Raw genomic sequence first — 141432 nt, 5'->3', positions numbered from 1 at the left:
ATCCTCGGGGTCGCTGAGCAACTCGAAGTCGGGCAGGGACACCCCGTCCAGGTACGCGGAGTCTGCGAGGGAGCGAAAGCAGGCGAGGGCAGTGTTAGAGCGGCTTCCCCGGGAGGCCGGCAGGCGGGGGCGGCGCCGTTTCCCGGAGAAACCAGCTCGCCTAACCCCCTTCGTGCCTCAGTTTTCGCCCCACACTCGTCCCCCTCCGCCCCCGGGCAAGCTGGGTCGTGGCGGGGTAGGAAGGCCAAGGTGGCTTGGACCCCCTCCCAGAACGGCTTCCTAACCTCCCGCGCCCCTCGCTCACCTTCCTCCGGCCCGAAGCCACTGTTGCTGCTGTCCAGGGACTCGCAGTCCGAGCTCTCCAGGCTCGCACAGCGGTCAAGCCCCTCCTCTCGGGCCGCCGACCCCCAGGCTGAGCGCGGCGGCCGATCCGGGGTGGCAGTTCCGGAGGAGGACGAAGGGGAGGACGACGACGAGAAGCGGTCCCAAAGGCTAGGCATGGTGAGGTCGGACGCCAGGACGAGTGCGGATGAGCGCGGGGTACGAGAGCGCAGACGCCGCTGTAATACAAGGGGGACAAGGACCGGGCGTCAGCTCTGGGGGGGGGATGGACCAGCTCGGGATGGCCAGGACCCGCACACCCGAGGCCGCCCCACACTCACCAGCTAGCGCGGTCAGCGGGGACTGCTGGGACGAGCGAGTGCTGCCGCTTGAACGGGTGCGCGAACCGGTGCCAACCCCCGAGCGCTGCCCGGACCTGTCCCCTCCACCCGCCCGAACCTCCCCCCTAGCCTGCCGCGGTCCCTAGCACCAGCGAAGAGCAGCCTATAAGGACTGGCGCGGCGAGGCCACGCCCCCTCCGCGCCGCGGCCCAATCCAGGCCCGGGAGTGTGGCCCGCCTCAGCCAATGGGCCGCCGGCGCACGTTCGCAACGTTCTCTCCTGCCCGGTGACAGCGGCCGGGCCCCGCCCCCAGCGGCCCCAGAACGCTCCCAGCCGAATCCCGCGCCGCGGCCACGCCTCCTTTCTGGAAGGGATCCGCGGCGGCTGCAGCTGCCAAGGTCCCCGAGGGCGCTCGCGGCAGGGGAGGATCAAGGAAAGACTTGTTTATTATAGGGTCGTGTTGCTGGGGGAGGGGACGGCCCGTGACCGCGCTGGGGGGAGCGGCAGGGGAACCTGGGGCGGGGGGCAGGGAAAGCAGTCCCCCCCCCTGCCATTCCCTGGGCTTGGCGGCCTGAGAGCTGCGGGCCCTGCTGGGCGAACGGAGGATGCCTGCGGGTCGGCGGCGCGGGGGGCAGACGTTAGCCTGGCCGGCCCTCGCGCGCACAGCCCACGCCCCCCCTGCCCTGCGCAGGGTCGGGAGTTGGGGGAGGGATCCAGCCACTGGGCGACCCCGGGCACCAGGTTCCTGCCTTGCAGACCCACCTGCCTGTCCTTGCAGGGGATGGGTACAGTGGTCATCCCTGCCCGCCCCATGGAAGCCTGGCCCCCGAATCCTATCTGCTCCCACCCCCACCTGCTCCCCAGGGGAGGGCTTGGGGAGAGTGGATTAGCTGGCTCCCGGGCTCCCAGCGCCCCGTCCGGAGGCCGAGAGCAGGGACTCGAGTCGGATGGACGCACGGACACACCCGCTGGCCCTACGGACCGAGCACGGCGCAGCGGTGCCAGCTCCGCTCGCTGCGGCCCAGAACCCTCGGCGGCGGCCACCGGGTCCTAGCGCCCTCTCGCTATCGCGCTTTGTGCAAAAGACCGAGAGAGTCCACCGCGCTCGAGCGCCGGGCGCTCTGGAAAAGCCCCGAGTGCAATGACCAGTCCCAGTTTCATCATTCGGGCGAGGCCGTGGGAAGTCTGGGCTGCTAGCGGTGCTTGGGGGCTGACAGTGGTTGCCGGTGGGAGGAGGTTCGGGTGGAATCGAGCTTCATTTCTTTAAAGGTTTATCAGTCTGGGACACGGGGACCCTGATGGAAGAGGGAACCAAACTTACATCAGCCGCTCCGGCCCCTCGGGCAGGAGCCGAGCCTGATCCGGCGGCAGGCGGGCCTCGCCCCTGGGCAGGTTTGCACGTGATGGATGACACTTGCCAGGGAAGTCAGGCCACTGCCGCGGCTGTCCCCCACCCCCCACCCCAGTTTTTAAAATAAAAGTCTGACCCCCAGGCCAGCCGGGCAAATCCAGACTTAGAACCGGAAAGGGCCAGAATCCAAGTCCTGCTACCCCACCCCCACTTGACAGAGGGAAGAAACACCTCTGGGGACACATTTATAGATTAAAAAAAAAATAGGGGGCTGAAGGTAGGAGACTTTTTGAAGACAGGGGAAGAATGGAATAGTCGGTGAGCCACTGGGCCTCTCCTGGCCTTAAAGACCCCCCACCAGCCTTAAGGCTTGAAGACCCCAGAGGAAGGCAGTCAGATGGAGAGCTTGCAGAGGCCAGCTTATTAGGTAGCATGCATTCATTCAACAAACACCATCACAGCCCGGAGACCAGCGCCTTTTTTCGTTTCATTCTGTTAAAACAGCCTCCCCCAAAGCGGAAGGGAGATGGATGGGCACTGGGCAATTTTGTTTCTTTTCTAAAGAAATCCATTTATATTGTCTTTTTTTTTTTTTTTTTAAGTAATGAAAAAAACCAGCCAAGTCCTAAGCCTGGAAGTGTTTCTCAGAGTAGGTGGGCATGGCACGGGTTCCGGGGTAAACAACCTCCTGCAAGGAGGCAGGGGGAGCAGTTGGTTGAGAAGACTCTTTGGACTTGGAAAGAAGGGCCCTCTTAGCCCTTGACCACTAGGGAGCCAGGGTAGAGAGGCTCCCTCTGGGGAGGGGTAGCCCCATCTCGGGGCCTGTGAGCCAGACCTCTTCAGACGCTCCGGGAAGCTATAAACTCTGCCTCTGGTGTCCCCTCCTGCCTGTCCTGTGGCCTTTGGGCCAGGGCTGCCCACAGCGTGTGCTTGCCCGGACATGCTCCCACCAACCCCAGCTCTGGCACCTTTCCCCAAGGAAGCGCTCTGAGCCCAGCCTTCTGCACTGCAGGTGCCCTCCCCCCTGCAGGGGCCCTCCCTCCAGTGCACAGCTGTTAGGTGGAGCCTGCCCCCACCAGACTTGAGGGTGGGGTTTTATCACGTTGAACCTCTAGGGTCCAGTGCCTTGGCAGGTACTGTGGCCTGAGTGAATCAATGAGTGAACAAATGAATGAGTGGATACAGGGATGACTAGAGGAAGTGAAAGGTGGCTTCTCTCAGAGTTGCAAACACCTCCATCCGGGTGCCCAGGCTCTGGCTGGGCCCACGCGTGGTCCAGGGAGGACCTCGACAAGTCCAGGGAGGCACCCCTGACAAGTGCTGCCAAGAACCTTGGACAAGCCTGAACAGTTCCCTTCTTCCCGCACTGGGGGTCTGGGAGCTTCTGAAACAATCTGGTTCTCTTGGCTGAAACTGAGTCAGCAGCCCCAGGAGAGGTGACAGTGCAGAGGGCTAGCTCGTAGGCAGTCTTTTAAAGCACACACTACTTTCCCGTTAAGTGCCTTAAAATAATTTTTTTTTTTTTGACAGGCAGAGTGGACGTGAGAGAGAGACAGAGAGAAAGGTCTTCCTTTTTGCCATTGGTTTGCCCTCCAATGGCCGCTGCGGCTGGCACACCGCACTGATCCGAAGGCAGGAGCCAGGTGCTTCTCCTGGTCTCCCATGGGGTGCAGGGCCCAAGCACTTGGGCCATCCTCCACTGCACTCCCTGGCCACAGCAGAGAGCTGGCCTGGAAGAGGGACAACCGGGACAGAATCTGGAGCCCCAACCGGGACTAGAACCCAGTGTGCCGGCGCCGCAGGTGGAGGATTAGCCTGCCAATAATTTTTTTTTAAATGAAGTGAAATTCATATATAAAACTCAGCATCTCAAACTTCCCCTATCTAGTTCCAAATCCTCTTGGTCAACTCAGAGGAGACACTGTACCCAGCAAAAAGCCGCTCCCCTTTTGAAGTTTATGTTTGCCTCCCAGTGGGAATGGGGTTGTTTTGCACAACTCCAGAGGGCGCCATACCCACTCGAGTCTGCACATTACAGGTGTTTTCTGGAGGTAATGCTCCTGGGAGTGCTCGTCACGTAGCCGCAGTGGGCAACATGGATTCTGCAAGGAGGCGACCCTGGTGGGGAGACAGGCTGACCACATCCCAGGTGACTCGGCTGCTGGGATTGGTGGTCAGGGCCCTAACCACGTAAAAAAAAAAACCCTGGGTCTGTTTGGGCTGTGCTTTCTTCCCGTGGGATCCACTGCAGCCTGCAATTTGGAGTCAGTGAGCTCTCACTCCCGGCCACCTGCCCCTCCCTGTTCGGGCGGCTCCTGTCCGGAGCACCCGTTCCCAGGGCCTCTGGCAAGTTGCCCCAGTCGGGTTTGGGAAGTTAAACCAGATCTTGGGGTGGGAGTATGTTTCTGGGAACCCCAAAATTCTCCAGGAGCCCCTGGAGGCCAGCCAGCCAGCTCGCTTTGGAAACGTGTCGTGGGCAGTGGAGGTGGCCTGGGCTCCGAGTGGGCGGGGCTGTGGGGAAGAGGGTGGGGTGGTGGCAGGAGGCAGAGACAGCAAGGGTTCCCAGGCTTTTGGTGGCTTTCTTACTTGAAAAACAAACAGCATGGTCAAAATAGCAAGAATATAAATGCACCTGGCTTACTACAAAGGCTGTGAAAAGGTTTCCACAGCTGAGGGCTTTGAGTAGGATTTTGATTGTTTTTCTGCAGGGAGAGAGAAAAACCCAGCAGGGAGTCTTTTTGCAAATGAAGCTGGTTTTTTGGAATGGAAATACTAACAACACAATGCACCGGGCAGTCTTTCCAAGAGGCTTTTACAATCCGTTGTCTGCGGCACACTCCGAGCACCAGATGCAGTGCCATTCTGCAGATATGACTGTTGAGGCCCGAGATTTCTTCAGCCATCAATGAATAATTAGAATCACCTGAGGAGCTTGTCAGAGTCTTGGCTCACCAAGCCCCATTCTAATTGGGTAGGATGTGTGGGGGCCTTCTGTCTACAGGTTCTCCAGGCCATCCTGAGGCTCTCAAAGAAAGAAAGGTTCTGGGATGAATGCTGGGTTGGCTCCCCAGTTAGCACAGGGCCTCGGTGCCTGGGCGGGGGCAGGCGCACAGCTGCGCAGACAAGGCCCGCGCGGGGTAATGGTGAGCTCAGACAGGGCTGGTTCTGCTGGGGGCCTGGGTTTCCTCCGAAGGTATTTCCTTCTGGCACAGGACAGGGGCAGTGGGAACCCCACAGAGGACCACCCGGACAAACCACTCGTGCCCAGAGGTAGGTCTTGCGGCCTAGGAAGGCAAACCTGGGGAGTCTGCCCAGATGCACATGGGTGACCAGACTTGGTGCAGCCATCTTGCTTCCCGCCGAGCCCAAGTGCTGGGGATCCAGCCAGGCGGGACCTTGGTCCTGCCTCCAGACCACTGTCTCTCCTCTCCCTAACTCCCACCCTGGCTCTCAGCACCAGCTTCCTGCCAGCCTAGGTTCTGAATCTTTATAAGGAAGCAAACAGTGAGGTGGGGGGAGGGCAAGGCAGCCCCCTCCCTCTAGGACCTGAAACATGGATTAAATAGCTCCCCACTTCCCAAGACTAGCCTGGACCCTGTTGGGAGAGGGACAGGGGTCAGAGAACGTGAGTTTTAGGCTGTACGGCCACTAGGAGGACTAGGAGTCTGGACGGTGGCCTCATCACAGCCTGCAGGAAGCGTGACATGTCTTTGAAGCCCAGTATTTTTATTACGCAAAATGCAATTCGGCATTCTGTTACACAGGAGGAGCTTCAGAATGGTCGTGGAAAGATGGAAATCAAAGATAAGTTTATTTAGGTGCGAAAAATTTTGAAGTCTATGCAAACTAGGGGTTTGCAGAAGATCTTTGAAAATGCACACGATGAAAAAGCTATGTGTGGACTTCCGTTCTTTTTTGCACCCAAACACATCTTTTAATTCCATTTTCCATGAACATTTTAAAGTACCCTGTTATTTTATTGGTGTAGATCTTCGTGCAGACTTTTCTATTATTTACTAAATTGCCTAACTGCCCTTACCCTGCTCCCCTAACCCAACCCCTTTTCAATAAGAAGACTACACCGTGCTCACCCTGGGACTTTCTGTGGTGCTGGGATTGCCATACCCCAGTCTAGAAAGCCAGAAGTAGCAAGGAGCACGGGGAAAGAAAAAAGATATGACAAGGTCTGTGGAACTGCTTTCCCAACGTCTCCAGTCCCTCAAAAATGATTGGGTAAATAAATAACACAAATCCCAGGCCTGGCCTGTGGGGGATTGGGCCATCAGCAGTGCTTTTGCCTTTTGAGGGCTTCCAAAGAGAGAAGCAGGGTCAGAGTGGGCTTTGTTCATCCAGCTAGGGAGGGAGCGTGAGGGCGATGGCAAGGAAGGCGGGGGCGGCCGGGACCCAGCTCACCACCTGCTCCGACAGCAAAGGAAGCTCCCTGTTTTGTTTTGTTTTATTCGGGGGAGAACAGAGACCAGACTGGGGGCTCTGAGGGAGCAGGGTGAATAAGACTGCGATGGCTGCTCAGCAGAGAGGAGTGGTCTCTTGCTGTCAGAATGACCTGTGGCATCTCTGAGCGTGAGGCCGAGTGTTTGGCAGGAGGGTTACAGACGCTGCCCACAATTGGGTATCAGAGCGCCTGGCTTTGCATTCTGCTCATCTGCCTGGTCTACCTGCCTGCTGGTATGTGCCCTGGGAGGCAGCAGGTGATGGCTCAAGTACTGGGCCCCTGCCACCCACATGGGAGACCTAGATGGAGCTGTAGGCTCCTGGCTTCGCCTGGGCTGGCCCTGCCCTGACCAGTGCAGGTATTTAGGGAGTGAACCAGGAGAGGAGAGATCTCTATTTTTCTGATAAAATGAAGACATCTTTTCAGATGAATGTTAAGGCAAGCAGCCCTGACAGCGTGCTTCTTCCAGCCTCCACCCCTGCTGTTCCTGGACAAGGCCCTCAGCTGCAGGGCAGGGGGCCTCAAAAGGGACCCATGACCTCTCCCCCTGCAGTCAGGCCTCAGCCAGTCGTCCAGAACTTTCTTGTCTGCAGCTTGGAGCCCCTTCCTCACCCCTCTGCCAAACCGCTAACCTCACTCAGACACGCATGTTTATCTCATAGCCAAAGGCTTGGGAAACTCGGGTCTATGCAAAAGGCAGCTGCCTGGGGGCTGGCTCCAGAGCCGGTCTCTGGAATTCCTGGGCTGGCAGTTGATGGGAGCTGTCAAGCCCCACCTAGCAATTTTGCCACCTCCCCACAAAGATCTCTGACCCTTACCCAGGGCTCCGTGATTTTAAAAACACTTCCCTATCCTTTCAGATTCTCATGACTGTCGGTAAAAACCACAACCGGTATTTGTGTGATGGACCAGCAGACACACATCAAAGCCGGTCTGTCTCGCCATTCAGGTGGGGACGCTGGCACTCCCCCGGGGGCAGTGACTGTAGATCCAGGCTCTTGTCCTTGATCCCAGGCCACCAACACTCAGCTGGGGGTGGGTGTTGGGGGCGGGGCGTGCACAACAGGTGAACACCTGCAATGCTCCGAAGTTGTTGACACGAGAAACTTTCTCTGGGGTTGGCCCCTGTGTTATCTGATCAGGTGCTTCCTCCCCCCGCAGAGCGGAGCAGGGCCCAGCAGTGCTGACTCAAACTGCACCCCAGACTGACACCCCAGGGGTTTCCTTTTAGCTAGACACCCTCAGTCCCAGAAGTGACAGTGAAACTGTCACCACATCCCCTTCCCGGTGTCCCCCGGGAAGGCTCCAAGTGGGCCCTTCCCTCTCCCGGTTGCCCCTTAGGAACCCACAAGGGGACACCCTCCCCCACAGGCACCCAGGAGCCTCTGCTGAACCTTTTTGTGTTTGAAAAACAGACGCAGGGAAACCGAGAAACGTCTAGACTGGGCTCTGGGAAGTGGTGCGCGCAGGGGTTTCACTACCTGCCCCGCAGTGGCTGCAGTGGCCTGTCTGGGGCCGCAGCCAAGGTGCACCCTGAAGGGAGCCCCGCAGTCGCCGAGGTGACAGATCTGAGCGGCTGACGGGGGAGAGGGTCCTGGCCCCGCCGACCCCCTGCTGGGGGAAGCGAGGACGTGACTTGGAGAACGTGCTTGGGGCGACGGGAGGGGGATGGAGGGAGAGTGCGAGACGGACAGGAGGGCGGGGCTGCGGCACTGGCAGGAGCCGGGAGGCTCCTCCCACCTCTGGGGAGAAGGCGGCCCCGCCGCAGAGATGCTGAGCTCAGCGCTTTGGGGACCGGCTGCTGGGTGGGGGCAGGGCGGGCGCCGTTCGGAGGAGGGCTCGAGAGGGGGGCGAGGGGAAGGGAAGCCGAAACCGGGGAGTCCCTCACAACCCTGAGGCTGTGGGGGTGGGGGCGACGGGACTTGCTAACAAAGGGCTCTCTGTTGGGGTGGGGGAGGCCCCCCAGGGCACACAAAACCTCATGGAGAGGGAGGAATAGATCTGTGAGTCAACACCCTAAACCCTGCCCTAGCCCCTGCAACGCACGTCAGAGAGGCCTAGCCTTTGGTGCCCTCTGACCCCAGGGTTTCTTTGGTTGGGGGATGCGCGCTGGGGGAGGGCTGCAGCCCACAACTGGCCCGGCCACCCCCTAGCTCGTGCAGGGAGGGGACTTTTATTTAGGCAGCCTTGCAAAGAGCAGGGGAGATCAACTTGGGAGTGGACGTAAGCAAAGCCTTTGTACCCACCTGGCACAAATGGTTCCCCGGGCCAAGTGGGTGGATGGCTGTTTCCTAGCTGACCTACAAACCTCTTTGCCTGTTTATCTTTTTATTATCACGCAAGGTTATTATGAGAGCTTTCCTTGAGCACTTGGTGCAGCTGCTGTGTTTGCTGAGGGCTGCACAATGAGTTGCCTGGCCTCGCTGACCTGGGGCGTTTTCAGAGTGGCTGGGGTTGGAAAGCAGGGCACCAACAGATCTGCAGACGCTTCCCCAAGCTCTTCCCCACGTGACCAGGATCCTGGCCCTGGTGCACCCGCACCACAGCCGGGCAGCCTGGAGGCAGAGATCCAGATGGGACAACAGGGCCGTGTGCCAAGGGCGACCCCTTGGTCCTCCAGCCCCCTGCCACAGCTTTCCTCCACAGACGGAGCAAGTGTGGCACAGAGACGAACCCTGGGCCGAGCAGCTCATGGCACGGGCACTTTGCTAAGTAGAAGCAGGGAGGGCCTGGAACTTTCTGTTTATTTTACCTTTGTTCAGCCTCACCAGGGCCTCCTTCTCCAGACCTTTTCATAGCTCCCATTGCCTTTAGAGTCTGGCTCCTAACCTCAGCCTAGCAAGCCTCCAGGGCAGGCCCTCGCCTATCTCTAGATCTCTCTCCCTCCCACAGCCCAGGAGGGGAAAATCACATATGGTTCTAATTACCCCTGAAACGCTCTTAAATTTTCCATAAAGTACAGTATGCATGGCTTGTGTGTACAGCTTTGCACAGTAATATGCATGTAGATGTGCAAAATATATACAGCCACGGAAGGTGGCTCACAAAGCGAAGATCAACAAGGCACGAGCATGTAGCTGACAGCGTTTGTCATCGCAGTGAAGAGGCACAGACCCGTGGACTAGGAAGCCAGGCGCAGGGGCACGGGGAGGCAGCACAATTCTGCTCACTCCCCTCTGGTGCCCACTCTGGGGCTTGAAGTCCTAGTCCCAGGGTGCCCGGGAGCCGCCTGCCTTCTGAACCTGCTCTTTTCCACTCGGGGATTTCTTTCCGCGCTGACGTAATGGACTCTGGCCAGATCCCCTGTGCCCTGTGGGACGCCACTCCTCTGTGGTCCCGAGTGCCTTGCTCCTGCCTTCACACTAATGTCCTGTGTGGACGTCTGCTGGCCCAGGGGCCCTCAGGAAGCCCTGCTTCACAGACTGGGAAGCTCCATGCCCCCCGGTGGGAACTGCACCAGCGTCTCCTCTCACTCGCATCCCTCCCGATTGTAAACTCCTTCAGGGGTTACCTGTTTCAAATCCCCCAGCGCCATCCTGCCACCCTGACAAGTGCCCCCAGCTCACCCACTCACACCTGTAAGTCCCAGTGTTAGATTTGTATGATGTGTGCACAGTGGGTATTTTTAAATTGTATTTATTTAATTTTATATATTTAAAAAGGAGAGAGAGAGAGAGAGAGCGAGCGCGAGTGAGCTCTCATCCGCTGGTTCACTCCCTAAATGCCTGCAACAGCCTAGGCAGGGCCAGGCCAAAGCCAGGAGCCTGGAACTCAATGCAGGTCTTCCATGAATGTAACAGGGACCTAGGTACTCGAGCCACCATGGCTGCCTCCTGGGTTGTGCATTGGCAGGAAGCTGGAATGAGAAATGGAGCCAGGACTCCAATCCGGGCACTCTGCTAGTGGGATGCTGGCCTCCCAAGTTGTATCTTAACCGCCGTGTCTAACACCTGCCCACACAATGAGCACTTGACTCAGAACTGACCGGCACTAGAACCCACATGTGACTTAGGGTCAAGGTGGAATCAGCGAGAAGCCACCCCGACCCCTCCCAGGCAGTGGGCATCTTTGAGCCATCTGAACTTGGGTAGCATCTATTCTTGGCACAGTAAGTTAAAACTCAAAGGGGGATTTCCCCTCTTGTACTTTGGAGGAGACCAAGGGGAAGTGTCCAGGGTGACCCAGAGTGGGAACCAGATCCCATGGCCTAGAGGCCTCTCTTCATCACTCCATCAACTCCTCCGAGAGGCCCTCCCTGGTTGCTGTGTCCCTTCTTCTTCTCCTGATCCCATTAGTAATTACACATGGGTTTATCTGAGTGTGCGTAATACCTGACTTTGCACTCAATTGCAAGCTGTCGGAGACCAGAGTCTACATCTGATTCATCCTGGATCTTCCAGGGCCCTGCACAAAGCCCAACCCACAGAGTGCCCAGCACCTCCTGAAAATCCCCACTGGGAAGATGCTTCACCTGGGGATGAAGTTCCCACGGGGGGCCGAGTCCAGCAGTGGTGCGGAGGGCAGAGCGGCGGTCGGAGAAACCAGTGTGATTGCAGAGCCTGAAACCCATCTATGTGAGCCTCGTAGAAGAACGGTTCAATAAAGTACAGCATAGCCAAATAATGGAAAATTATGTGAGTGTGAAAAAGGGAGAGGTAGGGGAGTGAGGCCTGCATCCCATGGGAGAGTACGTGGTGCCAGTTCCTGACGTCAGCTTCCTGCTAACGCTGACCCTGCTCAAGTAAGTGGGTCACTGACACCCACTAGGGAGACCCGGATGGAGTTCCTGGCTACTGGTTTTGACCTTGGAGATTCCCAGCCATTACAGACATTTGAGGAGTAAACCAGTGGCTAGAACCTCTGTCTCTCTGCCTCTTTGGGAAGATGTCCAAGACACGTTGTCAGATGACAACGAGAAGTTGTAGAACAGTCTGTACACTCATCAGGTTCGGGAGGAAAACAGGACACTTCCTTGCCAACACATACCCTTCAACATGCCAAGGAAACATCTAGAAGGATCCAGGAACAGCTGTTCCCAGAGGCTATCTCGGAGGGCTGAGAGAGGCTTTCACTGTTCTCTTTATACCTTCTTCTGGTTTTAAAGGCTGATTTCATTTATTTGAAAGCCACAGTTAGAGAGAGGGAAAGGCAGGGAGGGAAGGAGGGAGGGAGATCTTCTACCTGCTGGTTCACTCCCCAAATGGCCATAATGGCCAGGGCTGGGCCAGTTTGAAGCCATGAACCAGGAGCTGCTTCTGTGTTTGCCACGTGGGTGCAGGGGCCCAAGCACTTGGGCCATCTTCTGCTTTCCCAGGTACATTAGCAGGGAGCTGGATCAGAAGTGAAGCAGCCGGGACTCGAACTGGCATCCACTGGGATGCTGCCGTTGCAGGTGGCTTTACCGGGTACACCACAGCGCTGGCCCCTCCACTGTACACCTTCAGCATGGTTGGAGTTTTACCTCGAGCACATTGCACTTTCACAAGACATTTTTGGCTTTTGCTGTTATAGGACTGAGGGTGAGTGAGGAGGTGGGGTAGGGGCTGTGGTTGTAGGGCTTATGGCAGGGAGCACCTGCTGGGATGGAACTCGGGAAGACAGGGCAGTGTAGACGAGGCTCTCTCAAGGATACTGGGTGACCCTGGTCAGGGGACACGGAACCCGAGGCCAAGAAACCCTGACTCTTGGGGAACAAGGGCAAGGAAAGGAAGAAGGTCGACCTTTAGGACCCCACGGATTCCTTGGCGGTTAACGCTCATACTCTGGGTACAGACCGTCCAGGCTGCAGCAGGGAAACAAACAGATTGAGGAGGGGCCAAAGCCAAAGCCAAAGCCAAACCCTGGCTGGCGGGCGGAGGCGGCCCGCCTCCCATCAGTGGTGGTGTGCCCTCGGCCTGCCTGCTCTTGTGAGCTGCCCGCTGGCAGGCCAGGCCGGCAGCCAGGTCCAGGGTGAAAGGCCAGGGCTCCTGGAGGCTCAGCTGCCTCCCAGAGGAAGCCAGAACAATGCTGTCCGCTGAGCGATGAGGGCGAGGGAGCAGAGGGGGGGCAGGAGAAGGTTCTTGGCTCAGATAAGCCGGGAAAAGCCTGCAGAAGGTCAAAGATCAAAGAATGTTCTATGACTTCTAAGCAGCTCATTTATCTCATGAGCACTTGCAGTGGTAATACTGCTGCACTCACAGAGCTGGCTGAGGACCTGCGGGGGCGGGGCGGGGTGGGGGGGCTGTGCTTGGAGGCTCGTGTCCAGGGTCTCTCTGCTCAAGTCCCAGTTTCCCATGAGAGTGGAGGCATTTTCATGAGTGTCTATTTAGTCTGCATCAGAACCTTCTAGAAGTTTTTGTTTTGTTTTCAAAGCAAGACACTGAGGCTGGAGAGCATGGTGCCTTGCCTGTGACCACATGGTTAGGAAGTGTTAAACCCGGGCTTCCATCCTGGGTGTGCCCATGTCCCACTTATAATTTGGTTGCTTGGAGCTCAGAACACATTTTCCCATAGAAATCATGGTGTAAGTGGTGGTTTGGCTGCCATAATGGCCCAACTCGCCCAGGGTATAGCCAGCATTAATTCTATGTTTCAGTGTGGTTGTGGATGAATCAGGCTTCCGTGGGCTAGCCTGGAAACCCACAGGTAGGGGGAAATGCAGCTGAGGTGGTGCCCAGATGGGAACTCTTGCCCTTCTGTAGCCGCCTGACTCAGGGCAAGCAGGCAGGATGGTGGCTCAGGGGCACCTGTCCAGTCGCAGAGCTCTACCAGCCAGCCCTGGTCGCTCCAGCTGTTCACGGGAGGGGGCGGAATGCCTGGCATAGAGTGCTACATGCAAATAAGAGCTCATTTTCAGACTCAGAAAAATCTTAGTCTTTGTGCTCTCTTACACTGTCAGCTCTGACCAGAGTCATTCTCGTTCTTCCACCTGGAGAGAGCCCTGAAGTCAAGCTTTAGGGATCGGGCGCCCATGTTGTGGCACAGCTGGTTGAGCTCCTGCCTGCGATGCTGGCATCCCATATTGGAGCACTGGTTCGAGTCCTGGCTGCTCCACTTCTGGTCCAGCTCTCTGCTAATGCTCCTGGGAAAGCAGCAAAGATGGCCCAGGGGCTTGGGTCCCTGTCATCCTCTTGGGAGACCCAGATGGAGTTAAAGATTCCTGGCTTCAGAGTGGCCAAGGCCCTGCCATTATGGCCACTTAGGGAGTGAACCAGTGGTTGGAATATTTTTTTTCTCTCTCTCTCCCTCTCTCTGTTTTTGCTTCTCTCTGTAATTTTGCCTTTCAAACGAATGAAATAAAATTTTTGAGAGATTTATTTATTTGTCTTGAAAGACAGAGAGAAAGAGAGAGAGAGAATCTTCTATTTGCTGGTTTACTCCCCAGATGGCTGCAATGGCCAGGAGTGTCTTCTGGGTCTCCCATGTGGGTAGCAGGGGCCCAAGCACTTAGGCCATCCTCCACTGCTTTTCCCAGGCCATTAGGAAGCTGGATTGGAAGTGGAGTAGCTGGGACTTGGACCAGTACTGGCTTTGCAGGCGGCAGCTTTACCTACTGTGCTACAACGCCAGCCCCATCAAATAAATGTTTAAAAAACAAAATCTAAGGTTTGTTTTCACTACGAACCCTGGCATCTGCCTAGGAAGTGGTTCACTTCCCAGGTTCTGGGAGCAGCACTGGGGGAAGCTGGAGGCAGGGTGGAGCCCAGGTACTCCAATAGGATCCACAGGCATCTTAACTGCTAGGCGGAACACCCACTGTGCATATTTAAAGTGTGCAATCTAATAAGTATTTCAAACTGCATTTTAATTGGCACCTAATAATTGTACATATTTGTGGGGTGTGGGGTGACGTTTCAATACACAGTGTGCAGTGATCAGATCAGAGTAATTGGCATCTCCATCAACTTCAACATGTACCTCTTTGTGTCAGAAGCATTCAAAATCCTCTCTCCTGCATGTTTAGAAATGTGCAGCTGATTGTTTTCAACCACAGTTAACCACACGGTGCCATGGGACATCGCAAGTTGTTCTTCCTACCAGGCACTCTGCCCCTGTTCCCACTGTTAGCCAAACTTTCTCCAGCCTTCCCTCCTCCGTCTGGCTAACTCGGCCTTCGCTGTGGCTCTCCGCTTAGAAATGCCTTCCTCCTGGGATGTTCCTGGCCCTCAGCTAGGCCTTTGTTCTGTGCTTCCCCTCAGCCACTGGACTTGCCCCAGGGTCAGCGTAGCCCTTGGGCTGTCCTTACACCCTGAAGCCTTCTCTCCTAGGATTGTGACCTCCGGGGGCAGAGACTATGGCTGCTCGTGGGTCTGTAGGCTGTTATCCCACAGGGCTGGTCCCTGTTGAGAGTAGGTGCCCAGTGTGTCTTTATTGCACTGCTGTGACTCACAGCTGGAGGGAAGGCCTTGCAGGGAGTGACTTGCATTCAGAGTGTTCAATTTCTGGTGTTCAAGGAGCCTGCGCTCATAAGGCAAATGGTGTGTTCAGACGGGATATAAAACCGACTTGCAGGCCCGCGCTGTGGTGCAGCAGGTTAAAGCCCTGGCCTGAAGTGCTGGCATCCCATATGGGCGCCGGTTCGAGTCCTGGCTGCTCTTCTTCCAATCCAGCTCTCTGCTATGGCCTGGGAAAGCAGTAGAAGATGCCCAAGTCCTTAGGCCACTGCACCCACATGGGAGACCCGGAATAAGCTCCTGGCTCCTGGCTCCTGGCTTTGGATCAGCGCAGCTCTGGCCATTGTGGCTATCTGGGGAGTGAACCAGCAGATGGAAGGCCTCTCTCTCTCTGTAACTCTGTCTTTCAAATAAATAAAATAAAATCTTTAAAAAATTAAAAAACCGACTTGCAAAAAAAGGCTTATCATATAGTACAAGAATTTGTAATCCAGAATTCGTTTTTTCTAAACTTATCTTTTTTAAAAAAATAGTTATTTGAAAGGCAGAGTTACAGAGACAGGGAGAGACAGAAAGAGAGAGAGAGAGAGAGAGAGAGAGGTCTTCTATCTGCTGGATCACTCCCCAAATGGCTAGGGCAGGGCCAGGCCGAAGCCAGGAGGCAAGATCTTCATCTGGGTCTCCCACATAGGTGCAGGGGCCCAAGCACTTGGGCCATCCTCTGCTGTTTTCCTAGGGGCATTAGCAGGGAGCTGGGTTGGAAGTGGAGAAGCCGGGACTTGAACTGGTGCCCATATGGGATGCTGGTGTCACAGGCGGTGGCTTAACATGCTGTCCCACAGCACTGGCCCCAATCCAGAATTCATTTTAAAAATTGCAAACATCTCTTTGGGCTAGAGAGCCTTTGCTATGGTTTGACCATAGTTTAGCCTCGCTGGGCGGGAACAGTGATGCCTGCAGGGCTGCCATCCCATATCAGAGGTCCTGTTTGATTCCCCACTGCTCTGCTTCCAACCCAGCTCCTTGTTAATGTGCCTGGGAAAGCAGCGGGAGATGGGCCAAATACTTGGACCCGTGCCACCCACATGAGAGACCCAGATGGAGTTCCAAGCTCCCAGTCATTTGGGAGTGAACCAGCAGATGAAAGATCTCTCTCTGTGTCACTGATTTCAAATAAATACATCCTTAAAAAAAAAAAAAAAAAAAAAAAAAAAAAAAAAAAAAAAACAAACCCTGTCCATGTCCTGTAAGCTTGGTTCCTGGTGTAGTACTGCTGAGATGGCCTACCCCTTAAGATGGGGACATAGTGAGAAGTAGGACTGGGGACTTCACCCTGTGCTGTCCTGAGAGGGAGGGACCACCCCGCAGCAGGGGTTCCCTTCTCAGTTTTGTGCCATGCAGTGACATAGCCAGGGGCCCTCGCCCAGGAGTGGCACCTGTATCCACCAGGATTTTGCACCAGGTCAGCCTTTTTATGGAGTACTGAGCTTTAGGTTTTTTGTTATAGCAACACCACATGGTTAAGACAGCCTCCATGCCCTCCTAGGTTGTCCCCCTCTCCCTCTCTGCTGGTCCATTGGTTCTTGGCAACTTGGGCTGAGGCCCAGTGTGGGCCATGGGGTTCCAGGATGCTGTGGAGCATCCGGTGCTGGCATGGCTGCAGAGTGACAGAGCTCGAGCCGAGGGCACGATCTCCAGGCTCCTGGCGCGCAGGCGTAGCCTCAGCCTTCTCTGAACTGCTCTGGGTCACCTGCTGGAACTTTGAGCTCTTTGGAGAGCTCTCTCTGAGTGCCTCTTCTCCAGCCAGTCCAGAGAGAAACAGTGACAGGAGATCTGCATCCAGTAACCTTTAGTCAGCGAGGGCCCTGGTTTCTTCCCAGTGTCCTGGGGCCTGGGAGATGCTACTGCGTGACCGCGCCAAGCACATCGAAGACACTGGGGCAAGGCAGACTGGGTCAGAATCCAAGTGCTCACTGGGGGGCCTCACCCGGCAGGGGGCACACAGTGGAAATGGCCTCACACAGGTGCAGGCAAGCCCTGGCTGGGGCTGGGCGAGGGGCAGCACTAGGACCCAGGAGCCACTGTGGAGCCCGCTGTGCCGCGAAGTTCACAGCCAGAACACAATGTTCTCAGTGTACCCACAGGAAGCCCAGAAGAGGAGAAGTGCACATGGCCTCCGCTGGGTGTGTTCTGCTCTCAGCCTTTTATTCTTTTTCCTAACCTCAGTCCCCACTTTCACATCCTGTAACCTGCAGAGCTGCCCCACCCGGCCCGGCTGGGCTGGTCCCCCCGGCCCCAGGAGAGCAATCAGCGCAGGAAGCCCAAGGCCTCCGCTGGTTTCACCATTTTTCAACTAAGACCCGTCTGCCCTTAACCTTGGCTTCCTGAATTGACCCTTTGGGATGGAAACTTTTCACGGCAGAGAGGGCTGTGTTTGTAGTCTCAGCCGGGGTCTTGGCTCCGATGCAAGGGAAACAGCTGATGCAGGAGGCAGCCTTCCTCCGCGAGGGCCAGAGCCCACCTGGGAGCCGGCCCTGCACACAGCAGAAGGGACTGGCAGCCGCCCGGGGAGCCAGGGCCAAGTTTGGAGCAGAACATCCTATGATGTGGTTCCTAGTTTTTATTTCCACGAATGCTATAACATGTTGTCCCACCAAGCTATTTTTATTGAATGAAAAAAAAAAAAAAAAAAAAAAAAAAAGCAAACCTCTGCAAACCCAGCAGCTGTCGGTTACAGGGAAGGACAAGGTGAACTTTTCACTTCCTTCCCTCTGCCTATCAGCTCAGCCTGTGGTTTGGTGTCACCCACACTTCTGTGCTACCTTCAGTCTCAAATTGTTGCCTCCTTGCTTTTGAAGCCATGCGAGCAAGGCTCCTAAGCCTATGGCACTCCTGAGAGTTGCCTGAGAATTTTTAAAAAATATTTCATTTATTTATTTGAGGGCAGATTACAGCAGACAGAGAGAGGGAAAGACAGAGAGAGAGAGAGATCTTCCACCTGTTGGTTCACTCCCCAAATGGCTGCAATGGCCGGAGCTGAGCTGAGCTGAAGCCAGGAGACAGGAGCTTCCTCCGGGTCTCCCACGCAGGTGCACGGGCCCAAGCCCTTGGGCATCCTCCACTGCTTCCCCAGGCCATAAGCAGAGAACCATAGCGTCGGGCCCTGCATGACTTTCAAAAGCTGCTTCTTAGAGAGTTCTCACAGCAGATTGCAGAGTGGAGACCACCTGCCTCCTGGCCAGCCCTGGAGAGGGAGGCCCAGAGGAAGCCCTGCACAATCTCAGCTCAAGCCTGGGGGTCACTGTGCTGCTGGGGCCCGCAGGCCAGGGCAGAGCTCCCTGTGAGCAACTGTGTTTCTGGCTGCTGGGGAGGTGTGCCCGGCCAGGGCTGGCCAGCCTTGGTGCTGGCAGGCTGCATGCTGGAGACTTCTCCGGAGTGCTGGTGCCGAGGGCGTCTCTGTGTGTCCTCAGGCCAGGCCTGTAGAGAGATTCCAGTGCAGGGGTGGCCTCCCTGGGGAAGAGGCTTCCAAGTGCTGCTGCTGCTCCTGGGGGCTCTGTACAGGGCTCTGGTCCATGCCATAGGCTTCTCAGTTTGCTATGTGACTCGGGGCAAGGCGCTTCCCCGCTCAGAGCTTCAAGTACCTCATTTAGTAAAGGAGAATGTTGGGCTAGACAGGGCTGTTGACGCGGTACCTGTGACTGCCCCAAGTCTTAATCCTGCTATCTCACAATGCAACCTTCTTTGGAGATGAGTGTTTTTTTTTTTAAACAATTTTTAAAAATGTTATTATTTTTAAGATATTCATTTGAAAGTCAGAGTTATAGAGAAAGAAAGAGAGAGAGAGAGAGAGAGAGAGAGACAGAGACAGAGAGACGGAGGGAGAGATCTTCCATCTGCTGGCTCACTTCCTAAGTGGCCACAATAGCCAGGGCTGAGCCAGGAAGAAGCCAGGAGCCAGGAGCTTCATCTGGGACTCCACATGAGTGCAGGGGCTCAAGCAGCTGGGCCATCTTCTGCTGCTTTTCCTGGGTTGTTAGCAGGGTGCTGGATTGGAAGTGGAGCAACCAGGACAGGCACCAGCACCCAGGTGGGATTCCAGCATCATAGGTGGTAGCTTTACCTGCTATGCTACAACGCTGGCCCCTAAAACAAATTTTTATAAAGATTTATTTATTTGAAAGGCTGAGTTACAGAGAGAAAGGGAGAGAGAGCGAGCGAGCACAAGAGCTTCCATCCGCTGGTTCATTCCCTAGATGGCTGCAATGGCCAGGGCTGGGCCAGGTCAAAGTCAGGAGCCTGGAGGTCTATTTGGGTCACCTACATGAGTGGCAGAGGCCCAAGCACTCTGGCCATTTTCTGCTACTGGCACATTAGCAGGGAGCTGGATCAGAAGTGGAGCAGTCAGGACTTGAAGGGCACTCATATGGGATGCCGGCACTGCAGGCAGAGGTCCAACCTGCTCTGACCCAACACCATTCTTTCCCTCCACTTTTTTTTAATGTATTTATTTTAAAGGCAGAGAGAGCTGGAATGAGAGAGAGACTGACCTCTCATACATTTTCCCCAAATCTTTGTAAACAGCAGGGGCTGGGCTAGGGCATAACTTGGGAACTCAGTCCTGGTCTCCCAAATGGGTAGCAGAGACTCAACTACTTGAGCCAACACCTGCTGCTTCTAGGATGTGGGGTAGCAGGAAGCTGCACTGGAAGTGGAGGTGGGACTCGATCTTGGCACTCCCACGTGGGATGCAGGCATCCGAAGCAGTGCCTTGACCTGTACCACAACACCCGCCCACCCTGCACAGGTCATCAAATTAAAATGAGCTGCTAGGGTAGACCCTAATCAAGGGGACCGGAGTCCTAACGAAAGGGGAGATTTGGACCAAGATGTGAGAGGGGAGAGTGCGTGCAGAGGCCTTGGGAAGAGACGGCCATCCACAAGCCGAGGAGGGAGGCTGGGAGCAGATCCTCCGCTCGTAGCCTCGGAGCCAGGCCTGCCCAGCCGCAGTCTTGGCCTCCCGGCCTGCAGAGCTGTGAGAGCGTGTGCTGCGGAAGCCCCCCACCCCCACCCCGTCCTGGTATGGCCGAGTCCTCTGGGAGGCTCAGGCACTCAGGGGCTCTCCTACCATCCTCCCCATGCCTCAGTGCCTTCCTCCCCCACATGGCCTTTCTGTCACCCCTTCCCCGAGAGTTGATGACTTCATATGTGGGAAGTGCCTGGCCAAGTGCCCCACAGATAGCAGCTCCGCACTCTGTGCTAACCGCACTGAATGCTGCCAGGGCGGCCAGTGCCCAGCGCCACTTGGACCCCACCCGAGACTCCGTGTGCTAAAATGCTGGGCGTGGCTTCTGAGCGCTCCTGCCTTCAACACTGAACACCTGCCCCTGCCCCTCGGCGCCTTCTCATTAATTTTTGTTAATTTATTTTCATTTTATTTGAAAGGGAGGGAGGGAGAGAGAGAGAGAGCGAGAGAGGGAGAGAGAGAGATACACGTTATCTTCTACTGTCTGGTTCACTCCCCAGAGGCCTGCAACAGCTAGGGCTGGGCCAGGCCAAAGGCAGAAGCCTGGAACTCAGTCCCGGTTTCCAGCGTGGGTGGCAGGGACCCAAATACTTGGGTCATCTTTTGCTGCCTCCCGGGGTACACATTAGGAAGCTGTCATCGTTAAGGGGAGACAGGACTTGAACCCAGGCCCTCTGGGTGTCCCACGTGGCAGCTTAACCACTGCACCAAACACCTGCCCCAGCTTTTATCTGAGAGTACTCAGCTGGCCCCTTCCAGCAGCCTTCCTCTTTGTAATGGAAAGCTCTTTTTGGCCACAGGGCCAGCCAGGCTAGAACAAGACAGGGCAGAAGCTCAGAAGTTCAGATGGGTTTTCTGTCCTTGGGCGAGGGGTTCCTGCTTGCAGTAGGACGCGCTGCTCCCCAGGGTCTTGTGGAGCTGCAGAGCCCTGCCTTCAATGTGCCTAATGAGGACCCCATGTGGGCAGGGCAAGGGGTTGGGCGTGGCCTCAGTGCTGGAGGGCTTAGGCTTTCGGACCCCAAGGCACGGCCTTCCTCCTTGGCACCTCCCCTCACAGCCTTTCAGCTGAGTGGGGCGCTGGGGAAGGTCTCCTGCCTTCCGTGTGGCTCCTGCATGCTTCGGGCTCTGTCTTGGAGGCAGGCTGCTCTCCAGGGGGTGATTTTCCTGTTTGTTATCAGCATTCACAGCCTTGAGAGCCGAAGCAGGGTCCCTGCGCCCAAGTCCTCTCAGGGCAGTGACGCTGGTCTGGGCTGGCAGAGGCCTGGCTCGTCCCCCAGGCGCGGTGTGTCGGTTCTGCGAGCTAGGTTGCGTCAACTTGGTAGAATATTCTAGATTGACTGTATTCGGGAGACTGCAGAAAGAGGGCGCTGTGTGACTCGAACAGCTCCCAAACATGACCTCTCAGTTTGCCAAACAAGTGAAATGTCCAGGTTTATGTGGTCTCTCCACTCTGTGCCTGGAGGTTTCTGAGCACGAGGAGGGAGGGGAGGGTGTGGGAGCTGCCCAAGGGAGCAAGGAGCGGGAGCCGCGGAGGTCCACCCACTTGGAGCCTCCCTCTCCAGGCTGCCTCTTCTCCTGGGCTTTGGCTCAGAGCCCAGGAGGGAGGCTGCTTCAGTAATTCCCTCTGTGCTCAGGACCTGTGCCTTTCCCTAAAAGTAAGTAACTAAGGACCGATCAGTGAACAGCACCTAGTGGTCTGGGCTGGGCTCATGCGCCAGCCGCCCCAGCCACGTGTAACCCTTCAGTGTCTGCAGGAGCCTTGCCTGCTGAGTGGTGCACTGTCAGACTCCAGATTCCGGGCTTCTTCCTTAGGGCCCCTGGCTAATCCAGAGAAATGCTCTTAAAGAAAACTTGAAAGGCAGAGAAGAAGAGACAGCTCCCATCTGCTGATTCACTCTGCCCACAACAGCTGGGGCTGGGTCAGGCTGAAGCTGGGAATTTTTTTTTTTTTTTTAAGATTTATTTATTCACTTGAGAGGCAGAGCAACAGATAGAGAAAGAGAGAGAGAGAGAGAGAGAGAGAGAGAGAGAGAGAAAATCTTCTATCCACTGGTTCACTCCCCAAATGAATGCAATGGCTGGAGCTGGGCTGATCCGAAGCCAGGAGCCAGGAGCTTCTTCTGGGTCTTCCACGTGGGTGCAGGGGCCCAAGGACTTGGGCCATCTTCTACTGCTTTCCCAGGCCATAACAGAGCTGGATCATAAATGGAGTAGCCAGGACTCGAACCAGCACCCATATAGGATGCTGACATTGCAGGCAGCAGCTTTACCTGCTATGCCCTAGTGCCAGCCCCACCATGAGCTTTTTAAAGTGCCCTTGTAGCCCTCATGTCTGTTTACCTGTTTAATTCCCCCACTGGTCCAAATGGCTTCCAAATTGAACATCAAAGTCACGTCACATGTGACGCCCTCCCTCCCCCTAGATCTTTGTGGACTCCAGGCGTGAGGCCGGGAGGCTGCATTTTTTCAGCTCGGTTCTGAGGCCCAGCCAGGTCAGGGAGCCATGGTGCTTTATCTCTCTCCATTCTGCCAGCTACAGGAGGCCCGATGCTTGCTCCTCGCTGACAGCCTTGTCTTGTTCTCACTTCCTTCCCTCTGAAGCCCACACCAGCAGTTTGCTCACCCCCTTGCCCTTGCCATGCAAAACCTTAACCACCACTATTCATTTTTTCCACTGCTACTGCCAGCAGCTGCTGGTGTGCCTCCCCAAAGATGGGTGCCGCTGCACAGACTCTTACCTGCAGCGCGTCCTTACATGTGCCTGGCAGTTGTACCCCTCCAACTGTTCCTGACCCACTGTCCCCGTCCTCTCCTGCCCCTCACTGCAGTGCCTCCTCTCTCACAGAGAAGACAGATGCCAGAAGATGGGGCTCCCTCGGCCGCCTGCTGGCCGCCCATTCACCCACCGTGGCACCACTCTTTCCCTCCCTCGCGAGCATCACAAGCCTCGGCAATCCACTGAGCTGGATGCTGGTCCCTGAAAATCCTACTTAACGGTTTATTGAAGTTGAATTTTTCCCTTGTAATTGTCAAGATGTTTTGTTGCTAAAAAGTAAAGAACTCAACTGCTTTCAAACCTAGACCTTGTTGGTTATGAGACATATTAACATGGAAGAGGTGAGTCTGTGGCCTGGTACTTCTTGTGCTCTGATCTGCTTTAGAGATAAGAAATAGCAGGTGGAATTATCAAGCAACTGTGATCTACTTAAGTTCTGCTTGAGCTATGAGTCTTTAACTTCCTTGGGTTCAGCCTCCCTACTGATGGAATGAGGTCGCCACCTCCCTGTCAGGTAGTACATGTAAAACATTTTGAACCCCTGAGATTAAGGCCAGCTGCCACTGGGATTATATTTACTTATAATTAAGCAACTCTAAGCAGATTGGATCCAAGTTATAAAGGAGGAGAAAGGCAAATATGTAGTCTAAGGCAAAATCTGTGTATGATATAACAAGTGATTATCTTTAGTTTTTATTTATTTGAAAGACACACAGACACACGCACATATATATGTAAGAGAGAGAGAATGGATCTCCCAAACACTGGTTCCCTCCCCCAGATATCTGCACCAGCCCGGGCTGGGCCAGACGAAGCCAAGAGCTGGGAACTCAATCCGGGTGCCCCATGCAGATGTTAAGGATCCAACGGTCTGCTGCCTCCCAGGGCGCCATTAGCAGGAAGCTGGAATGTGAAGTGGAGCGAGGACTGGAACCCAGGCACTGCAGTGCGGGCATCCCCAGTGGTGTCTTCACTGCTGCACTCGATGCCTGACCCTATATGAATCTCTGAACTGTGCAGTGTGGACCCTGGGGTCCCACATGGGCGAGCAAAGAGTATGGCTGAGCCTCCCAGGCTTCCCCATCATGGTCTAAAAACCTACTGATGTCAGTAAATTCTCATACCTCCGTAAAGACAAGTTACTCTGAAGTAAAGCAAATCTACCACTTCGTTGGGAGAAATGGTTTTTAAATTTCCTTCTTGTAAAAAGTAATTTGACCTCTTTTCCCTGGTCCAAATCCCTAAGACTTTGAAAGGATAAAGACACCAATTTGGAGTTCTTTCAAAGGATTTATTTGCTACAGAATTTTTGAGTCTCCCAATGTGATAAACTCAGAATTTCTGTGTTAAAAGGATTTTGCTCACTGGTTTATTTTTCTAAGTCCTGCAACATTCAAAAAGCAATTCCTTTAGCCAGCAACTGGCATGTCTAGAAGAGGTTAGAAAAAGTTAGAATCTATAGAATTAGATGTCTAAAAATAGGAGAAAAAATGAACACTTAAAAATTCCTCATTTGGACAAGTCCTGAGTTGAAAACACATTCATCTGCAAAGGAACTGTTTTAGGTCAGAAGCGCTGCACACCGACAGCTCCTGACCATGGACTGGACTGGGGAAGACTTCCAAGCACTGCATCAGTGACAGCATACACACCATTCAGTTGGCCATTTCTGGCATGTGTCCCACGTGGCTTGTGAAAATTTTATAAATCTATCTTAAACCCAAACCTCCTGGTTCTCTGAAACCGATTGTCTTCATCTCTCAATACTTTCTAAAACAAATAAACAAACATTTTCCCTGCAAGATCACACATTTAAGTATTTGTTGCCTGTGGACAGACACAGAGAAACCAAGTATGGATAATGAGTTAACAATTCAGCAATGCAGCTGCGAGTCCCTGTGTGGCTACGGAGGCTGGAAGAAACTTCCTCGCTGGCTCTGCACCTGCTGCACACCAGAGGTGACCATGCAGACGACATTAACCTGAAGAGGGCGTGAACCCCAGCAGCTGCTCAATGGGTTTGAACCGCCACTCATCGGCCTCCAGCTCTTCTACCAAACCAGCGAGTTTTTCCATCCGAGCAACCTGCTGATCTGTGAGGAGGCAAGGAGGTAATGTAAGACACCAGTGCATTTCCCATGAGACTGGCACCAACCACCGACACGACTGGTTCAAAAATAATTTCTAGGTGGATTTTTTTCCCCTTAGTAACTTACTAATGGGATCTTATCCTATGCTGGTCAGATGATTTAGTATTAAAAAAACCCAACAACCCATAAAGATATTCCCAATCATTTTCCATTCACGTTCTCTTTTTAACTATAACAAAGGTGAAACCTTCCAGACCACAGTAAGCATTTACCCCTCTGAACATTCTCAGTATAGTAGGCATTGATTTTTTTTCTCCTGTAGCTGTTAAGTCATCACAGCTCCCAGGCTCCTGACACCCCCACCTTCCATCACATCACAGCGGCCTCAGCGACCAGGTTTCTTTTTTCTTTTCTTTTCTTTTTTTTTTTTTTTTTGACAGGCAGAGTTAGACAGTGAGAGAGAGAGACAGAAAGGTCTTCCTTCCGTTGGTTCACCCCCAAATGGCCGCTACAGCCAGCGCACTGTGCCGATCCGAAGCCAGGAGCCAGGTGCTTCCTCCTGGTCTCCCATGTGGGTGCAGGGGCCCAAGCACTTGGGCCATCCTCCACTGCCTTCCAGGCCACAGCAGAGAGCAGGACTGGAAGAGGAGCAACCAGGACTAGAACCTGGCACCCCAACCAGGACTAGAACCCGGGGTGCTGGCACCGCAGGCGGAGGATTAGCCTAGTGAGCCGTGGCACCGGCTGACCAGGTTTCTTTAGAAATGACAACTCTGTGCTCTGTTCTTTCTTTCCTTGATTTTTTTTTTTTAAGCCTAAAAAGTTTCTCATACTGTTAAAATCATTTTGAAATGAAATGATCACACTGTCAGGTTTTGTAAGCATTCATTCTCTGTGCCCTCGTGATCTGTAGACTACAATCGTGGCTAGCGGTAGAGGCAGCCGCAGCTTCCCCCACAGAATACTTTGAAGGGAGAGCTGGCCTGCTGGGGGAACAGCACCACCAGGATCAGCATCCCCACAGACCTTCAGGCACAACACAGACTCTGGAAGGCAAGGAGGGCAACAGTGAAGGGAGTTCCAGAAAGGACAGGAAAATGGGACCCGGAGCAGGAAGTGGTGACTGCCCTGGAGAGCATCTCCGACTCCTACAAGGAGTCTCAATGTGGACCTCATGTCTGAATGTAGACTTGACAATGCTGTTTAACCTAGGAAGTCCACTTAAATAGCCTCGCTGGGGCTGGGAGTGGTGGGCAGGTTTCTCTCACAGGACGCTGACCTTTCAGAGCGCCCCTCCCCCAGCAAACGTGTTCTCCAGGTCCACAACACCCCGTGCTTACCATGTTTCACCTGTTTAAGTGTGGATGCCACTTGATAGCTGAAAACGGACTCGCAGAGAAATCTCTCAGAGCCATCTACGACCAAAGAGGACAAGGTGTCATCTGCGGTTAGGATCTCACAGCTTCTCATTAACCCAGTCCATCTGTCTATTCTTCCCCCTACTTCTACAGTCAGGGTCTGGTTTTCAGTGTTAACAAACATTTAAAACTAACACTGCTCTGTTGTAATAGCTACTTCTTCTATACCTACAATATTAAAATAGTCCTTTTACTTGCTTAAGAGTTTAAAAATAGTGTTTAAAAAAACAAAAAACAAGTAACCTCAGTTTCACGTCCTGTCAACATCTCCCCTTCCCAAAGGGACAGTTTCTTAACGTTCTATCCTGCGTGTCAGGCAAACATTGGCAGCTGACACACCAGGGGACTTGGCCCTTGTGCTATGAAAACACAAAGGTACACCAAAAGCCCAAATAATTTTCATTATGAAAAGACAAAGCTGAAGGAAAAGTTGTTGATGTTTTAATATATCAAATTACATCATGGTGACCATCACAAAACACTGCTGGGAAATTTCATTCTGAAAACGCAAATTGTAACCTTGATTTTCCAACTGAACCAAAACACTGCAATTTGTATGACGATCAGAGTATGGTGCAAGTTCAGAACTTAGCACTGTACTGGTGCCAAGTACTGCCAACAAGACGGCAGCTAACTTGGTAACCACAGCATCTGGAAACATAAGTTAGTTCATGTTATTCCTTGTCAGGCAAGAGCTGGCACAGCAGAATATATCCCCAAAGATACATAGTTCATGTGGGAAAACCAAACTTTTTAAAAAGGCCACAACCCATTTGGGGCATGTATCTTGTTGGAAAGATTCTGAAACAAGTGGACAGAGCTGCCTTCTTGACCAGGTAGCAGTTCATGCCCGCACTACTGGGTGTCAGGCACTCACCCGTCAATCATGGGTGGATGGGTAAGCTGGGTATTAAGTGACAAGGAGATAGGACGAACCCGTTCTGGCCTTACGTTGAGTTTCACACAAGGTAAAATTTAGTTCAGAAGTCAAGGTAATCAATAAGAAAAACTATGGACATTACATCCAAATGGCTTATATTAACAACCAAATGGCCTTTCTTACAATATTATGTCCAAATTGATGCAAAGATAAAAGGGAAGAAAGAAATGAAATTATAATTTTTGGGATAGACATTCTTCAAGGAGAGTGTTTTTTCTTTTTTACCATTTATTCATTCATCTGAAAGTCAGAGTTACATTAAGAGAGGGAGAGACACAGAAGAGAGAGAGAGGAATGTGTTCTTCCATCTGCTGGTTCACTTCCCAAATGGTTGCAACGACCAAGGCTGGGCCAGGCTGAAGCCAGGAGCCAGGAGCTTAATCCAGGTCTCCAATGTGGGTGCAGGGGCCCAAGCACTTGGGATGCCTTCTTCCTTTGCTTTCCCAGGTACATCAGCAGGGAGCTGGATTGGAAGTGGAGCAGACAGGTCTCCAGCCAGCGCCCACATGGGACGCTGGTGTCACAGGCAGCGGCTCCACGTCTGCTATGCTCAATGCTGGTCCCGCTGCCTCATGTTTAGGAGTACTATGTGGGAGGATGTAGAGGCTATATGCCAATACTATGACATTTTATATAAATGACATGAGCATCCATGGAGTCTAGTATCCAGGGTGGTGGTGTCCTAGAACTTAGATACTGAGGAAGGGCTACTTTCAATTTCAATTTTTAAAAAATTTCACTTGTTTACTTTTACTTAGAAGGCAGAGGGGGAGAGGGGGAGACAGGGGAGGGGAGAAACAGACAAGCGAGATCCCATCTGTCAGTTCATTCCCCAGATGCCCACACTGGCCAGAGCTGAGCGGTCAGGCAAAAGCTGGTAGCTGGGAACTCAATCCTGTGAGAGCGGCAGGACTCAATGGCTTGTGCCAGCACTGCTGCCTCCCAGGGTGCACGTCAGCAGGATGCTGGGATCGTGGGTGGGGCCAGGACTCAAGCCAGGCATTCCAGTATAGGAAACAGGCATCCTGACCACTGTCTTCCCTGCTAGGCCAAATGCCTTTCCCCGATTTAATATTCTTGGTTTGACTTAGGAGAGTTCAGGGGTTGCCATCTCTGCATTATTTTCCATAGTCTGTCTTTAAGTATAAGTAGCTTTAAGTTACTGATGAAGGCTGGCACCGTGGCTCACTTGGCTAATCCTTCGCCTGCAGAACCAGCACCCTGGGTTCTAGTCCCGGTTGGAGCGCCAGATTCTGTCCCAGCTGCTCCTTTTCCAGTCCAGCTCTCTGTTGTGGCCTGGGAAAGCAGCAGAAGGTAGCCCAAGTCCTTGGGCCCCTGCACCCACATAAGAGACCGGGAAGAAGCTCCTGGCTCCTAGCTTCAGATTGGCGCAGCTCCAGCTGTTGTGGCCAACTGGGGAGTAAACCAACAGATGGAAGACCTTTCTGTCTTTCTCTCCCTCTCACTGTCTTTAACTCTACCTCTCAAATAAATACATACATAAATAAATTATATATTTATGTAAATTTGTAGTATTTCAGGCAAAAAGGTCAACATATAAATAAGTTTCAAAACTAGCATTAAGTAGATTTTTTTTAAAAATGTATTTATTTATTTGGAAGGCAATGTTAGAGAGAGGGAGAGATGGACAGAGACAGATTTTGCATCCATTGGCTCGCTCCCCAAATGGCCCCAACAGCCAGGACTGTGCCAGTCCGAGCTGGATCAGAAGTGGAGCAGCCGGGATTCTAACCAGTGTCCAGATGTTCTTTGTCAATGTTTTTCAGAATATGATAAGGGGCTGGCACTGTGGCACAACAGTTGAAGCAGCTGCCTGTGATGCTGGCATCCCATATGAGCACTGATTGGAGTCCTGGCTGCTCCACTTCTGATCCAGCCCCATGCTAATGTGTCTGGGAAGCCAGTGAAAGATAGCCCATGTGCTTGGGCCCCTGCCACACACGACAGACCTCGATGGAACTCCAGGCTCCTGGATTCGCCATGGCCCTGTTCCAGCAGTTGTGGCCACCTGGGCAGTGAACCAGTGGATGCAAGATCTGGATCTGTCTCTCTCTCTCTCCCTCTCTCTGTAATGCTGCCTTCCAAATAAATAATACTTAAAAAAAAAAAAAATGAGAAGACTATCCTTATGAGAGGGTCCTGGACACTGGTCAAAAATGAGGATTCCTGTGCTATGCTAAGAATCTATACACAAGGCCCAGAAATATGTTACTATTATTATTATTTTTGATTTGAGAGAGCAAGCGAGAGCACTCGCATTCACTGGTTCACTCCCTAAATGACCACAATGGCCAGTACTGGAAAGGGGCTGAAGCTGAGAGCTGGGAACTCAATCTAGCTCTCCTCCACGAGTGGTGGCAACCCAATTACTTATGCTATTATGTGCTACCTTCAAAGTATACCATAGCAGAAAGGTGGAACTGGGAGTGAAGCTGAGCCTTGAACCCAGGTACTCTGATATGGGATGCAGGTAGCAATATTAACCTCTAGGCCAAAAGCCTGTCTATAAATGTGTATTTTAAAAAAAGCTCTTCAAGTGATTTTTGATGCTATTAGTCAAGCTCCTAATAATGACATGAATCTCATGAACTGCAGCTACCAACATGGCTTTGTGCTTACAGCCCACGCTGGATCTTGGCCAGCCAGTTTACAACCGTGTGCTCAACAGGATGGTGGAAGACTGCATATACACTTGGCTCTGGGGCCTGCAGGGGGCCAGAAGAGTCATCTCCTTGTTAAAGAGCAGGGTAATAGTTATTATTTTCTCTTAGACCCTCTCTGATGGGATGCTCTTTCTGTAGATTAATTATAGTAGGAAAAAATACCATGAACCTCCCACCATGAAGAGGTAGATGGGTGCAAAGATAAGGCAAACTGGAGAAGGAAGTTAAAGAATTGCTGGTTCTAGTGCCGACTTCCTTTAATGTGGTCAAATAACAACTTTTCTGGACCTAAATAACCCTGGATGACCTCCTTGATTTCCAAAGTCTTTTTTTTTTTCAGCTCCTAAATTGTGACTATGGAGCAAGATTTGTTTTTAAAGATACTATTTTGAGATGGGGACAAGAGATGAAATGTAGAGCTGAAATCAGGACAAACTGATCTCGAATCCATTTAATAGCTTCTTTACAATTAATATTCACTGCAGGTCTAAGGCAAATTATTCAGCAAAAAGCAGCATGAGATCACCTTCTAACATCTCTCCAGCTCCTTTGGGGTAGGTGAAGAGGGCTTTCCGTGGTGGGGCGAGGTCTGAGACACTGAAGCCAGATCCAGTGACAGAACTTCCACTGACCCCACCAGCCGAGGAGGAGGACGACGACGCAGCCATTTCCTCTCCAGGCGAAGGCTCACTTCACTACAGACAAGAAAAACAGCAACTGGCAAGTGTATGGAAGCGCAATCAACAACACTTCACCCCACCGCAAGGGCCAACATACAGTTTTGTACGGAACTGGTTCCCCTGTCTTCTACCTTTTCAACTCCCACAGTCTTTTGGTTTTGAAGCCAAAGCATGTTTAAGAAGTCTGTCTACTGAAAACACTACTTCCTGTGACCAGCAAACTGTGTGTCACTTGAGACTGCCTGAGGGTGATTTACGAGTTATGGAGGGGAGCCGTGGCAGGGCCAAGCACAGATCTGACTGTGGAAATTAAACCACCATCCTCCATAGGACAGTTTGTCTTGGATACACTCTGACCAAACCACACCAAGAAATTCACTTCTAGAATTTTCCACATAAAATCTCAGAGTAACACTGTGTTCTGTTCCCAAGGAAGGGAAAATTGGTTAGGAAATACGTATTGGCCCTTTCATTAAATTTTTTTTAACCTTTCCACCCAAATGTAGTACCGAAACTTATCACTTGGTGGCATCCCAAAACTGGAACAAAACAGCTCAGGAATGATGTTGGAAATCCTGACCTGCTGGAATACAGCAGCTGCTTGTGTTTAGTCCCTGTCATATCAAAAATTCAAATGTAAATGAGAAAATCTACACTGAAGACATGACTTTTTACAAAAGTTCAAAACAGGCACACTCTGTTTACTAGGATAAAGCTTGTGTGGCCCTAACGAAAGATTCTGAAGGGTATACTTAGTAGAAAAATGGTCTAGTACCATGCGGTCTCATGGAAGGTTCTGCTGTGATGTTAAACGCTCTAATGTTCTATTTCTACACTGCCTAATACAGCAGTCACAGCCTCATGTACTGAAGAACTGTATTTAAAATTGTATTGGATGTTAATTAAAATTTAAATAGCTACATGTGGCTAGTGGTTTCTGTATTGGCTACTGCAATTGTACTTAAATTACAAAATCAGTTGACACTGAATTGTGCCCTTTAAGATGATAAATGGTTAATTTTGTGTTATGTAAATTTTAGTCACATTTAAAAAAATGTTTAAAAGGATTTTTAAAATGAATTGCCCTCTGTAATGATCAGAGAACATTTTAGCTGAATATTTTTCATTAAGTGTTTTTGCAGGTAAAATGAATATATTTGTAATAGGAAGTTTAAACTTGTTTTTTAAAGAAGTAGAAAAAAATGAGGGAATGCTATGCATTATATATATATATATGCGTTTTATATATATATATATATCATATATAGTTTCCTAGTCAGAAAAATGATGCACTATGTCTGAAATACTGGCTGTTCTGTTTCCTGGTTTTGCGATGGTGATTTAAGGCTGTAAGAGAAGCAAAGCTTTGCTTCTGATGTCACCGTACATCTATAAGTTACACTGATTAATACTGAAGTAGGATATGGGAACAGTAAGGAAATGCTGTAATTAGATTGCCAGCCTATTAAAAATGCAAATTGGTTAATGACATTTTCAATCTCGCTATTAGATTAACTTCCCTTTTTTCTCTGAGCTCTGATAGATTTTTAAATTGTATTCATATTTATACAGGCAATAACTTTTCTAGTGAGGTTCATATCCATTTCTTTGGGACACACTGGGTCAAAATAGAGCTTGATAAGTTTTTGAATGCTCTTTACAAAGAACTTAAGCAGTATGGGGCCAGGTTAGATTCCCAGCCACCTTATAGAGAGTAGCCTAGTCTTTATTCCCCATCCGCTCAGAGAGACCCCACTTTATTTTGCCAGATCTGGAACTCTAAGCTTGCTCTTACACCCTGTGGAGTGCTCTATTCAGCTGCGCGTTTTGAATTTTGAGATCAGTTCCTCAGCAGAGCACCCAGGCAACTGACTGAGCGAGGACAACCTGAAAAGGTAACCATGGTGTGGTCTCTAAACTGAATAAAATCCAAGGAGGTCCTGTTCATCTCACATGCTTGCAGATTCTCAGTACTATCATCCTACACACACAACAGCCGGGTCTGAAAAGCAGGAGCACAGCATTAGCACAAAGCTAGCTTTAAATGAGCAGTTTTCTGCTGAGGTGGAAATAAACAACCAAGTAATTTCTAGCCCTAAAGATTTAAATTTTAAATGCTATCAGCAAGTGGTAAATGAGAATAAAGGAGAAATTAACAATAAATCCTAGATTCTAACTTCTGAGGGCAGGCATCTGAACTAAGCATAAATGCTGACTTACAGTAAGTAGCTGCTAATTTAAGTGAATGTTTGCTGAATGAATGGAATCTGATTTCTTGGGGTTCCTCTAATCTAGTGTGTTCACTTAGAGATGACAAACCTGAGGCACAGGGACTGTTTTGGCTTATCTGCCATAACATTTTTGAGGAAATGGCTTGCTGGCATGTCCTGTGTCACATGCTGTGTACTGCAGGGCAAAACAGCACGGTGGTATAGAATTCAGACACTGAAGCCTCCCTGCCTGGGTGCAAGTCCTGGTTTTGCCACTCCTTTGCCACATGACCGGACAAATCACTTAACCTTTCTGTTCCTCGATGTCTGTAATATGGGCATATTAACAGAACCTACCTCATAGAGGCATGTGAAGATTAAATTAGTTAACACACACAAAGCAACTGCAAGTTACAGGCTTAGTAAATGCTGACTGCAACTTAAGCTACTCAAAATCGTTAACGGACATTTTCTCCTGGGCCTTGTTTTCTTTTGCAGATCTGTCTTCCATACGTAGGCGTCAACACGTGGGTTCCCCCCACACAGAGACAGCTAGCTCCTGGCGGAGAGCGGCTGTGCTCAGGGGGCACGGTGCCCTCCATCACACACTGCCCTTTCACTCCAACGTTCCTCATCTCAGGCAGAATCCTGTGAGCCTGCAAAGCGGGGTAAGCGACTGGCTTTGCTACCTCCAGGCCTAGCACGGAACCCGGACCACAGGGTTCCCCGGATGAACGAACGTCAGGACACAGCGGCTTAGCACAGCTTCCGCAGGGGACGGCGGAGCTTGGCGTCACGTGCTTCATCCCCTCACTGGGCACATCTATTCACACGGAGCTCTCACTGGGCTGCTGGACCCACGCAGGTGCTCAGCAAGGTTCTGTCGGCTACTCACTGACCATGAAGCATCCTGGTGCTTGGCCCTGGCGGGGAAGTCGGGGCTACTGCCACACAGACAGTCGAGGAGAGCAGTCATGTTTTCGGGGACCCGGCATGGCTGCGTCCGCACTGATGATTAACCACTGACCTTTAGGTAGACAGGCATGCCCTCGCACTCATACACTGCTCTCCTGACATATGGCCATTCTCTTAAAAGGGGTCTCTGCTTTCCAAAAAACCTCATCAAACACAGACGCCCAGTGCAGGGGCGAATTACCATCAGCAAACGACGGTTCCCCTGGCGTTCCGCTTCAGCAGCCGGATTACAATCGAAATCGCACAGCTGCTGCGGCTAACCCTGGGGCGGGCTGGGCAGGTGGGAGGGGCCAGAAGGCCCGCGGCTCCCAACTCCACAGCCACTCTCCCCACTCGGGTCTGTTCCCAGGCAGCGACGCCATCAGCGCCGTCCCACTGCGCAGGCGCCACGCTCGGCCCGCATGCGCAGTCAGTCCGGCGCGGCCTGAAGAAATTTCCCTAGACACACCCGCTGCGGCAGCCTCTTACGTCTCCTGCCACCTTCTCCATTTCCCTAGTCCCTGCAGGTAGGATTCTGGAGGTCGAGCAAGCCCCCGAAGATCCTGGGGCTGTGCGCCACTTACCTCAGCGGCTTTGGCACTTTCCCCCACAGCCCCGCCCCCAGGGCCAGCCAGGGCGGTCGCGCTCACAACGGCGAAGTCGGCGGCGTGCTCGCGCCCGCTCAGGGGGCGCGAGTGGCGGCGGGCGCGCGCCTGCGCCACGGTGGGCGTGGCCCCGGCGGAGGCGGGAGGCGAGGCGCGGAGAGCGCGCTCCCGGCCACGACTTCCGGGTCGTTCGCTTCCGGGTCTGCCTCGGTTTACCCGCGTCGGCCAGGCCTTTAACCTCGCTTTGGCATTCTCGTGTTTTTGCTCGCTTTTGTGATTTAGGGGACCAGCTTCTCCCACCACACCGGAGAAAGCTACTCTTTCCTCTTCCTTCCCAAGCCGTCACGAAGCAGGGTCTTACGTGGGTTATGGCTCTTCCTTCAGAGCTGTCGCCCATCGGGTCCGCGTAGGAAAAAGGTTGAGTCCCAGTTTGCGGCTCTCTGAGGGCCCGACCTTGACATTCGAGTCTATTTTTGGGGAGAGCTGTTTTCTTGGAGACGTTCCAGGGGAGTAGGGCTCCAGAGGCCGGCGTCATCCGACAAGTAGATTCACCATCCGTGTAGTTTTCCCTTGTAGGAACTATCTGTGAACTCCGCAGCGGCCACAGTGGCTTGCAGAGGGTTGGGGCGAGCGTTAGTGTGTTGGGTAAGAACTGATCTGTTGTCTTTGGAACTCTGAGGCGTTTTGGGCTTCAAGGCTGTCCAGGCTGTATGTGGAGGGAGCACTGGTTGAACTTCCCCACAGCTAGCCCGGCAGGAACCTTTGCTTCCCAAGTTACTGGTCGATGACGCCATGACCAGAAGCTTGCACCTCAGTGAGTGATGGGCGGGTTGTTGCGGTCTGTGGACGCTGGATTCCTGCCCTCAGCCTATGTTGGCTTTGACCCACGGAGGTCATGTTTGAACTGTACTTTGACAGGCAGCTGGATCTGTTGTTGGGTTTTGATTTCCAGCACCCTTGAAAGCATCGAAGGCTTTTTTTGTCCCCGTGGACCAGTGAGCCCACCAAATATCCCTCATTGTCTTAATTCTTGTGCTGTATTGAAAGGCTGAGACACTGCACATGGTTGGAGAAACACAGAAGGTTGGGTTTTAGTCCCTTTCGGTTAAAGTAATAAAGAGGTATCTCTCTGAAAGTCCCGGAGGAGGGGCCGATAAATAGTGGGCAGGTTACTTTGCTGTCTAGAGTGAGTGAGGAATGAAGTACTGCGGCAATTGCAACAGTTGACCTCACGGAGCTCACAGGGGGGGGGTCCAGTGGACAACAGAGCGTCCTGTGCTCGGCACGTGCTGTGACCTGACGCCAGGCCTGCGGCAGCCCCGTGGTAGAGCTTAGGTTTTGGTTTTGACTCTAAAGAGGTCAGGTGATAACTTTGTTTTTCAGGACTTGACCAGAATTTGGAGAAGGTGTCATGGAAGTTCTGCGCCCACAACTTGTAAGAATTGAGGGGCGGAATTACAGGAAAAACCCCATCCAAGAAAAGAGCTATCAGCATGAAGAAGAGGAGGAGGATTTCTATCAAGGTACTCCTAGCTGCGGTGTGTCCCCTGTGTTGTAGGAGCAGTCCTGTGTGTTGTTTCAATGAGTGTCTGTGTCAGCACTGAAACTGGAGACGTTTGACTCACCCTAGCTCATTTGATGGCAAAAGGCACTGATGAGAGTGAGTTGGAGGCATTCTCTGTTGCAGTTCATTACTCAAGTTCTGTTTCCTCTTTGTCACAAGAGGCTTAAATGTCATAGGGGGTAATTTTAGTTAATTATTAATATTAACCATTAATACTCTGTGACAAAATTCAGTTTCCTTGCAACTCTGCATGGTAACATATATCTATATCTCTATCTATAAATTATACAAGTAGATAAACATTTGTAAAGGATTTAGTCCCATGCCCAATAATGTTAGCTGTTATTGTGTTATTTTCTTTTTCTCTGTGCATGACATAGCATGACTTCCAGATGCACAAAGAACTTTAGTATCAGAATAATTATAAGAAGTAAGCAGTTGGGGCCAGTGCTGTGGTGTAGCAGGTTAAGCTGCTGTCTGCAGTGCCAGCATCCCATAGAGGTGCCAGTTTGAGTCTTGCTACTCCTGATCCACCTCCTGCTAATTTGCCTGAAAAAGCAGTGGAAGATGGCCCAAGTGCTTGGACCCTGCACCCACTTAGGAGACCTGGAAGAAGCTCCTGGCTCCTGGTTTCAGATTGGTCCAGCAGCGGCTAGTCATTTGGGGAGTGAACCAGTGGATTGAAGATTTCTCTCTCTGTTTCTCCTTGTCTCTCTGTAACTGTACCTTCAAATAAATAAATGAATAAATAAATAACTCCTTTTTTTAAAAAAAATAAACAGTTGAGATGGTTTACAGAAATTTTTAGATTAATTAACTTGAGTTTGAGTTTCATGTATAAGTTCTCCCTCTGTTACTCTGCCTTTCAAATAAATAAATCTTAAACCAATTCTGAGGGGCTGGGGTTGTGATACAGGAGGTTAAGCCACTGCCTGTGACACTGGCATCGCCTATGGGTGCTAATTTGAGACCAGCTGCTCTACTTCCGATCCAGCTCCCTTGCTAATGCGCCTGGGAAAGCAGTGGAAGATGGCCTCAGTCCTTGGTCCTCCGTATACCCGCCTGGGAGACCTGGAAGAAACTCCTGGCTGTGGCCTGCCCAGTCCCAGATGTTGCAGACATTCGGGGAGTGAGCTGGGAGATAGAAGATCTCTCTCTGTCTCTCCCTCCCTTTCTCTCTCTGTAACTCTGCCTTTCAAATAAATTTTAAAAAATCTGAAAAGAACTGAATTGTATACTTTTTTTTTTTTTTAATTTGACAGGCAGAGTTAGACAGTGAGAGAGAGAGAGACAGAGAGAAAGGTATTACCTCTGTTGGTTCACCCCACAAATGGCCGCCACGGCCAGTGTGCTGCGCCGATCCGAAGCCAGGAGCCAGGTGCTTCCTCCTGGTCTCCCATGCTGGTGCAGGGCCCAAGCATTTGGGCCATCCTCCACTGTCCTCCCGGGCCACAGCAGAGAGCTGGACTGGAAGAGGAGCAAATGGGACTAGAACCTGGCGCCCATATGGGATGCTGGCGCCGCAGGCAGAGGATTAACCAAGTGAACCACAGCGCCGGCTCCTGAATTGTATACTTTTAACAGAGTGAATTTTATGTTATGTGAATTATATCTCAAAAGACAAGGATATTTTTTCATTGTCTTCCCTTAAACACTGTTATATGTAAATGCTGCTTTTCCAGGAGTCAAAGATTTCACATAGTCCCTATATGTCTTTTAAAATGCTTTGTTTCTCCTAAGAGAGCTCAGACGGAATAACAGGGCGATATTCTGCGGTGCTTGTTCTTTGTGCCTGTGTCCTGCTTTTGTAAGCCCGGGATGGTTGCTAGCCGGGGAGGAGGCTGCTGTCCCCAGAGGAGCGGCGTTTCTGAGCGAGATGCTGTGGTTTCTGTGCAGGCTCCATGGAGGACGCCGATGAGCCCTGTGATGCCTATGATGTGGAGCAGACCCCACAAGGATTCCGCTGTACCGTGAGGGCCCCCAGCCTGCTGTACAAGTGAGTCAGGGCCCCCGCAGCTTCACAGGCAGGTGCATCCAGGAAACTCAGCGGGAAGCTGTGGTGTTTGATTACTACTAATCACATAGCTGAGTGTTTTCTGTCCTCAAATTTCGAAGGACCAATTACCTTCCCCAGGTGTCACTGCGTCCTGTTGATTTGACTGCACCTCCGTGAGCGCCTGTGCTCCTCCACCTTTTCTCTGGATTACTTCAGAAAGCCGCTTACTGCTCTCTTCCTGGTCAGTTCTTCACATCGAGGGTGCAATGATCTTTTTAAAAAGCTCACTTGATTATTTTACCACATCTGCTTAAAATCCATTGTTGGTCTTCCTTAGAGTGAGGGCCGCGATCTGGAATGTGACTTAGGTGGCCTGCATTTTTAGGCTCAGCTCATCCCATTCTTTCCCTGGCTTTGCACTTAGACCCAGCTGGTCTTCTTCAAATGTGCTGTGCTCCTTCCTGCCTAAGAGCGTTTGCGTTGCTGTTCCTTTTGCCTTGGAATCATTTCCGTATTTAAGTATATTCTCCTTTCTTAGGGAAGCTTGCCTTGACACTGTCATCCTCCCCTCCCCTGCCCCAAACATTGATTACCCTACTATCTGTTTTCTTAACATACTCTGCTTTTCCTTTGTGGCATTTATCACCATCTGCATTTGTTATGTGCAACTTGATGTCTCCTATATGAGATGGGAAGCTTCTTGAAGGCAGGAATAGGTCTGTTCCATCAATCCCCTGATGTTTATCCAAGGCTAATGTGCTTTTCCAGAGCCATCTGTCATTATTTAGAAACTTTGTGATTACCACAGGCTGTCTCTTAATAATTACACATATATAGAATGTTATCTGTTCATGTGGCTGACTTTTGTGCTTATGCTTTTGGTGATAAGCTAGTCGAGGAAGTCTGCCAGTTGTTCTTCAGTGTTATACCAGCTGAATAATTAGATCTGTCCAAGCACGTTAGGTCTGGGGCAGGAACTTTTTTTTTTTTGACAGGCAGAGTGGACAGTAGAGGGAGACAGAGAGAAAGGTCCTCCCTTTTGCCACTGGTTCACCCTCCAATGGCCGCCGCGGTAGGCGCGCCGCGGCCGGCACACCGCGCTGTTCCGATGGCAGGAGCTTGGTGCTTCTCCTGGTCTCCCATGGGGTGCAGGGCCCAAGCACTTGGACCATCCTCCACTGCACTCCCGGGCCACAGCAGAGAGCTGGCCTGGAAGAGGGGCAACCGGGACAGGATCGGTGCCCCAACTGGGACTAGAACCCGGTGTGCCGGTGCCGCAAGGCGGAGGATTAGCCTACTGAGCTGCGGCGCCGGCCTGGGGCAGGAACTTTACAAATGCAGAAGTAGGTGCTTTTAAGCTGCAAGAGGCAAATAGTTTCATTTTTGTCAGCTTTGAGAGCATTCTGAAATAGTTTTTAAGGATGAAATTCTCCTGGAATGTGGGCAGACAAGACTGCTACTAACCCTGAGAGCTCACTTTTCCTCTCAGGTTCAAGTGACACTTTCCCCTAAGAAACATTTTAGAAAGCTGGGGCTTGGTTCCCTGACGGAATCAGTGAAACATGTCTTACTGTGTATGTCTTTGATTGGTGAAGTTTGTAAACATTCCTTAGATGTCTGATTCTGATTGGATGGTCTTTTGAGTGCTGTGTCGTGTAAGTGCTCGTTATGGACCAGATGTCTAGCATATTAGATTAGGCATTGGCTCTGCTAAATCCTAATTAATAGACAGTATTTACCAGGAAGATTTCTTTGTTATGAATCATTTTTCTACACTTACTTGGGTCAAGGAAGGAATAAACCAAACTAATGTGTAATCAAACCCTAATGTTGATGACACCTGTCAGAGAATAGCGGTAATACAGTGATTCTCAGCCTCAGTGTACCTTTGAATCAGCTGGAAGCGTTTGAAACTCTCTTTTCAGTGCCTGGGTATACCTCAGGCCAATTAAGTCAGCCTGTGAGAGCAAGACCCAGGCACCATTAGTTTTTGCAACCCCCAAACCAAGGTATTTTCACTGTGTGACCAAGATTGAGAACCACTGCATTTGATAGGAAATTCCACTTACATATTGAACCCAGGTATCCCTGCTTATCTGTATTACTATATAGAATATTTTAGATTTCTCATGTAAACTTCTTTTGAATTTGATTGTGTTGTGTTTTCACTTGGAAGGATGCCATTATGGGTTTAATAAGGATAGCATGGACTCTTTGGAGATTTGGGCCAGTTTCTGGGAAGCTCTTTCGTATATGATCACGTTTAATCCTTCCAACAACCTTATGATGTATAGGTATTATTCATTCCATTTTTATAAGTGAGGAAGTAGGCTTAGAGTGGTTAAATGACTTTAACCTCAACCATTTCTCTTTCTAAGGTGCTGAAGCCTAAACTATTAAAAATATTTTCAGCAAACTGTCTATCTGTGCTATGCTTGTCCTCTGGCCACATAAGAATCAGTAGAAGTCTGATTGAAAGTTCTCCTAATGAAAAAGGCCTGGGAAGTCAAAGGCCTGACAGTTGTGCCATAGTATGTCCAGCCCAACACAGAATACCACATGGAAATTAGAAAGTGTTCCAATTCTCTTCAAAACATGTTTTTTTTAAAGATATTATGTATTTGAAAGGCACAATTACAGAAGAAGAGAATCTTCCATCCGTAAGTTTACTCCCCAGATGGCTGCAATGGCAAGGACTGGGGCAGGCTGAAGCTGGAAGTCTGGAACTCCATCTGGATCTCCCACCTGAATGGCAGGGGCCCCAGTCCCTGGGCTGTCTTCCACTGCCTTCCCAGGAGTGTTAGGGAGCTGCATCAGAAGTGGAACAGCCGGAGACAGAGCTGGCTCTCCGATATGGGATGCCAGCATCTCAGGCAGCATCTTAACCCACTGTGTCACAATGTCCGCCACAAACATCTTATTTTTTAAAAACCGGCTTACCAGAGTAGATCTTAATGGAAACAACTGGGCATGGACAGCCCTTTAAAAAACAAGTAAATAGTTGTAGACATAGTCACCTGTGGTAACGGGTACTGTAATTGCAATCATATTGATGGCCTGGAGGTCATTGCCTCTGTAGTCCTTTAATGGTCTCTTAGTACTTTATATAGACTCCAGGACTTTTCTCTGGGGATCTGGTGGTGTCATTTCCTGTAAGACATCTAATTACTGTGGGTTCCAGAAGATGACCTTGGATTGTCAAAATTTTTCATACTGCAAGGCCCAGGCAAGTCATGTAAATGAATCAGTAATGATTAAAGTAGGGCAAGTGAAAGATAGGAGGGAGTGATGGAGGGGGAGTCAAGAGTGGGCTTCAATCTGTTGTTTACCCTAAGTTTTCCGATCTTGTGATTTTTCTGAAAGAATCTACAAATACATATCTTTAGATGAAGTTTCCCAAACAGAACACATCTGTGTGCTGAATTCAGCCTGTGGTTGCCTTTTTACTCTTTGTGCTTTTGAATCTATCCAAAGGGGAACACTGCTCTTTGCTAATCTTATTAACCCTTGTTAATCAAGTATAGTTTTAGGATGAACTCATAGTTAATTTGTTCTCCAAAAGGACAACATTCTCCCCCCTAAAATTATGGACCTGTTGGTTGCTGGAAGGGTTCCTTGAACCCGCAGGCCCAGATTTTGAATCTGATTTGAGAAGCAGTGAGTGTCAGCATGGTTATTCTATTTATACATTGAACTAGCAGTAGAACATCATTGGCCAGTGAGTGTAACTCCACACGTGTGGAGTTGGAGGACTTAATGATTTCCTCTGTAAAGACTGCGTTTTTACTGAAGCATTTCTATAAGGGAGTGTCTCTGCCGCAGAAGGTTTAATCTCAATAGAATTCCTTTTTGTGGTACATTTGATGTAATCCCCTTTATTAATTTTTCTTTTTATTATAGGCATATAGTTGGAAAGAGAGGGGACACTAGGAAGAAAATAGAGCTGGAGACTAAAACTTCTATCAGCATTCCTAAACCTGGACAAGATGGAGAAATTGGTGAGACCCCAAAATACATTAGTTAAATTTACAGTTCATTTTGTGTGTATATGAAGTAATGCAGCCCAGCAGAGGCATTTAGTGACTGTCCTCTATGGGATTTTGTAGCTATTGGCCTTTTTATGATACATCAGTATCACTCTACCAAATGGGGGAAGATACAGTTATACATACAGCTTTATGCTGTTTGAGTACCTGGGCTTTAATTTTATATTTTACCATGCATTGATGTAATAAAGTGTCTGGATTTCATTTTGTTTTAGGAGATTTCTTTTATGGGTTTGAAGCTTGAAATGGAGTTTGTAAGTTGCTTCAAATTAGAATTAGAGAAAATCAGTGAGATAGTGAATATGAAATAAAGTTCAATTCTTTCCATAAGTGTTCTTTCAGTTTTTTTTTTAAAGGTTTATATATGTATTTGAAAGGCACAGTTATATAGAGAGAGAGCAAGAGAGGTCTTCTATCTGCTGGTTCACTCCTCAAATGGCTGCAATGGCCAGAGCTGGGCCAATCTGAAGCCAGGAGTCAATAGCTGGCCAGGCCACCAGGAGCCGGGAGCTTCTTCCAGGTGTAGGAGCCCAGGAACCAGTGCCATTTGCTGCTTCTTCCCCAGGTACATTAGCAGGGAGCTGGATTGGAAGTGGAGCAATTGGGATTCGAACCAGCGCCCATTTGGGATGCCCATATTGCAGGCAGCAGCTTTACCCACTATGACACAACGCCGGTCCCTCTTTCAGGCTTTTAAACTTTGATCTGAAAATCAGGAAGGAAATGATAAGAGTCATGATTAGAATAATGTAACCAGGGGCTGACGCTGTGGCGTAGTGGGTAAAGCTGCCGCTTGCAGTACTGGCATCCCATATGGGCGCTGGTTCGAGTCCCAGCTGCTCCATTTCCAATCCAGCAATCTGCTATGGCCTGGGAAAGCAGTAGAAGATGGCCCAAGCCCTTGGGCCCCTGCACCCTCATGGAAGACTCAGAAGAAGCTCCTGACTTCTGGCCCCTGGCTTCAGATTGGCCCAGCTCTGGCCATTGTGGCCAACTGGGGAGTGAACCAGCCTCTCTCTCTCTCTCTCTCTCTCTCTCTCTCTCTCTCTCTCTCTCCTTCCCTCCCTCCCTCTCCCCCTCTTCTCTCTCTGTATAACTCTGACTTTCAAGTAAAACAAATAAATGTTTAAAAAAAAAAAGAATAATGTAACCAATGGGATTGCATTGTGGTGTAGTGGGTAAAGCTGCTGCCTGTGATGCTGGCATCCCATATTGGCGCTAGTTGAAGTCCTGGGTGCTCTGCTTCCAATCCAGCTCCCTGCCAATGCATTTGGGGAAGCAGCAGCGGATGGCATAAGTACTTTGGCCTGTGCACCCACATGGGAGACAGGAATAAAGCTCCTGGCTCCTGGTTTTGTCCTGGCCCAACCCTGGCCATTGTGGCTACTTGGGGAGTGAACGAGTGGATGGAAGATCTCTCTTCTGTCTCCCCTCCTCTCTGTAACTCTGCCTTTCAAATAAATAAATAAATAAATCATTAAAAAAAGAGAATGTAATCTGACTTGAATAATAACTCCAATGAGGAAAAATAATTTGGTAGTATAAATCACACCAGAAAGTGTCAGGCACCATCATGAACCAAGGACACAGGGTTTTTGCTTTCCAATAGCTCTGAGTGAGGGACACTGTAGGGACAAAGTTTTTAAAAACTTGTTCTAAAACAATAGAACTTTTTCAGGATCAAAGAGTACAGTAGCCCCCTATAATCCATTTTCCATAAACACCTATCGATTCTACTAAGTTGTAGCAGAAGTATAATCACCTTGACAGACAATCTCAGTGAACTTGGAGTGGTGCTGTCCAGGGAACCTCCTGCAATGCAGGGAGTGCTCTCTGTGTGTGCTGTCTAGAACAGGAACCAGTGTTCCAATGATGGCTAGTATAACCGCATAACTCCATTTTAAATTTTGTTTAGTTCTAATTAGGGCCCCCACGTTGAACAGTGCACTGCTAGAGTTTTTCCGGCCCATTGGTAAAGTCAGCAAACTCTAGCAAAGAAGTGTCACATTTTGGGAGGGCTTTTTTTTTTTTTTTTTCCAACATAAATACTAGAGTTGTAAGTGCAAAAACGTGGGCTTTTGAAAATTTAACCAAGAACTATTGAGGTAATTTTATAATTTCATTAAAGTGTACTTTTTCTTTTTTGATAAAATTTACATGTTTTCAAAAAAAAGAATGCTTGTACAAATTACATATAAACATAAAAGGAAAACTCTTGTGGTATGAACCTTAGAGATAATCACTAGTAACAGGTGTTATATTTTCTCTACTTTTTCTATCCATGTGGTAACATATGCAATTTTCATTGTAGTAAAAATAGTAGTATGGTATAAATGGTGAAACTTTAGGTATTTTAAGGTACTGGAGCCAATCCAAACAGTAGACAGGTTGTAAAGATTCAGTTTTGCCTTAGGTAGCAGGAATATTGCAGTGTGCAAAACTAGTGAGTAATTATTAAAAGAATTTAGTGGAACAAATTTAATTGAAAAGCAAGGGGATAAGCTGGCTTATTGGTCTTAGAGGGACGTAAAATATATAGAAAAATCAAGTTTATTGGTTAGAGCAAATTGAGTTGTGGTATGAAATCAGGACTGTGGTTTCACTGGTGCTGTATTTGCTGTCTTTTCTTCATTTTCTTTTCTCTCTTCTAAATAAGAGAAACTAGAGAAGGGAATGACCTAGTAGATTTTGATTCCTTCCTTGATTCCTTCTCTAGACAAGAATTTGGTCTTACCTGTTTTGAAGTCTCAAGCAATGGGATATCAGGTGATGCTTTCAAAATGATGTTGTCGGCCAGCGCCGCAGCTCAGTAGGCTAATCCTCCACCTGCGGCGCCAGCACAGGCACACGGGGTTCTAGTCCCGGTCAGGGTGCCGGATTCTACCCCGGTTGCCCCTCTTCCAGGCCAACTCTCTGCTGTGGCCCGGGAAGGCAGTGGAGGATGGCCCAAGTGCTTGGGCCCTGCACCCCATGGGAGACCAGGAGAAGCACCTGGCTCCTGGCTTCGGATCAGTGAGATGCGCCGGCCACGGCGGCCATTGGAGGGTGAACCAGCGGCAAAAAGGAAGACCTTTCTCTGTCTCTCTCTCTCTCACTATCCACTCTGCCTGTCAAAAAAAAAAAAAAAAAAAGATATTGTCATTGCAGTTAGGGAATTCTTTTTTACAGTTTAACATTGGGGTGGATGTTTGGTATAGCAATTAAGTTTCCACTTGGGCCTCCCACTTCCTGTGTCAAAATGTGTAGTGAGTTTCAGCGCCTCACTTCTGATCCAGCTTCCTGTTATTGTGCACCTTGGGAGGCAGCAGGTGATGGCTCAAGTATTTGGGTTCTGCCACCCAAGTGGGAGTCCCATATTGAGTCCCAGGCTTGTGGTGTCAGCCTGCCCCAGCCCCAGCTGTTGCAGGCATTTGGAGAGTGAACCAGTGGCTGAAAGATCTCTCTGAGAGTCTCTGCCCCTCTCCCTTTCAAGTAAATAAAAATGTAACATCAATGCCTTTTTTTTTTTTTTGAAGATTTATTTATTTATTTGAAAGTCAGAGTTACATACAGAGAGGAGACGCAGACAGAAAGAGAGAGCGAGCGAGAGAGGTCGTCCATCCACTGGTTCACTCCCCAGTTGGCCGCAATGGCTGGAGCTGCGCCTATCTGAAGCCAGGAGCCAGGAGCTTCTTCCAGGTCTCCGACATGGGTGCAGGGGCCCAAGGACTTGGGCCATCTTCCACTGCTTTCCCAGGCCATAGCAGAGACCTGGATTGGAAGAGGAGCAGCCGGGACTAGAACCGGTGCCCATGGGGGATGCCGGCGCCTCAGACCATTTAACCCACTGCGCCACAGCATATTTTTAGATCTTATCCATGTTATTTCATTCCTTTTTGTGGCTTGACAAAGCCATTTATTTAGAACTACCATGCGTTTTTTCTCCATTTGTTAGTTGATAGACATTTGTGTTCTTTCCACCTTTTGGCTGTTGTGAACAGAGCTGTGGTGAAGATTTGTGTATACATTATTTATTTTTAATAAAGATTTATTTGAAAGACAGAGACAAAGAGAAGAGACAGCGAGTTTTTCCATCTGCTAGTTCACTCCTTAAATGGCCTCAATGATTGGGGCTGGGCTAGGCTGAAGGCAGGGGCTAAGAACTCCATCCAGGTCACATGTGTGAGTGGTAGGGGCCTATGCTCTTGGGCTATCTTCTGCTTCCTCCTAGGTACATTAGCAGGATAGCTAGAAGCCAGATTAGAAGGGAAGTAGCCAGGATTATTATTTTTTTCAGTTCAATAGTACATGAATTTTACTCTCTTACTGAGAGCTTGTAGCCAATTTAAAAAAAAAGTAAACCAAGGAAAATAATTAAATTTATGGGCTTCTTGTGTTTTAGTACCCAACTAATATGCTGAGATATAGCAGTGTTGGTGGTCCTGTAATTTGAAGTGTTTAAGAATGGTTTTTAAGGTAGAAGTGGGAAAACACCCATTCTCCCTTCCCAAAAACTATGGCAGCAGTTCAAGTGTGACCAACGTAAATGTAGAATGGAGGTGTTCGAAACATAGCTAGGACTCAGCACATCTCATACACTAAAATTGTAGGATTATATTTTGAAAGAAAATGCACAATACCAAAAGGAATTTTGAGATTTTTCATTTGAAGGCAATCTTAACGCTATTAAATTCACAAGTGCTAATTTAAATATCCAATCCTATTTATCTAAAACACACGTTGCAAACATACAAATATCTATTCTCTCCACATGTTAGTGCCCATTCATATCATGGTTTGGAAATGGGGTGAATAGATTCCTCTTAACCTGCAAGTCAGTAGGTGTTTCTTTACAGTTAACTTTAGCCAAATTCATACAACATAGTAATTAACAATGATCTTTACTTGTTAACTCACAAGGAACACCTTCGAAACTGCATTGTGTTAAAGCTTCTGTACTGGGGCTGGCGGCATGGCTCACTCAGTTAATCTTCCGCCTGCAGCACCGGCATCCCATATGGGTGCCAGGTTCTAGTCCTGGTTGCTCCTCTTCCAGTCCAATTCCCTGCTGTGGCCCAGGAAGGCAGTGGAGGATGGCCCAAGTGCTTGGGCCCTGCATCCACATGGGAGACCAGGAGGAAGCACCTGGCTCCTGATCGGCATAGCTCCAGCCATAGCGGCCATTTGGGGGGTGAACCAACGGAAGGAAGACCTTTCTCTCGCTCTCATTGTCTAATTCTGTCTGTCAAATAAAAAAAAGTTTCTGTACTAAAATGTAGAAAAGCTGAACTACACAGATATTGAGAAGTTAAAAATTCCTTAATTTTTTATTCCTGGTATCACTACCACAATTTACAGGGCAGTATATCTGATGTTATGAAAAGAAAAAGAAAAAGCTACAACAGATAAAAGACCTCAGGAATGTACACCTAATTGATGCTACATTGCATTAATCAATAGCTGCACGTTTTGCAAACTGGCTATGACAGTCCTGAACAAGAAGGGTTTCCTGTGTAGGCTGCGGTAACTTTTCTGACTATGGATCATTGTTCCTTCTGTGGCAGATTTTTACACTTCCTCTAATGCATTCGGGACGACTGTCTCAAAGTAATTTGCAGCTTTTCTCTCAACTCCTCACTCTCTCTCCTGCTAAGAACTGTAGCCCTTTTCTGCTGTTTTTAGAACCTTCTGCTACCATATCCACCACTTCCACCACCAGATCCATAACCACTGCCACAGGGACTGCCTGAACTTCTCCCCCGAAAACTGCCCCCTTTCACGGGCCCGTGATTTGATTGCTGTTGTCCACTGTAATTACCAAATCATTGTAGTTTTCACCACCACCACCGTTACCTCCTTCATTGTAACCATCATCCTCTTCCTGCACCACGTCCGCCACCCTGGTTTCCATGTCCTGGTCCACCACCACCATAGCCTCCTCTCTTGCTATAACCAGGACCACCACCATAGTTGCCACCATCACCTCCTCCATAACGTCCTCTGCTGCCACCGCCTCCACCACCATAGCCTCCTCTTCCACCGAAGTTTCCACCATAGCCAAAATTACCTCCACCACCTCCAAAGTTTCCTCCATGACCCATAGAGTTGCCCAAGTAGTCTGTCAAATTATATTCCTCTGTGTCTTCTTTAATACCACCAACAAAAATCTTCACTGTGAGATGGGTAGCAGGCTTTACCGAATCCGCTCTAGAAACTGTTCTCTTTGGTTCCACAACACACCCATCAGCCTTGTGTGGTCGAGCACACATTGCTGCATCCACTTCTTCAACACAAGAGTAAGTCACAAAACCAAAGCCCCTGGAACGTATCGTTTGGGGGTCTCTCACTACCACACAATCTATGAGTGTGCCCCATTTCTCAAAATGTTCTCTCAAACTATCATCTGTAGTTTCAAAGCTTAGAGAACCAATAAGTTTTCCCAGCTGCTCTGGTTCCTTTGGATCATGGCCCTCTTTTTTTTTTTTTTTAATTTATTTGAAAGGCAGAGTTAAAGAGGTAGAGACAGAAAGAGTGGTCTTCCATCTGCTGGTTCACTCCCCAGATGGCTGCAACAGCCGGAGCTGCACTGATCCTAAGCCAGGAGCCAGGAGCTTCTTCCGGGTCTCCCATGTGGGCCCAGGGGCCCAAGGACTTGGGCCATCTTCCACTGCTTTCCCAGGCCATAGCAGAGAGCTGGATTGGAAGAGGAGCAGCCAGGAGTAGAACTGGTGCCCATATGGGATGCCGGCGCCTCAGACCAGGGCTTTAACCCACTGCGCCACAGTGCTAGCCCTTGGCCCTCCATTTTGAGACTGGACTCGCCTCTTCCAACTCAGCCAGGATTCTGACTGGCATTCTGATGTGGCTTGCTAGCTGTGCTGCAATGCCAGCCCCTATACCTTTTTTTTTTTTTTTTTTTTTGAGCATTTTGTTTAACTTATTTTGGGTATCCTTAGGAGAATTGCTGGGTCATAGAATAATTCTGTGTTCAGCTTTTTAAGGAACTGCTAAACTTTTCTGCAGTGGTTATACTATTTTACATTTGTATGAACAATGTGTAAGGGATTGCCTTGTAGCTGAGAACTCATTTTTCTACTTCATCATCTGGTCTTAAGGATATTTTGTTTTGTTTTTCTTTTGGCTTTGGTAGTTTTTTAATCAACACATAAAAATTGTAGTTTGTAGGGTCCAGTGTGTTTATTTGATACAGACGTAGAATGTCTAATGATCAAATCAGAATAATTAGCATTTGCATTACCTTAAACTTTTATCATTTCTTTGGTGCTGAAAACCTTCAAATTCCTATTTTATAATTCTTCATGAAGTATCTAATAAATTGTTGTAAACTGAAGTTGCTGTACTGTGCTGTGGAAGAAGTGTTTTTTTTTTTTTTTTTTTTAAGATTTATTTATTTATTTGAAAGTCTGAGTTACACAGAGAGAGGAGAGGCAGAAAGAGAGAGAGAGGTCTTCCATCAGCTGGTTCACTCCCCAGATGGCCGCAATGGCTGGAGTGCGCCCATCTGAAGCCAGGAGCCAGGAGCTTCTTCTGGGTCTCCCACGCTGGTGCAAGGGCCCAAAGACTTGGGCTATCCTGTACTGCTTTTGCAGGCCATAGCAGGGAGCTGGATCGGAAGATGAGCAGCCCAATCTCGAACTGGTGCCCATATGGGATGCCAGCGCTTCAGGCCAGGGTGTTAACCTGCTGTGCCACAACGCTGGCGCCAGAAGTGTTCTAGTTTTTTTTTTTTTTTTTTTTGACAGGCAGAGTGGATAGTGAGAGAGAGAGACAGACAGAGAGAAAGGTCTTCCTTTTTGCCGTTGGTTCACCCTCCAATGGCTGCTGCAGCCGGCGCATCTCGCTGATCCAAAACCAGGAGCCAGGTGCTTCTCCTGGTCTCCCATGCGGGTGCAGGGCCCAAGGACTTGGGCCATCCTCTACTGCCTTCCCGGGCCACAGCAGAGAGCTGGCCTGGAAGAGGGGCAACCGGGATAGAATCCGGCGCCCCAACTGGGACTAGAACCTGGTGTGCCCATGCCGCAAGGCAGAGGATTAGCCTGTTAAGCCACAGCGCCTGCCCAGAAGTGTTCTAGTTTTAAGCCTCTCTCTGCTTAGGTTGCATTCAATAGCAGCTTTCTGACATTTGATACCTATTCAGATTTATATACACATTCCGAACTTTTTAGCTCCTGAGAGGTGACAAGTTGAGGTCAGCTGTGTATAAGCATCTGGGCATCCTTGGGTGTGTTAACCTTTTCCTTCGTTTGCAGTTATCACCGGCCAGTATCGAAATGGTGTGATTTCCGCCCGCACTCGGATTGATGTTCTCTTGGACACTTTTAGGAGAAAGCAGCCCTTCACTCACTTCCTTGCCTTCTTCCTCAATGAAGCTGAGGTTCAGGAGGGATTTCTGAAGTTCCAGCAGGCAGTTCTGGAGAAGTGCTCCACGGTAAGCAGCAACGGAGACGCAGCTTGAAAACAAGAAAGTCAAATGTAAAAAATATACAAAAATGGTTCATAATTCAAGCAGTGGGAAGATACAAACATCTTCCCTACCTAGAAAGATGACTATTCCTGATGGTTTCTTACTGAACGAGCAAACAAAAAGTATAGATGTGTCAACATCTAAGCTTCTGTATATCACAGAAACATCTTTTAAAAATTTCAAGACTCCAACGGCTCATTATGCTAGGCACATCCCTCTGCACCTTTTGGGTGGCTGTGTGAATGAGATGCTGGCATCTGTAAATCTGCCTTTGGGCAGTCATGGCTTATTTGGCATTAGGATTTAACTAAGATACAAATTTGTAAAGAGAGTTGTCATAAAATAGTGATATGCCATTATATAATGGATAATCTAGATTAGAAAACAAGATTTAAAGCTTCTTTTTGATACAGTTTTAAAATATTTACTCATTTATTTGAGATGTAGAGAGACAGAGAGAATGGGCCCACAATGGAAGGGCTGGGCTGGACCAAAGGCAGGAGCCAGAACCCAGGCTAGGTCTTACATGTGGGTGGCAGGGAACCAATTACTTGAGGCATCATCTATTGCTTCCCAGGATCTGCTCATACAGGAAGCTGAAATAAAGAGCTGAAGACAGGTACTCTGATGTGGCATATGGACATCTTAACTGATAGCTTAACTACTAGGCCAAATGCTCACCGCGTGTTTTAGTTGGTTTGAAAAGTGTTTGTCGGTTTTCTCTTTTTTTTTTTTTTTTAAGTTTTTTATTTATTCATTTGAAAGTCTGAGTTAGAGGCAGAGAAAGAGAAAGCTTCCATCTGCTGGTTCACTCCCCAAATGGGTGCAATGGCTAGAGCTGAGCCCATCCAAAGACAGTGTCTAGGAGCTTCATCTCCCACATGGGTGTAGGAACCCAAGCACTTGGGCCATCTTCCACTGCTTTTTCAGGCATATTAGCAGGAAGCTGGATGGGAAGTGGAGCAGCCAAGACGTGAACCGGTGTCCATAGGGGATGCCAGCATTACAGGCGCTGGCTTTGCCTGCTGCTTCACAGTACTGGCCCCTATTTTTTTTTCCTTTTGTTTAAAGAGTTATTTATTTATTTAAGAGGCAGAGAGAGAGAGGTCTTCCATCTGCTGAATCTCTCCCCAAATGTATGCAGTGGCCAAAGCTGGGCCAATCTGAAGCCAGGAGCCAGGAGCTTCTTCCAGGTCTCTTACGTGGGTGCAGGGGCCCAAGCACTTAGGCCATCTTCCACTGCTTTACTAGGCCACTACTGGTTTTCTAAAAAAATATTTTTTATGAAAACCCAATCTATTCTTACTATGGAAAATTTATAAAATACAGTAACAATACTTCTTCCTAGAAGTAAAAAATGAGTATGTATGTCTGAGTTTTTTGATATGTATATCCAAATTACTGTTGGGAAATGTTACAGCAGTTTATACTTCAAGCTGGAATTTTCTTTAGATTTCTTTTCCTTCTTTTGCCAGTATTGGTCTTATCATTCTTTTGAATTTTTAATCCAGTTGACAAAAAATTTGCTCATAGCTTACTGCTCATTTATTTGATTGTTAGATAAGACATTGATATTTTTAACTCTTTTTTTTAAAGATTTATTTATTTATTTGAAGGGCAGGTTTACAGAGAGGTATAGGCAGAGAGAGAGAGAGAGAGAGGTCTTCCATCTGCTGGTTTACTCCCCAGTTGGCTGCAACAGCTGGAGCTGTGCCAATCGAAGCCAGGAGTCAGGAGCTTATTCTGGGTTTCCCACTTAAGTGCAGGGGCCCAAGGACTTGGGCCATCTTCTGTGCTTTCCCAGAGAGCTGGATCGGAAGTGGAGCAGCCAGAACTTGAACTGGCGTCCATATGGGGTGCTGGCATTGCAGGCAGTGGCTTCACCTGCTATACCACAGTACTGGCCCTGACTCTTGTTTCTTTATGTGTTTGCTCATATTTCTTCGGGAGTGTTAGCTTTTAAAATTTATTTATAACAGCTTCATACGTATTAAGATTAATATTAGTAATTTACACTTTTGGGTTCATTTAGAATATTTAAGGCAGAATTGCAGAGAGAGATGGAGAGTGAGCGAACTTCCATCTACTGGTTCACTCCCTAAATGGCTGCGATGGTTGGGGCTGTGCCAGGCTGAAGCCAGGAGCCTGGAACTCCATCATAGTTCACCACATGGGTATCAGAGGTCCAAGTACTTGGGCCATCTTCTAATACTTTCCCAAGTGCATTAGCAGGGAGCTGGATCAGAAGTGGAGCAAATGGGACTTGAACCAGTGTTCTGATATGGGGCCTGGCATCACAGGCAGTGGCTTAACCTGCTGCACCACCACTCTGACCTTAGAATATATTTTGAAATGTAATACTTTTTTTTTTTTTTTAAGATTTGTTTATTTGAAACACAGAGTGACAGGGAGAGAGAGAGGGGGAAAGAGATCTTCCATCTGCTGGTTCATTATCCAAGTGGTTGCAACAGCTGGGGCTCAGCCAGGTTGAACAAGGAGCCTGGAACTCGGTTCAGGTCTCCCACGTGAGTGGCAGGAGTCCAAGTATTTGGGCCATCTCCTGCTGCTTTCCCAGGTGCATCATCAGGGAGCTGGATCAGCAGTGCTGCAATTGGAGGCTTAACTCTTTGCATTACTGTACAGTCTCCACCTTTATTTTTTTTTTTAAAGCTGTATTTACTGGGGCCAGTGCTGTGGCATAGTGGATTAAGCTGCCATCTGCAGAGCTGACATCAATTTGAGTCCCAGCTGCTGCACTTCCAATCCAGCTCCCTGCTAATGCACTTGGGAAAACTGCAGAAGGTGGTCCAAGTTCTTGGGTACCTGCACCCATGTGGGAGACCTGAAGAAGCTCCTGGTTCTTGGCTTTGGATTGGCCCAGCTCTGGCCATTGCGGCCATTTGGGGAGTGAACTAGTGGATGGAAGATCTCTTTCTCTGTCTCCCTTTCTCTGTAACTGCTTTTCAAGTAAATAAAAATAAATCTTCTAAGGAGAGAGAGAGAGAGAGAGAATCTTTTGCTGGAGAGAGAGAGAGAGAAACAGAGAGAGAGAGAGAGAGAGAGAGAGAGAGAGAGAGAGAGAGATCTTCCATTGCTGGTTCACTCCCCTAAGGTGCAACAGTCAAAACTGGGTCAGACCAAAGCCAGGAGTCAGAAATTGCATCCATATCTCCCACATGGATGGCAGGAACTCAAGTTCTTGAGTCATCATCTGTTGCTTCCCAGGTGCAGTATCTGGGAGTTGGATCTGGATCCTGAAGTGGATATCAAGTGCAGGCAGGTGTTGCAAGCAGTGATTTAACCCTGCTGTGCCACAAAGCCTGCCGCAGGTTAGAACTTTTTTTTTTTTTTTTTTTTTTTAAAGATTTATTTTATTTGAAGGCAGAGTTATAGAGAAAGAGGGAGAGGGAGAGAGAGAAAGATCTTCTATCCCCTGGTCCACTTCCCAAATGGCTGAAACACCCAAAGCTGAGCTAATCCAAAGTGAGGATCCTGGAGCTTCTTCTGGGTCACCCACATGGGTGCTAGGGCCCAAGCAGTTGGGTCATCTTCTGCTTTCCCAGGCACATTAGCAGGGAGCTGGATTGGAAGTGGAGCAGCTGGTGCCCATAGGGATGCCGGCACACTACATGGCAGCTTTACCGGCTGCTCTGTGGTACTGGCCCCAAGAACATTCCTTAACCTCTAATTAACCAGTTATTCCATTAAGAATTAAAGAAAATTTTAACTTGAAAATTATCATACAGTAAAATTGACCTTTTTGGTTGTATGTTTCTGTGAATTTTAATATCTGCAGATTTCTGTAGCTACTGCCACAGGAAGGATATAGGATCGTTCTACCACCTTCAAAAGTCCCTCATGGTGAGGGCCAGCGTTGTGGTGTACAGTGGGTTAAGCCACTGCCTGCAATGCCAGTATCCGATATGGATACTGGTTTGTGTCTTAGGTTCTCCACTTCCCATCCAGCTTCTTGCTAATGTGCCTGGGAAAGCCGTTCAAGAAGATAGTCCAAGTGTTTGGATGGAGTTCCAGACTCCAGGCTCTGGACTTTGTTATGATCAGCCCTGGCTGTTGTGGCCTTTTGGGGAATAAACCAGAGTATGGAAGATTGATGTCTCTCTCTCTCTAGCTGTATCTTTCAAATAAATAAATATTAAAAAAAAAAAAAAAAGTCCCTCATGCTGCACCTATGGTCAGCTCTTCCCTGCTCTCGCCCCTGGCAGACATGGATCTTTACTTCACAAAAGTTTGTCTTTTTGAGAATGTCATATAAACGGCTTCTTTACTCAGTAGAATGCCCTTGAGGTTCATTCATCCAGGTTGTGCCTATCAGTAGTCTATTACTTAACTGCTGCTGAATGGTGTTCTGCTCACAGATGTGCCTGTTTGGTTTTTCCATTCATCCATTGGAGGGTATTTGGGTTTTTCTAGTTTTCAGCAGTTCCAGGTAAAACTGCTGTAAGCGTGTGTGTATGGGTATTGTATGAACGTAAGTTATCATTTCTTGACTGCCCCAAACCACTGAGCAGAGTTCCTGTGCCAGTCTGCATTCTTACCAGGGATGCATGAGAACGCGGGTTCCCCCATGGTCTTCCCAGCTTTTTACGCATCACTGTTTTTGTTTGTTTGTTTGTTTTTAAAGATTTATTTATTTATTTGAAAGGAAGAGTTACAGAGAAGCAGAGAGAGAGAGAGAGAGAGAGAGGCCTTCCATCTACTGGTTCACTCTCCAGATGGCAGCAACGGCCAGAGCTGAGCCAATCTGAAGCCAGGAACCAGGAGCTAATTCCAGATCTCCCACGTGGGTGCAGGGGCCCAAGGGCTTGGGCCATCTTCTACTGCTTTCCCAGGCCACAGCAGAGAGCTGGATCGGAAGTGATGCAGCCAGGATGCCAGCAGTGCAGGAGGTGTCCTTACCTGCTATGTCCAAGGGTCACTGTTTTTAATCCATTTTAATTTGTGGTTTTAATTTGCATTTCTTTAATGGCTGGTGGTGTTGAGTATTTTTTCATACGCTTTTTCTTTTTTTGTCATCATTACCTCTGTTGACGTATCTGTTCACGTCTTGCCTATTAGGTTGTTTGTCTCCTTACTGTTGAGTGTTTAGTGTTCTTTATAGATGTTGTAGATTTAAGTCCTGCCAAGTGTTACCGGAGAAATTGCAGGGTTCTTGTCTTCACGCAAGAAAGAATTCAGACGTGAGACAGAGAGTAGTGGGAGGTAAAATAGCAAGGTTTATTAGGGAAGGGACATCCATAAGGATGGATGGGCACCTCTCCAGACAGGACCTAGTCGCTCAGACTGGGGGGTGGGGGGACGAGGTTCCATGGTTGAGCAGAGAGAGTACACCTGGCCAGACCAGGCCGGCGGCTCAGCAGAGAGGCAGAGGGCTGAGCGCACAGTCAGGTTGAGGCGGGGTGTGTGTGTGTGTGTTTGTGTGTTTAAGGAGATGGGTCTTGCTTCCCTACCTCTGCTCCTCTTGGAACAAAGTGTTTTTTGGATGTAAATAGAAAAACTTCTGAGTTTTCCCCTGAAGGTATCAGACAGGAGGAAGGCTAGCTGGCGCCATCCTGAGTTTAGAGGAAGGGTGAGCAAGACCCCCTGGAGAATGGGGATCCAAAGCAGGGTGTTTGAAATGCAGATACTGGGCTGCATCTGGGAGATTGTGGAAGATTTGTCAGGCAGAAGGGGCGGGGATCTCCACCTGGCAGGTTATCAGGTAGAAGGGTGCAGGGCAGGATGTGAGCTCTGGGCTGCCCCTGAAACATTGTCAGCAGATGCATATGCTGGACACAGATGTCTTCTCTTTAGGCCTTTATGTCACACACACATAAGCTCATAACTGACTTCCTACCTAGCACAAGGATTTGTGGTTTGCAAATATATAACTGTTTTTAAAGTGACTGACTTGACATTTATGTGCTTAAACAAGGTTGTATCTGTGAGTTAAATACATTTGTGGATATGTGAATGTTAATTATTAGTGCACCTTCAGAATGTCATTTTTTCCCCTTAACGTTTCATAGCAAGGTGATTTCATTCTCAGTGGGGATGGAAGGTGGTGTAGAAGATCAGGGAATTTCAATAAAGACTGATAATTTTTGGTAGATGTGGACTGATACATTTTAAAGTTATTTCACCTTGTAAATAGCAACTAGTGGAAACTGAGTCATTGTGCATTCTTTAATGATGCAGTTACCTAGTATGAGACTAGCAGATTGTAGTAGGTTCACCTTTCTTATTCTGCGTATGTCTCTGGGTGGATGTGTGCAGGTGTGCGTTTGCATGTGCACACATGCTTTCTTACTTTTCTTTTGCCTGCTGGCGTGGGCTGACAGGGAGCGAATATTGAAATGATTACTTTAATTCCGCAGAATGAGATTGTCTGCTGTGAACATCATGCTGGCCTTAATCAGTCTGAAGTACTTCCTTCCTGCTTTTGGGGAGGCTGCATACTGACACAGCCCTCTTTCCTGCTTTTAAATCTGGACCTGATAACAGCAGGAAATAAGTAAGGGACCATTATCTGAATTGTATGGAAGAGATTTTTAGTGAGTGACAGGCAGGTGGCTGTGAAGGCCTACAGGCATTTTCCAGTTGTACTCTGCATTTATGGCTCTAATTTAGGTGAGTTTCTTCTAGAAGCTTTGAAGAGATAGTCAGTTATCCTGAAAGACTGTGGCATTCAACCTTGTTTTGAGTCCTCGGAAATTCATTTGACCTCTCTAATTCTTTCTTTTTGTTTTTTTTTTGTTTTGTTTTGTTTTGTTTTTTGTTTTTTTGGTTTTTTTTTTGGACAGGCAGAGTGGACAGTGAGAGAGAGAGACAGAGAGAAAGGTCTTCCTTTGCCGTTGGTTCACCCTCCAATGGCCGCCGCGGCTGGCGCGCTGCGGCCGGCGCACCGCGGCCGGCGCACCGCGCTGATCCGAAGGCAAGAGCCAGGTGCTTATCCTGGTCTCCCATGGGGTGCAGGGCCCAAGCACTTGGGCCATCCTCCACTGCACTCCCGGGCCACAGCAGAGAGCTGGCCTGGAAGAGGGGCAACCGGGAAGAATCCAGCACCCCAACCGGGACTAGAACCCGGTGTGCCGGCGCCGCAAGGCGGAGGATTAGCCTATTGAGCCGCGGTGCTGGCCTCTAATACTTTCTACACTTCTAAAAAAATGATCTCAACATTTCCTTATAGGAAAAAAATAACACTTCTTGGTATAAAGTTAGCACACAATTTTTTAGGTTTACATATGTATTATATACATTTATTAAAATAAAATTATGTATGTTGTTTTATAACTATCCCTTTTGCCTAATATGTTTAAGGTTAATATGTAAGAATCTTTTCCTTCTTACTTTTTAAAGATTTAGTTATCCTTTCAAAGGCAGAATTACAGAGGGAGACAGAGGAGAAAGAGAAATCTTCCCTCCACTAGTTCACCCACCATATGGCTGTAACATCTGGGGATGGGCCAGGCTGAAGCCAGGAGCCCAGAACTCTATTTGGGTCTCCCTTATGGGTGGCAGGGACCCAAGCACTTAAGCCTCTGCCTTCCTAGGCAAACTTAGTTCTATTAGGGAACTAAATGGGGGTGGAACAGCCAGGACTCGAACTGGCTCTCATATGGGATACCAGCATTGCAGGTGGTGGATTAACCCACTGCACCACAATGCTGGCCCCCTAATTTTAATTTTTGATATGAAATATTCTATTTTATGGATATACCCTAATTTATTTAATCAATCCTCTATTGATGGAATATTGAGGGAAGTTATTTCTGTTTAGTAATGCTGCAGTGGACATTGTACATTCATCTGTTTGTCTTTGACTGTTGGTTTTTTTGGGATAAATTCGTAGAAGTGGAATACATAGGTTATGGGAATGCAAACTTTAATTTTTAAAATTTTTTCAATTCTACTTTAAAAACCAACTTTATTGACTTATGATTTATGTAGCGTATAAAGCACCTGTTTTAAGAGTACAATTTGACAGTGCCAGATTGACAAAGCTCTTCCATCCGCTGGTTCACTCCCCAGATGGCCACAACTGGGCTGGGCCAGGCTAAAGCCAGGAGCCAGAGACTCCATCTGCATCTCAAGACCATAGTGGTGACAGGAACTCAAGTACTTGAGTTATTATCTGCTGCTTCCCAGGCACTCTGATGTGGGATGTGAGTGTCCCAAGCACTGGCTTAGTCATTGCAACACAGTGCCTGCCCCCAAGTGACATCTGAACCACTGAGCTCAATGCCTACCCCTCTTCATTTGTTTTTGTCTGAGAAATACTCCATTTTACATATATACCACATTTTGGTTTGAATATTTGATTTTTTTCTACTTTGGAAATCTTATAAATAATACTTCTCTTCATGCATCTTTTTCTGCTGCTAATTTTTAATAAGATAAATGATCCTGAGTTCCTCAGTGTTTTTATTCACTCAATAGAGATGAGTGATATAGAGAAATAGCAAATGATTCCCAAGCTTGTGCACTGTACCAGGCAGTATTCTGACTGCCTGCATTGTTTATGTTGTTGAGTCTTCAGTCCATCCCTGTGAGGATAGGTATTTATATGCCATCTTACTGATGGAGAAGTGAAAGTTTAGAAAAGGTAACTTGCTGGGGCCAGCGCTGTGGTGTAGTGGGTAAAGCCACTGCCTTTGGTGCCGGTGTCTCATATGGACGCCGATTTAAGTCCCGCCTGCTCCATTTCTGATCCAGTTCTCTGCTATGGCCTGGGAAAACAGTGGAAGATGGCCCAGATCCTTGGGCCCCTGCACCCGTGTGGAAGTCTTGGAAGAAGCTCCTGGCTCCTGGCTTCAGATTGTGCAGCTCTGGCCATTGTGGCCATTTGGTGAGTGAACCAGCAGATGGAAGAGCTCTCTCTCTCTCTCTCTCTCTCACTCTGTGCCTCTCTTCTCTCTGTGTAACTCTTTCAAGTAAATAAATAAATCTTTAAAAAAAAAAAAGAAAAGAAAAGGTAGCCTGCCCAAGGTTCTAGCAGGTGAGTCTGCAGTGGACTGTACAAAGTCATGTGGGATCTAGAATCTGCACTTACTTATGCAATCCAATAGAACAATAGATAACATTAGTCCTGGGAATTACTGAGGAAAAATTATTTGAATGGAAAAAAACATTCTATTTAAGTGGAAGATAGAAGTGGGCTTTGTGGAGCAGCCATTTAAGTTACCACTTGGGAAACTGGCATCCTATATCAGAGTGCCAGTTCTAGTCCCAGTTGCTCTGCTTCCAATCCAGCTTCCTGCTAATGCTCCTAAAAAGAGAGTGGACGATGGCCCAAGTGGTTGGGTCCCTGCCACCCATGTGGAAGACATGAGTGGAGTTCTGAGCCCCGGCCATTGTGGCCATCTGGGGGACTGAACCTGTGGATGGAAGTTTGATATCTCTGTCTGCCTTTCATATAAACTAATAAGTGAATCTTTAAGTGCAAGAGAATTTTTGATTGTTTCCTTACCAACTACACTAGTGTTTCATAAGATGTTTTCAGGTGAGACCAGCCTTGATTGGAATTGGGTAACATTTGCACAGTGTTTGGGGATTTAAGAAAGAGCATTCAAGCTTTCCAGCTGTGCTTGAGGTTTTTCAACTCCAAATCATACCCTATTCCCTAATTGTTAAAAACAGAGGTACTGGGGTGGGTGTTGTGGTGCAGCTGGTTAAATCATCTCTTGGGACACCTCCTTTCCAATATCAGTGTCTGGTTCAAGTCCCAGCTACTCTGCTTCCAATCTGGCTTCTTGCTAATGTATCCTGAGAGGCGTAGGTGATGACTAAAGTTCATGACTCCCTGTTACCCCTGAATGAGACCTAGATTGAGTTCTAGGCTTTTGGCTTCAGTTTAGCTGAGGCCCGGCTTTGTAGGCATTTGGAGAGTGAACCAGCAGATGGAAGATCTCTCTCTCTCTCTCTCTCTTTCTCTTTATCTCTTTCTGTCTCCCTGCCTTTCAGATAAACAAAAATGGAAACAATACCACACAGATCTAAAAAGGACTCTTGTTCATTTTGTGACTACCTTTAGTGCTGGTTTGGGACTAAAAAAGTAAGACTCTTCATCTTCTAAAAAAAGTATTTGATATTACTAATATTTTGTTTATTGTTGAGAAGGTGAATTTATTCTCTGCTGTAGTTTACAGTTGCTTTGGGATCTCTGGGATGAAAGGTCTACTGAAATAGGAGTTTGTCGGTTTATATTCGTACCCTCCCCTAGGAGTTTTCTATTGCCACAGAATAAATTACCACAGTCTAATGACTCAGTAGCCCAGACTGGATTCTTTGCTTAGGGATTCACAGGATCCAAATGAAGATGTTGGCCAAACTGTCATCTAAAGGCCCTGGAAAAGAATCTGCTTCCAGGTTCCTTCAGGTTGTTGGCAGAATTCTGGTCCTGTGGCAGCAGGTCTGAAGTCCCGGGTTCCTTGACAGCTGGCTGCTTTGTCTTCCATCAGGTCCTCATTACGCTTCACGTCTTTGCCTTCTGCCACCAGTCAAAGACTGCTATTTAAAAGGTTCATGTATATTGATAGGTGCATGGGGATCATCTTCCTCTCCTTAGGTGACCATACCGTCTGACATAGTCACAGGACTGATGTCACGTTCACAGATTCCACCCATAGTCAGAGGGGGTGAATGCCTCCGGGGGTCATTCTGATAGTCTTAACACAGCTGTTGTTGGGCTGTGTTCTTGTCCTTGACCTCACCCATGGCTCCCCCAGGAAGCTGAATTTGTCTTCTCCAGTAGTGTTCCCTGACATCCTCTTCCTTTGTGCCCATCAGTCATACATGAAATGTTGTATGACAGCGGCCGTTATCCCCATCATCCCTGCGCCTCAGCTTCCTAAGCCTGGGTATTTAGTGTGGGATTCTGTTGCTCACAGACATCAGTAAGGGATTTTTCATCTTTGTGATCTGCAGTTAAGTTGCACTTTATTTTTTTCACTCTTTTTCTCTTGCATTAAAATTTGGAGATGTTGCACTGTTTGCAGGTTCAAGAAGTGGTTTACAATCCTGAATGTCTCTTAGTCATTGATAGCTAGTAATGTTGCTATAATTCCTCTTTATCTCACAGCAGGGTCCAGTAGAAAGCACAGCAGTAATGAAAAACAGTAATTCAAAACTGTGTGGCAGAGCATTCTGAAGGCATATAGATCTGCCTGAGGCTGCAGGGGATTTCGCACGCTGCTGGAGAACCTGACTAGGTTGTAGCCCCCGAGAAAACACAGTGGTGCTCATGTTATGGTGTGAAGGCTGACACTAGGCAGAGGTGGCCAGTGAGTCTGGGGCCCCCCACAATCTCCTCAGATAGGATGATTCTTTTTCCACCTAGTACTCACTGAAGCAGCAAATTATATATAGAATTTTTAGTGTATCCTTCATGGGTAAAAAGGAGTTGCAGGCTTTGTTGTTATCTTGTGAACTAATTTAGAATGAAGAGGGAATGGTTCTCTTTATAAAAAAGCTAGGAATGCTTGAGTTCTGATGTTGGGGAGGAAATTAAGACAAGATGATGTGTTCTAAGGTCCTATTTTGTATCATTTGGATAGAGGTGGTAGTTATGGATAAGTTTCTGTTTTATAATTCATCCATACTTTATTAAATGTCTACTGTATGCCAGATACACTTCATACATAGTATGAAGCTGAAGTCAGAACCTAAAACTCCATCTGGGTCTCCCCCGTGGTGGCAGGGGCGCCATCTTCTGCTGCTTTCTCAGGGGCATTAGCAGGGAGCTGGATTGGAAGCAGAGTGGCCCAGACTCTGAACCAGCACTCATATGGGATGCTGCTGTCATAGGTGGTGGCCACAACACTGGGCCACCTTGAAACAGGTCTTAGAGAAAGGGCAAGAGTTTGTGCCAGGCTGGCAGATAGGGGCTGGCACTGGTGGTGAGCATTTTGGGCTGAGGAAATGGCACTTGTGAGGTGTCACTGGAGGGTGAAGAGTTTTAAGACTGGAGCATAGAAAATGAGTAGAGGAAGGAAGAGGTGGTAGTTAAGAGTGGACATGAGGCACCGGCATTGTGGCACAGTGGTTAAAGCTGCTGCCTGGAATACCAACATCCCATGTGGGCACTGGTTCATGTCCCAGCTGCTCCACTTCTTATCAGATCCCTGCTAGTGGCCTGGGAAGAGCAGTGGAGGATGCCCCAATTGCTTGGGCCCCTGGCACAGATGTAGGAGATTTGGATGAAGCTCTTGGCTCCTAGCTTCAGCTTGGCCTAACCCCAGCCATCGTGGCTATCTGGGGAGTGAACCAGCAGATGGAAAATCTGTCGCTGTTTCTTTCTGTGTCTCTGTGGCTCTGACTTTCAAGTAAATAAATAGATAAATCTTAAAAAAAAAAAAAAAAAAGGGCAGAAAATTGCATCAGGGTTGTGAAAGGTCTTAAGGATTTTGAATATTTCCTGCAGATACTAAGGAACTAGTAAAGATTTTAATCAGGGACTAATGTGATGAAAGATAAGCCTCTGATTATAAAGTAAATTGAACGTATGTTATTGCAAAAATTAAAGGAGAAAAAAAGGCAGGAGGGAGGATTGAGGGAGGGAAGGATGGTATCTCCTTAGATTTGTATTTATGATATCTGTTGTCTTTATGTTAATAATAAAAGTCTTAATAAAAAATTTTATTTGAAAGGCGAAGTGAGAGAGAAAGAGAGAGAGAGAGAGGTTTTAATCCACTGGTTTACTCCCCCAATGCCCTGGCTGAAGCCAGGGGCCCAAAACTCCATTCAGGTCTCACATATGAGTGGCAGGGACTCAAGCCCTTGAATCGCCATCTGCTGCCCTCCTAGGCATGTTGGTAGGAAGCTGGGTGACAAGCAGAGTAATCAGGCTTCAGACTGGCACTCAGATATAGATGAGGATGTGTGTGTCCCAAGCAGCGGCTTAACCTGCTGCACCACAGTGCCCGACCCCATGAAAAATAATTCTGAAGGCCGTGTGGAGGATGCATTGAGAGTTAAGTAGAAGGCTCTTGACACAGCTTAATGAATGCATTGAGAATGACACGTAAAAGTTAGAAGGCTGTTGACACTGTTTAATGAGTGCTGTCTTGGGTCTGTGACATAATTGGGAGGGGATGTTTGCTAGAGATATTTTAGAGATCTCTTACTAGTGCTTACATTTTAATGTTGATAGGAAGAGTAGGTAAATTAGTAAGTTTAAGGTATTCAGAGCAGGTAGTGATGCAAGGCTATTGCTGAGTGTTAGCTCTTGTTACAATTATTTCTCTGCCAAGCAGGATTTCTAATAACCCTGGGCATCACAGTGTGGAGGTGAGGGAAGAGTGGTGTCACAAAGCACTGAGGGACTGGCTGGACCAGGGTTGCTCGTCCTGTCTCTCTAGCAATCGTTAGAGTGTCTCTTTGGGAATAAGTATAGGTTGATAGTGCTTTTAAGCAATTTGTTGAGGAATAGTTAAGCTTTTAGAAAAGTAGGCTGAAGTATTCCTTGTGCTTGCTCATGTTATGGTAAGTGGGATGCATCCATTCATTGTCCAGTGGGTAAAGATACTTAGTGCCTGAGAAAGTTCTTTGTCAAAAAGAGATGTACAAAACAAGAGTACAGAAGCTGATGCTTGAACATTTGTCCTTTGTTTTGAAGACCCTTACCACTTTGTTGTAATTATGTCTGAATATATAGAATTTATAAACTGGAAGAATGCTAACACCCTTTTTCCTGACACTTCCACATCCTAGCAAGGATTTGCATTAATAACCCTGGAGACTCAAGTCATGTCAGCTTTCCCTAGCACTCTTAGAGAATCATGGGGAGGACTCAGCAGTGCCTGTTTTAGCTCCTGATGATGCTTTCAAAGGAAGAGTAAAGGTGGTATTTGTTTGATATTGTGTAATCACAACTAAAGCAATAAAATGGAAAGCCTGTATTTGTTCCATATTGCTGTGTGCCAGAGACTTCATTCACATGTGTTTTATTTAATCCTTAGAAGAAACCTGAGGCTGGAAGTACTGTCTGTGTCAGAGATGATGAAATTTTCAGAACTACTGGATGACCTGCCTTGGGTTCATGCTGCTGACGTGTAGCAGAATTAGAACTTGAACCCAGGCCTACCTGGTTGCAAAGTCAAGTGTTTTTGCCACTCTGCCTTATTTGAATAACTTTCATATGTGAATGAGGTTTATGTCACCTGCCCAGAGGTGATTTTCAGGATTTGGCCATAAAAGAAAATACAGTGAGCATCGGGAAGTCTCCCATACTTATTTCCTCTCTTCGTTGCATAGAATAACAGGAAGCAGCTTTGTGGAGCTGTCACAGATACTTCTTTTGTTACCAGGTACTTATTTATAGGTTTTGTGGGAGCATGTCAGTATTTACCAGACCCTTGAATCCAAGGTGAACCATGCTGTACCCCTTATTTTACTGAGAAGAAAATGAGGCCTAGACAAATCAAGTGACTTGCCAGATTATAGCTGGTTGGTAACAGAGTTGGAATAGTTTTTTAAAGGTTTTATTTATTTATTTATTAGCCTGAGTGACAAAGAGAGGCAGAAAGAGAAATTTTCCATCTTTTGGTTTACTCCCCAAATGACTGCGACAGCCAGGGCTGGGCCAGGCAGAAGCCAGCAGCCAAAAATTCCATCCAGGTCTCCCACATAGGTGACAGGGACCAAAGTACTTGGGCTATCTTCCTTCCACTGTTTCCGAGGTGCATTAGTAGGGAGCTGGATTGGAAGCAGAGTATCCAGTCTGGGCTGTGAGTGTACCAAGTGGCAACTGACCCTGTTGCACCACAATGCCCACCCTTGGAATTAAACCTGGGGCTCTACTCCAGGTTTAAAGGCTTTTTGTACCTAAGGCACAAGCCTTGTTATTCTTGGGGTTCCCAAAAGATGATACATGTGAATATAATTGGAGGATTATTTTTTGCTTGTCAGCATCTACCATCAGGGCAGAGTGTGATAAATTATTTACGTCTGGGTGCTACACTTTTGGATTGGATTGTTAGGGGTTCTTCTCTTAACTTGGGATGGAGTGTGACCTTGTGAGTCTATGTCTGAAGAGAGGCTTCCCTTCATTTGCTGACAGCTCTGGCAGCTGCACTTGCGTGCGTCTGTCCCGTCTGGAAAGATGGGTGAGCTTTAAGGAAGTGGAGCAAGTGCTCAGTGGTGGGCTAATCTGAATCACTATTTACTGGCATTTTCTTTTAGCTTGACCTCTTCAGATTTTGCTATTTTTTGTTAATTGTTTATACTGATGGCATTGCCAGCAGTTCTTGCACCAGTAGAGACTGGGGTGCAGGCTTGAAAAATGCTGTCAGTGGAGGGCCTGTGATGATGTGGTGATTGCTGGTGATAAATCGCCAACTACAGTTTGAGAGTTAAGGTTGTGCACTTGAGATTGTGAAATCATGACATGACCTTGAATTTTGTGAATTGGGATGGAGGCCTGCACCTGTTTTCTGTGGTGTTCTGTGGTGGTAGCTTTTGTATGCTTCCCATCTGTCCTTGGATGAGATGTTATTTGTTAACAAACAAGGAAACAGGCTCAGAAATGCTGGAACTTAGTCACAGAGAAAGACATTTATTTTCATTTGAATGAAACTGCTTGGGAAATTCCTGTACCACCTTTTGCTTCTGCCTGCTGGGTAGAAGGTCAGTACCATTAGGATTTGCAGGCGCCAGCCTGGGTGGCCAACCTAATGGAGTAAAACAGTTCCAGCTCCAAGTAATGGCAAACTTGGAGCAGGGCCCAGAATAATTAAACCCCTGGAGTAAAGAGTTTGATGTTGGTCTTTATTCATTTCAATGAACAGGCTTGCGGCAGGAATATGATATATTCCGAGCAAAGAAAACCAGTGGCTCTGGAGATTTATGCCATTGCCTTCAAGATTGTTTGGTTCCACATTCAACTTAGATAACCAGTAACAGAAAAGTTACCATGGAGGGTGTTTCTCCATTTTTAAGAGACTGTCCAGTAGGGTAAACTATTGTACATTACATGATCTCCAATACCATTGAAGGATGCTTGAACTCTTGGGACTCAAAATTCACCAAAAGACTCCTGATCACATGACCTTCAGATAGCCATCTCTTCCTTATCCCATTCTGTTGTGTTCTGTGTGTTTTGTTTCCCTGTAACTCAGTGTTTCCTTGGCAAGTGAAGTCCAGTTGGCTAAAAGCTCCCAAGGGGAGAAGGGAGAAGAGTTGTGGAGCTTCCTTTTTCTACTTGGGGTTTAGGGCAGATTATAAATAAAAAGGCTGGAAAACAAGGAGAATAGAGTTGGAAAGGCAATGAATATGACAGTGACATAATAAACTAGGAATTTTAAGACATTGGGTCTGAGGCTGGCGCTGTAGCACCGCGGGTTAATGCCCTGGCCTGAAAGCACCTGCATCCCATATGGGCGCTGGTTCAAGACCCGTCTGCTCCACTTCCGATCCAGCTCTCTGCTATGGCCTGGGAAAGCAGTAGAAGATGGCCCAAGTCCTTAGGCCCCTGCATCCCCGTGGGAGACCTGGAAGAAGCTCCGGGTTCCTGGCTTTGGATTGGTGCAGCTCCAGCTGTTGCGGCCAATTGGGGAGTGAACCATCAGATGGAAGACTTCTCTCTCTCTCTCTCTCTGTGTAACTCTGACTAAAAAAAAAAAAAAAACATTAGGTCCATTTCCCCCCTGAGTTTGCTGGTTGATTATTTTGAGTTTATCTAGGAAGGTGCCTGCATACTGTCTCAGGTGTTTAGAATTATGTCTGGTTCTGCCAGTGAGGTCTTGATTTGGCATGCTGGTGACAAGGCATTTCTTTCTCCCTCCCTCCAGCTGGGGAAATAGGGACAGGCCTGTGGCACAACCGGTTAAACTGCTGCTTGGGATGCTTGACCCATGTCAGAGTGCTACTTTGAGTCCTGGCTCCTCTGCTTCCCATCCAAGATCTTGCTAGCATCCTTGGAAGCAGCAGTTGATGGCTCAAATACTTGGACTCCTGCACCCCATGTAGAAGACCCAGATGAAGTTCTGGGCTCCTGGCTTAGGCCTTGCCCAGCTGTTGTGGGCATTTTGGGGAGTAAACCTCTGGATGGAAGACTTTTCTCTTTCTCTGTGTTTGTTGTTCTGCCTTTCAAGTAGATGAATATAAATAAATACTTAAAAAAAGATGAAGTAGTAACATTTTGCCTTTAAAAACCCTTAGCATCTATGAAAACTTTCTCTTAGATTTGTGCTTGAAGTCTTTTTCTCTTTTTAAAACCATTTTCATTCTTAAATATAACACACATCAGAGGGCCGCTCAGAACATGTGAGTGGTTTGTTCCCACCAGGCTGCTGGGAGTGAAAACCTCACCTGTACTCCAGACTTTGTCCCTCTGCTTCTTTCTTCCTCTGAGGGCCAACCTGTGTCCTCTCTGCCCCAGTAAGGCCATCCTTAGCTCTCAGTGTTAAGACCCAAATATATATCCCCAAAGATGCCCTAACAGACTATTTATGGATGTGACAGGTTAAATAATGTCCCTCCAAAGATTTGTTCACATTGTAATCCCCAAACCTGTGACTGTATTACCTTAAATTTTTGGAGACTTTGATTTGTGATAAAGTTAAAGATCTTGAGCTGGGGAGATGATTCGGCATTGGTGAGAGTCACAGAAAGAGATGTGAGCTTTAAAGCAGAGGTTGGAGTGATGTGGCCCTGAGCCGAAGCAGACAGGCAGCTTTTGGAAGCTGGGAAAGTCAAGGAAGCGATCCCATCCTTGAACCTGCACAAGAATCACAGCCTTGACTCGTGGATTTCTGGCCTCCAGAATGCACTCAGCTAGTAAATTTGTGTTGTTTTGAGTCACTTAGTTTGTGCTAAGTTGTTACAGCAGCGTTAGGAAACTTATAGAGGAAATAACTTTAACTCACAGAAAAACTGTAAGACCGAGAATCCGTTCACCTGTTAATATTGCACTCTTGCTTATCTTCTCTCTGTATTTTCTGTCTTTCTGAGCTGCTTTACAGTGAGTTGCTGTCATGGCCCTTTTCTCCTAAATACTTCATTATATACTCCCCAAGAATAGGAATCTTTTTTTTTTTAGACATAATAACCATAGTTCACAGTTGTGACAAATTTAACATTGATCATTTTATGGAATTTGCCATCCACATTCTAATTTTGCCTAATTTGTCTAACAGTGTCCTTTGTAGAGTTTCCTGCTCCTGTATAGGATCCAGTCTAAGATTAAGTGTTACATTCAGTTGTTGTGTCCTTGAATCTGAAACACTGGCACAGCCTTTCTTTGTCTTCCTTGGCATTCTAACGTTTCTGAGCCTGTCTGCCACTTCCTCGTGAATACAGTTAGGTTATGTCTTCTTGAGTGGAACACAGTGTGTACGTGACAATGTTACTCCTTAAAGATTGTCTGTGCCTCTCCTTGGTGATGTTAATCTTGATACCACTTGGTCAAAGTGTTATTTAATTTATTCACTGTGTAGTTGCTGTAGTTTTCCTTTCAACCCATAAATAGCCTGTGGGAGGACATTTTAAGACTATCATGCTTTCAAATTTGTGATTTTCCAACTCCAGTATTTCTCTGTATTCATCAGTTGACATTTGGTATTCTGCAGTGAGAAACAACCTTCCCAGGTGTGCATTTGGAGCAGCTGTTAAGTCGCTGTTTGGGATGCCCACATCCCATATTGCAGTGCCTGGCATCTCATATCAGAGTGCCTGGTTCAGTCCCAGCCCCTCTGCTTCCAGTGTAGCTTTCTGCAACACACACCCTGGGAGGCAGCAGGTGATGGCTGAAGTTGTTGGGTCCCTGCAACCCACATGGGAGACCCAAACGGAGTTCTGACTTGGGCTTGACCCAGATCTGGTTGTTGTGGGCATTTGGGAGTGAACCAAAGGATGGAGGATCTTTCTGTATCTCTCTCTGTCTCTCTGCCTTTCAAATCAAATGAAAATAAATAAGAATTTTTAAAAAGGAAACACTTTGTTCTTATCCATCAAGTATTGATACACAGAATCATAAATTTCTATTTTTCCATAGTTTACAAATTATATTGCTTTAAAAATTATTTATTTGATAGAGAGGGAGAACTTTTCATATCTGCTGGTTTCTCCTCAAAAGCCCACAGTGGCTGAGGTAGGCCAGACCAAAGCCAGGAACTCAGTCTGGGTCTCCCACATGGGTGGCAAGGACCCCAACTACTTCAGCTATCACTGCTGCCTCCCGTGGTCTGCCTTAGCAGGGAGCTGGAGCCAGGAATTGGAGTTGGGTATTGAATGCAAGCATTCTAAAAAAGGGATGTGGGCATCCCAAATAGTGTTTTAACAGCTGTGTCAAACATCCCCCTGAGTGTTTTTTTTAAAGGTTGGTTGTGGCTGGCATTCTAGCATAATGGATTATGTTGCCACTTGCAATGCCAGCCCATATCATAGTGTAGGTTTTGAGTCCTGGCTACTCCACTGGATCTAGCTCCCTGATGATGTGCCTGGGAAGGTAGCAGATCATGGTTCAAGTATTTGGCTTCCTGCCACCCATGGAAGCTCTCTGTCTACATCTGTCTTTCTCTGTGCTTCTCAAACTAATAATTAAAATAGGATTGTATATGCTTTTTGTCATTGACTTTTAAGATTTTAATTTGTTTATTAGATACACAGTTTGCAGATATTTTTCTCCCCAATATTTTTCTCTTTGGTTTGGCTTTTCATTTTCTTAATAGTATCTTTTTTGTTGTTGTTGTTAATTTGAGAGACAGACAGAGCTCCTATACTGTGTTTCACTACCAAATGCCCACAGTGGCTTACTGGGCCAGGAACTGGCAACTCCATCTAGGTCTCCAAGCTGAGGGACAGGGGCCCAATTACTTGAGCCATCACTGCTGCCTCCTGTGATCTGCATTAGCAGGAAGCTGGATCGGAAGTGGAGGTGGGACTTATTATAACCCAGGCACTCCAGTATGGAACGCAGTCATCCTTAATGGTATCTTTGGAAGCACAAGTTATAAATTTTTATCAAGTTTGGTTTATCCATTTTCTTTTACTTTTATGGGTCATGTTTTGGGTATCATATATTAGGAAAGGCAGATATTGAAAGCTTTTTTTTTTATATAGAATTTTGCTTTATTCCAAGTAATTTAATGACAGTTTTTTAAAAAAAATTATTTATTTATTTGAAAAGTAGAGTTATAGAGAGGCAGAGGCAGATAGAGAGAGGGAGAGAGAGAGAGAGAGAGAGAGAGAAAGCAAGCTTCCATCCACTGGTTCACTCCCCAAATGGCTGTAATGGCTAGAGCTGAGCTGCTTTGAAGCCAGCAGCCAGGAGCTTCTTCTGGGTCTCCCATGTGGGTGCAGGGGCCCAAGCACTTGGGCCATCTTCCGCTGCTTTCCCAGACACATCAGCAGAGAGCTGGATTGGAAGTGGCGCAGCTGGGACTAAATCAGGTGCCCATATGGGATGCTGGCACTTACCCACTATGCTGCAGTGCTGGCCCCGACAGATTTTTGTGTGAGATTTGCTCAGATGCGTTAGGGCTTGCCTCTTGGAATTGTTTAGCCTCCTTTGAGTAACGTTTAGTAGGAAGGAATTAATATTGATCAAAATGGCAGGCTTTGGAGTCTGACTGCTTATGTTTATCTCTTAGAATGTCACCTTCGGAAGCAGGCTTAATTTCTCAGTGCCTCGGTTTCCCCACCTGTAAAATGATCCTCCCTGTTAGGAAGGTTGTCTGCATACTGCACAGAAAATGCCTGGAGCAGGGAAAGGACCCGACAGATACTGGGTGATTGCTGGGGGACAGTTCCCAGCTGTGATCTGGGGTGGGGCTGTGCGTGTTGGAACTGCTTGAGGGTCTTTTTAACGCTGTGTGCCTTTTCTGAATTGACACGTTGTGCCTTAGGTTGGAGCAGCTGGGTGATAATCCTTGCACTTAGGCTTCCTTGACACAGTTAAAGCTGATTATTCCTTTAAATCACTTTCAATAAATGAGGCAATTTGGGTTGATGTGTGGAATCACAGAACTCTCTATCAGATGTAAAAATAGTTCAAGCTCCATTAACACTTACAAAGGGAATAATCTATTAGCTGCTGTTGCCAAGGCAAAAATGAGGCAAGAAGCCTTAAGCAAACCAAGAACAGGATGCAGGCTGTCCACATTTGATGAATACGTTTTTCTGCCCTTGGAGTGTTTTATTAAGCCAGAGTTCTGATGGTGGGATAAGAATATACAATTCAGAGCCAGTGTACCTGCTTTGCTTGTGTTGGAGGGAGAAGAGTCTCAGCATTTTTTTTTTCCATTTTCAGAATGAGAATAATGAAATTTTGTGACTTATGTTACCTTAAAAAGGGATTCATGGGCCGGTGCCGCGGCTCAGTAGGCTAATCCTGCACCTTGCGGCGCCGGCACACAGGGTTCTAGTCCCGGTCGGGGCGCCGGATTCTGTCCCGGTTGCCCCTCTTCCAGGCCCGCTCTTTGCTGTGGCCAGGGAGTGCAGTGGAGGATGGCCCAAGTGCTTGTGCCCTGCACCCCACGGGAGACCAGGATAAGCACCTGGCTCCTGCCATCGGATCAGCGCGGTGCGCCGGCTGCAGCACACCAGCTGCAGCGCGCCAGCCACGGCGGCCATTGGAGGGTGAACCAACGGCAAAGGAAGACCTTTGTCTCTGACTCTCTCTCTCTCACCATCCACTCTGCCTGTTAAAAAATTAAAAAAAAAGGGCTTCATGATCTGATATGGGTGTAGTATAAAGAATATATAAGGAATTCCTAGAACTGAGCAGTACAAAGACAGCTAAAAGGTGAGTAAAACGTTTGAGTAGACATCGCTCTGACAAGGATGCGCAGATACCCAGCAAGCACCTGCAAAGTTGTTCATCATCGTTGGTCGTTAGAGAAGTGTAATCTGAAGCCATTGGCTGATACTCCAGATGACCAAGATGATAACTTTTTGTTTGTTTGTTTTTAAAGATTCATTGATTTATTTGCAAGTTACTGCGTGTAAGAGAAGGAGAAACAGAAGAAATCTTCTGTCTGCTGGCTCACTCCCCAAATGATTGCAATGGCCAAAGCTAGGCTGGTCCCAAGCCAGGAGCCAGGAACAACTTCTGTGTATTCTTCATGGGTGCAGGGACCCAGGTACTTGGACCATCTTTTACTGTCTCAAGTGCATCTGCAGGGAGCTGGATCAGAAGTGGAGTAGCTGGGACTTGAACCAGTGCTCATATGGATTACTAGCATCACAGGCGGAAGCTTTACTGGCTACAACTTTACTGGCCACAGCTTTACTGGCCACAGCCCTGGCCCCCCAATGTTGACAATTTTTAAAAAGGAAATAACTGTGATCAAAGCTATGAAGAAACAGGAATCTTAATGTATGGAAGTACTTCAAAAAGTTCAAGGAAAATGGAATTAAAAAAGATTTTTTTTTGTTGCAAAAAAATTTTGAAACTATGTAGTTTATTCAGCATATGCATTTCCCACAAACTTTATGGAGACCCCTCATATTACTAGTAGGAATGTACAATTCTTCCACCAATGTGGACCTTTCTTTGGTGTTCTTTGAAAAGTTAAACATAGAATTACCCTGTGACTCAGCATTTCCTACATACCCACAGGACCCTAACACTACTGAAGTGGGTGAGAGGGTGTGCTTACCTTTAAGTACATGCTCTTGTCATGCACAAAGCTAAGCATTCTTGGTGCTGACATATGCAGGTAAATTTTATTCAGAAGGTGAAAAAGCAAACACACATGTGAGCATAGGTTGCCCAAAGAGATAGCTGTCATTCGTGGGCAGTGGGTGGGAAGATTAGCCTGACAGGAGAGGAAATGGGGAAGGGGTGGCAGGGAGGTCACCCCGCAATCCCTCCAGCTTCTGAGGAGGACTCTCCGCAGCTGTTGGCCTCTTTTATGAGGTGAGGGTGGGGGTGTGCCAGGAGAGGTGTGAAGCCACGTGGAAATTTTAGGGTACCTCTGTAAATTCCATGGGGAGCTCAGTATCCATATTTCATGGTGTCTTTCCTCCAGGTCCCAGATGAAACAGGTGTATCCTGGGAAAGGGGGCATTTTGATTGAAAAGTAGGAGGATAGAGTTACACATGGGGACCTTGTGACTTCCAGCTCGGTGATCCCAAACTAACTTTCTGCCTGTTTATCCCACATCTTTCCCAGAACCTACGTTTCATGGCATTCTATTTTTCTGAGCTGTTCTATTGTGTCAGACCAGTATTTCCTTCCTGTAAGAAAAAAAAAAATTGGGGCTGGGGGCTGGCGTTGTCATATAGTGAGTAAAACTTCCACTTGTGTTGTTGGCATCCAATGTGGGTGCCAATTCATGTCCTGGCTGCTCCATTCTGATACAGCTCCCTGCTGGTGGCCTAGGAGAAACTGTGGAAGATGGCCAAACACTACCACCAACATGTGAAACCCAGATGAAGCTCCTGGCTCCTGGCTTTGGCCTGGTCTGACCCTGACTTTTGCAGCCATCTGGGGGAGTGAACCAGCAGATGGAAGATATCTCTCTCTCTCTAAGCCCCACCCCCCTTTCCCTTGTATCTCTGACTTTCAAGTAAATAAATCTTAAAAATTTTTTTTTCATCAAAGTGAAATTGATATAACATAAAGACCATTTTAAAGGCCACTGTTCTGGCACAGTGGATACAGCTGCTGCCTGCAGTACTGGCATCCCATGAGAGCACAGCTTTGCATCCTGGCTACTCTACTTCCGATCCAGCTCTCTGCTAATATACCTGGGAAAGATGCTAATGCATCTTAGAAAGCGGAGGATGGCCCAAGTGCTTGGGCCCCTGTACCCACGTGAGAGACCTGGATAAAACTTTCTGGCTTTGGTCTGGCTAGCTCTAGCCATTGTGACTATCCACTCCTGTGAACCAGTGGATGGAAGATACCTCTTTTCTCTCTGTGTCTTCCTCCCTCCCTCTCTCCCTCTCTGCCTCCCTCCGTCTCTCTCTGTAAATCGGCCTTTCAAGTAAAGAAATCTTTTAAACATTTTAAAGAGAACAGTTTGATGGTATTTAGTACCTTCATAAAGTTGTACAACTATCAGTTCTATTATCATCCCATACATTTTTATCACCCCAAAAGGAAATCACAGATTGATTAAACAGTTGTTCCCTGGGCTGGTGCTGTGGCATAGCAGGTAAAACCACCACCTGCAGTGCTGGCATCCTATATGGGCACCGGTTCGAGTCCCTATTGCTCCCCTTTCGATCCAGCTCTCTGCTGTGGCCTGGAAAAGCAGTAGAAGATGGCCCAAGTCCTTGGACCCTTACGCCTGCGTGGGAGACCCAGAAGAAGCTCCTGGCTCTTGGCTTCGGATTGGTGCAGTGCTGGCTGTTGCAGCCAATTGGAAAGTGAACCAGCAGATGGAAGATTTCTCTCTCTCTCTCTGCTGCTCTCTCTGTGTAACTCTGACTTTCAAATAAATAAATGAACCTTTAAAAAAGGGAAAAAAAAAAAACCAAACCATTATTCCCTAGTCAGCTCTCCTCCTAGCCCCTGTTGACCACCTGTGGATACCTGATGCAGATGTTTCCTGTTAATAGAATCAAACAAGTGTAACATTCTGTGTTGGACTTACTTCACTGAGCTTAATTTTTTTTTTTTTTTGTTTTTTAGAGATTTACTTATTTAATTAAAAAAAACAGAGCTACAGAGAGAGAGGGAGAGACAGAGATCTATCCATTGGTTGATTCCCCAGATGATTGCAACAGTCATGGTGGAGAGGACCCAAGTACTTGGAGCATCATGTGCTCCCTTGCCAGGTGCATTAGCAGGGAGTTGAATCAGAAGTGGAGCAGCCAAGAATTGAACTGGCTGTCCTAAGCTGCAGCTTACCTGCTGCACCCCGATATGGGTCTTAGCATAATTTTTTAAAGAACACGCGTGTTGTAACAGATACTAGTGCTTTACTCCTTTTTATGGCTGCATAATATTCTGTATGTGTATTTGTGTGTGTGTGTGTGTGTGTATAAATACTTCAACATCATTTTTTTTGTTGATGGATATTTGGGTTATTTTCTTTTTTTGGTGATTGTGAATAGTGCTTTTTGAAATATGTGTATGTGTATTTGCTTAAGTCCCCTTTTCAATTCTTTTGAGCATAAACCCAGGAATAGAATTGCCAGGTCATAAGGTAATTTTTTTATTTCACTTGTTGAGGGATTGCCAAAACATTTTTCACAGTGGCTGGATCATTTTACATAGCTACCAGCATTGCATGAGGGTTCTAATTTCTGCATATCCTCACCAGCACTTATTTGCCATGATTTTGATTAGTCAGACTAATGAAATGGTACTTCCTTGAGGTTTTGATTTGCATTTCCCAAAGTGACTGATGATGTTGAGCTTCTTCATGTTCATGTGAGCCATTTATATTTCTTGTTTGGAGGAATGTCTATTTAAGTCCTTTTCTCATTATTTATTTATTTGAAAGACAAAATGAGAGAGAGAGAGAGAGAGAGAGACAGAGAGAGAGAGAGAGATCTTCAATTCACTGATTTATTTCCCAAATGGGCACAGTAGCCACTCTGTTCCAGGCTGATGCCAGGAGCCAGGACTTCCATCCTGGGCTCCCATGTGTGTAGTGAGGACCTGATTACTTGGGCCATGTTCTGTTGTCTTCTCAGGCATGTTAGCAGGAGACTAGATCAGAAGTGGAGCATCTAGACCTCAAACTGGTACTTGGATATGGGATGCTGGCATCATTAGTGATGACTTAACTTGCTGTGCCACAGTGCTGGCCCTCCATTTTAAAAATTAGATTTTTTTGTTGCTGAGTTGTAAAAAGTTTTTAAAAATATATTCTCGATACCAGATGTTGCAGATAAATTATTTACAAGTGTTTCTCCCATTCTGTAAGTTGTCTTTTCACTTTGATAGTATTCTTCAGTGCACAAAAGTTTCAATTTTGATGAAGTCACATTTATCTGTTTTCTCTTTTGTTGCCATGGTTTTGCCGTTACATTTATGAATGAATTCATTGCCAAATCCAAGATCATAAACATTTAATTCCTTGTTTTTTCTAAGAGTTTTGTGATTTTAGCTTTTTTAAAAGTTTATTTGAAGGTCTGGCACTGTGGCATAATGGGTAAAGCAGCTGCCTGCAGTGCCAGCATCCCTTATGGATGCCGGTTCAAGTCCCAGCTGTTCCACTTCCGATCCAACTCTCTGCTATGGCCTGGGAAAGTGGTAGAAGATAGCCCAAGTGCTTGGATCTCTGCACCCGAGTGGGAGACCCAGAATAAGCTCCTGGCTCCTGGATTTGGATCAGCTCATCTCTGGCGAGTGAACCAGTGGATGGAAGACCTTTCGCTCTCTCTGGTCTACCTCTCTCTGTAACTCTGTCTTTCAAATAAATAAATCTTTTTTTTTTTTTTTAAATATTTATTTGAAAGGCATAGAAAGAGACAGATCTTCCACTTGCTCGTTCACTCCCCTGTGCCTACAACAGCCTGGGCTGGGCCAGGCCAAGAATAGCCCTCAGTCCTAGTCTCTTGTATTAGTGGTGGGGACCCAACTACTTGAGCCATTATGTGCTGCCTCCCTGGGTGTGTGTTAGCAGGAAGCTAGAATTGGGAGCATATAGCATCTTAATTGCTGGGCCAAATACCTGCCCAGTTTTAACTTTTATGTTTAGATCACTAATCCATTTTGAATTGACTTTTGTATATAGTATGAGATAGTGGTCCAGCTTCATTCTTTATGTTTATTTAGTTGTCCTGGCATGATTTTTGGAAAATATTAGTCTTTGTATAATGGTCTTGACACCTTGTTGAAAATCAATTGGCCTGGAGTCCAGCATTATGGTATAGTGAGTAAAGCCACTGCCTGTGATTCTGGCTTCCCATATGGGGACTGGTTCAAGTCCTGGCTGCTTCATTTCCCATCTAGCTCCCTGATAATGGCCTGGAAGAAGCAGTGGAAGATGGTCCAAGTGCTTGGGCCCCTGCATCCATGCAGGAGACCTGGATGAAGGTCCTGGCTCCTGGCTTTGGCCTGGTTCAGCCCTGGCTGTTCTGGCCATCTGGGAAGTGAACCAGTGGATGGAAGATCAATCTCTGTCCCTCCCTGTCTCTGTCACTCTTTCAAAATAAATAAAAATTAATCTTTTTTTTAAAAAAGTAATCAATTGGCCATAAATGTATGGGTTTCTTTCTGGGGTCTCAGTTTTGTTCCTGATGGTAACTTTTGTATGGGCTGAGTTATTTGTTTTTCTCTGTTTGGTAACAGGATCATGGAGTTGATGGCACCATTTTCCAGAATCCCAAAAAGCTTCACCTAACTATTGGGATGTTGGTACTGCTGAGTGAGGAAGAGATCCAGCAGACGTGTGAAATGCTGCAGCAGTGCAAAGAGGAGTTTATTAAGTGAGTGATGCTCAGGAGTGGGGAAGGTGTTCAAGCTGGGCTGGCTGCAGTTGGATATCATGGACCTATGTTTGCACTGGGGAGCTGGATGACATAGGAAAGGGATTTCTTGACTCACCTGTTTGTAACACTAAACCTTGAACCACTGTCTGAAATGCTTAAAATGCATTGGAAGCATTGATTTACAGATTCTTTTTTTTTTTTTTGACAGGCAGAGTGGGCAGTGAGAGAGAGACAGAGAGAAAGGTCTTCCTTTTGCCGTTGGTTCACCCTCCAATGGCCGCCGCGGTAGCGCGCTGCGGCCGGCACGCTGCGCTGATCCGATGGCAGGAGCCAGGTGCTTCTCCTGGTCTCCCATGGGGTGCAGGGCCCAAGGACTTGGGCCATCCTCCACTGCACTCCCTGGCCACAGCAGAGAGCTGGCCTGGAAGAGGGGCAACCGGGACAGGATCGGTGCCCCGACCGGGACTAGAACCTGGTGTGCCGGCGCCGCAAGGCGGAGGATTAGCCTAGAGAGCTGCAGCTCCGGCCGATTTACAGATTCTTATGGAGAGAAAAATCATTATCTCCTATCTGCTGGTTCATTCCCCAGAAGTGCACAACAGCCAAAGCTGGCACAGGCAAATGCCAGAAGCTGGAAACTCCATCCAGGTCTGCAACATCGGTGGCAGTGACTTCAAGTGCCAGGGTGCATATTAGCAGGAAGCTGGAATGTCGAGTGGAGCCAGGCCGTCAGCTTGGGCATTCTGATACAGGATTGGGCCTCCCCAGTGGCAGTTTACCCACTGACCAAATGCCTGCCCCATCTTGGGTGTCAGATGACTGATACAGGTTTCCTTGGCTCTCTGGAGGCTCTAGGGTAAAACCCATTTTCATTCCTTTGAAGCCCAGTTTGTAGAGGCTGTCCACTATTGGCACTCTTCCTCCATCTTCAACTTCAGCCACATTACCCCCTTGCCCCTCTGTTGTCATAATCTCTGTGGCCATAGCAGGCACAGTTGTCTGCCTTTAAGAATTCATTGGATTTTTTCTTTTTCTTTTTTTTTTTTTTTGGACAGGTAGATTAGTGAGAGAGAGACAGAGAGAAAGGTCTTCCTGCCGTTGGTTCACTCCCTTAATGGCTGCTACCACCATTGCACTGCACTGGTCCGAAGCCAGGAGCCAGATACTTCCTCCTGGTCTCCCATGCGGGTGCAGGGCCCAAGCACTTGGGCCATCCTCCACTGCCTGCCTGGGCCACAGCAGAAAGCTGGACAGGAAGAGGAGCAACAGGGACAGAACCGGCGCCCCATCCGGGACTAGAACCCTAGGGTGCCGGCGCCGCAGGTGGAGGATTAGCCTAGTGAGCTGCGGCGCCGGCCAGGATTTTTTTTAAAAGATTTATTTATTTATCTGAAGAGTTACACAGAGAAGGAGAGGCAAGAGAGAGAGAGAGGTCTTCCATCTGCTGGTTCACTCCCCAGTTGGCAGAAATGGCTGGAGTTGCATTTATCTGAAGGCAGGAACCAGGAGCTTCTTTCAGGTCTCCCACATAGGGGCAGGGACCCAAGGACCTGGGCCATCCTCTGTGCTTTCCCAGGCCATATTAGAGAGCTGGATCTGGAGCGGAGCAGCTGGGACTTGAACCGGTGTCCATATGGGATGTCAGCACTGCAGGCGGTGGCTTTACTTGCTACACTGCAGTGCTGGCACTGGATTCATTGGATTTGATTGAGCCCACCAAGGTACTCCGGGCTGATAGCCCCATATCAAGTTCCTTAACCATAATTGCATTTGCAAAAGTCTCTTTGCCATGTAAGGCAGCATGTTTACAAATTCCAGAAAGCATGATGTGGGCATTTCTGGGGTGGGGACATTATGCTGCCCACCACAGTAACATATGCATCACAACGTGACTTTCTAGGACAATCTTCATATGTTTCAGAAACACTGAACTTCTTTTTCTGTTTTTAAATAGTTTTATTTGCATCAATAAGAAGATCGGAAACCTTCCAAGCAGTCTGTTTTAACTCAGAGAAAACCCTGCTGTTCTGAGGGCAGAGTTGTTATTCCTGTTTATTGTAAAATTTTGATTTACACATACATCTGATGTAACAGCTTTATTTCAAAGAACCATCTCTTTCGCTCTCTTCCTTTACTCCACAAACTTAAGATTGATGGAGAAGAGAAATTTGAGAGCTGACTCATTCTAATATTACAAACATGTCCTATGCCGTTCTAACACTGCCTTGTAGAAGTGGGTTCATCGGGTGGAGCGAGGTAGAACTGCGGAAAAGTTTCCCCTAGGTGTGTTGTACACAAAACCGTATAATACAATGACTTACAGGTAGGCCAATGTAGCCTTTTCCATTGTTTTGAAGATAAGATGCTTTTCTTGAGTAAAATCATGGGCTGATTGGGATTGCAACCGAGCTGTCCTGACTGAGAGCAAAGAACATTTGTTTTATTCTTTGTTCATTGCTGTTTTCTCTCAGTCTAAACCTAGAATTTGGAATAATTTGGTGTTTGTCATTAGATATTTGCCATTTCCCCTGTATAAAATAAATATTACAAAGCAGGGCAATTTTACCTGGTTTGAGGATCAGTTCTGATCTTTTAACTTATTTCTGGTTTACATTTGCCAAACTAGCTGGAAAGGAACTGCATGTCCTTGGCTGTCATGGGTATACCACTGCTAAGAATAAATGTAAAGGTAGATAAAATATTTGTTTGGAGAAGCATTTATTCTTTTTACCTTATGAAATCAGGCCTTAGGTTTTTAATCACCCAAGCTTTATTCTAAGCTATGTGAAGATTTAACTGTGTTCCCCCCTTTGTCACTTAGTGCCTTTTGTGACTAAATGCCAAAGCTGAACCCTTTAAGCATGTCAGAGTTGGTGTGCTTAGGGAATAAAGAGCGGTTTTAATAGTCCCCAAGAATTTTTGACATGACAGGATGAAAACAGTAATTGTAGTTTTTCAAATTCAGCAAAGCTTTTGAAATAGGACAAAGTTACCCTGCCAAAAATCTGCAGTGCGTGCAAAAATTTGTTTGAAGATGCTCTTTTCAGAAAGCTGGAAAGATTTGAAACCAGCGAATAAAATGAAGTGAGCCTCCCCTGCCCTCTTATCCAACCTCCCCCCCACCATATGCACCATCTGAAGAGTGTGTCGTGCAGAATTAATGTGCTGCTGAGAGGGAGGATGAGGCTCAGTGTTGGTTGTTTGCATAGGTTAGAGGTGCCTTGTTTCCCTAAAGGAAGCGACTTCTCCAAAGTGGAAGGAAAGTACCTTTGTTGAAGCCCAGGTGCATAAATTTTATCATCTAACTTTTTTTTTATTCCTTCTTGCTCTTTGATCTCAGCCTTTGCATTTCTTATACTTAGAAAGAATGGCAATGAAAAATGGCATTTCTAATATGAACCTTTAAAAATTTTAATTGCATTGGTAAGTAATTATGTTTTTTCAAAGAAGCTTATTTTTATTTATTTGAAGGGCAGAGAGAGAGATAGAGATTGTCTGTCTACTGGTTCACTCCCCAAATATCTGCAGGATACCTGCCAGGGCCAGGGTGAAGCCAGGAGTCAGGGTCTCAAGTCAGGGTCTCCCACTTGGATTGCAGAGACCCAAGGATTTGAACTCTCATCTGCTGCTTGCCAGGGTGTGCATTGGCAAGAAGCTGGAATCCAAAGCAGAACCAAGACTAGAACCCAGGCCTTCTGATATGGGATGCAGGAGACCTAAAGGGTGTCTTTTTAAAATTTTTTATTTTATTTTTTAAAGATTTATTTATTTGAAAGGCAGAATGACAGGAGAGAGAGAGAGAGACCTCTCCCATCAGCTAGTTCACTCCCCAAATGACTACAACATTTGCTAAAGCCATATGGAGGCAGGGTCCCAAGCATTTTAATCATCTTCCACTGCTTTCCCAGGGACATTAGCAGGGAGCTGGATCAAAAGTGGAGTAACCAGAATTCAAACCAGCACTCCAGTGTTGGATGGGAGTGGTAGCTTAACCCACTGTGCCACACCTGCTTTGTCTTAATTGCTGCACTAAATGCCTGCCCCTAACCTGAACCTTTTATGGACTAAAGATCCAGAATTAAAATCAGAAAAGAAAAACAAGGAAAATGAGTAGACCTGTATGTAATGTGCTGTAGCTTAATTTGATGCCTTTTAAAATTCAAGTCTTAAAATGAATGTGGCTTTATTTGATTAAAACTGTGGTGCTATATAGATGTTATAAAGAAATGGGTAGTTTGGAAGTTTGTTCTTGGATTTAGAGAATACTATCTGATCAGAAACAGGATTTTCATTTCAATTCTTTGGCTAAAGGTTATGTAGCTCAATAGAGTTTGAATGAATTATTCAGTGTTGAGTAAATTCTGAAGCTCTAAATGTGTCCCTTGTGACTTTTCTTTGTGAGATGCAGGACACAGATAGCACAGTGGCTCCGAGTGTATAGTCTGACAAATATACCCCACTGGTGTAGCTCCAGTGTCACCTCACTGCCGGAGCGTTCCCAGTAGATCCAAGGTTACACCAAATAAGAAGTTTAAGAGGGAGAAGAAGGGAGAGAAGAACAGGAGAGAACATACCTGTGAACAAATGAGTGTCCAGTTACTGCCTCAGGTGTCATTCAGTTGGCAGGTATGCTCACTTGTGTTGCAACTGGAATACTTTGGCCACTAAGACAAAGAGCAGTATCAGGTAGACCCCTCTCCTGCCCTTTCATCTCTCTGTTGGAAGTCTTAGCAGTGGGTTGAAAGAGTTTCTGTTTGTTCTTACAAAGCAGGCTTGGCATCCTGTTTCATTTATTTATTTATTTTTAGATTTATTTACTTATTTACTTGAAAGGTAATCACAGCAGAGAGAGAAAAAGCAAGCGAGTGAGTGAGTGAGAGAGAGAGAGATCTTTCATTAGCTGTTTCACTCCCCAAATGGTTGCTGCAGCCAGGGCTGGGTCAGGCTGAAAGCTAGGAGCTAAGAACTTCATCTGGGTCTCCCATGTGGGTGTCAGGGGCCCAAACACTTGGGATGTCTTCTGTTGCTTTCCCAGGTGCATTAGCAGGGAGCTGGATCAGAAGTGGAGCAGCCAGGACTGGAATTGGCGCTCATATGGGATGCTGGCATTGCAGGTGGCTGCTTAACCTGCTGCACTACAATGCAGACCCCAGGAATTCACTTTTGATGAGTCCTAAAATGCTTTTGTCTTTGATTCCGTATCACATTTTTCTTCCCAGTGACAATCTGTGTGTTATCACATTGATTTCACAATTCTCTAGAACAACCTTCCCCTTTAGAGTAGACCACCCATTTAATATAAGGCATTGTGCCAAGTGCTGGAGACATAGGGGGGTAAGATGGAGAGAATGTCTTGCCTCTAGGGGCTTGCAGAAGGCACGTGCAGAGTTTTGGCTTAGCACAACAAGGCCTTTTATGGTTGAAGTAGAAGTCCGTGTAAGAAGTCTGGGAAGAAAACAGGATGGTAGGGTTTTACTTAACCTACAATTAATACATGTTATTTTAGAAGAGTCAAAACTTATAAATAAAGTATCACTTGTAATCTTACCCTTTAAAGATGGTTACTATTGGGGCATGCATTTGGCTGAGTGGTAAGAACGCCTGCATGCTATATTGGAGTGCCCAGTTTTGTCTTGGCTCTGGCTTACTACTGATGCAGACCCTGGTAGGCAGTAGTGATGGCTCAAGTAGGTGGATACCAGTCATTCACCTGAGAGACTTGGATTGAGTTCCAGGCTCCTGGCTTTGGTCTGGCCCAGCTCTGGCCATTATGGGCCCCTGGGGAGTGAATCAGCAAATGGGAAATCTCTGTCTGTCTCTGACTCTCTTCAATTGAAAAAAAGGATAATTGGAGCCGGCGCTGTGGCTCACTTAGTTAATCCTCCACCTGCAGGGCCGGCATCCCATATGGGCGCTGGGTTCTAGTCCCGGTTGTTCCTCTTCCAGTCCAGCTCTCTGCTGTGGCCTGGGAGGGCAGTAGAGAATGGCCCAAGTGCTTGGGCCCCTGCAGCTGCATGGGAGACCAGGAGGAAGGACCTGGCTCCTGGCTCCTGGCTTCGGATCAGCTCAGTGCCGGCCGTGGAGGCCATTTGAGGAGTGGACCAATGGAAGGAAGACCTTTTTCTCTCTCTCTCACTGTCTATAACTCTACCTGTCAAATAAAAAAAAGGATAATTGTATATGTATAAGTGCATATAAATATGTGTATAGATAAATGTACTGTATACATACAAATATATGTAAGCAGTATATCATAATACCTTGAAGAATAAACCTTTGTGTGCCTATATGTACAATTAGTAGTAAAATGCATACATCTTAAGGGTAGCTTACAAATTTTGACAAATGTATGTATACCATATACCCTACCCAAATTGAGATGTAGAACACTGCCATCTTCCCCATGCCATTTTCCAATAAATTCACTTCTCCCAGGAAAAAACACTGTTTTGCAATAAACTAGTTTTACTTATTCTTTAACATCCTATAAATAGAATAATTCACTTTTGTGTTTGACTTCTTTTGCATATTTTTATTTTAACATTTTGATGAAATATCTACATGGTAAAAAAACGTTTTTTTAAAGATTTATTTGAAAGACTGAGTTACAGAGAGAAAGGGAGAGATTGTCCATCTGCTTGTTCACTCCCCAAATGGTCACAATGCCAGGGCTGGGCCAGACTAAAGAAAGGAGCCAGGAACTAGGAACTTCATCTGGATCTCCCAGATGGGTGCAGGGGCCCAAGTCCTTGGGACATCTTCCACTGCTTTCTGAGGCACATTATCAGGGAAATGGATTTGAGATGGAGCAGCTGGGATTCGAACTGGTGACCATATGGAGTGCCAGCGTCGCAGGCGGTGGCTCAACCCCTTACACCGCAACTCCAACCCCTACGTGGTTCAAAATTTTAAAGCAGCAAGGGATATGCAGTGAAGAGTTTCCTTCTCACTGCTATCCTGCTGACTGCTGCTTTTCTCTTTAGAGACAAGCAGTGTCCTTCCTGAGATTTTGTATATGGACAAATATGTGTCTACAGTATATTTATATTCTTACTGTCATCTTTTGTACAGCATAGCATACACAATCTTATGTACCTTTTATTTTTTTTTTAAACTTAATTTATTTGAAAGGCATAGTTACAGAGAAAGAGATCTTTAATCTGCTGGTTCACTCCCCAAATGGCTGTAATTGCTGGTGCTGGGCCAGGCTGAAGCCAGGAGCCTGGAACTCCATCCACGTCTCCCACATATGTGGGAGTACTTGGGCCATCTTTTCCAGGTATATTAGCAGGGAGCTGGATGGGAAACAGAGCAGCCGGGGAACTTGAACTGGAATTCTGATATGAGATACCAGCATCACAAGTAGCAACTTAACCCACTGTGCTATAATGCTAGCCTCCATTGTATATCTTTTTTTTTTTTTTTAAGGATTTATTTATTTATTTGAAAGAGTACACAGAGAGAGAGGAGAGGCAGAGAGAGAGAGAGAGAGAGGTCTTCCATGTGATGGTTCACTCCCCAATTGGCCACAACAGCTGGAGCTGCACCGAACTGAAGCCAGGAGCCAGGAGCTTCTTCCGGGTCTCCCACGCAGGTGCAGAGGCCCAAGGACTTGGGCCATCTTGTACTGCTTTCCCAGGCCATAGCAGAGAGCTGGCTTGGAAGTAGAGCAGCTGGGTCTCAAACTGGCACCCATATGGGATGCTGGCACTTCAGGCCAGGGCGCTAACCCACAGTGCCACAGCACCAGCCCCTTTTAAAAAACTTAAATAGGGGCTGGTGTAGTGGCATAGTGGGTAAAGCTGTCACTTGCAACACCAGCAGCCCATATGGGCACCTGTTCATGTCCCAGCGGCTCCACTTCTGATCTAACTCCCTGCTAATTCACCTGGGAAAGCAAAGGAGAATGGTCCAAGTGCTTGGGTTCCTGCACCCTTGTGGGAGACTGGAACGATACTCTGGGCTCCTGGCTTCAGCATGGCACAGCCGTGGTCATTGTGGCCATTTGGGGAATGAAGTAGCGGATGGAAGATAACTCTCTCTCCCTCTCTGTAACTCTGCCCCTCAAATAATAAATCTTAAACTTGAATATGTAATTGCCCCAAATCAGTGCCTAAAAAGCTCCCATACTCACATGTGTGTTTTATTTGTTGCTCATAGAATGTAATTTATCTAAGCAGTCTCATGTTATTGGATTTTGTTGCTAGTCTTGTGTTACTCCAAACAATGTCTCAGTCAAAACCCTATGCACAAATTATTTCTCATTGCTATGTTTGTATTAGTGAACTGTGTCAAGAGGCACATAGTATCTGGTTGTTTCTTTTTTGTGTGCTTATCATTGGGTTCAGGTTTGACCATCATGTTCCATTGTTTACAGAACTCCCCACCCCTTTATAGTGGTCTCTTTATGTTGTCCACTGCCTTTTGCCCAAAAAAAGTTTTGGCCACCACTGGTGTTCTATGTCTAGATCACCTATTTTACCAGGAGCTGCAAAATGGGATATTGTAATTTTGTCATTCCTTCTGCATTTGTTAGTTGGAATTCTTTTGTAAAGAAGAGCTTTGCTTCATCAGATATGGTTGGTTATGTAGTTCAATTTGTAATTGTTTCCTTAGGATGGGCTCCAGAAATGAAGTTGCTTGGGCAAAGGGTTTCCATTCTTGATGGCTTTTTATAAATACTGCCAGACTGCTGTTAAGCATGTGGTATCAGTATGCAAGTGCAGTGTTGTTGTGTAAGTGACATGCTGTTTGCAACTTGTCAGATTGATGAAGGAAGAATGGCCCTGGGAGATGAGCCAGCACAGTAAGGGTCTTTGTCCATCAAAATCATCATCCCTTGGCCTTTTCATTAGAGCTCATGAACGGGTATTGGGGTAAGTAGAGTGGGTTGATGGAAACACCTTCTGGTGTTTGCCAGTTTGTGTGCATCCAACCTTTATTCATTTTGAAATTAGAAGGACAGATAATGTGGTAAGAAAAAACCACAACCATTTCATTATGTAATATTTGACTTTGTATGTTAACCATATTCAAAATGTAATAACCCCCTTAGCTTAAGAAGCTATAAAAATCTTGTTTTCTCCTTTGCAGTGACATTTCTGGGGGCAAACCCCTGGAAGTGGAGATGGCAGGGATAGAATACATGAATGATGATCCTGGCATGGTGGACGTTCTTTACGCCAAAGTCCATATGAAAGATGGCTCCAACAGGTACGGTTCTGGAATGCTTCTTTGTTCCAATTGGGAGGTGGCTGAAAACATCCCTGGAAGTTCATTCTTTTTCTGGGGAAGTGAACAGTAACCTTTAGATTTTATTGTCTTCATAGTAAAACACAAGACGAAGCTTAAAAATGAGTCACTTGCCCTTTCTCTTCTTATCTCTTCCAAGTTAGAAATGCTTACTTGGCAGCCAGCGTGCTCTTAGATCTGCAGTTGGGCTCAACACACTCAAACCTGAGTGCAATCATCTTTCTACATTTAATCTTTTTCTGGAAAATCGGCTTAGTCTGCCCACCATCACCATTCTGCCTCCTGTCATAATGCCACTTTCCCTGGGCATACAGAGAGTCCTTCCTCTTACACTGCGTCACTTTATGGGGTTGGTGCTTGCCTACAGACAGGTTTTAGGAATGTTCACCATCAGCATGGAAAGCTCAGTTCATTTTGATTCCTTTTCTTTGGGATCTTAATATTATAAAGAGTGTCAATTGTTTGCTTTATCATTATCTTTTTGATAGTAATATCATGCAGAGGAATTTTTTGTGGGAAAAAGTATCACATTTTTAGTTTGATAACTATTGAATTACTTGGATAGTAGATCCTCTTTTTAAAATTTTTAGAAGTTTATTTCCACTTTATTTGAAAGGCAGAGAGAGAAAGAGAAAGTGCACTGCCACCTGTTGGTTCACTGCCCAAATGCCTGCAACAGCCAGGGCTAGGTCAGGCCAAAGCTAAGGGTCTGGAAGTCCATCCAGGTCTCCCACATGAGAGGCAGGGACCCACGCACCTGAGCCATCACCTGCTGCCTTCCAGAAGGCTGGATCAGAAGCAGAGGAGCCAGGACTCAAATCAGGTACCCATTATGGGACACAGGCATAACTGCTGTGCCAAACATCTATCCCTTGGATAGTGGGTATTGACAGCAGCTGTCGAGTTTTTGTGGAACTCAGTTCTTCCTTTGTGTTTTCCAGGCCAATAAGAGGCAGGAAGGATGACATTTTTGCATGGGAGTTTCTAAGGTGATGTAACACAGATGTAGCGAACCCTAAAACAAAATGGCAGTAAAAGCTTTAACAACTTCTGAAGATTATTAAGATTAAATTAATTCACGTGAAGTGCAGAGAGCAGTGCTTGGTACATATTAACATCATCAAAACATCAAAAACTATTTACTGTTTTTGATCGTTGGTATTGCCATACCTCGATGCCTTCTAGGCATTTTCAGTCTGCAGTTCAGCCTGTGTCTGAGTTTGGCTTAGGCTCCCACAGTCATTTCTAGTGTTGATGCCATTTATTAGTAGACTCAGATACTGTGGTGAGGGCGGCATTGGGCACAGCAGGTTAAGCTGCTGCTTGGAACTCTGGCATCGCATATCGGAGTGCATATTGGAGTACTGGTTTGAGTGCTGGCTGCTCTGCTTCCAATCCAGCTTCCTGCTAATGCACCTGGGAAGGCAGGGATAAGATGGCCCAAGTGGGAGCCAGGATGGCTTCTGGCTTTGGCCTGGCCCACTCCTGGCTGGTACAGCCATTTGGGGATTTAACCAGCAGGTGGAAGATCTCTCTTTCTCTCTCTCTCTTTATCTCCCTCCCTCTCTCTGTCACTTTGCCTTTCAAATAAACAAATTCATAAATCTTTTCTTAAAGTACTTTGATGAGCAGAAAAACCCAATTTGAATGTGGCTTTTCTTTAAAATTCTTAAAAAGTGAGGGTTGTATTTGGCATAGTTGTTAAGATGTTGCATGAGATGCCCACATCCTGAATTGGAGTGCCTGGGTTCTAGTCTTGGCACCACTTCAGAGTCTAGCTTCATATTCACGTGCACCCTGGCAGAGAACAGATGATGCCTCAAGTAGTTGAGTCACTGGCATCAACATAGACCTGATTGAGTTTCTTCCATCTGGTCCACTCCTGGGTATTGCAGGCATTTGGGGAGTGAACCAGTGGACAAAAGATGTTTCGTTGTCTGTGTGTCTCTGTCTATGTAATTAATTAAGTAGAAAGGCAGAGCTTCAGAGAGAGAGGAGAGAGAGAGAGAGAGAGAGATAGAGATGGATCATCTATCCACTGATTTACTCCCCAAATGGCTTCAACAATCAAGCTGAGGCTGGCTGAAGCCTAGTGCCCGGAACTCCATTTGGGTCTCTCACATGGGTGGTAGGGGTTCAAGCACTTGGACCATCTTCTACTGCTTTCCCTGGTGCATTAACAGGGAGCTGGATCTGAAGTATAGCAGCTGGAACTCAGACCAGTGCTCTAATATGGGATGCTGGTGTTACAAGTGGAGGTTTAACTTACTTGTGCCACAGTGCAAGCCTCTCTCTGTCTCTCTGCCTTTTAAAAGTAAAAATATTAAAAATAAGTAAATTCTTAAGAGTATTGAGAACCCTAGGCTGGCGTCGTGGCTCACTTGGCTGATCCTCCACCTGCGGTGCTGGCACCCCGGGTTCTAGTCCTGCTTGGGGCACCGGGTACTAGTCCTAGTTGCTCCTCTTCCAGTCCAGCTCTCTGCTGTGGCCCAGGAGGGCAGTGGAAGATGGCCCAAGTGCTTGAGTCCCTGCACCTGCATGGGAGACTGGGAGGAAGTACCTGGCTCCTGGCTTCGGATCGGTGCAGCGCCGGCCGTGGCGGCCATTATGGAGTGAACCAATGGAAGGAAGACCTTTCTCTCTGTCTCTCACTGTCTATAATTCTCTCTCTGTCTCTTTCTCTCACTAACTCTGCCTGGCAAAAAAAAAAAAAAAAAAAAAAAAAGGTATTGAGAACCCTAAAGAACTTTTGTTTTGGGGGTTAAGTCTATCAATATTTACCTTATTAGAATTAAAACTGAGGCATTTAATATTTATAAATTCAGAGATAATAGGCATACATTCATTTCTGATGTATATAAATACCACACTGTTCATGAAAAATCACTGTATTTTCCAAACCAAAAACATTTAGTGAGGGGGAAGGCATGGTTTTACCTTTTTGCAAATCTAGTAGAAGATAGCTGGGCTCCCCTGTGTGCTGCATTACTCAGCCTTTTGTGATATGTTGTTTTGATTGAAGTGTATGAGAAAATTCAGCCTCACACAGATACACCATTGGAAAAGTGAGGAGTGTGTTTAATGACCTTTTCAGATTTGTGTCTATTTCCTACTCATTTACACATTGGGAAGTCTGAGTTTCTTATAGGTTGTTGCATTGTGGAATCTGAGACCCTATCAACGAACATTTTGTACTCTGTTACATAACGGAAAATCCACTGCTCTGTGTTGCATTTTGACTATTTTTTTTACATATCCAGTTTTATAACAGTAGTCATTTAGAACATGTTGGATAACTGGGTTACACAAATCTTCCAAATGTTGACACTTTCATTATGCAGTATTAAAAATATGTATTGGGGCAAGCATTATGCCTGACAGTTAAGATGCTGTGTGGGATGCCCACATACCATATTGGAGTGCCTGGGTTCGAGTCTTGGCTCTGCTTCTGATTTCACCTTCCTGCTAATGCAGACCCTGGGAGGAGGCAGGTGAGGGCTGAGGTGACTGGGTCTCTGCCACCCACAGGGCAGACCCAGATTGAGTTCTTGGGTCTTGGTTTCAGCCTGGTCTAACCCTGGCTGCTGGGGGCCTTTGGGGTTAAACTAGCAGATGGGGGGATCTTTGCCCATCTGTCTCTCTCTGCTTTTCAAATAAATAAATCTGTAAAAATATGTGTTACTATCACTACCAGTTTCATTAAAATCTTTAAGCATTGGGAAGCTGTCAAGCTCATGGTGGCAGATGCGTTTTCCGCAATTCCAGTTTTCACTTGAAAGCTCATGTTTTGTTCTAGGCGAAAAATACTGAATTGTTTTCCTTGAAGTTCTTTTTTGAAAAAATGTCTGCCAGATAGCTAAGTCTGAATAACTATAATTTGTCTGTCAGTTGTTCTTTCAAGTAAAAATGTTGTGTACCATGGACTAAGACTAGTTGAGCACACAGTGCAGGACACTAACAAGTGTTTCTGCTTCCAGCCAGCCATCTGTTGAGGTACACAGGCCAAGTGTGCTACACGCTGCCAATTTCATCACACAGAATATTAAAAAGATGTGTGCACAGGGGCTGAGATTTATTAAAATTTATCATTTTTATTGCTTCACCAAGGATAAATGAAACTAAACTACCTTAAAAAAACCCTCTTGAATGTATAATGAAGAACATATTACTACTAGTACCATTTATCGCTAAAGTGCCAGCAATTTTACCCACCAGTGCCTTTGTGCCATCAGACAATTGTCATGCCAGTGAAAAAGGCATATAATAGGGGCAGATGTTTGGCCTAACTTTAACAGACAACTGCATTCCATATTGAGAGTACCAGGGTTCAAGTCTAGACTCTGACTCCTGATTCCAGCTTCTTGCTGATGCAAACACTGGGAGGCAGCAGTGATGACTCTAGTAATTGGGTCCCTGCCAACCACATGGGAGGCCTGGATTGAGTTCCCAGCACTGGCATCAGCCTGGCCAAGTCCTGGCCATTGCTGGCACTTGGGGAGTGAACCAGTAGATGAGGGCTCTCCTTGTTTTGTATGTCTCTCTGCTTGTCAAATAAATGAAAATAAGCACAGAAGGGGCTGGCACCGTGGCTCACTTGGCTAATCCTCCGCCTGTGGCATTGGTAACCCGGGTTCTGGTCCTGGCTACTCCTGTTCCAGTCCAGCTCTCTGCTGTGGCCTGGGAAGGCAGTGGAGGATGGCCCAAGTGCTTGGGCCCTGCACCCGCATGGGAGACCAGGAGGAAGCATCTGGCTCCTGGCTTCGGATCGGTGCAGTGGCGGCCATTTGGGGGGTGAACCAATGGAAGGAAGACTTTTCTCTCTGTCTCTCTCTGTCTATAACTCTACTTGTCAAAATTTAAAAAAAGCACAAAAAACAAATAATATTATATTACTGATATATATTATAGTTTTTGCCTTATGGACCCCCCTGAAAGAGTTTTAGGGACCTTCAGAGGTCCATAGGCTACACTGTGAGAACTCTGGACTGAATATGAGTTGATTTTAAAGACTTATTTATTCGAAAGGCAGAGTTAACAGAGGCAAATACAGAGAGACAAAGAGGTCTTATATCCGCTGGTTCACTCCCCAAATGGCTGCAATGGCTGGAGCTAGGCCAATCTGAAGCCAAGAGCCAGGAGCTTCTTCTGGGTCTCACATGCAAGTAACAGGGGCCGAAGGACTTGGCCTATCTTCTGCTCTCCCAGGCCACAGCAGAGAGCTGGATCAGAAGTGGAGCAACTGGGATTTGAACTGGCGCCCATATGAAATGCTAGCACAGCAGGTGGTGGCTTTACCCTCTATGCCACAGCACTGGCCCCATTAGTTGATTTTTAACATTTAAGATTGCATAGTTTCCCAGTAAATTGTAACCAAGTTTAGATTAACAACGTTTGCCTGGCACTGTGCTAAGATCGTTTTATCTCTAATTATTTCAACATCTGTATAAAAGGATTGTCATTATGCAACTATGGAAGTTAAATTTACTGTTATAAAACTAAAATCCATCCTAGTTTGCAGACATGCAGTTAATGTGAAGCTTTATGGAATATTACATGGGATTATAGTGTTTCATTATATAGATTGGGAATGTTTCTTAATCTAGGGCTTTATTTCTGTCTTAATGTGCATATGGCACAGACTTCACAGTTTTGATTTGCTGTGTTCTTGTGAGCTGCCTATTTGGTGGTTCCAGAGAGATAAAAGAATGGTCACTAGGGAAGGATGATAAAGTCATTACCCTTGGTTTTGCTGGTCTTCAGGTACAGGGAATAAAGGGTTTAAGATTAGAAGGAAGAAAAAGCTGTAGAAACTTGATGCCTTGGAGGCAGTTCTCAGACCTCGTTTGTCCCCACACTAATGAAAGGGTAATACACCCTTTGTTTCACAAATCTAGCCCTTACACATTTTGTGTACTTCCTGTTCTCAAGGCTTTGTAAGTTAAAAGGTGAAATGTCCACTGATCTGCCAGGAACGTTTCTGAGTAATCCTCATCTCTCTTACTACTCCGTTTTCTCTTTTGTTCATTCCTCTTCACAGAAGAGCCATGTTTGTGTTATTTCAAAAAGATGTGTAAACCATCCCCCACATCTTCAGTATATAGAGGACTTAGTCACCTCTTAATTGAATTGAATTTAAGAACTAATTGAATGCCTCCTTGGTGAAAGATAGTTTGCAAAGAAATGAGCGACACATGGCTCTGTTATTAAGGACTTCTCAATCTTTTATATTTTTTATGTGAGAAGCCATGGCTCTATACAAAAGGCAGGAGGCAGAGGCCATGTTGTAATGAAAATACACACACTCAACTTTCTTTGTATGCTTTGATATATTTTAAATCAAAGATTCCCTTAAAATGTTTGAATGTGAGGTGCCCGACCTTTAAAAGCATGGAATCACTGAGACCAGAATTTTCCTCCGGAAGCCAAGAGAATGGAGTTAGACTTCCTGATGCATCCTGAGTTTGGCAAAGCATGCGGGGAAGGGGTGTGTTTAAGGGACCTTGTCCTTACCTCGTGGTCAGCCCCTGGGACTGCTGTGCTGAATGCTGTGGCTCTGGTGTCCCTCTCTCCAGCCCCGCCCTTGATCCTCCTCTTTTCCTGAGAACAGAAATTCAGCTCATCAGCTTCCTCTTTTTTCCCCTCACCATTTACTTGATCCATCTCCCCCACCCCTTTTCATCTGATGAAGCTAATCCCTTGACCCCATCCCTTAGCTCCTCAGAGAGAGAGACCTGGCACCATGAGCTACTCCAGCCTGCTGGGTGTTTCAGGTCATCCCCCCTACCCGCCCTGGCATTTTTGGGATACCCAGTATGTTAGGGCTGATAGACCTTAGGGCCTGGGCCTCCCAGAGGAGGCGATGGCAGTGATCAGCGGGGGCTGGGGTGATGACTGTCATCGAACTGCTCCAGCCACGTGTGGGCAGATTTCATAAAGAAGGCTTTACAGTAGAAGTTTTGGTCCTGAGTAAGGAGTTTGCAGGCTTAGAGGGTAGCATTTTGGGAAAAAGGGATAAATAACAAGTGCAGTCACAAAGACACAGGAGACCCCATTTTCCAGTAAAATGTGTGAGATAGTTGAGAATGGGCTGAGGTGGAAGATGAGGCTGCAGAGTAGGCGGGGCCAGGTCTAGACTCACTGTTAAGACACCAGCTAAAGGAAGGTGGGTTTGGTCATTTGTGTATTCTATACACGTTTATTGAAAGCCTGCTGAGTGGTGGGCGCTGTGCTAGGCTCTGAATATACTCATCGCCCCAGTGTAGTTAACAGACAAATGGGGAAAAACTAAAATTAACAGACAACACCTATGTAATTGCACAGTGTGCTGCAGACAAGGCAGGGGGAGGTGGCCCTGTGGAACAGAGAATGAGTAAATGTGAGGGCAGTTTAGGCTGGGGAAGGCAAATCAAGGAAAACTTCCCTAAGACCCTGGTGGTGGACTGAGGTCCAGAGGAGCAGGAGTCTGCAGGCTGAGGACGGAGGGAAGGCTCTTCCTTCTTGTAAGCAACAGCAAGAGCAGAGCAAAAGCCCTGAGGCAAGAAAAAATCTAGCAAATTCCAGGCCTTGGTCAGGGCGTAATTAGAAGATGTAGTGTGACACAGACTGACCACCTGAAGAATCTAGAGTTGCTTAGATTGAGGCAGTAGCTGCAAGTAAAAGGAGCAACGTTTCTTTATTATTTTTTTTCTTTTTTAAAAAATTTTTTTATTTGACATGTAGAGTTATAGACAGTGAGAGAGAGAGACAGAGAGAAAGGTCTTCCTTCCGTTGGTTCACCCCCCAAATGGCCGCCACGGCTGGCGCTGCGCCAACCCGAAGCCAGGAGCCAGGCACTTCTTCCTGGTCTCCCATGCGGGTGCAGGTGCCCAAGCACTTGGGCCATCCTCCACTGCCTTCCTGGGCCACAGCAGAGAGCTGGGCTGGAAGAGGAGCAAGCGAGACAGAATCGGTGCCCATATGGGATGCCGGCACTGCAAGGCGGAGGATTAACCAAGTGAGCCACGGTGCCGGCCCCTTTTTTATTTTTACATATTTATTTATTTATTTGAAAGGCTGAGTTACAGAGAGGCAGAAGCAGAAAGAGAGAAGGAGAGCAGGAGAGGGAGGGAGGAAGGGAGAGGGAGGGAGGGAGGGAGGGGCCTTTCATCCACTGGTTCACTCCCAAATGACTACAATGGCTGGAGCTGCACCAGTCTGTGCCAGTTTGAAGCCAGGAGCTTCTTCTGGGTCTCTCATGCAGGCTCAGGGGCCCAAGGACTTGGGCCGTCTTCCACTGCTTTCCCAGGCCATAGTAGAGAGCTGGATCAGAAATGGAGCAGCCGGGACTTGAACTGGCACCCATATGGGATGCCAGCACTGCAGGCAGCGGCTTTACCCTCTATGCCACAGCGCCAGCCCCAGCAGCAAGGTTTAAGACCAGTGGAATAAATAGAAATCCAGCCAAGATAAATCATAATGGAACTGCCGTTCACTGAAAGCAAAGAGAGGATCTTAGAAAGATCCTTAAAGAGAACCCTGTAGAGGGATCGGCAGTGAGAATGACAACAGACTTCTCAATGGTAATAGCGGCAGCCAAAGGGTGGTAGAATCATGTTTTCATTTAGAAAAAAACCACTTCAGAACAAAGGTGAAATAAACTTTTATAGATAAGAGAATTTATCGCTAAGAGATATCTGCATCAGAAGAACTTTAAAAAATATATTTCAGGAATGGGAAAGTGGATCCAGAAAGTATGAGATCCAAACAGTATGATATGTAGAAAGCAGTGGTGAATAACTGAAATGGTGAACATTGTCCATATAAAATAATCACTGCATATTTAGAGGGTGGTTAAAGAATGAGGGAAGTACAGTATCAGCTGGCTGCATGTTGAGTTAGGACTAAGGGGATTCTGGAGTTGCAGGATTCTAGGATTTTTTTTTTTAATTGTTTTACTTTTTATTTGTTTTTAATTTTAATTGTTTTAATTTTTTAATTGTTTTCTAGGCTTTTTTTGTTTTTTTTTTTAGTTTCAGAGGGAAGATGTTGAGGTACTAACTTTAGACTTTGTTAAAGTAAATGTGCATTTTTCTTTTTTGACAGGCAGAGTTAGAGAGAGAGAGAGAAAGGTCTTCCTTTTTCTGTTGGTTCACCCCCCAAGTGGCCACCACGGCCGGCATGCTGCGGCCTGTGCGCTGTGCCATTCTGAAGCCAGGAGCCAGGTGCTTCCTCCTGGTCTCCCATCCAGGTGCAGGGCCCAAGGACCTGGGCCATCCTCCACTGCCTTTCCGGGCCACAGCAGAGAGCTGGCCTGGAAGAGGAGCAACTGGGACAGAATCCAGCGCGCCGACTTGGACTAGAACCCGGGGTGCAGGCGCCGCAGGCAGTGGATTAGCCTGGTGAACCACAGCACCTGGCCTAAATGTGCATTTAAAAAGCAAATCTAAAAATAGTGCATAAATTCCAAACATGTAGAGAAAGAAAGGTAAAAAAGAACAAATACAATTCATTCCAAACAAGGGACAGGAAGCATAGGGGAAAAAATAGAATGAGTAGAAATTAAAAAGTAAGGTGGGAGGAAGCAGTGCTCATATATAATAATTGTGATACACAAGGGTACTTCAAAAATGTGGGAAAATGGAATTAAAAGGTAAATTTATATTGATGCATAAAGTCTTATTAATTTGATGGTAAGGATGGAATGTGTTACCTTGAGAATTACTGCGCACTTACTGCTGGGATCATATATGCTGAGACCCCATGTGTATTACAAACATCATAGCATGCATTTGCTGTGAACTTTTTCAAGTACCCTCATACGTTAATGGAAAAGACCTGCCAGTTAAGAAAGACATTATAGGACTAGATAGCAACAAAATTCAATTAGGTACTTTTTACAATAGACAGATCTACAGCATAAGGTTGAAATAATAGGAACCAGTGCTGTGGTGTAACGAACTAAGCCTCCGCTTGTGGCGCCTGCATCTCATATGGGCACCGGTTCCTGCCCCCGCTGCTGCTCCTCCGATCCAGCTCTCTGCCATGGTCTGGGAAAGGAGCAGAAGATGGCCCAAGTGCTTGGATTCCTGTACCCACGTGGGAGACCTGGAAATTGCTCCTGGCTCCTTGCTTCAGATTGGCTCAGCCCTGACTGTTGCAGTCATTTGGGGAGTGAACCAGCAGATAGAAGACCTTTCTTTCTGTCTCTCACTCTATCTATACCTCTCAAATAAATAAATAATCTTTTTAGAAAATTTTAAAATTTAAAATAATAGAAAAGGAAAAGTTATATTTGGCAAATACCAAAAAGAAAGTTGGCATAACAAAATTACTGTAAAACATGCAGAATATATTTATTGTTAGTGGTAGGGAAGACTATTATTTGATGAGAAAAGGTCCAGTTTACTAGGAAGACACATCAGTTCTTTATTTTTATTTTTTTAAAGATTTATTTATTTACTTGAAAGTCAGAGTTATACACAGAGAGAAGGAGAGGCAGAAAGAGAGAGAGAAGGATCTTCTATCCAAAGCCAGGAGGCAGGAGCTTCTGGGTCTCCCACGTGAGTGCAGGGGCCCAAGGACTTGGGCCATCTTCTACTGCTTTCCCAGGCCATAGCAGAGAGCTGGATTGGAAGTGGAGCAGCCAAGACTTGAACTGGCGTCCATATGGGATACCTGCACTGCAGGCAGCTGCTTTACCCACTATGCCACAACGCCAGCGCCACATATCAGTTCTAAATGCATGTGAACCCAGTAGAGCAGCCTCAATACAGATTAGGCAAAATTTGTGTCGTTAATTTTTCACAAGGGAGAAATTGAGAAATCCATCATAGGAGATTTTAACATCTGTCTGATTTTTTGGTAGATCAAAAATCAGTTGAAGATACAGAATATTTATGCTATTAATCAGCTTAATCTAATAATTGTCTCTGAAATTATACACCCAGCAATTAAAGATTTCATATTCTCTTCAGACACATGGAACAGTTGAAAGAAACTGATTACTTACGGATAAGAAAGTAAGGCTCAGCAAATTTCATTGAGTTGCTGTCTTACAAATCACATATTTTGACCAGAGGCCAAACAAGGTTGCATGTAATTACCAAGTTATTAGAAATATGAGAGTACTTCAGAAAGTTCATGTAAAATGGATTAAAAGTTAAGTTTATTTTGGTGTAAAAAATTGATGCATGCTAGTAATACGAGTTTATTGACTGGTATAAAATCAGTAGAATAAAAGCAATTATGTTTCTACACACCAGCAACAAACAAGAGGAAATCATTTAAGAGAATACCCCACCATCTGTTTATAGGAGCAACAAAAGTTATAAGATATTTAGGATTATAACAAAGCACATCCATTTTAATGGAACGCTCAACAGTGATATTGAATGGTAATGTACAATTATAATGTCCAATATAATCAGGAATAAAACAAGATTGCCTGCAATTAATACTGCGTACGTTGTTCTGAAAGCTCTGGCTAACACCTAAGCTATAAAGCAGAGACAATTGAAATCAGACAAAATTGTCATTATTTGAAGATAACAGTGTGCTTTGCAAAACTAACACTGACAAAACATCCATGGAAATGCTAACAAGTGGTTGGAAAAGAGATAATTCATCCCCAATAAATAGTGTAGCACTTAACAAAATCACTGTATTGAACACCATAAAGGATACCAAAACTGGTAAGATTGCCTGTACCTAATAGCTTTAATCTATGTAAGAATTAATCTGTTAGAAGAAAGATAATTTTTACACTTTATGTTAGCCAAAAGGCCAAGAAGTGATGAAAGAATTTTTTTTTTTTTTTTTTTTTACAGGCAGAGTGGACAGTGAGAGAGAGAGACAGAAAGATCTTCCTTTTGCCGTTGGTTCACCCTCCAGTGGCCACCGTGGCAGGCGCGCTGCGGCCGGCGCACCACGCTGATCCGAAGCCAGGAGCCAGGTGCTTCTCCTGGTCTCCTATGGGGTGCAGGGCCCAAGGACTTGGGCCATCCTCCACTGCACTCCCTGGCCACAGCAGAGAGCTGGCCTGGAAGAGGGGCAACCAGGACAGAATCCAGTGCCCCGACTGGGACTAGAACCCGGTGTGCTGGCGCCACAAGGTGGAGGATTAGCCTATTGAGCCGCGGCGCCGGCTTGAAAGAATTTTTTTAAAACGATTTATTTATTTATTTGAAATGCAGAGTTACAGAGAGTCAGAGAGAGAGAAAGAGAGAAAGTCTTCCATCCACTGGTTCACTTCCCTGATGGCTGCAACAGTCAGTGCTGTGCTGATCCGAAGCCAGGAACCAGGAGCTTCCTCCAGGTCTCCCAAGGACTTGGGCTGTCTTCTAGTCCTTTCCCAGGCCACAGCAGAGAGCTGGATCGGAATTGGAGCAGCTGGGACTTGAACCGGCGCCCATATGGGATGCTAGCACTGCAGGCAGCGGCTTTACCTGTTACGCCACAACATTGGCCCCAAAAGATAATTTTTAAAAGTAGAAGGAAGTTAAGTAAATGTTTGATAATAGAAGAAGGTTGCTGCTGGTAGAAGTATAAATTAGTACAAAATTTCCAAAAAGCAAGTTGATACTTTATTCCAAGAGTTTTATTTTATACTTGGACTTGCTGATTCTCCCTATAGGAACTTATCTAATGGGGCGAATTGGAAATGTGGTCAGATATCTATATGAAAATATGTTTATTACAGTATCTTGTATAATAGTAAATAATAGCGACAGTCTTAATAGTCATCAAATTGGTGGGAAATAAACTGTAGAACATCTATAGAATAGAGGTTATTATGGACTAAAAACTGTATCTCGAGAGTGTTCACTGTAGCGTATTAGTGATAAAAGCAAATTATAAAACAATTTGTAAATACATATGTTTCCCCCTCAAAAGTGGGAAAAGAAGGGTGGGTGTTTGGGGCAGCAGTTAAGATACCACTTTGGACCCCTGTATTTCATACATTTCATGCCTGGGTTTGGCTCCTGGCTCCACTTCCAGTTCCAGCTTCCTGTTAGTGTCTGCTCTGGGAGACAGCAAATGATAGCTGTAAGTGATTCCCTGCTACCATGTGGGAAGAGTAGATTGGTTTCCAGCTCCTGGCTTCAGACTGGCCCAGTACCAGCTGTTGTGGGCCTTTGGGGAATGAACCAGTCTCTGTCTGTCTTTCAAATAAATAAAAAACTTTTTGTTTTTAAGTGGGAAGAAAGAAATGTCATTCTGGGTACATATGAAAATTTAGTTATTTGTGGTTATCAAGTAATTTTTTTAGCTTATCTGATTTTTTCTTTTTTAAAAGATTTATTTATTTGAAGGACTTACTAATAAAGACAGAGAGAAGGCTGGTGCCGCGGCTCACTAAGCTAATCCTCTGCCTGCGGTGCCGGCACCCCAGGTTCTAGTCCTGGTCGGGGCGCCGGATTCTGTCCGGTTGCTCCTCTTCCTGTCCAGCTCTCTGCTGTGGCCCGGGAGTGCAGTGGAGGATGGCCCAAGTCCTTGGGCCCTGCACCTGCATGGGAGACCAGGAGAAGCACCTGGCTCTTGCCTTTGGATCAGCACGCTGCGCTGGCCGTAGCAGCCATTGGAGGGTGAACCAACGGCAAAGGAAGACCTTTCTCTCTGTCTCTCTCACTGTTCACTCTGCCTGTCAAAAAAAAAAAAAAAAAAAGAGAGAGAGAGAGAGAGAGACTTTCCATCTGCTGGTTTGCTCCCAGACGGCCACAACAGCCAGGGCTGGGTCAGGCAGAAGCCAGGAGCTTCTTTTTCTTTTTTTATTTTTTTTTAAGATTTATTTATTTAATTGAAATTCAGAGTTAAGCAGAGAGAGAGAGAGAGAGAGGTCTTCCATCCACTGGTTCACTCCCTAATTGGTTGCAATGGCCAGGGCTGCCCTGATCTGAAGCCATGAGCCAGGAGCTTCTTCCAGGTCTCCCACATGGGTGCTGGGGCCCAAGGACTTGGGCCATCTTCTACTGCTTTCCCAGGCCATAACAGAGAGTTGGATTGGAAGTGGAGCAGCCCGGACTCGAACTGACACCCACATGGGATGCTGGCACTGCAGGCGGTGGTTTACCCACTGCGCCATAGTGACCAGGATCTTCTTCCAGGTCTCCTGTGTAGGTGCAGGGGACCAAGGATTTGGACTATCTTCTGCTTTCCCAAGGGCATTAGCAGGGAGCTGGATCGGAAGTGGAACACTTGGGACATGAACCGGCACCTGTATGGGATGCCAGCGTCACAGGTGGTGGCTTTATTCACTATGCCACAACACTGACCCCAGCTTACCTGATTTGTTAAGACAGTGTTGGTGGGGCTGGCACTGTGGCACAGCAGGTTAACGCCCTGGCCTGAAGCGCCGGCATCCCATATGGGCACTGGTTCTAGTCCCGGCTGCTCCGTTTCTGATCCAGCTCTCTGCTATGGCCTGGGAAAGCAGTAGAAGATGGCCCAAGTCCTTGGGCTCCTGCACCCACGTGGGAGACCCAGAGGAAGCTCCTGGCTCCTGGCTTCGGATCAGCGTAGCTCTGGCCATTGTGGCCAATTGGGGAGTGAAACACCGGATGGAAGACCTCTCTCTCTGCCTCTCCTCTCTCTGTGTAACTCTGAATTTCAAATAAATAAATAAATCTTAAAAAAAAAAAAAAAAGATCGTGTTGGTATGACAGACAAGTGTTAATCCTTGTTCAGGTGTACCTGATACTTGACCAGATCGCTGTCAATAGTATGTGGTACGATTTTGTGTGGCAGAATTACGGTTTGAGCCAGTTCTACTTGGCTGTAAAGCCTGTATTTGTGATGGGGAAGATGGAAGAGACTCAGGATAGACGGGTGCAGTCTGTTCTTTCAAAGGTTTGGTCAGAAGATAAGAGTGGTGTATGAAATGTGCACTAGAGTTCAGTTCCATAATTCCACAGCTTGCATCACTGTCCGTGGTTTGCTGTCTTCCTTTCACGCCTGCTTCTTTCTACATTGTTCAATCTTACAAAAGCCAAACCTTCCAAGATGGATAAAGTAAAAAGTAAATGGTTTCTTGTCTACCTGCTCTGACTTTTCCAGAACAGATACTGCTCACTCACTGTCTAGGTAGATTCTCATGATGGACGGCTTCTGCGTTACTTTTCTGTCAGTATACGTAGATGTAAAAAATACTGCATCACTATCTCTAAGCTATAGCCTATGTATCCTAGGACTTTTTTGCTTAAAAATCTCCTGTTGTTTCACATCATGTTTTGAATTATTTCATAATCCTCAGCTTGACATTAAAAAACTTGCACTATGATACTACCCTATTATTTCTTTTTGTATTTTTTAAATACATTTATTAGACAAACCCTTGTGTCGAGAGCTGTCTTTGAATAGATTGCAGCAAGGGAGCTGCTCTGCTACATACAAAACCCTGAAATTAGTTCAATTTTGTCTTCCACCATCTTGTCCCTGCCCTAGGTCCAGCCTGCTTTACTGCTTGTTGATGATCAGTTGTGTCTTTGTGAATACTGCTTATTTGTTTTAAAGATTTATTTTTTATTTGTTTGAAAGAGTTACAGAGAGAGGAGGAGAGACAGAGAGATGGGGGGTTGGGGGAGAGGGAGGGAGGGAGATCTGCCATCCACTGTTTTACTCCCCAAAAGGCCACAACAGTCAATACTGGGCCAGGCTGAAGAAAGGAGCCCGGAGCTTCATCTGGGTCTCCCATGTGGGTTCAGGGGCCCAAGCACTTGGGCCATTCTCCACTGTTTCCCAGGGCTATTAGCAGGGAGCAGGATCAGAATTGGAGCAGGCAGGTCTTGAACCTGTGCCTATATGGGATATGGGTGTCACAGGTGGAGGGTTAACCTGCCCCATGAATTTTGTTTTTATGGCTGTAATTTTCTTCCTATTTCTCCTCTTGTGTCCAGACATGGTCTGTGTGTCTGCATCTTTTCCTCAAGTAGAGTGTGAGATCTTGGGAGCAGGGAGTATCTGTTATCCAGCTTTGTGTACCCAGCGCACTTTCTAACATGTGGCTCATAGACATTCAGTAAATGTTTGTTACTTAAATAATTTATGTCTACCTTATAGTCTCATATTAACATAAAAGCAAAAATTTTATCTTAATAGCTTGCAAATCTATTAATAATAAGGACTGTGCTTGGTTCTTTTTGTTTCTCTGGTGACTAGCGTAGTGTTTGTATAAATTAGACTGATTTAAATTGGGGGGAAAACCTAAATAGAAGCCTGGTATTTGTACTTTCTAGGAAGTCAGTGATCACCACAGTACAAACTCCATTGCTGTAAACAAGGCTCTGGGTGCTTGAGCTGTGTAGCATTGGAAGCTTCTAAATGAAGAGCTTAGATTTACTGCATTAATAACTGGCTTCTGTTTTCAAACCCAAAGCACCATCTAAGTGATAAAGCTGCTGAAGAATAATTCATTATTTTTTTCTCATAGCAACTCTATATTGTTTTTAATTTATATGGAAGCCAAGGCATAGAGAAGCTTTATAACTCATTCATTGTCAAGTAGGAAAGAATCAGTGAGGTAAGAATTGAAAGAATGTGTAGTTAGAAATAGTGACATATGGTCAAATACAATATCTATGACATCAGCCTGAAATTTAGTGATTATGCCTATGCACCCTTAAGCTCTCTTAATAGAACTCCAAAGTATTTGTCACTCACGAATTCATTCATTCATGTGTGCAACTTCTGTTTATTGAACACCAATGATGTGTCAGCTAGGTATTAATTTAGGTGCAAAATTAAAGCGGGAGTAAGACAAGGAGCCAGCCTTCCCACAGCAGCACACAGTGGGTTGATAAGAGAGCAGAACCAGCTGCCAGGAGACTTGGCTTCTGGTTCATCTGTCACTGACTGAGCCGCTCAGCCTGCCTGTGCATCATTTCCTCTGTATAAAAATAGCAGGTTAGGCAAGGACTTTCTCAAAGACTCCAGCCCCTTCAATGTTCTGAGCCTGCAAATTGGCAGAGATCCTAGTTTTCCAGAAAGATAGAGCTGGAAGCTGATTTCTCTCATCTATTTAGTTTCCTTACTCTAGTATTTTTGTTATTATTATTAAGATTATTTTGTTTATTTGAAAGTCAGAGTTACATGGAGAAAGGGAGACAGAAAGGGAGAGACCTCCCATCAGCTGGTTCACTCCCCAAATGGCTGCAATGGCTGGCGTGGGCCAGACTGAAGCCAGGAGTCAGGAGCTTCTTCTGGTTCTCCCACATGGATGGAAGGGGTCCAAAAACTTCCACTGCTTTTCCCAGGCCGTTAGCAGGGAGGTAAATCAGAAGTGGAGCAACTGGGTCTTGAACCGGCGCACATGTGGGGTGCCAGTGTCAGGGGTGGTAGCTTTACCTTTCTGTACCATGTCGGCCCCTACTGTAGTATTCTTTCTCCCTGTTTTTATATGGCTCAGCTCCTTACCCACTTTTTCTTTTTTTTAATAGAGAAGCCAGGGAAGTGAGACATCCTCTTGTGGTTCGTAATTGAAGTGTTTGCAGTGCATGCTTATGTTCAGACTTAAGGACATTGTGGTATTTAGAAATGCTTCAAAATTTTATGGAGCTCTGGAGGTGTTAGTTAATCAGAAACTTTTTAACATAGCATAACTTTTTTCACCTCTGATTACATAATCTCATCATGTACAGATAAATGTCTAGCTTTTTGTTAAGTGTTCATCTGTGAATGGTGAGGTTGTTTTCCCTTTTATACTTTTTTTGCACTTTCCATGTTTTTTATAATAATTTTTTTTAAGATTGATTTATTTGTTTGAAAAGCATACTTAGAGAGATCTTCCATCTGTTGGTTCACTCCCCAAATGACTGCAGTGGCTGGGACCAGACCAGGCCAAAGCCAGGAGCCAGGAGCCTCATCTGGGTCTCCCATGTTTGTGGCAAAGGCCCAAGTAGATGGGCCATATTCCACTGCTTTCCCAGATGCATTATCAGGGAGCTGGATCAGAAGTGGAGCAGCCAGGACTTGAACTGGGGCTTGCATAGGATGCTGGTGCTTAATCTGCTGCACCACAGTGGCAGCCCTGTCATGTATTATTTTTTAACCAGAAAAATAATTGAGGTGACTATGTAAGGAAGCACCACACCTCTCTTAACTGGTTTCATGCCTTTGGCATTTCTCTGTGATTCTTGCTGCTTGGAAACCCTCATCACTGTCCTGCAGCCTATCAGGTATGCTTCTCACCCTGCCTGGCCCGGGTGGCCTTTCCCAGTTGGCCTCAGCAGAGGCCTTCTTGTCCCTGCCCTTCCCTCTGTATATAATTTCTCAGAAGTCCTTGAATGTGTTGTGTTATTTGATATTCTGTCTTTTGGTTGCTAAGGACAAAAATTCTTCTCAACTCACCTTTCCCACTTGACTCGAGTGTATTGAGGAATCTACCCCTCCTCAGCACCAGCCCCGCTGCCACCCCAGCCAGCTGGGTGGTTGCACCGCTTCCTAGCTGCACTCCCACCTCTGTCTCTGCTGTACACAGCAGCCATATGATGCCACTGCTCTGAAAATCTTGCACGAGCTCTCTGCGTCGCTCAGCATTAGTGCCTGAGTCCTCCCCGAGACCTCAGAGCACTCTGTGACCTGTGCTCCCCGCCTCTCCAGCTCTGGCTTCCTTCCTGTTCCTCAGTCACACCCCCATGTGCCTACCCCAGACGTCTGCATGTGCTCTTCCCTCTTAGTCTCTGCCCAGACGTCACTTTGTCAGGGACACCTTGCGCCCCCGAAGTAGCACACCCACACTGAGGCGCGTTCTCCCCCTCGTGGCTGTTACACTTCCTCCTGAGGCCTCGAAACAGCTACAGGAGTGCTTATGTGTGTTGCTGCCTCTTTGCAGCAGAAGGCAAGCTGCTTCAGGGTGGGTCCTTGTGTTGCTCCCTGTGTCTTCCTGTCACCTGGGAGCACATCATCCCTTCCTGTCTCCTGGAGGGCTTGTTCTGTCCAGCCCCTCTCCTACCTGGAGTTGTACCTTCCTCCTCTGTTGGATGACTGCTTACTGTCCTCAAGCATTTTCAACTCCTCCTCCTCCAGGAGAACAAACACAGCAGCGTCCCTCAGCTCCGTGTGTTCCAATGACTGAGGCAAAGAGGGATGTGCAGCGCCTTGCCCTTGCCTCTCTGCTTTCTCCCTGGGTCTCTGCCACAGTTCTGTCTCCAGTGTACCGGCAGAAGTGCCTTGACAGGTCGGTTGTTGTGAGAAATGAGCGCGCACTTTGACTGCTTTTCTTATTTTACTTTTGTGTACTATTACACTATTTTTTAAAAGATTTATTTATTTATTTGAAAGTCAGAGTTAAGCAGAGAGAGAAGGAGAGGCGGAGAGAGAGAGAGAGAGAGAGAGAGAGGTCTTCCTTCTGCTGGTTCACTCCCCAAATGGCCACAATGGCCGGAGCTGCACCAATCCGAAGCCAGGAGCCAGGAGCTTCTTCTGGGTCTCCCATGTGGGTGCAGGGGCCCAAGGACTTGGGCCATCTTCTACTGCTTTCCCAGGCCATAACAGAGAGCTAGATTGGAAGTGGAGCAGCCGGGACTCGAACTGGCGGAGGATTAGTCCCCGGCCTACACTATTCTTATCTTTCCTTTTCTCCCCCTTAAGATTCTCTCCTTCCAGCCTTTCTGAAGTCTTCCTCACCAGACATCTTTTCTGCTTCCCTCTCTGCCCTTCACGTAGAAGTGTCTAACGGGGCTCTGTCCTTAGCTCCTTTCTTGGCTTTCTCTGATTCCTTATCCCCACTCATGGCTGCATTTATCTCTCACTGACAACCTCCAGGTCTGTATCATTTGCCTGGATTCTTCTCTTGAGCTCCAGGCTTGTGCTTCCGTCTCTCTTCCTGGACAGGTTCTGTTTAATATCCCATGCCATGTGTGCAAAATCCGGCATGGTATCCACCCTCTCCCCCAAACAGAACAGTGTAACAATAAGCACTTGCTTTTCCACAGCCTCTTCTACTCTCTTTCTACTGCCGTATCTGAATGGACACCAGCTTCTCTCACGCAGCTCTTCTGATTCATTCCCTTGTCTGAGTTCTCACTGCCCCTGCCATAGCTTAAAATCTTTATCATTTCCCCCCTTCAGTGCATTCTGGGCTCCGAAGCCAGACTGTGTGCGTTCTAATTTTGGACCTGCCACTTGCTAGTGGTATGACCTTGGTCAGATTTCATAAGTGCTCCGTGCTTTAGTTTCCTCATTGGTAAAATAGGACTAATAATTTATTATAAGGTTTAAATGATTTAACAGGTATAAAGTGCTCAGCGCAGTGCCTGACATATCATGTTTGTTGTTATTCCTACTATTACAGCGGCTGCCGCCTGACCTCCGTACTGCTGGTTTCTGCCCTCTAAAGCATTCTCTACCCTGCGTAGACTCCCAGTTTCAAAAATGGACAATGGCTTACATCATTCCCTTTGGAAGTCTTTCCCTGGCTTCCCGTGGTCTGATTACTGCTTGTGTGTCTCTCTGTTGTAACCTTAGTAAGCAGTCAGCAGTTTTCCAAATATGCTCTGATTGTGCATGCTTCGGTCATGCTGTTTCCTCTGCCTGAAGAGCAGGCTCATGTATTCACTTCTGCCTGAAGTGCTCTTCCTTCCTTCGTTTTATCTCTGAACCCTTAATGATCCTTCATGACCGTGCTTGAACCTCCTACAGAAGCCTGGCCCTCTCCATGCAGAGTTGACCACTTCCTTAGCCCTCACAGTAGCCACTTGGCAGTGGTTTGTTTCCCCATCTGTCTTCATGATGGCACAGTGAGCACAGTGGTAGGGGCTGCAGCCTCTTTCTCTTCCTCTTTTTTTTTTTTTTTTTAAGATTTATTTATTTACTTAAAAGTTAGAGTTACACAGAGAGAGAAGCAGAGTCAGAGAGAGAGAGAGAGGTCTTCCATCTGCTGTTTCACTCCCCACATGGCCACAATGGCTGGAGCTGTGCCAATCTGAAGACAGGAGCCAGGAGCTTCCTCTGGGTCTCCCATGTGGGTGCAGGGGCCCAAGGACTGGGCCATCCTTCACTGCTTTCTCAGGCCATGGTAGAGAGCTGGAATGGAAATGGAGCAGCCGGGATTTGAACTGGCGCCCATATGGGATGCCGGCACTACAGGTGGTGGCCTTACTCGCTATGCCACAGCACCGGCCTCTCTCTTCCTCTTGGTGTAGAACTTTGTACAGTGACTGGTACAGAGCAGACCTCAGTAGGCACTGTTAGTAGCCAGTGGTTCAGGAGTTTTTGCTAAGAGTTCTGCTCTCCTTCCTTCAATCTCCCCAGGCTGCAGGAGTTAGTTGATCGAGTGCTGGAACGTTTTCAGGCATCTGGACTCATCGTGAAAGAATGGAATAGTGTGAAACTGCATGCCACAGTCATGAACACGCTCTTCAGGAAAGACCCCAGTGGTAAGTCTTGCATACAGAACGGGAGCACAGTCATGATCAGCAAGGTCTTAGGTACCTGCGGTTAGCAGAGCAGCAGTCAGACGATCTCCAGTGTATCTGCTTTAGATTAGTGAGTTTTGATGGGCACAGTAGATGTGGGCAGGGGCACCTCTCTCACGGGACTGTGGCTTCCAGAGCTCTCATTTTTGTTATACACAGCATTGCCAGATTTGCTGGATAAAACTACTGGATGCCCAGGTAAATTTTAGATGAACTGTGAATAATTTTTTTAGCTGAAGTATATCCTGTGCAATTCTCAGTGACTTTAAGAGAATTATTTTTCCTATTTAGTTGTACATATTTATGAAGGATAGTGTGGTCATTTGATATGTGATGAGTGTTGATCAAATTAGAGTAGTTGGTATTTCTATCTCTTTAAGCATCTTTAAAAACAACTGATTAACACAATAATTGTACTTACTTCCATAATGCAGTGTGATGTTTCAATAAGTGTATGTAGTGTGTACTGATCAAGTCAAGAGTAGTTCATGTTTCCTTCTTACTGTTAGTACTTTATGTTTGCAGCGCTCATGCCCCTCTCTTCTGCTTGTTCATAAAACATGTAATAGGTTACAGTGTGCCTGGTCACCCCCTGTGCTGCGGAACACTGCAGCTAACTCCTCCTGTCTCACTGTATCTCGGTATCTATTACCCAGCTTCCTCTCTGTCTTTTCTCACCCTCTAGTAATCTCAGTGCCTTTTTTTTTTTTAAAGGTTTATTTTATCTGAAAGGCAGAGAGAGAGAGGGAGAGAGAGGTCTTCCATCCCCTGGTTTACTCCCCAAATGGCCGCAATGGCCAGAGCTGGGCCATGCCAAAGCCAGGAGTCAGGAATATCATCTGGATCTCCCACGTGGGAGGCAGGGACCCAAGTACTCAGGCCATCTTCTCCTTTCCTGATGCATTAGCACAGGGAGATGGATTAGAGGGAGGTTGATTGGAAGCAGAGCAGCTGGGATTTGTACTGGTGCTCATTTGGTATGCTAGTATTGTAGGTGGTGACTTAACCTTGCCACAGTGCCAGCCCCATTAGTGACTTTTTTTGTTTTAAATATTTTATTTATTTATTTTGAGAGGTAGAGTTACAGACAGAGGGATAGACAGAGAGAAAGGTCTTTATCTGCTGGTTCACTCCCCAAATGGCCATAACAGCTGGAGAAGGGCTGATCCAAAGCCCAGGAGCCAGAAGCTTCTTCTGGGTCCCCAATGCAGGTGCAGGAGCCCAAGCACTTGGGCCATCTTCTGCTGCTTTCCCAGGCCATAGCAGAGAGCTGGATGGGAAGAAGAGCAGCTGGACTTGAACCAGTGCCAATATAGGATGCCAGCACTGCGGGTGGAGGTACTTCCTGCTGACATGGGGTGACATGAGGTACTCTGCTGGCATGGGGCGATGTCTCAAGCTGCTGTCTCCTGGGTGGAGAGCCGAGGAGCCACACTTCAAATGATAGGCAACTTTTCCTTCCAAGACCTGTCCTTTAAAAACTGACAGCACCCAAAGCCTGTATTCAACTATTTTTTCCCTTTTTAAGGTTGCTGATCTTGGTTTCAGGAAGTGTAGACTAGACGAGGACTCTATCAGGACCTGAACCCATTAACTCTGTGTGGGTTTTTAGTTTGGGACAGTTGGCGTGTCTGTTTTTGTCAAGGCATGTCTGTTTATTTCTTTCAGATATATATCAAAGAGCCCAACTGGAAATCATTTAGTTAGAACCATGGTATGGCCATGAAACATGTAGTTATCTAGTTGTTAGTTCTGAAAGTATTTTGTAATGCTATAGTGAATTTTATTTAAAATTTTTCTGAATAAATCACTGTTTTACCTTTGAAAACACTGATGTCAGCAGAGGTTCAGATGACTCCATCAGAGCCTGTAGACCCTGGTTTGAATAGCTAATAGAATCCAGAGCTTCAAATGTGTTCCTCTGAAACACATGATTTTCATCTGGGCAATGGTACTGCAGAGGGGTGGAATATTTGGGTACCTGTGTGTTGTAGCCCAGCTTGGCCAGGGAAATGCTTAACCAGGTTTGTGGCACAGATGCCTCTCATTTTACAATGGGGTTTTGTCCTGGTGAACTCATTGTAGGTTGATAATATCATTAGTTGGAAGTCCATTTAATACATATTTTTAAAATTCTGGATAGTCGTTTTTAACTTTGGAAGACACACTGGGATCCCCTGGGATACATTGTACATTTTAACATCTTTCCACAAAGGCAGAATTTCAGAACTCTAAATTCTTTGGTTCAGAAGACATACAGCACCATCTCATAGAACTTTCAAGGATAGAAATATTCTATATCTGTCATGTCTGATATAGTACCACTATCCCTTATGATTATTGAACACTTGGAAAGTGGCTAGAGACTATGCAAGTGAACTTTTATTTGCATTCACTTTTAACTAATTAAAATTTAAATAACTACCTATGGCTACTGTTTGGGAGAGTGCACGTCCAGACAGTATTGTATTAGACATTTAATAGCCATCTTTAATACATTTTGCATTTGTCTTAATCTCTTCAGAGCTCCTCAAATTGTATCATGTCCTACTAATTTCTTGATGTAGAAGGAGCTCAGTTATGTTGTGTTTTTCTTTTAAAGATTTATTTATTTACTTGAAAGGCAGAGTCACAGAGAGGCAGAGGCAGAGAGAGATAGGGGTCTTCCATTTGCTGGTTCACTCCCCAGATGGCTGCAACAGCTTGAGCTGGGAAGATCTGAATCCTGGAGCTTCTTCTGGGTCTCCCACATGGGTGCAGGAGCCCAAGCACTTGGGCCATCCTCTGCTGCCTTCCCAGGCCATAGCAGAGAGCTGGATTGGAAGTGCCAGCCCCCCAGTTATGTTGTAATCATTATCTTCTAAATTGTGTGGATACAGATTTATATTTAGTTAGCGCTAGAGCTTCATACAAGAAGTGACGTGTGTTTACAGTCTAGTTAATCTCTTCCTGCTACTTGTAGATTTTTAAAGCTATGATAGGGAGGCAAGGCTGGTGCTGTGGCATAGCCAGTAAAGCTGCTACCTGCAGTGCTGGCATCACATATGGTCGCTGGTTTGAGTCCCAGCTGCTCCACTTCGATCCAGTTCCCTGCTGATGGCCTGTGAAACCAGTAGAAGATGGCCCAAGTCCTTGGGAGATGGGGGCTCTCTGTCTCCCTTGATCTCAAATAATTAAATGAAAATTTAAATGTGTGTGTGTGTGTGTGAAAAAGGTTTGTTGAGCTGTAAGTCCTGTGCTTCCCATTTCATTCATGTAACATGCATAGTTCAATGGTTTTTAATGTAGTCAAGAATTGTGCAGCCATCACCACAATAAATTTCAGAACTTTTTCAGCACCCCAGAAAGAAACCTCATACTCTATTTTCTCCTAACCCTTCAGACCTAGGTACCACCATTCTGCTTTCTTGTCTATAGATTTGCCTGTGTGGACATGTCATATAAGTAGAATAATGATTCAATATGTGATCTTTTGTGATTGACTTGTTCAACTTAGCATAGTGTTGTCAGGGCTGATCCATGTTTTGGCATGTATCAGTACTTCATTCCTTTTATTGCCAGATAGTTTTACATTGAGTAGATACACTGTATTTTATTTATCCATGCAGCAGTTAATGGATATTTCTGTTGTTGCCAGGTTGGTTGTTACAAATACTGCTTCTCTGAACATCATGGGCAAGTTTTTGTAGGAGCATGTTTTTAGTTAAAAACTGAAATATACTTAGGATATACTTAGAGTAGAATTACTGGGTCAAGTGATAATTCTATATTTAATCTTTTGAGGAACTGCCAGAGTAGTTGTACTATTTTTCCATATCTGTTAGTAATTTATGAGCACCTCAGTTTCTCCACATCCTTGCTAATATTTGTTATTATGTATTTTTTTATTACAGCCATTCTTGGTGTAAAATTACATCGTTTTGCTTTTGATTTGCTTTTCTCTCATGGTTGATGATGCTTATAGATTTTAAACCTGTGATCAAACATTTCCATCTGCAAATATGAGTTCCTCTTTTTTCTTTTTTTTTTTTTTTTTTTACAGGCAGAGTGGACAGTGAGAGAGAGAGAGACAGAGAGAAAGGTCTTTCTTTTTTCTGTTGGTTCACCGCCCAATGGCTGCTGCAGCTAGTGCGCTGCGGCCGGTGCACCGCGCTGATCCGAAGCCAGGAACCAGGTGCTTCTCCTGGTCTCCCATGCGGGTGCAGGGCCCAAGCACCTGGGCCATCCTCCAGTGCCCTCCTGGGCCACAGCAGAGAGCTGGACTGGAGGAGGAGCAACCGGGACAGAATCTGGCACCCCGACCGGGACTAGAACCTGGAGTGCCGGCGCCACAGGCGGAGGATTAGCCTATTGAGCCGTGGTGCCGGCCCGAGTTTCTGTTTTTAATTGATACTTACTTGGTATCAGTTTAGTTCTTTAACTGTGAAATATGCCTGGGATTGGGATCTTTGAAAACATACATCTCATTGTAGAAATAGTTCCATAGTTAGCCATGTATAACTCCAGTGGGCTAGCTAGAATGTGTTATATTGGTGAAGTTATTAGAACATAGGATCTATTTTGACTGTTCTGACCTCATGCTCTCCCATATCTATATAAGTAAAGGAATATATTCCAAGATGGATTGCAGATTTTTTTTTTGATAGTATGTCAGTGAGCAGGAAAAAGTTAGTATTTCAGAAAATGTTGTGAGAATTAAGTGATTTTTGAAAATGGTTTGGATTTTCTCTACCTTATACTCTTCCCTGTTTTGAATTTACTTGAAAAGGACATGAGATGAGGTTTTGCTTTTTGTTTCCTGTTTCCCTGTCCTTTGATATTCTTTTTCCTGCTATCCTTTAAGGGCATCTTTTGGGATTTGGGATATGCAGAGTAAATGAACTCCTGAAGCTAGAGCTCAGCTTTGTTTAGGCTGAGGTCATGGATCCGCTGTGTAGAATGTCGTTAGGATACCTGTGATTGCATCTGAAAGATCTCTTTCTCATTTTGGGGGAGTCCTTAAATTAGCCCAGAGCATGGTTACCAACAGCCTTGGAAGTCAGTGTGTGAACTTTGGTGTGCTTTTACATATTTAAAATTACAGTGAGTTTCTCCTGGGTTTGTAGATGGTAAGGAAACTTTGAACACCACTTAGCCTTGACCTTTAACTTTGTCAGAGAGGAACTGAGGTTCATGGAGGAGACATAATCTGCCTAAGAATGCAGCTGGTTACATAATTAACAAGTACCTACAGAAGGTCCTTGGTGAAGCTGAGTGGCATAAATCTGTATTGAGTGGGTTGGTGGCAGAGCTGGCATGATAAACCAGGGCTCTTGCTTCATAGATGGATGATTCCCCTCCACACTGTGCCACTTTCCAGATAATACATGTCAGTGTAACTGGTTGCGCCTGTGTACCTACAGAAATCTGAGCATATAAACGATAAATAACCTACACTTCTCATCTAACGTTATCTTTGGAATGTTTGCAGCTGAAGGCAGGTACAATCTCTACACAGCGGACGGCAAATATATCTTCAAGGAAAGAGAATCATTTGATGGCCGAAACATTTTGAAGGTCAGTATGAAGCAGAGTGGATCAGAAGGCCTTGGGCATGTGTCCTAAGTAAGGGAGGTAAACAAGTTTTCTCCTATTAACTGTAGACTAGATTTTTCTCGTGCTTCTCATGAGAATCATTGATTGAAAGGCCTAATAAAGGGGCTGGTGCTGTGGTGTACCAGGTTAAGCTGCTGCCTGTGGGGGCGCATCCCATATGGATGCCAGTTTGAATCCTGGCTGTTCCATTTTGATCCAGCTCCCTGCTAATACACCTGGGAAAGTAGTAGAAGATGGCCCAAGTACCCGGGTCCCTGCAACCACATGGAAGACCCGGAGGAGGCTCCTGGCTCCTGGCTTTGGATTATCCCAGTTCTGGCCATTGTGGCCATTTGGAGAGTGAATGAGTGGATCGAAGATCCCTCTCTCCCACTCTCGCACTCTCCCACTCTCTCTCTGTAACTCTGCCTTTCAAATAAATAAATAAAATCTTTAAAAAAAAAGAAAGGGCTACTAAAAAACATTTTTTTTAATGTTGTAGAAGACTTCCCATTTGTTTGCTGCTGTGGTGTCTCAATGCTATGAGTAGTTCTATGCATGGGATAAACTAATACTGGGCTGTTGTAAACGGAGATGAAGTGACAGTGTCATCTCTCCTGCATGGTCTAGACATCGTGTGAGGAAAAAAACAAGCTCTAAAGTAAGATCAGCTTAGCTCAGTTAAGACTTTGGCACTTCCAGAGTACTTGAAATTGCTGGTTTTGGAAATGATTAGGTATCCAACTACTTGGATCCATAGGAATAAGTTGATTTTAACCTGGTAAGGTTTACTGTGTATCTGGAGGTTTGAGTTTACATTTTCTAAGTGAAAAAGAATTGTTTGTCAAATTCCAATAGATTTTTTTTCCTTCTCCCACAAAGTCACTTCCTAAAGTTGCCTTACAATCTATTTTTACTCAGGAACAGCCCATGTCCTAACAAGTAGGTGCTCCATTTATGACTGCTGAGGCCTTGTTTTCTGAGTGTCCATCTGTGGACCTTAAATAAAAGGGTTCCTCAGGATTTCAGTTCTCTTTCTCCTACAGACTCCGTCTGTGATGTCGGTGACCTCGCTCTGTCGGGTTAACCTGCCAATGTTCTCCTGGGCCAGGAGGAACAGAGTTGTTGCCAGTGAGGAGGTTTTTGATCCCTTTCACTTGCTCTGTAATATCTAGGGTCAGACATTTTCAAGGATGTGGTGCTGTTCAGAGGTGGAAGCCGGAGAGTGTGTACAGTGTCAGAACAAGCTTCACCTTCAGACATGTCGCTTGCTTTCTCTCCCCTACCCCATCCTCTGTTCCCTCACTTGCCAGAAGCCCAAGGTGACCCCATTGCCTCTAATTAATGACATCACTCTTCAGCAGCTGCGGCCTCTCACCACGGAGCCCAGCAGGACACGGACGCCATTTGCAGGCATTCCAGCATCCGCATTGCCGGCTCCCTCCTCTCCTTGCTGTCTTTCCTCTTTTTGAGGAGTTTCCTTGTTTTTAAAGTAGCGCTGGATTTGAGCCGTGCGCTTGAAATGAATTCAGTTGTGGGTACTTTCACTGTTACTTTCCCAGGCTACAGCTCCAGTATGATGGGAGTCTCTCTCCCCCTTTTCAGTCTTCTTTGGAGATTCTCTAATAATCCAATCTATCACTTTGCTTTTGTTGTTGTTAATTTGATTAAGACCACATGGGGAAAGAAATCTTCAGAAATGGCCCAAAGCCATTGTGATTCTCACATAATGAAAATTAAAGCCCAGACTGTGTGTTGATGCCAGTCAGGTGTGAGGTACCCTGACGCCTGTGAAGGAAGGTGACAGCAGAGCCCCTGTTGGGTGGCTGTATGGACTTCATGGATCCTGCACTTGATACTGAGTTCTTCTCATGCTGGAATGTCATTTTTCCCTTCAGAGATGCTTTTTCTTGAAATCTGATCCACCCCAGTGATCACGTGAATGTGGCTCCCTCTAGTGTTAAAAGGGGTTTGCTATACCATTGGTACCCTTACTGCTTCCTGCCTAATCAGAGTAGGTACTTGGAGATCTTCTAGTCTAATACCCGAATCTCTGACACAAGGTCCACTGTGCTTAAAGTGACTTGCCACATGTACTGCTAGTTCATAGCAGAATCTGAATCAGAACAAAACACTCAAAATTTGGCACAGACATTGTGGTGCAATGGATTAAACTGTTGTTTGGATGCCCACATCCCCATACCAGAGTGCCTGGGAACATGTCCTACCCTTGCTTCCAATCCATCTTTCGGCAAACGTGCCTGGGATGCAGCAGATGATGGCCCAAGTACTTGGGTTCCTGCCGCCCACACAGGACATCCATGTGGAGTTCCTGGCTCCTGGTTTTGTCCTGACCCAGGTAGGCATTTGGGAAGTGAACCAGCAGATGGAAGATCTCTTTATCTCTCTCTCTCCTTTCTTTCAAGTAAATAACTGTTTAAAAAAACACAGTGAATGTATATACACACATACATGTGTGTGTGTGTATATATATATATATATATATAATTTTTATGCCAAATGAAATTGTGTTCAGAAAAAAAAATCAGTTTCACTAACAAGCTAGGAAGTGACTTGGAGTAAACAGAAAGGTTAAAACCGCATTGGTTGTTAAGGAGCTGAGCATGTGTGTGCAGCATATTAACAGCTACATAGGCCAAGGGTCGGGAGTGCTGGTGATGGGAGGCAGCTTTGGCCAAAAAAAGCTAGCTCAACTTCATCCACTATTCAAAGAAAAACAAGAGAGAGAGAGAGAGAGAAAGTCATTGCTCATTGCTGTAAGAATTTAATGAGTAGCAGCCAATTGCTATTCTACTCCACAAAGAGAATTGGTCCTTTTTGCTTGGTCTAATCTTATGTGTTCTGAGTGCCTTAATAAGAAAAACATTTCTAATGACTTTTGGAGGTGGAAGCCACATTTTTCTTTTGTACAACTCTTTTGAGAGCCATTGTAGCTATAATAGACTAGTGCCTGGTTATTCCTAGTAAAAATAAGGATTTCTCTTCCCCTAAGAAAGACTTTGACAGAAGAACTGACAGCCAAAGACTCATTCCTCTGTATTAATCAAACCAGAAAAGGAACAGACATATTCCGTTATGGTGGGGTTTTTTGGTACCCAGCTGACAGCTTCGGGAGGGGGATGTAGTGAATGAAGAGGGTAGAGGCCAAACCAAAAGGATGGTGTTCCCTCGGAAGGTTTCCATTTCTAACTAAGAATCACCTCAAAGGAGCTCTGTATGCAGCCACAGGCGCTGGTAAACTTGCACTTGGAGAGTCCTGCAGGCATGAAGGTCCCCCTCCAGGACATAATGGGCTCTTCGTTACTTTGGATTAGAATGGTCGCTAGCTCTCAGCTTCTGGAGACAGAAGCAATGGCAGTCTGGGGGACTAGGGAATAGCCTTCAGCGATAGTGTTTGCAGACTGTGCTCTCAGCAGATTGAACAGGGATACGATATGAACTGTTCAAAAGCAAAGCCTACACTGGGGTGAAGAAGAGGCATTGGGACCTCCTTAGGTGGTACTCACCAGAGGTGATTGGTGCTTACACCTTGGAAAACACCATGGGTCTAAAGTCAAAGGACACAGTCGCTTCTCTGCCTTTTGGCTAAGATCAAGTGTAAAATCAAAGGACACGGCAAATGTGCCCTTCCTTAGATCCTAAAAAATTTCTGGAAAATACAAACTAAATGAGAGATGAATTTGTACCTTTTTGACTTCATATATAAGAATCTTCTTTTTATTTGCATATTTCTTTGAGAAACAGGATACCATACTTCTACTCAATTAAAAAAAAACAAAACATTTGGCCGGCGCCGTGGCTTAACAGGCTAATCCTCTGCCTTGCGGCGCCGGCACACCGGGTTCTAGTCCCGGTCGGGGCACCGATCCTGTCCCGGTTGCCCCTCTTCCAGGCCAGCTCTCTGCTGTGGCCCGGGTGTGCAGTGGAGGATGGCCCAAGTGCTTGGGCCCTGCACCCCATGGGAGACCAGGAGAAGCACCTGGCTCCTGCCATCGGACCAGCGCGGTGCGCCGGCCGCAGCGCGCCTACCTCGGTGGCCATTCGAGGGTGAACCAACGGCAAAAAGGAAGACCTTTCTCTCTGTCTCTCTCTCTCACTATCCACTCTGCCTGTCAAAAAAAACAAAAAACAAAACAAAAAAAACACATTTTTTCAGTCCAGAGGGGCCCCCCTTTTGATACACTTATTATGCCATACATTTATAGGGAATGGGTTCCAGCAGCTCCGGCTCCTTTCCACAGGTTCTGATGAAGTGGGCTTTTCTGGGTGGAGCAGGCTGGTGCTTTGCTGAACCCAGGAACCTTTCTCTTTGGCTTCCTTCTTTTTCTGATCATTTTCCTTCACATGTCTCAAGAAGCTGTCTTGGCCCTTAGAGTGCTTAATACGCAGAATACACACATTAATTCTCTTGGCAAAAGTCTTGCCTTTAACTTGTTTACAACGATGCCAACAGCATGCTGGGTAACACTGTGGAGTCTTCAGGTGTTGCCATGGTAACATTTATGGGCATTCCTTTTTGAGCAGTAGCCATGCCCTTGATATCTTCAATATCATCTTTCTTGTAGATGTGCATGTATGTGGCCAAAGGAACAACTCCATGTTTTCTTTTCTTTTAATTATTTATTTGACAAAGTTAGACAGTGAGAGAGAGAGACAGAGAGAAAGGTCTTCGTTCCATTGGTTCACACTCCAAATGGCTGCTACAGCCGGAACTACACCGATCCGAAGCCAGGAGCCAGGTGCTTCCTCCTAGTCTCCTGTGCGCGTGCAGGGGCCCAAGCACTTGGGCCATCCTCCACTGCCCTCCCGGGCCACAGCAGAGAGCTGGACTGGAAGAGGGGCAGCCGGGACAGAATCCGGTGCCCATATGGGATCCAGGCAGAGGGTTAACCAAGTGAGCCACGATGATGGCCCCGTCAACTGTTTTCTAAAAGGCCTGGAGAATATGCATCAGGTGCCTCTCTTTCCCTTTGTGTTTATCATCTTGGTGAATTACTGGAATTACTTTTTTGGCCAAAAAGCCATATTTAAGAATCTTTAGAGAAGGAGGCATGGGCAGTGTTAAACCAAGCACAGTCAGCCCTCCCTTTCTCTGGGCTGTGCATCTGCAAATTCAGTGGATCAAAACTATTTGAAAAGGGGCGGATGTTTGACCTAATGGTTGAGGTCCTAGCTCCCATTTCGGAGGGCTGGGTGGAGGCCCAGCTGCTCTAGTTCCAGTCCAGCTCCCTGCTAAAAGTGCCTGGGGAGGCAGCGGAAGGTGGCCCAAGTGTTTGGGGCCCTGGTACCATATGGAAGACCCAGATGGAGTTCTTGGGTCCTGGCTTTGGGCTAGCTTAGACCTGGGTAGTAAACCAGTAGATGTAGAAGCTCTCTCTCTGTCTCTCCTTCTCTGTGTGTGTGTGTGTCTCCCTGCCTTTCAGATAAATAAATAAATCTTTTTAAAAAGAAAATAAATAAAAACACGAAGAAAATTAAAAATGAAAGAATAAAGGAATCCAGGAATTCTTTTTACTATTGTTGTTACTTCACTGTAAGTCTAAAACTGTCAAAGTAAGAAATTTTGGAAAGAAACAATGAAAGAGAAACTGGCACTTTAGAAACTGAATAAGGTACTTGACCATCATTTGTTGTTTGTGTATTTTTCAAAAATAGACACCTTCCAGAAAAGTTTATTGAATTCTTATTTGTACCTTGTTAAAAATGTTTAGTATAGATGTAGATTTTATTAAGTGTTGATTTTGTCACAGGGAATGGACCATTTGGTTTCAAAAGGTGTAAGGATGTAGTTGACATGAGGAACAGCATCCTGATAGAACTTTCATCTTAGGCCAAGTCACTCAGAAGGTCGCTGCATCTTGCACTGGAGTGTTGTGCTGTTGTTCTGGTGAAGAAAGGAGAGCCCGTTTTCTGTAGTCCAGGTGCTCTGAAGCAGCCCTTCCCACCGTGCTCCCTTTCACACTGTGCTTTAGTGATTCCCTCTGACCTGCCTCTCACCTCTCTCTCTGGACACAAAAACACTGTGAAAGTCACTGATAGCCTATTTGTTCAATGCCTTGACCCACTTCTACTTCTCCCCAGGAGCCATGTGGGAAGTGTTAAGTCCTTTTCTCTCAGGCCCTTTCTTCTCTTGCTTCAGGGGCAGTTGGCTCTCCTGGTTTTCTCCCAGCTTCTCAATCTACTTCTTAAACTTACTATTTGTTCCTTCATGAAGTTTTGTCTTTATCTATTTTTTTTTTTTTTTTTTACTTCAGTCTTCTCTGTCCATATCCTACCCATTCTTCAAATTCCATTGCAGAGATCAGCTCGTCCTTAGTGGCGTCACCCAGACTGTGGGGCTCTGCCTTTCTCAGCTCTTGCATCGTCTGTGCAGGGACCTCTTACGCACCTCTCAGTGCTTAGCGTTTGTGTTTTGCACTCAGGAACCTTTTTGGGATTCAAATTGTTTTCCACAGAAATCAGATTTTGGAGCGGGGGAAGGAAGAGGTGTTCCATTGTGCGTCGTTGGTAGAATGCTAGGTTTGCCTAAGGAGGCATGTTTGCCCCATTCTCCAGGTCATAACCTCTTAGCACAGGGGTCAGCAGAGCATAATTTGAAGATGAAAGAGGGCCTGTCACCTGTTCTTTTAAATGGTCCTCAATCTATAAGTGATTTTTATATTTTTAATTGTGATAATGATATGAAAGTCAAATAAATAAAACTGCATGGAAACATAGCAATGCTCTTTTGCTTAGACACCATTTAGTGCAACTGAATAGTTGTGATGGACTCTGTGTGGCCGTCTGACTATGTAAAAAACTGGCCCCTGTTCTAAAGGTTAGAGTTTATCTTTTATTTCACTAAACACAATTTCTGCCTTATTATTACATATGACACACACATGAGATAGCACCTCAAGATAAACTAATTATGTCATAAACATTCAGCTAACCACAGCCAGTACTGTTGAATTTCTGTGTGCTTGTTTTTTTTTTTTTTTTTTTTTTTAAGATTTACTTATTTATTTGAAAGAGTTACAGAGAGTGAGGGAGAGTGAAAGGCACTGAGAGAGAGAGAGAGAGACAGAGAGAGAGGGGTCTTCCATCTGCTGGTTCACTCCCCAAATGGCTGCAATGCCTGGGGCTTGGCCAGGCTGAAGCCAGGAGCCAGGAGCTTCTTCCATGTCTCCCATGTGGGTAGCAGGGGCCAAAGACTTGGGCCATCTTCTACTGCTTTCCTAGGCCATAGCATAGAGCTGGATCGGAAGTGGAGCAGCCGGGATTCAAATGGGCACCCATATGGGATACCAGCATCACAGGTGTGGCTTTACCTGCTGTGCCACAACGCTGACCCTCAGGTTCTTTGTTTTCTAGCAGATGTTTCTTTTTGAAAATGAATTTTCTTGGCCGGCGCCGTGGCTTAACAGGCTAATCCTCTGCCTTGCGGCGCCAGCATACCGGGTTCTAGTCCTGGTCAGGGCGCCGGATTCTATCCCGGTTGCCCTTCTTCCAGGCCAGCTCTCTGCTATGGCCCGGGAAGGCAGTGGAGGATGGCCCAAGTCCTTGGGCCCTGCACCCGCATGGGAGACCAGGAGAAACACCTGGCTCCTGGCTTCGGATCAGCGAGAGATGCACCGACCGCAGTGGCCATTGGAGGGTGAACCAACGGCAAAAAGGAAGCCCTTTCTCTCTGTCTCTCTCTCACTATCCACTCTGCCTGTCCAAAAAAAAAAAAAAAAAAGAATTTTCTTAAGGAAGAGGGAGCCCTAAATTAAATATACCTAAAGTTCATGTGCACATTCCTCCATTAATTTTTGAAGTTCATTTCTCAGTTAAATTGATTGCAGTCTTGTTACTCCACATAGCAAACCTCTGCTGATTATGGATAATAATGAGCCTGAATCTCAATTGAACTTCCTTTTATTTCAGAATACAACCCAAACGAATTATGTGCTCCTCTGTGGTATGCACTAATTAACTTGAAACATGAACAGTGATTTCTTTGGCAATTTCACTTAATGCCTTGTTACAAAATATATGAATAAAAATATTGAACTATAAAAAACACTGAACTTGGGAGTAAGTGGTGCTAATTGCACAGTCAGCACAAATATCAGAACATGTGACGTTTTGGCAGGGGATTTTGACAGGACCTCTTGCCTGAACACGGCCCCTGGCATTTTGCTGTGTTAGTGGTAAGATACGGTGCCACTTCCATTCTTTATGATTAAAGCAAAACTCATAAAAGTGGGAGATTGCAGAAAATTGGTAGGGGCTCCCCCCCCCTTATTTTTTTTATTTGTAGAAACAACATACTGTCTTTTATGGGGAAAGATTCCTGCTAGGTGACTGGGTGCATCTGATAAATAAGGTGGATGTGCAGTTTGAAATACTTCACTTTGGTTTTGTAGCTGCCTTTTTTTTTTTGTATTTGAAAGGCAGAGGTGTTTTGTTTTGTTTTGTGTTTTGAAATGTAGCCTCTTATTTTAGGCTCTTGGGGTTTAAGGGAAGGAAGATTCATATCCAGACAGTGTTCTACCAAGATTCTCCTGAATTTGTTTTGCCTGGAAAGTGAGATCTTAAAAGACTAATGAGGGAACCCAGGGATAGGCTGTCAGTGAGGTGAGACCATTGTTAAAATGAGCAGTTGGCTGAGTTTTGACAGAAGCCAGAATCCATTCTAGAAAGATGTACCTTCCTCAGTCTGTTGCTGGCTGTTCATATGTGATGTTTTCAGTCTTTGCCCTCTTTTGAAAGTTTTTGATGTGTTACACTGCCTGAAAAGTGAAGTCTCAGAACACTGATAAGGGTACCCAAAGATACGGCTGTCAGTGAGGAGAGGCCGTTGTTAAAATGAGCAGTTGGCTGAGGTTTGACAGAAGCCAGAATCCATGCCGGGAAGATGCACCTCCCCTGGACCGTTGCTGTCTGTTGTTCGTGATATTTTATTCTCTTCGCTCTCTTTTGAATTTGTGTCTATTGGCTGTTCCTCCTTGCAGTGATATTGGAATATTTGCCTGTGTTGAGTTGGCTCAAGCAGAGAATGATGAGAGGGTTTGGAAGGATCTAGCCAGCATAGTAACAAGAAATAGGGCATGGTTTAGCAATGTCAGGGAGAGTTGAAAAAATTAAGAGGTTAGCATTACTTTTCTTAAAAACATTTCAGTTTCTTAACAGAATGAAAGATAAATATTTGGTAATGCTTATTGAATGCCTACTAAGCTAAATGCTTGTTTGGTGCAGTCATGGGAGGCAGAATGAATATTCAATTGTCTTTGGCCCTTGATTTCTCTCACCCCTATAAACTCTTTTTTTTTTTTTTTTAAGATTTAGTTATTTATTTGAAAGTCAAGAGTTACACAGAGAGAGTAGGAGAGGTAGAGAGAGAGAGGTCTTCTGTTTGCTGGTTCACTCTCCAACTGGCCAAAACTGCCCGAGCTGCACCGATCTGAAGCCAGGAGCCAGGATCTTCTTCCCTTCCCACTGGGTGCAGGGGCCCAAGGACTTGGGTCATCTTCTCCTGCTTTTCCAGGCCATCTCAGAGAGCTGGATCGGAAGTGGAGCAACTGGGACTCGAACCAGCACCTATATGGGATGCTGGTACTGCAGGTGGTGGTGGCTTTACCCGCTATGCCACAGTGCCGGCCCCATCCTATGAACTCTTTAAAAGGGATGCCTTTTGGAAAATGTTTATCTATTTGAGAAGGAGGTGGGGGAGAGAGAGAAAGAGATTCACTCCCTACGTGCCCACAACAACTAGGCAGCTCACAGCAGGGAGCTGGGAACTCAATCCAGGTCTTCCACATGAGTGGCAGGAACCCAGTAACTTCAGCCATCGCTGCTACCTTTCTAGGGTATGCATTAGCAGGAAACTGGAGTCAGGAGCCAGAGGTGGGCATTAGACCTGGAACTCCAACATGGATGTGGGTATTTCAACTGCTAGATCAAATGCCTGCCCTTGGTGCTGTTTTTTTTATTTTTTTATTTTTTATTTTTGACAGGCAGAGTGGACAGTAAGAGAGAGAGACAGAGAGAAAGGTCTTCCTTTGCCGTTGGTTCACCCTCCAATGGCTGCCACAGCCGGCGAGCTGCGGCCGGCGCACCGCACTGATCCGAAGGCAAGAGCCAGGTGCTTCTCCTGGTCTCCCATGCGGGTGCAGGGCCCAAGGACTTGGGCCATCCTCCACTGCCTTCCCGGGCCATAGCAGAGAGCTGGCCTGGAAGAGGGGCAACCGGGATAGAATCCGGTGCCCTAACCGGGACTAGAACCCAGTGTGCCGGCGCTGCTAGGGGGAGGATTAGCCTATTGAGCCACGGTGTCGGCCTTGGTGCTGTTTTTATCAGGGAATAGTCATTTCTTTTATGTGTTCATTTCTTTCTTTTTAAAGATTGATTTACTTATTTGAAAGGCAGAGCCACAGAGAGAGAAGGAGACAGAGTTCACTCCGCAAATGGCTGCATCAGCTGGGGCTGGGCCAGGCTGAAGCCAGGAGCCAGGAGCTTCATCCGGGTCTCCCATCTAGGTACAGAGCCCTAAGTACTTGGGCCATTCTCCGCTGCTTTCCCAAGGGCATTAGCAGGGAGCTGGATCGGGAATGGAGCAGCCGGGATGCAAACCAGCATCCATATAGGATTCAGGCATCACAGGTGCTGGCTTAACCTGTTGCATTACAACGCCAGCCCCTTATGTGTTCATTTCTAGGGGTCCATTCATATTATTTTAGCTGTACTTCATTGATGAAATGAGTTGGATTATGGCTCATTTTGGGTCCATTGTTTATTGTGGTAACATACACTGAAGACTTAGCCATTTTAACAATTGTTAAGTGTGCAGTTCCATGGCATTAAGTACATTGACCTTGCTATACAACCATCACCACCATCTGTTTATGGACTTTTTCCATCTCCCCAGATTTACATAGGGAGCACATCAAACTGTAACTCACTGTCCCTGCTTTGCCTAGCTCCTGGTAACCACCATTGTACTTTCTGTATGGCCTTGATTATTCTTGGTACCTCATAGAAGTAGAATTGTATTTGGTTTTTTTTGTGCGTCTGGCCTATGTCACTCAGCATGTGTTCAAGGTTCATCTGTGTTGTAGCATGGTGGCAGAATTTCATTCTTTATTAAGGCTGAGTAATATCCCTTTGTGAGTATATACTTCAATGTGTGTTTTCCACTACAGCGTAAACAAACCAGGAGCAGAATGCAAATCTGGTCCCAGAGGTGGTGATAGGCGCTGTCATATTTGAAGCAGCCTTCTGTTTAGAGACCAGAACGAGTGAAACTACATGCTTTGTGGGGACGGAGTCTAAATGTCACTCCCAATGTTAGAGGACATTGGTACAAAGAGAAATGAAGTGAAGGCCACTATGCCAAGAAGCTGTGACCCCAGCGATGAAGCAATTTTAGAATTAATGTTCAAATATGGACATTATTATTACAAATTCAAGTTCATTGAGAAAACACTCAGGGACCAAATCAACTGGAACTCTGCAATTCAGTTTATTCTCTCAGTTGCAGGTTAGGACACTGACGCCTGTTCTCACTCCTGTGATGTACGTGGGACTGATACCCGTTTCCTCTTCCAGGCCTTTTGCCTGTTTGACTTTTGGCCCACATCTTTGCAGTGACTGGGATGATAGCAGAATAAGGTGGGTCAGGATGTGACAAGCTGCAGTGACAGAACTAAGGCCGACAGGATGCGCTGTTTCATGTCTTGTGGTCTAATCAGATGACTTGGTTGAAAATAAGTCAGTAGCATGCTCCAGCCTCTCTCCCATCTACCCAGAAGCTGTTCCACGCCCAGCCGTTATTTAGACAGCTGCTATGTGCATGTACACTTTCTGCTGCCTGATGTTGCCTGGGGACGTCTGATTTGTGCTGTAACTTCTCGATGCTGGCCCCGTGCTGGAGAAGTAGACTGGAGTCTCATGGCCTTGTTTTCTCTTTCACCTTGTCCTTTTTCTGAATGCCTTGTCTTGGCACTGTAGGCAGCCTTTTTTTTTTTTTTTTTGACAGGCAGAGTGGATAGTGAGAGAGAGAGAGAGAGACAGAGAGAAAGGTCTTCCTTTTTGCCGTTGGTTCACCCTCCAATGGCCGCTGCGGCCGGCGCATCGCGCTGATCCGAAGCCAAGAGCCAGGTGCTTCTCCTGGTCTCCCATGCAGGTGCAGAGCCCAAGGACTTGGGCCATCCTCCACTGCCTTCCCGGGCCATAGCAGAGAGCTGGCCTGGAAGAGGGGCAACCGGGATAGAATCCGGCGCCCTGACCGGGACTAGAACCCAGTGTGCCGGCGCCGCAAGGCGGAGGATTAGCCTGTTAAGCCACGGCGCCGGCCTGTAGGCAGCCTCTTTATGCCCAGCCTCCCTAAAGCCCTGGGCCAAGAAGAAATCATCCCTGTGTTGTCCCGTTTCCCCCTGTAGGGATCCTCTCTGCTTACTTTGATTCCTTCCACCTGGGTAAGACAGAGATCAAATGCTTATCTTCTGTTGCATTCTCAGGACCACTAGTAATAGAATAAAACCCGAGGGAAGATCACCCAACTTGAAATGAGAGTGGCAACACATTCTAATGTGGGAGAGAATTTATCTGTAGAAAACATCACCCAGATTAATTCTGAAAGGGCTTTAGCACCACCAGCAGCCACCAGGGGCAGTTTGTGCTGGTGGAGCAGTAACATCCAGACCCGAGGCAGGGCTTTCTCAGGGAGCAGTTTTGCAGTGTCTGGGCTCTGCTGGGCTCTGCTCCTGACTGAGGCCGGGGTGGGGGTGGGGGGTAGAGGTTTGTGTGTGAGCACAACACAACCTCTTCTCTCCCCCACCTCCTGCCCCACCCTGTGCAAATTTTTTGCTACTTTTCAGAATTGGAAGGCTCTGCAGGGAGGGGAAGTCCCTTGGCATTTTGAATATCAGGTGCTCAGCAGAACTGCCTGGCATCCTGTTTGTGTATAGCAATTTTAATTCCCTCCCTAATAGGTCATTTAGCCTTAGCAGCAGAGTCTTCAACTTGATAATCCTTACATCAGCAGTGAGGCTCAGGCCAAGCATCCCACAGTGCAGCCCTGAGTAGTTATTTGGAAGAAGTTGTGAGCCTTCATTCCCTGGTTTCTGCTGGGCACCTCTTTAGATCAGGCTCTCAGTGTTCCTCATGCTCAATGCAGCTGGGCCTGGCAGGTGATTTTGGGGTGCAGAATGGCTGAGGGTGTTCCCGCTCCCCATCAGTGGAGATGGGGATTTGGGCTCTGGGACCTGCCAGCTTTTGGGTACTGTTTTCATGGCCATGTGCAAAGTGCCATGCTGATGGCTTGACAGATGGCAGCTGGTGCACTGATTTGCAGCTGTCTTGCTGCTTCCCGTACAGAGGCAGGGAGGATGGAGGATGGTTGGAATCGCTCCTCCCACAGACTGCCTTGACCTTGCTCCTTGGATCTGAGGTGCCCCAGGCCTTCTGGAAGTGCATGATCTCCCCCTTTTCTTGGCTATTATTAGCTGTTGTTATTGACTCTCACACTGATCTCTGCCATTTGAGGTTTCAGATCAGAAGTGGCACCTTGGGCAGAGGTAGAGCTGTATTTGGAGATGACTGTGGGGTAGTAAGGAGCTGCTGCCACTTTGTCTTTCACTCTGAAGTACATGTCCCACTTTGGTCTTCAAAAATATTACAGTCCTAAGAGACCAGATAATGGCTGCAGGAGCCTGTAAGCTGTTGCCAGTTCCTCAGAAACCTTTTTTCTTTTAGGGAAACATTGTGTTTGGGTTCCTGGAATGATGCGTTGGATGCTCTAGTCAGTGAGTATTAATAATAATCAGAGCTCAGCATTCCACTTGGAATCTAATCGTAGAACATCCTTGTGTTGTCTCCATTTATAGATGGAGAAATTGGGGAAGAGAGAAGAGCTCTGTTGCCATCGATAGAAAAGTACTGAAGTCGAGTTTGTCCTAAGAACCTTCTTGCTCACTCTCTTCAATGGAAAAGAAATTTCTGTTTTTCATTTCCAGGAAAGGTGTGTGTGTGTGTGTGTATAACTGCCTACCATAGGGCAAACAGGCTCAATTATGTTCTTTTGTGATGCTCTTTAGGGAAGAATCTGTGTGAATCTTTCTAAGTAGAGGGAAGGCTTTTTGCCTCCTAGTTGTGCTGGCTCCATCTCACCCCTTTCTTGCTTCTTCATGTCCCAAGCACTTGGCCGTCTTCAGAAGTAATCCTGCACAAGGCCAGAAGGAAAATGCCAGGTCCAGGCAGCCGCAAGAACTTGAACCATGTGGTACCTTGGAAAAAACTCAGATCACTTTTTGGAGTTGCAGAGTTTTAACAAACTGAATTGAAGCAAAAGTTTAGTTGGAGGGGGGAGCTTATTTGTCCTCGCAATCTATGTAAGATTGGTAGCACGGAACATGAAGAGCCTTGATGTTTTTTAGTCTATCACGTTTTCAGTCTGGTGTTCATATCTTTCTGTATACTGCCTCAAGTCTTACTAATCCTAAACCTCAAGGCCTCTTTCACTGGAATGCTTCTGAAATGCCTTAAATAAAACAAAGGCCATTATCTGTTTTGCTGTTTTGCAGTGAGGCTCTCCCCAGGGCTGTCATGATAGCCTTTCTCATCATTGTTTCCTGTTCTCTGATTGCATGTGCACAGCCTGAGGACAGGACTTGGTCCCCACTCAGCGTTCTCTGGAACAGAGAGGCATATTCTCGCTGCCTTGTGCACATGGCCTCCACCCAGGACCTCTTTAAGTTCCTCTAGCAGGGGTAGTGGTCCCAGCCCTGTCTCTGTTTCTTATCTTTTAAGTGGGGATAATAATGCTTAGCTGTGCTTTCCATCAGAGCAATTTGTGAAAGGTTAGTGAGCTGGGCTTTGTAAGATACTTTTAGATCCTTAGATGAAAGGTGTTATTTAACCACAGCACGGCTTCCTACTGGGAGTGCCCTCCCAGAGAGCAGAGTGCCTGTCAGCCTCTCTTCCATTCGTCCTCATGGCATGCCTTGCAGGGAGAGAGGTGGTTCAGCATCATCATTAAGTACAAAATACTGTTACTTTTATCTGTAAATGGGCTAATTGTGAAAAACACAAGTGGATGAGACAGATGATGGGAGGGGACAGAGAAAACTTCAAAGTGGCATGTGTTTGCTATTCCTGTTCACTCTGCTTTGGATTTGGAAATCCCAACTGCACACATGAATACAAGAGAACATGTCCTTCCTCGGGGAGGAGTGGGACCTAGGACATCCTTCTAAATACTTGCATCCATTGAGCCACCTGTCCTTACCTTGATCTGTGCCAGATTATTTTCTAAGTGCTGACTTAATTGGTGAATACCACACATGACTGTAAATTGCATAGGGCTTTAGTATTTTGTGTTTTGAGCCTTTGTCTTGGATGTTAGAACTGAATTTCCTCTTACTGTGAAATCCTAGTCATATTGGGACAGTGGATGGTTCTCCTAGGCCATGTAGCACAAGAAGTAGGTTTCCTTAAAAGAAATACCTTTGAAGAGAGTGACCACCGCTATTTCTAAGACTGAAGAAAGAGAATGAGCCTGTTTAGGTAGCCACTAGGGCAGGGACTCCAGCAGTGCTGTCCTTACGCTGGACAGCTATTGGGGACCAAGCATTCATTTGGGTTTGTAGGTTGAGGTTGCAAATGCAAGAAGGTTCCTCCCCTCCTTCCTCCCCACGTCTGTCTCAGATCTGCAGTCTCATTTTTGCAGTTTCATTGCAATCAGTGTCATTTCTGTTCTTTGAGGATTCTGTCACAGGGCATGAAAGGAAGAAGGAGAAGGTCTGAAATCAATGCGAAGGAAACTGACCACAGTCAGCCTTAGATCTTGCTGTTTGTTTTCTTCCAGCACAGAGCACACGTTAACAGAACTGGTACTTCCCTGTGTTCTCCCTGTGAGACAAATGTTTTCAGAAGGAAAACATCATAGCTTTCAGAATCCCTAGGGGAATTATTATAAAACAACAGTGAGAGGGCCAGTGCTGTGGCGTAGCAGGTAAAGCCACCACCGGCGATGCTGGCGTCCCATGGGGGTGCCAGTTCATGTCCCTGCTACTCCACTTCTGATCAGCTCCCTGCTAATGCACCTGGAAAAGCAGTAGAAGATGGCCCAAGAACTTGGGCCCCTGTAGCCCTGTGGGAAACCCAGATGAAGCTCCTAGCATTGGTCTGCCCCAGCCCTGGCCATTGCAGCCATCCAGGGAATGAAGCAGCCGATAGAAGATCTCTCTCTCTCTCGCTAACTCTGACTTGCAAATAAATAAATCAATCTTGGGGGGGAGGGCACTAGTGAGGAGAAAAATCTTGACAAGATTGAAATACCTTGACTGGATTCTTTTTGATTTAAATTTTCCTGTTAGGTCTGTAATTTTCTAAACAATGGAACACTCTGCTGTTCGTGAACTGTCGTGGGCTGGAGAGAACAACCAAGTTCTTTTTTTTTTCCTCAGAGATTTATTGTTTTATTTATTTGAAAGGCAGAGTAACTGAGAGGGAGAGAGGAAGATAGATCTTCCATCCACTTGTTTACTCTCCAAATGCCTGCAACAGTCAGGGATGGACCAGGCTGGGAGCTCCATCTGAGTCTGCCGCGTGGATGCCAGGAACCCAAGTCCTTGGGCTGTTGTCTGCTGCCTCCCAGGCACATTAGCGAGAGTGGGCAGGACTTGAGACTGGGCACTCCCATGTGGCATGTGGGCATCCAAACAGCAGTTTTCAAACTACCATGAACTTGCCCCTTTCTCTTTTTCTAAACTTGTAGTTTAAGCTTTTTTCTCCTCTTCCCATTTAGATACCTAATTAAGTGGAGTCCTTTAATTGATTTTTGCTTATTTTCATCCAGAATTCAATTAGAACTCTTCCAGCTGAGTTGGTGCCATCTGATTCTTCAGCCAGGTCCAGGGAGAAAGGTGGGAGTGAGGGTAGGAATGATGAGAGAAGAGTATGTTCGTGTCAGTGTTTGGGAGCTCTCTGTGTCAGCACTCCTCGCTATGACTTCCTGGGACCGTGTTTGGAGGGGAGCAGCCCACGTAAGGGGCGGTAAGGTTCAGGGGTTAAAGGGCTCAGGCTCCATAGAGTTAGGCTGTCCACGTGAAGCTCTGCTTTCTACCTCTATGTTGTTGGAGAGGAGAGATTTCTTGCTCATCCCCAGCTTCATGGCTGAGGCTCCTGTGAAGCATAAGGACAGAATGAGAAGAGGAAAGCACACAGATTTATTTAATGAGGCTCATATGATAAGAGGGCCTTCAGAGATGGAGGCCCAGGGTGGGCATTGTGGTGCAGCAGATTAAGCTACTGCCTAGAATGCGGCATCCCATCTTGGAGTGCTTGTTCAAAAGGTCCTGGCTGCTCCATGCCTCTGATCCAGCCTCCTGCCAATACACGTGGGAGGCAGTGGACGATGGCCCAAGTTCTTTGGTCCTTGCCACCCGTGTGGGAGACTTTGATGGAGTTCCTTGCTCCTGCCTGTAGCTTGGCCCAGCCTTGCCTGCTGTGTGCATTTTGGGATTGAACCAGCGGATAGAAGATTCTTCTCTGTCTCTGTCTTGTTCTCTGTCACTCTGCCTTTCTCATAAATAAATACATCTTAGAAAGAAAGGAAGATACAAAGAAATAGGTAAACATGTGCATTGTTATACTTAGGTTTGAAGAGTGGCCAGTCATGGAGAAACATGGTTAGAGGACGAAGGGGTGTGGTCTAATACACTGGGGGGACTTGAGTAAAGGGCAGGGGGTGGATTTCTCCCTCCCACTCTGAGGTTTCGAGTGTCTGAGTCCTTTGAGATACACTGGTGGCAGAGTAATGGCAGCCGGAGTTGCCCTCTGCCTCATGTGCGCAAAGGCCCATCTGTGACGTCTGTGTCAGTAGTGCTGTAGGCAGCTGGCGGGAAATGGGCAAAACCCAAATCTGCCTCCCTGCTCAGGGGTCTGGGAGCGTTCTGAGGTCAGGGGCCCGCAGCGGATGCCGTGATCTGCAGGACCCTTGGCCCCCTGAAGCTGTCTGCCTCTTCTGCCCGTTCTCCAACTTCTGTTCTTTGGGGTGGGGGCCGACCTTAGCCCCAGGTGTCATCTGCAGGTCGTCATCTCCTGTGCGCACGTGCAGCTGGGCTGTCAGCCTTGGTCTGGTGGACGCTAGTTTAGGCCAGCTTGGTGGTGACGTCTGTAAAAACAGCGTTAGAAACAGTGGTTTAGTAACCTGCCTTTTATGGCTGGACCCTGTTGTTAGAGAAGAGGGTGGGGAGCTTCAGGGAAGGAGCCGGGACACAGGGCAGGGAGCTTCTGAGTTTGCAGAGCGTCAGGAGGAAGCCTGACTCGGGGGGCCGCCCCGTTTCACAGGCATGCACTTTACTAATGGAGCCAAACAAAATACGAAACTCACAGAAGAGCCAGATGGTTGAAGATTAAATACCCTCTTCATAGGGGAGAGGGAAGAGGAAGATGTGGGGAATTTTCGAAGGGGAGTAAATGATTGTTAGTGGACATGAATGGGCGACAGAAGGTCAGAGGGTGATCGTCCCAGACCTGCTCCAGGGGAAAAGGGCAGTGAAGATGAGAGAGCTTTCCCGTTCTGTTTTCTCTAAGGCCATGGGGCCGTATTTTGTCTGGAACACCATCAGTTTCTGTGTGCCTTTGGGCATCTTGCAAGGCCTTCTGAGCTCAGGCCCAGCTGTGATGTGGGGGATTGACAGCGGGATCTTCCCCGGGTGGGGTATGAGGACGCGGCGGCCACCAGGTGGAGCCCTCAGCGTAAGTGCAGCGCAGGTGCTGCCCAGGCAGCGCGGGCTTTTGCAGTCCTTGTTTCATCAGAGCTGTCGTCAGTCCTTCTGTACTGTGACTCACCTGATCCTTACCAGGACACAGTACTGGCATTCTGGAACTTTCAGACTCAGACTCTCCTCTTAGGATAAATGTGATGTTCATACGTTGTAAACTTCAGCAGACGTGGGAAACACTATCATAAACAAAGTCTAAGACAAATGACCAAGTGGGGGGAAATATGTCTGCCGTTTGTAATTCAGTTCCCTAGTACATAAGGAGCTGTAACTCAGTAAAAAAATGAATAAAAAAGATGACAGTTGTGAAGCTTCTTATGGTGATGTATTTCTGCCTTACAGTGCCATAGATTTTGCCCTCTGATTGTGTATCTTCAGCCCACCAGGGAAATCCTAGATTGGAAAAGGGCTTGGGACCCACTGATGGAGATGTCCCCGTGTGGCGAGAACAGACGGCAAAGTAGCTGCTCTTAGGAGTGCTGCTGCTACCATGGCCCTCATGCACCTGCCTTTGCCCTCTCATCCTGATTTTTTCTGTCTCTACCCCCAGTCCAGAAAGTCCCTGTGTCCTGTCTGGGTTTCGCTCACGTTGTTTCACATGGGCTCTAGCCCGCTCAGGCCCACTACTGCTGCTCTAATCCGGAGACTGGCACCAGCTCCCTGGTGACTGAACCACTCACACTTTCCCCCTACCATGGTCCCTTCTCCAGTCAGCCCAGTGTGCCACGCCCAGATTACTCTCCCGAAACTCTACCCTGCAGTGGTTCCACTAGCTGGGGTGAACTCTAACTTAACCTGACCTTCCTTATGTCTTTCTCATTGCTTCTTTTTAGGAGTCCTCCCAGCACCTACACTCTCTGCTCCTCTGCAACACCCCTAACATCCTCTTACAACCTGAACTGGTCACAAGGCCCAGCTCTGTTCATTTTCCTTCGGGTGGCCTTGCTAGGTGCCCCCGCCCCTGGCATCCATTGTGTCCTTTCCACCTGCTGTGTTTATTGATTGCCTGTTCTCATGTCACACTTGCTGCACATACTGCTCTAGTCAAACTTTTTTTAAAAAAGATTTAGTTTATTTATTTGAAAGAGTTACAGAGAAAGGTAGAGACACAGAGAGAAGTCCTCCATCTGCTGGTTCACTCCCCAAATGGCCACAACAACTGGGGCTGTACCAGACTGAAGCTCGGAGCTTCTTCCAGGTCTCCCATGTGGGTGCAGGGACCCAAGGACTTGGGCCATCCTCTGCTGCTCTCCGAAGTGCATTAGCAGAGAGCTGGATTGGAAGTGGAGCAGCCAGGACTTGTACTGGTGCCCATATGGGATGCTGATGCTGCAGGCTGGGGCTTTAACCCTCCATGCCATAGCACTGGCCCCGCTAGTAAAACTTTTTCATGAAGGTAGAACATACCATGCTGAGAAGTGCACAGATCACAAGTAAAGCTCTCAGTGGCTTTGCACGATGCACGAGGTGAACACACCCACATCATTCACATTCCTCTCTTCGGACACAACAGAAACAGTATCTGGGAGACAGCATGGCATGTGGCTCTTTGCGTGAAAATGCAAAACATCAAATGCTCAGCCACATTCCAGACAAGGAACTGGAGATAAGAGTGATCTAGGCATTTTTATCTAATTGATTTGAGAGACAGAGAGTGCCCATGTATCCTCAGATACTCAAAATGGCCAGGCTACGTTGAAGCCAGGATCTGGGAGCTCAGTCCAGGTCTCCCATGTGAGTGTCAGGAACCCAATTACTTGAGCCATCCTCTCTGCCTCCCAGGGTCTGCATTAGTAGGAAGCTAAAGACAGGAGCCCGAGCCAAATATTGAACCCATGCATTCTGATATGGGACATGGGTATCTTAACTGGCATCAGCCATTAGGCTGATCTAGGCTTTGCTAAATTAGACACTTTAAAAATTACATGAAATTTCCATCACTACATCACCAGCTACAAATTGTTTCTTGACAGCTAGTTAGAATTGAGATATTATCCCCCCATACCCTTGATTAGAGGTGTTGTAATTTTGGTAAGTCCATTCCAAGGATTCCTGTTGAGGGATTCCTGTAATTCCTTTACATTGGACCTTTAACTCCAGTCTAGGTAAGTGCGGGGACACCTACAGCCTTAGCTTCAGTTATCATTTTGTCCAACAGATATTTATTTACCATATGCAGTCTGCTAGGTACTATTAGAATGTATGGTAGGATTCAGTTCCTCCCTCCACAGAACTTAGATTTTATGGAATCGCTAGAAATAATTGATATAACTAAAAAAAAGGCTAAGACTAAAGCTATAACAGGGACTAAACAGTAACTCTGGAAAGTTTCTGCCGAATCATAAACATTCAGAGGGAACAAGAGCATAGTCGGGAAAGGCTGAAGTGAAGATGGGCGTAGACCAGGGGCTTCCGGACACAGACCCAATCTGACATGGGTGAAAGGAGATGGCAGCCTTTTGAGGGTAAAACAAATGCAAGGTTAAGGGGAACAGAAAGATCTTAAGAAAATCATAAGAAATACCTTATTTTCAGCAGCACATTACAAGTTCTTTTATTTGTTCATCTTGTTGGATCTTTGCCATTATGATCTTTCATCCCTTATGAGGTTGGTACAGGGAAAGCTACCATGTGCCCACTGTCACGCAGCTCCCTTGTGCTACTGGTAGATGTTTAGACCCCAACTTCAGCATTCTTTGCACAACCTGCTCTTACCTTGATAAAGCGTGAGCATTTGTGTTCAATCTCCTGCTTTAATTTTTGCAATTACTGGTGCTAGTGTTGTGGCATAAGGATAAAGCCACCACCTGCAGCACCAGCATCCCGAATGGGTGCCAGTTCGAGTCCCAGCTGTTCTACTTCTGATCTGGCTCCTTGCTAATGGCCTGGGAAAAGCAGTGGAGGATGTCCCAGGTGGTTGGGCCTCTGCCATCCATGTGGGAGAAGCTTCTTCCTGGAAGAAGCTCCTGGCTCCAGGCTTTGACCTGGCACAGCCCTGGCTTTTGTGGCCATCTGGAGAGTGAACAGTGGATGGACAATCTCTGTCTCTGTCTCTCTCTGTAACTCTGACTTTCAAATAAATAAATAAATATTTTTTTAAAAAAACTATTTACTGCATTGAAATCATATCCCAGCTTATTTCATTATCATCATAGGTAATATTTCCTTTAGGCCTGAATCAGGAGACTCCGGGCGAGCATGCCATTTGGAGATCAGACGTGTAAGGCAAAGTGAAGGCATAGGTCAGTCGCTGCAGCTCCTCACTGTGGCCTCTCCATTACCTGGAAACAAGCGGGGGAGATAAGTGACCTGTCGAAAGTATCATGAGTTCCCTTTTAATTTTCTTTCATCTGGTCTTTTATTGCCTCTTGGGTTATGTCTTTTCTGTACCTAGAAGGCGTCAATCTGCAAAGCTATGAAGCTGTCAGTTCCGTTGACAAGGCTTTCAGTTCAAATTAATGTTCAGCTAAGGGATTAGCACATAACTATTTCAGGCTGAATTTCTTTACACAAAAGGGTGGCCATGGCTGGAACAGGCCTCCAAAGCCAGGAAGAGAAGTTAATTGTAAAAATCAATGCAGGCAAGAGCTGATCACCTTTCTGAAAGACAAGACAATGCAGAACACAATCTCAAAATAGATCTTTGGGGTCAGGTTGATGTCATGTTGAAGAATCAATATTTACTGGGCTTTATAAAGTTAGCCTTTAATGAACCTCAGACATTTTGCTAGGCCATTAATTGCAGGAAGAGGAAAGGCAGCAATGGCTGAAGTCCATGAGTGTGGAGGTTTTTATAAAAATAAGTGAAGAGACAGTCACTTACCAGTGTGCAGAGGTCCCACCCTTCAGTTCACGCAGGTATTAGTGGGTACATGTGTTGAAAGGCGTTTTTGGGATCTTACCAATATTTAAAGGGAGGGCAATTCTTGCATTTCTCTCACCAGGCGGAACTAAGCCCTTGTTTTTTTTTTTGTTTTTTTTTTTTGTTTGTTTGTTTTTTTTTTTTTTGTTTTTTTTGCATTCCTCATGTAAGCCTTGTAGCTTCATTTTCCTGGGATGAGTTCTCATGTCATTTTGGCTTCTGCCTTAGCAGTGTGCTAGTTACAAGGTTAGGTCCGTCATGGAGTTCGGCTCCTCTGTCTGTCTGACATACGTGAGGGCTTTATGAAATGGAGGGGTGTAGTAAAGAGCATTTAGTTGAGAACGCTGGCTCAAATCCAAGTCTCATGAAAGGTTTTTGATAAATATTGTCATTTGCACTTGTTCTGTCATCCAGCACAAGTGTTTCTTTGCTGATTCTGTGTGCAAATGTGTTTGGTGTGGCTCACTGGGTTGTCTGAGTCATTTGTGGGTCAGGAGCCTCCTCTTCTATTCATGTTAGGCAGTGCCCCTAATTAATTTTGTCAGCTAGGTAGAGGAATGTGTTAGATCAAGTTTTATCCTGGCTGTAACACAACTAAGGATGCTAGTGGAGCCTCTGTGGTCCGTAACCAAATGTCAGAAGCTGCTTCGTCAGGCCTGGGAAGGGATGTTTGTGCGAAGCTCTTGGTCATGCCTGCCTGGTAGATGCATTCTGGGTTTGAGTTTCTAGACCTCTTTCTCTGGTGTGTTGCGGGGGGGGGGGGGGGGGGCTCTAGAGTTCATCAGAGGGAAGAGCCTGCGGCGCCTCCCTCTGCTCCCACCCGCTTCCCGTCTCTGCAGAGCAAACACTGAGAAGTACAAGCAGGAGAGAGGTTTGTCAGTGTTACTGCAGGAGAAACTGAGGTTACCATTTTCATAATTTGCTTGAGATACTCACACTGGGTTTTTACTCTTCCTTTGCAGTTGTTTGAGAACTTCTACTTCGGTTCCCTAAAGCTCAATTCCATTCACATCTCTCAGAGGTTCACAGTAGACAGCTTTGGAAACTACGCCTCCTGTGGACAGATTGACTTCTCGTGAGGTGGATCTCGGAGAGCACTGGAAATTGTTCGCCCTCACGAGGTGCTGAAGAAAAGTGTCTTCATTTTAACTGCCACGGAGGGATATGGAGTTGTGGATGGTGACTTCCCTGGGTGGTTCCATGGACTCACCAGTGCCTGTCTAGTGGAGTGTATCGTCAGAGCGACAGCCGGGACCATTGTGGGCACAGGAACAACTTGTGTCTGCAACCCTCAGCTTGTTCCACTTTTTTCTTCTGTGTGTGTGAGTGTATGTGTGGTAAAATACACATAAGCTTTCCCGTCTTAACCATTCTTAAGTGTGTGCTTCCGTGTTAGTACACATGCACATCATGTCGTGTAACCATCACCACCATCCGTCGCCATCACTGTTTCATCTTGTAAAACTGAAACTGCCCACTGCATAGTAACTCCCCACTCTGTGCTCCCCCCACCGGACAGCCACCACCCCACCTTCTGTCTCTGCAACTGTGCCTGTTGGGAGCAGTGGGTGGTGCTGTGCTGTTCGTGTACTACGTCTTGTTTATCCACCCATGGACTCTCCTGTCACTTCCACCTCTAGATTGTGGCAAACAGTGCTCATGTGAATCACATGGGTGTGCAGAGAGCCCTTCAGGACCCTGCTGTCCATTCTTCCACCATCTAGGATTGCACCTTGAGCAAAGCAACGCTGACAGTTTTTCCCTTTGTCTTTGCTTGATCTATCCTTTTTCTTCTCAAGTTATCCTTTTTAAAAATCGTTGGTTGGATTCGGGGCCCCAGCCCTGCCCTCTAGTCAGACCCCGAGGGAGTCACAGTGTCGTAGCTCTTTTCTGTTTACTTCTCAGCACAGCGGCAGCAGGAACAATGAGGCCCTCAGCAGGACTGTGCGCAGTTCCCAGAAGCGCATCAGCCACAGAGGTGCTCGCTCCTAGGCTGTACACCGGCAGAGGAAGGGAGAGCTCCCAGAGTGGGGCCCCCATCCGTCCTTTGGGGTGTCCTGTGGGGGCGGGGTGGGGAGCCGCTGTCTCAGCCCTCCCTCCTGAAGCCCTTCCTCCCTCCTTGTTCTCCCCCTGTGGCCTTCATTCCTTGCTATCTTGATTCTTACTTCCTCTTCAGTCTGCTTCTGAGCCCTGCCGCTAAAGTTGCTACATTGCCAGCACTGAGTACCAACTGCGACTGCACAGGTTATTTGTGAATAAATGGATTTACAAGGTCGGGGTGTTTTTCTCCTAGAATCATCAGTTCTGGGTGACCCCTAGTGTGTCTGGGGATACAGTGTTGCCACCGCTTATCCCTGGGCACCTAAGTGGCTCAGTGACTGCAGGGTTGATTTTTCCCTTCCTCCTGGCGCTGTTCAGTTTGTATTTCAGCTGAGGTTCTGCCTGGCCGTGTGCTGTCGGACAGCGGGTGGGGATGAGTGCCTCCAGGGGAGCGCGGAGTTGGGAAGCCGACAGCAGGCTGCAGGGCCCCCGGCTCCCCTTGGTGCTGCTTCTCCCGTGGCTCCTCTGTGACAAGCCCCTCCCTGGGCAGCCTTGGCCAGGAAGTATCCATGTCTTCTTTTGGATGTCAGATGTAGAGCTTACATTTGTAGGAAATGAAGAAGTTCTGTCTTTGGAAAACATAGCTTTTTATATATCAAATACTAAATTCTTAATGGAACTACAAATTCTGTTATGTAGAATTCGGAGAGTGGCACTCCCTATGCATTTAAGCAAATATCATATCCCAAGGTAGGTTTTCAAAAGTCATTTGCCTTTTTCACTCTTACTCTCTCCTGTAGTGTGCAGTGGACTTTCCCAGAGGCTACATGACATGGTGACATAATCACCATGTACATCTGTGTTTTTGAGAATTCTATATCTTGGTGGTATTGGCAAAATTGGAGAAAAATTTAAAATTCATATTTTATATTTTCTTTACAGTAGACAAAATTTTGGGACAGTGTAGCTCTAAAGGAAATGCATGTACAGTTTTGACTGCTGGTATAGAATAGAGAGTAATGGCGGTTTTTGATTGAGAACTTTTAGGATGGAGCAGCAGTGGCAGAAAGCAAATAATTTGGTATAACCCGAAGAATTGTTTTAAAATGTATTTCCTTTTTATTTGAAAGACAGAAACAGAAAGAGAGAGAGAGAGATATCTTTATCCACTGATTCACTCCCCAAATGCTCACAACAGCAGGACTGGGCAAAACCAAAGACAGGAGCCTAGAACTCATTCCAGGTCCCCCATGTGGGTGTCAGAGATTCAAGTACTCGTCACCACTGCCTCCCAGGGTGCACATTCGCAGGAAGCTGGAAATCAGAGTAGCCAGGACTCAAACCACACACTCAGATGTGGCATATGGTATGCCAGGCTGCATCTTAACCACTGTGCCAGATGCCCGTTTCAGCAGCAGGCACTTAGCCTAGCAGTTAAGGTGCCCATTTCTCATATCCGAGTGTGCGGGTTCAGCTCCTGGCTCCAGCTCCTGACTCCAGCTTCCTGCTAAAGCACACCCTGGGAGGCAACAGCCATGGCTTAAGTGATTGAATCCCTGCTTCCCCTGTGGACTTCCCACCTGGACTGGATCCCGGCTTCCAGCTTTGGCCCCAGCCAGGGGTCATTCCTGGTATATGAGGAGTGAGCTGGTGGATGAGAAGTCTCTCTGAAGTTCTGTCTGTCTCCCTGCCTTTCAAAATCCAAACCAAAACCAAACAAAGCCGGAAGTGTTACTTGCATTCTCTCTCAAGTGTTTGGTGGCATTTTCCAGAGGCTGTGACATCACTCTGATGGTTAATGGAATATATGCTTGTGTGTTTTTGTTTTCTAGAATTTTGTAAGTAGGTAGGTTCAGGGTAGAGGTTTGCGTGTTTTCAGAGATTAAGTAACTCAGTTTGCTCTCAGTACTTCTGTACCCTGTACCAGGTATTTTAATTTATACCTGCTATTTTATGGCGCTAAATTGTGTTTCCCCTCACCCCAAATTCTTGTTGGAGCTAACCTGTAGTACCTCAGATTTGTGACCTTTAAAGAGGGGATCCCATTAAAATGAGGCTTTTCAGGTGGGCCCTACCCCGATCTGACAGATGTCCCTCTAAGATGACGGGACCACAGGAGGACGCAGCACCAAGGTGGCAGCCGTGAGCCAAGGAGAGAGGCTTCAGGAAAAACCAAGTCTGCTAACACTTTGATCTTGAACTTGTGGCCTGCGGAGTGAGAAAATCACTTTCAGTTGTTGAAGCCTGACAGTCTGCGGTACTTTGTTATGGCGGCCCAGGCGGGCTGGTAGAGCCTTGCTAAAGGCAGGAGCTGACATGAGCACCTCCCTGTCACCTTCTGAGCCAGACATGAAAGAGATCTGTAAAAGCGTGGAACAGAAGCACTCTCTTACTGATCTGTGGGGAGAGAGAGTTGTTTTTCATAAGATATTAATATGAAATGGGTACATTATTGGGGCCAGCACTGTGGCATAGTGGGTAAAGCTGTAGCCTGCAGTGCCAGCATCTCATATGGACGCTGGTTTGAGTCCTGGCTGCTCCACTTCCAATCCAGCTCCCTGCTATGGTCTGGGAAAGCAGTAGAAGATGGCCCAAGATTTGGGTCCCTGCACCTGCATGGGAAGACCTGGAGGAAGCTCCTGGCTTCTGGCTTCGGATTGGTACAGCTCCAGCCTTTGTGGCCAATTGGAGAGTGAACCAGTGGATGGAAGACCTCTCTCTCTGCCTCTCCTTCTCTCTCTGTGCAACTCTGACTTTCAAATAAATAAATCTTTGGCCGGCGCCGTGGCTTAACAGGCTAATCCTCTGCCTTGCGGTGCCGGCACACCGGGTTCTAGTCCCGGTCAGGGCGCCGGATTCTATCCCGGTTGCCCCTCTTCCAGGCCAGCTCTCTGCTATGGCCCGGGAAGGCAGTGGAGGATGGCCC

General features: G+C 46.7%; 3 protein-coding genes and 1 non-coding gene across 9 annotated transcripts in view; 2 read left to right on the top strand and 2 right to left on the bottom strand.

Moving 5' to 3' along the window:
* Positions 1 to 789, bottom strand: part of DDIT4 (DNA damage inducible transcript 4) — a 2063-nt gene extending 1274 nt beyond the window's left edge. The window contains exons 1-3 of the mRNA XM_062214090.1: positions 663 to 789; positions 305 to 560; positions 1 to 62 (exon numbers count right to left, since the gene is read on the bottom strand). The exon at positions 1 to 62 is cut by the window's left edge and continues 1274 nt beyond it. Coding sequence (XP_062070074.1) covers positions 1 to 62; positions 305 to 500 — 258 coding nt within the window. The 5' untranslated portion in view covers positions 501 to 560; positions 663 to 789. The remainder of the gene's footprint in view (positions 63 to 304; positions 561 to 662) is intronic.
* Positions 790 to 23914: 23125 nt separating this feature from the next.
* On the bottom strand, positions 23915 to 34307 carry ANAPC16 (anaphase promoting complex subunit 16). 3 transcript variants are annotated; one of them, XM_062215352.1, is made up of 4 exons: positions 34198 to 34307; positions 30296 to 30464; positions 26068 to 26142; positions 23915 to 24730 (listed from the first exon to the last, which is right to left on the bottom strand). In XM_062215352.1, the coding sequence occupies exons 2-4, from the start codon at positions 30435 to 30437 to the stop codon at positions 24615 to 24617; spliced, it is 333 nt and encodes a 110-aa protein (XP_062071336.1). In that variant the 5' UTR covers positions 30438 to 30464; positions 34198 to 34307; the 3' UTR covers positions 23915 to 24614. The 3 variants fall into 3 exon arrangements, with proteins under 3 accessions (XP_062071336.1, XP_062071339.1, XP_062071337.1); XM_062215355.1 differs by lacking the exon at positions 34198 to 34307 and adding an exon at positions 33816 to 33966; XM_062215353.1 differs by lacking the exon at positions 34198 to 34307 and adding an exon at positions 33349 to 33804.
* Positions 34031 to 137833, top strand: ASCC1 (activating signal cointegrator 1 complex subunit 1). Of its 4 annotated transcripts, none has more exons than XM_062215348.1 (10): positions 34031 to 34140; positions 35602 to 35741; positions 37679 to 37778; positions 41679 to 41776; positions 50074 to 50252; positions 77480 to 77616; positions 86713 to 86832; positions 108094 to 108218; positions 113728 to 113813; positions 137429 to 137833. In XM_062215348.1, the coding sequence occupies exons 2-10, from the start codon at positions 35630 to 35632 to the stop codon at positions 137543 to 137545; spliced, it is 1074 nt and encodes a 357-aa protein (XP_062071332.1). In that variant the 5' UTR covers positions 34031 to 34140; positions 35602 to 35629; the 3' UTR covers positions 137546 to 137833. The 4 variants fall into 4 exon arrangements, with proteins under 4 accessions (XP_062071332.1, XP_062071335.1, XP_062071334.1 ...); XM_062215351.1 differs by lacking the exon at positions 137429 to 137833 and adding an exon at positions 125424 to 125480; XM_062215350.1 differs by lacking the exon at positions 34031 to 34140 and adding an exon at positions 34403 to 34777.
* On the top strand, positions 114338 to 114467 carry LOC133776429 (small nucleolar RNA SNORA20). Its single transcript, XR_009868377.1, has one exon. It is a non-coding gene; the product is annotated as a small nucleolar RNA SNORA20 (small nucleolar RNA).
* Positions 137834 to 141432: the final 3599 nt, after the last annotated feature.

This window comes from Lepus europaeus, chromosome 17 (genome assembly GCF_033115175.1).
Source record: "Lepus europaeus isolate LE1 chromosome 17, mLepTim1.pri, whole genome shotgun sequence".
In the NCBI taxonomy this organism is placed as follows: Eukaryota; Metazoa; Chordata; class Mammalia; order Lagomorpha; family Leporidae; genus Lepus; species Lepus europaeus.
The sequence above is the reverse complement of the archived record's forward strand: the minus strand, read 5'-3'. Positions and strand labels throughout refer to the sequence as shown.

Excerpts from the sequence above, each read along its gene's own strand:
- ANAPC16 (XM_062215352.1), bottom strand. The coding sequence starts at position 30,437 with ATGGCTGCGTCGTCGTCCTCCTCCTCGGCTGGTGGGGTCAGTGGAAGT. Across the intron at positions 26,143-30,295 it reads AGCTGGAGAGATGTTAGAAG|ATGGCTCTGAGAGATTTCTC; the intron begins GTGATCTCATGC and ends CTTTGGTCGTAG. Across the intron at positions 24,731-26,067 it reads ACTTAAACAGGTGAAACATG|ATCAGCAGGTTGCTCGGATG; the intron begins GTAAGCACGGGG and ends GCCTCCTCACAG.
- ASCC1 (XM_062215348.1), top strand. The coding sequence starts at position 35,630 with ATGGAAGTTCTGCGCCCACAACTTGTAAGAATTGAGGGGCGGAATTAC. Across the intron at positions 41,777-50,073 it reads TGGACAAGATGGAGAAATTG|TTATCACCGGCCAGTATCGA; the intron begins GTGAGACCCCAA and ends CTTCGTTTGCAG. Across the intron at positions 77,617-86,712 it reads TGCAAAGAGGAGTTTATTAA|TGACATTTCTGGGGGCAAAC; the intron begins GTGAGTGATGCT and ends TCTCCTTTGCAG.